The sequence below is a fragment of the Phyllobates terribilis genome, unplaced genomic scaffold (assembly GCF_046119375.1).
Source record: "Phyllobates terribilis strain yellow unplaced genomic scaffold, ASM4611937v1 Scaffold_7__3_contigs__length_470593459, whole genome shotgun sequence".
In the NCBI taxonomy this organism is placed as follows: Eukaryota; Metazoa; Chordata; class Amphibia; order Anura; family Dendrobatidae; genus Phyllobates; species Phyllobates terribilis.
This window is the reverse complement of record NW_027362767.1, coordinates 407893055-408031708: the sequence shown is the minus strand read 5'-3', so window position 1 is coordinate 408031708 and position 138654 is coordinate 407893055. Positions and strand designations below refer to the sequence as shown.

At 45.0% G+C, this 138654-nt stretch overlaps 2 protein-coding genes across 2 annotated transcripts; one reads left to right on the top strand and one right to left on the bottom strand.

Moving 5' to 3' along the window:
- The first annotated feature begins 31722 nt into the window (after nt 1-31722).
- Nucleotides 31723-49756, top strand: LOC141153278 (adenosine deaminase domain-containing protein 2-like). The gene is made up of 8 exons (XM_073637988.1): nt 31723-31805; nt 38643-38765; nt 38838-38988; nt 39240-39404; nt 39986-40194; nt 40420-40654; nt 47705-47828; nt 49575-49756. The coding sequence occupies exons 1-8, from the start codon at nt 31736-31738 to the stop codon at nt 49740-49742; spliced, it is 1245 nt and encodes a 414-aa protein (XP_073494089.1). The 5' UTR covers nt 31723-31735; the 3' UTR covers nt 49743-49756.
- A 4071-nt stretch (nt 49757-53827) lies between these two features.
- DLL3 (delta like canonical Notch ligand 3) lies at nt 53828-136926 on the bottom strand. Its single transcript, XM_073637987.1, has 9 exons — nt 136461-136926; nt 135596-135835; nt 128678-128735; nt 117061-117318; nt 93888-94249; nt 72293-72512; nt 71579-72209; nt 62204-62315; nt 53828-54408 (listed from the first exon to the last, which is right to left on the bottom strand). Exons 1-9 carry the CDS (start codon nt 136509-136511, stop codon nt 54403-54405), a joined length of 1938 nt encoding a protein of 645 aa, XP_073494088.1. The 5' UTR covers nt 136512-136926; the 3' UTR covers nt 53828-54402.
- Nucleotides 136927-138654: the final 1728 nt, after the last annotated feature.

Here is a 138654-nt window from a genome sequence, read left to right as displayed (position 1 = left end):
ATTCGGCCCATGGCAGGAGATCCACCCAGTCTGAATGGTGGGCATTAACGAAGTGCCGGAGGTAACTGGTCAGGATCTGATTGATCCGCTCCACTTGACCATTGGACTGTGGGTGGTATGCGGAGAAGTCCAGGGTGACGTCTAGCAGCTTACATGTGGCTCTCCAGAAGCGTGAGGTGAACTGAACCCCACGATCCGACACGATGTGGAGGGGCAGGCCATGGAGACGGAAGATGTGGCGGATAAAGTCTTTAGCCAGCTCGGGTGCAGACGGGAGGCCTGGCAGGGGAATGAAATGAGCCATTTTGGAAAAGCGGTCAGCGACCACCCAAATGACCGTACAACCGGCAGAGACAGGGAGATCTGTTATGAAGTCCATAGCTATATGCTGCCAGGGGGCAGCAGGTACTGGAAGAGGAAGGAGGCGACCGGCTGGCAGGTGTCTCGGAACCTTGTTGCGGGCGCAGGACACACAGGCAGAAACAAAGTCTATTACGTCTTTGTGCAGGGTAGGCCACCAGTAGTGCCGGGTGATAAGCTGGAGGGTCTTTTTCTGACCGGCATGGCCAGCAAGCTTAGACGAGTGACCCCAGTGTAGGATCTTCTCCCGATCAGGTACCGTTACGAACGTCTTACCGGGAGGGAGACGATTTAGACTCACGGGGGCCACCTGCATTACTCTGGCGGGATCGATGATGTGTTTAGGTTCCTCCTCAAGATCAGACACCAGGAAGGATTGGGACAAGGCGTCAGCTTTGATGTTTTTGTCAGCTGGGCGAAAATGAAGAACAAAATCAAAGCAAGCAAAAAACAAGGACCACCGGGCTTGGCGTGGGTTAAGTCTCTGGGCACTCTGGAGGTAAGCCAAGTTCTTGTGGTCCGTGTAAATTATTACCGGGTGAAGAGCCCCCTCGAGCAGGTAACGCCACTCCTCCAATGCCAGCTTAATGGCCAATAACTCTCGGTCTCCTATAGAATAGTTGCGCTCGGAAGAGGAGAAGAGTTTGGAGAAGAAGCCGCAAGTTACCATTCTCCCGGAAGACGATTTTTGGGTAAGTACCGCTCCGGCTCCAGAGGAGGAGGCGTCAACTTCCAGGAAGAATAGCTTGTTGCCGTCCGGGCGATGCAGCACCGGGGCGGAAGAGAAAGCCTGTTTTAAGGAAAGAAAGGCTTCCTCAGCTTCGGGCGGCCATTCTCTGGGATTAGTGCCCTTACGGGTGAGCGCAGAGATTGGGGCAGTCCGGGAAGAGAAGTGCGGTATGAAGAGGCGGTAGTAGTTGGCGAAGCCCAGGAACCGCTGAATAGCCTTCAACCCCTCTGGTCGAGGACACTTCTCGATGGCAGTTTCTCAGGATCCATTCGTAGGCCGGTCTGAGAAATTATGTAGCCCAAAAACGGAAGCGAGGTCTGCTCAAAGAGGCACTTCTCATATTTAGCGTAGAGGTGGTTCTGCCTGAGCCTGAGCAGAACCTGACGAACATCCCTCCGGTGTGTGGGGAGATCCGGAGAGAAGACCAAGATGTCGTCCAGGTACACCCCTACGCAGGAGTAGAGAAGGTCCCGGAAGATGTCATTGACCAACTCTTGAAAGACGGCGGGAGCGTTACAGAGACCGAAGGGCATTACCAGGTATTCATAGTGGCCGTCCCGGGTGTTGAATGCCGTCTTCCATTCATCCCCCTGACGGATACGGACCAGGTTATACGCCCCACGGAGGTCCAGCTTGGTGAAGATTCTAGCCCCCCTCAGACAGTCAAATAATTCTGGAATGAGCGGAAGGGGGCATTTATTCTTCACCGTGATCTGGTTAAGTCCTCTATAGTCTATACAGGGACGGAGTGAGCCATCCTTCTTTTTGACGAAGAAGAAGCCTGCTCCCGCCGAGGAAGTAGATTTCCGGATGAATCCCCGGGCCAGATTCTCCTCAATATATTCTGACATGGATCGGGTCTCAGCAGCGGACAAAGGGTAAATGCGCCCACGGGGAGGAGTAGCGCCGGGCATCAGGTCGATTGGGCAGTCGTATGGTCTATGAGGGGGTAATGTCTCTGCCTCCTTTTTATTAAAGACGTCCGCATACGACCAATAAGGAGCCGGAAGACCAGGTAGATTGGCTGGAGTAGGAGAAGGACGGACAGGATGGACGGGAACTAAACAAGTCTTATGGCAGTCCTGTCCCCAGCGAAGGACTTCTCCGGTCTGCCAATCAAGCACGGGTGCATGTCTCTGAAGCCAAGGTAGGCCTAGTAAGAGGGCGTGAGAGAGTCCAGGCAGAACATGAAAGAAGATGCTCTCAGAGTGCAGCATTCCCACCTGCAGGGTTATGGATTCGGTGATGAGTTGGATGGGATGTGGTAAGAGGCCCCCATCCACGGCAGCGACAGATAAGGGTACAGCTAGAGGTTTGGTGGGAATGCGGTATTTCTCTACCAGAGACTGAGAAATGAGATTTCCGGCAGCTCCAGAGTCAAGTTGGGCTAGTTCAAAATAACGGTTCTCCCCGCAGATGATAGAGACCGACAGCAACAGAGATGGAGAGGGTTTACTCTTGTCTAGGACGACCTCTCTGAGCGATCCTAGACACAGGCGTTTCCCAACCTCTCCAGGCAGGAACGGATCCGGTGCTCCTTACTGCCACAGTAGAAGCAGCTCCCCTCGGCACGGTGTAACTGTTGACGGGTTTTGACCATCTTGGTCTGGTCGACCTGCATAGGCTCGGGTGAGTGCGCCTGGGGAGTAGCGGGAGAAGTGACAGGTTTCTGAAAGGTAGAGGCTAGACGTGGAAACCTCCTCTCACGGGTGACCTCTTTGGCGCGTTCCTGGAACCGGATGTCAATCTGGGTGGCAAGAGTTATTAAGTCGTCGAGAGTGGTAGGTATGTCCCGAGCGGCGAGTTCATCTTTAATACGGCTGGACAGACCCTCCCAAAAGACAGACACCAGGGTGTCGTTATCCCAGGCCAGCTCCGAAGCAAGGGTACGGAACCGTATGGCATATTGGCCCACGGTGAGATTTCCTTGATGGAGGCGTAGCAGAGATGATGCGGATGAGGTCTTCCGTCCGAGTTCGTCGAAGACTTTCTGGAAAGCCGTGAGAAAGGCTGGCAGGTTGGACACCAGGGGGTCTCCTCTCTCCCATAGAGGATTTAGCCAAGCCAGTGCCTCCCCCGTGAGATGGGACATGATGAAGGCTACTTTGGCCCGGTCGGAGATAAACTGGTGGGACAGGAGTTCAAAGTGCAGGGTGCACTGGTTTATGAAGCCCCGAGCTTGAGCGGGGTCGCTTCCGAAGCGTGGAGGTGCAGAAAGCCGGGGTCCGGGGCAGGATGCCATGGTATTGGTGGGCAGCGGCGCTGCCGGGCTGCGAGTCATGACACTAGCGGTGGTTGCTGGTGGAGCAGTCAGAGTGTCCAGGCGAGAGTTGACATTCCGCAGATGACTCAGGATGGACTCCTGTTGGGACCTCTGACGGGACAGTTCATGACATAGGTCCGAGAGCGAGGGAGCTTGGGTGCCACCGGGTTCCATGGCCCGAGCAAACTGTAACGGGTCTGGGAGGCGGAACCTCTGAGCAACTATACAAGGGGGCGGTCCTTGTAAGGAAGCGGGTGGCTCCCAGGGAAGACGGGCAGGTAGTCACGGCAAGTGACAGGGACAGTCTCTGGTTAGAAGGGCGGGTACTCACGGCAAGTGACAGGGACAGTCTCTGGGTAGAAGGACAGCAGGCAGGTGGCTGGTGAGCGGGCGAGAGTCTTTGGACAGGCAGGTGGTCACGGCAAGTGACGGCAGAGCCTCCAGGTAGGCTAGCAGGCAGGTAGCAGGTGAGCGCTCCCAGGTGAGCGGGCAAGAGTCTCTGGACGGGCAGGTGGTCACGGCAAGTGACGGCAGAGCCTCCAGGTAGGCTAGCAGACAGGTAGCAGGTAAGCGCTCCCAGGTGAGCAGGCAAGAGTCTCTGGACAGGCAGGTGGTCACGGCAAGTGACGGCGGAGCCTCCAGGTAGGCTAGCAGGTAGGTAGCAGATGAGCGCTCCCAGGTGAGCGGGCAGGCTGGTCCATAGACAGACTGACAGGTGTCGGAAGGCGGACCGTCGGAACGGCAGGCTTGCAAGCAGGTAAACGGATATCAGGCAGGTATCAAGCAGGAATCTGGCAGGAGACTGGCAGGTAACAAGCAGGAATCTGGCAGGTGACTGGCAGGTAACAGGCAGGAATCTGGCAGGTGACTGGCAGGTAACTGGTAACGGGACCTGAGGGCTGAAGCAGAGTGAAGGCTTTGCAACAACATTGCTCGGGCACCTCCATTTTGGAGGAGGTGCCTTATATATGGTGAGGTCCTCCGGCCATTGGCCGGAGACTCCTTAGGACGGCGCGCGCGGCCCCTTTAAGAGAGGGGGAGCGCGCGCGCGCCCTAAGCACAGTGGCCGGGAAGCAGCGCGCGCTGCCAGCAGAGCGGGAGGAGGACGCCGGGCAAGGAGTGGAGAGGTGAGGGGAACAGCGTCCCTGCCTAGCAGGAGGCAGGGACTCCGACGCTACAGCACTGCTCATCACCTGCCCAATACAATCCCAACAATGAAACATGGTGGTGGCAGCATCATGCTATGGGGGTGTTTTTCAGCTACAGGGACAGGACGACTGGTTGCAATTGATGGAAACATGAATGCGGCCAAGTACAGAGATATCCTTGATGAAAACCTCTTCCAGAGTGCTCTGGACCTCAGACTTGGCTGAAGGTTCACCTTCCAACAAGACAATGACCCTAAACACACAGCTAAAATAACAAAGGAGTGGCTTCATAACAACTCTGTGACCATTTTTGACTGGCCCAGCCAGAGCCCTGACCTAAACCCAATTGAGCATCTCTGGAGAGACCTGAAAATGGCTGTGACCAACGTTCACCATCCAACCTGACGGAACTGGAGAGGATCTGCAAGGAAGAAAGGCAGAGGATCCCCAAATCCAGGTGTGAAAAACTTGTTGCATCATTCCCAAGAAGACTCATGGCTGTACAAGCTCAAAAGGGTGCTTCTACTCAGTACTGAGCAAAGGGTCTGAATACTTATGACCATGTGATATTTCAGTTTTTCTTTTTAATAAATTTGCAAAAATTTCTACATTTCTGTTTTTTTTTCAGTCAAGATGGTGTGCAGAGTGTAGTTTAATGAGAAAAAAATGAACTTTTTAGAATTTACCAAATGGCTGCAATGAAACAAAGAGTGAAAAATTTAAAGAAGTCTGAATACTTTCAGTACCCACTGTATATCGGGTCACCAAGCTCAGAGGGGAGGTAATCAAGCAGTTACTTGTGCCAAGGCCGTACAGACGACGGGTTTTAGATATGGCCCATGCACATGACTTGGGTGGTCATCTGGTGGTAAAAAAAACACCAGGAAAGGATCCTCCAGAGGTTCTGCTGGCCCGGGTGTCACCGAGAGACAGTGAATTAAGGTAGGTCGTGTCCCACCTGTCAGCTGACCTCTCCTTGTCATTGAGATCCTGTTCGAGCGCATCGCCATGGATCTAGTGGGACCCCTGGTCAAGTCTGCCAGAAGACATCCGTATATCCTGGTGGTACTGGACTATGCTTCGCTGTATCCAGAGGGCGTGCCACTACAAAACTCCTCCTCCAAGTGTATAGCCCGGGAGTTGGTCCATATGTTTTCCAGGACGGGGTTGCCTAAAGAGATTCTAACAATCCAAGGGACTCCATTTATGTCAAAGGTGATGAGGGAGTTGTGCAACTCAGGACCTCAGTCTACCACCCACAGACAGATGGCTTGGTGGAGTGGTTCAATAAAACCTTGAAGGCCATGTTGAAGAAGGTCGTAGAGAAAGACGGCCAGGACTGGGACTGCCTACTGCCGTACCTTCTGTTCTCCATCAGAGAAGTCCTATAGGCCTTTACTGGATTCTCCCCTTTAGAGCTGTTGCATGGCCAACACCCCCGTGAACTGCAGAAGTAATGCCCATTGTGAAAGAACACCTCCTCAAAGCACAAGAGGCACACTTGAGGGTGAGACACTTCAACCCTGGAGATCGGGTACTGGTGCTGGTACTTAAAGTGGAGAGCAAATTCCTGGCTAAGTGGCAGGGTCCCTATGAAGTAGTGGAAAAGGTTGGCGATGTAAATTATAGAAATCAGCAACCAGGGAGGAGAAAGCCCTACCAGGTGTACCACGTCAACCTGATCAAGCCATGGTGAGATAGGGAGCCCGTGGAAGCTCCATGTTTGGTGGCAAAATCTGAAGCCGATGTGAAAGAGTTCAAGGTGGCAAAGTCGCTGTTATATGCCCAAAAGCAACAGTGCTGAGAGTTGCTACAGCGGAACAGGGACCTGTTCTCCAAACTACCAGGTTGTACCCAGATCATAGAGCATGAGGTCCTTACAGAGCCTCATGTCTGGGTAAACCTGAAGCTGTATCAGATTCCCGAAGCCCGCAGAGAGGTAATCTTGAAAGAAGTGAAGCAGATGCTAACTAAGTCTGAGAGTCATTAAAGAATCCTAGAGTGGCTGGTCCAGTCCCATAGTCCTAGTGCCAAAATCAGATGGCGGTTTTTCAATGACTATATGAAACTGAATGAGGTCTCTAAGTTCGATTCATACCCAATGCCCAGGGTAGATGAACTAATTGAAAGGCTAGGGCCGGCCAGGTACATTACCACCCTTGACCTCAGAAAAGGGTATTGGTAAATTCCTATGGCCCAAGATGCCAAGGAGAAAACTGCCTTTTCAACTCCAGATTGGTGTTTCTAGTACACCAAGATGCCGTTTGGGTTGCAGGGAGCTCCAGCTACCTTCCAGAGAGCCATGGACCGGATCCTAGCTCCCCACAAGAAGTATGCAGCGGCCTACCTGGATGATGCTGTGATCTACAGCCAGGATTGGGGAAGCCATCTGAGAAAAGTCCAGGCAATATTCGATGCTCTGCGGAAGGCGGGGTTTCCCATCAACCCAAAGAAATGTGCCATGGGCATGGAGGAAGCCAAGTATTTGGGCTATGTCGTAGGCAGAGGAGTGATCAAGCCTCAAATAAATAAAATTGACGCGAAGCAGATCAGAGCATTCCTGGGTATCGTGGGCTACTACCACCAGTTCATCTCCAACTTCGCCATGGTAGCCGCCCCTTTGACAGACCTCCTTAAAGGGACAAAGTCGGTTATGGCTAAGTGGTCTCCAGAAGCGGAGACGGCTTTCCAGGAACTAAAGCCTGCTTTGTGTAAACAGCCAGTGCTGGTTGCCCCGGATTTCTCAAAGGAGTTTGTGGTCCAGACGGACGCATCATATGTTGAACTGGGTGCTGTCCTATCACAAGAGGTGAACGGGGAGGAGCACCCCATAATGTATTTAAGCCGGAAACGGACATCCTGTGAGAAAAATTACTCCATAGTGGAGAAGGAATGTTTGGCTATTAAGTGGACCTTGGACACCCTAAGGTACTACCTCTTAGGCAGGAAGTTCAGGCTGTATCAGACCATGCCCCACTCAGGTGGATGAGCGAGAAGAAGGGGAACAATGCTCGAGTGACCAGGTGGTTCCTAGCCCTTCAGGATTTTAGCTTCCGTGGAGAGCATAGCCCCAGGAAACTGCATGCAAATGCTGACGCATTGTCGAGGGTCCACTGTTTATCAGCGGAAGGTGCAAAGCCCCCCGGCTTTGGGCAGAGGGGGGGTATGTAAGATGGCCACCGGACATGTCCTTGAGGGGAGATATGTATCGCTGAGGTTGGTAGCTTCAGTGATGTAAAACCGGGAAAAGCATGCTCCAGCACACATAGTGCTGAGAGGGTTAGTTGGGCGTATCAGGGCCGGTTTTCATGAGCAGTCATAAGAGACGGGTGGGATTGGCTGCCCACATATCCCCACCCCAGGGCGTGTGTAAAAAATGGAGACCGAGTGTCTCATTCAGTGTCTATGGCTGGAGGTGTGGAGACCTCCAGTGTGTCTGTGTTACAGGACACTGACTGTGAGCGGGTGAACCCACAGTATTGTATGGACTGTTTATTTTCTCGTTTTGTTACTTTGTGCCAGACAAGGCTGTGTTTTATTACTGTGTGCCGGACAATGCTATGCTTCATTTACTTTGAAAGTGCGGTTTATAAAGTCTGAAAAAACCTGCCTTGGACATTTTAAAGAAACTGACTCCTGTGGCTACCTCAAAAGCGGATGAGTGAGTACCAAACCCATACACCGTACACCGTACCGTGCAGTGTATCTGCAAGAGAAATTGACATGCTATAACAATAGTACAACACTATAACAATACATTGCAGAGTGCCGTGGATGAAGCAGCACCTGCTACACGCAGAATGACCCGGCATAGATGGCAGCCCTGACACAAGCTGCAAATACGTTTTCTCCAGTGCTGCTCAAGTCTACTTTACCACCCTCATCACATCTCTAGCCAACAATCCAAAACTACTCTTTGAAACCTTCCACTCCCTCCTGAGCTCCAAAGTACAGACCCCCTAAGCGCTGACAACCTGGCCACTTATTTCCTACAAAAAAATCAATCATATCCATCAAGACATCTTTGCACAATCCCCTCAGAGCCTGGATCCCCTTCCCTCCCACACCTCAAGTTCACTTTCCATCTTCGAGCCTTTCACAGAAGAAGTGACCAGACTCCTGGGTTCCACAAGTCTCAGTCCTAGTCCCCCTCCTCTTGTCATTATACACTGCCCCTACTGGACAAACCATCAGCAGATTTGGTTTCCAGCATCATCTCTATGCTGATGACACCCAACTATACACCTCTTCACCTGATATCACCCCTACCCTAATACAAAATACCAGTGATTGTCTGTCCGCTGTCTCTAATATCATGTCCTCCCTCAATCAAAAACTGAATCTCTCCAAAACTGAACTCCTTGTGTTCTCTCCCTCTATTAACCTACCTATACCTGACTTTGCAATTTCCTTGGGTGGTGCCACCATAACTCCCAAGCAGCAAGCTCACTGTCTTGTAGTCATATTTGACACAGAACTTTCCTTTATTCCCCATATACTGTACAATCACTCACTCGCTCACGTCACCTGCACCTTAAAAACATATCCGGAATCCGACCTCTTCTTATCTTTGAAAACTGCAAAAAATCTTACTGTTGCTCTCATTCACTCTCGTCTGGACTACTGCAACTCTCTATTAATCGTTCTCCCTCTAACCAAACTGTCTCCTCTCCAATCCATCCTGAAAGCAGCAGCCAGGGTCGTATTTTTAACAGACCGCTTCACCGACGCCTCTACCCTGTGCCAGTCATTGCACTGGTTATCCATTCGCTACAGAATACAATACAAACTCATCTCTTTCACCCACCAAGCTGTCCACAGTTCTGCATCGCCCTATATCTCATCCCTCATTTCTATCACCCTTCCCGTGCCCTCCGTTCGGCAACTGATCTAAGACTAACATCCTCCATAATCCGAACATCGCACTTCCATCTCCAAGACTTCTCTTGTGCTGTGCCAGTTTTCTGAAATGCACTACTCCAAACAATCCAACTAATATCTAGCCCCCATGTTTTTAAGCATGCTTTAAAAACACATCAGTTTAGACAAGCCTACCACCTCAACTCACTAACCCAACTCTCCCCTGTTCCCTCCTAAATGTTTATCATAATCTGCTCCTGCCTATTCATCTCCACATCCTCCATGCACGCTATAGCACACAGGAACTGCACTCAGACATACCCTGGCTTATGACCGGATCATGCAGCTTAATATAAAAACCCTTATTTATTATAATGATGGCCGAACCGCACATAACTGTACATTCTACCTTTTGCGTCCTCCTATTTCCTTATAGATTGTAAGCTTGCGAGCAGGACTCTCACTCCTCTTGTAACTGCTGAAATGTGTTATATTTGTAACAGCCCCTTAAGTCGCCTCCGTGGGCAGGGTGTTTGGTAGTTCTCATCTTAATATAGCGCAGTGCCTCCACCCGAAACTTGCTGGAAGTTGTAGTGGGATGAAGGAAGATCTTCCTCTTCTGCCAAGAGTCGACTTGGGAAACTCCTGTCCATACTCTGTATACACTCACAAGAGATGAGGTTGAAAAATGTCCAGGTTTATTGTGGAAGGAGGTAAATAGTGAATATGGTAAGGGGGATGTCAAATAACAATAAAACAAACAGTATTCATAATCTACAAGTACAAAAACATTTAAGGCTTTGCAGTTAACCTGAATGTTAGGGATAACACATCCCCTTTAAATAGCAACAAGTACACTCCTAACTAATACTGATTAAACTATAAAGGGCTGTAGTCAGAGAAAACAACAAAGTTCAATGTTGAGGCCCGATTCCCAAGGGTGATGGAGCTCTTGAAGAGTTCGTTGGTGCACATAATGCCATAGAAACAAGATCTCCTTCACAGCTAGTCCTATTATAACTCCAAGTGTGTTGAACCACAATTCTCAGCAATGCTCCCTTATAGAAAAGGAAGTTCTTATACCCTTGCCCCCAGTGGAAACACAAATCCCAGAAAGCTACTCACTGTTTAATTTGGCAGTTCTGCAGTCACACAGGGTTCCAGCCTGGGGCTTCAGGATTCAATTTCTTAGGCTATGTGCCCATGATCAAGCTATAGCAACGCTTTGGACGCAGCGTATTTTCTCTGCGTCCAAAGTGCTGCATCCGATTACGCAGGTAAATCCGCATGTGTTCATTGAACACATGCGGCGTTACCTCATCCAATACATTCTATTGGAGAAATTTCAGAAATTGACATGTTGCGGCTCGTAAAGCCGCACTGCGGGTGAGTTTATGCGGCGTCAAATAGAAGCGCAGTGCGGATGGGATTTCTATAAATCCCATCCACTGTGCTTCTAAAGAAGGATGCAGCATTTTGGATGCAGCACAGGTGAGCAGCGTCCAAAATGCTGCTATTACAGATCGCGGGCGCGCAGCCTTAGGAATGGGAGGCAGAGTTCTTTCTGTGAAGCCAGGGGGATGCAGCTGAAGCAGCTCCAAGACTCACAGTCCTTTCACAGGGAGCAGCAGAACTATCTGTCCGCACACTGTGCTCTGCTTCTGTTTTCCTCTTGTCTCCCCTCAGTAATGGCTGACAGACCTCATGTTCCCTGGTCTCATCTCCTCCTCCTTTCTTCCCCAGCTTGCTCAGCCAATCAGTCCTGTCCTCTGCTGCCGCTCCTCCTCTTCCAGGTTGCCAAGGCAATGCAGTTAAGGATGAGTTGGTATCTCTCACTGAGAAACACTGCCCGCTCCTATCAGACTCAGTCTCTGTACACCTGTTTTCCCCTACAGGGGTTACACATTGTATTGTTTTTATTGTCTGTACAGGTCCCTACTTAATTGTAAAGTGCTGCGAAATATGTTGGCGCTATATAAATAAAAATTAATGAATATAATAACATGATGCAGATTTGAAAAACACACCGCAGGTCAGTTTATGCAGAGTAAATAAGCGCGAGAAGTGGGCATGAGATTCCTATAAATCCCATCCACTTTGCTGGAACTGTAAGATGCTGCGTTTTTGACGCAGAAAAAATACAGTGTCACAAACGCACCAAAAGCTCATCATGGGAATATGGCCTTAGTGGTCTGGACTCGGCATGGTGGAGGTGTGAACTGTGTCCATTGTGGTAAAGCGGCTTGCTCGGCTGTATGCGGAGGTAGACAAAGGAACAGTGTCTCTTTAAATTTTGGGTTGGTTTATTAAAGCGTCATAAACCAAACCTGGGGTCCATACAGTAAACACAGCCCATTCGGCATAACGGCAAAACAAAATACAAAGATGTAGCACAGTCCGTATATCAGCCGGGGTCCGGCTGCTCAGGGTTTGCCACACACGGTTCAGCACAACTCCTCTCTGGAGCAAGCCTCTCCAGGTACTGAACACCATATGGGTGATAAGGCTGGCTATTTAAAGCCCAGACCAGTCCCTGGGGTGGAGATGTAGCACCCTGAGGATTCGGCTGCTACAGGGGTATTGCACCTCACTCCAGAGGTGTGGTATTCCACTCCCGGGTAAGGATGGAGTGTGGGACTGAGCTCAGTAGGCTGCATGCACTACATACATCCCATTTCCGGGGGACAGAACTACGGTACTCCCACCAGTATATGTGCAGGTACGACAGCGTCTGTCCCTGGCTGGAGTGGGAGGGGGGTGGAACATCCCAGTAGTGTAGGGGCAGATAGGGGGAGTAGTCTGGGTAAAGCTAGGAGCTCATTGGGTGCTAGTCACCTGGGCTCACACATAGAGGGAGTATATATGGTGGGCACCATCTTAGGACAGGGTCTTTTTAGCCTGAGGAGCAGAGCAGAGGAGTTCAGCCAGGAGGGCTGACAGGGAGCTGTGGCTCCGGCTGGGCCCAGCTCCAGAGCCAAGCCTGCAGAGGAGAGAGGGGAAAGAAGGACCCAGAGAGAAAGACAGAGGGAACCCCAAGAACCCAGAAACAGACCAGAAAGGGTGAAGGGTTGGCGGACACGGGTACCGGAACCCGAACTGGTGGAGGCCACTTATCCTCAGCCAGGAACCGGAGGTCGTGGTCAAGATTTGCCACGACCCTCACCAAATCCACCAGAAAGGCACACCAAGTATAGGGTCAGGGAACCCAGAGGAGGTTTGACCACCAAGAGACCCGAGGGAGCCGGCCAAAGGTGGATCCCTGGTGGGAACGGCCAGAGACAGAGAGAGAGAAGGGAGCTCAGGACCACGCTTCAGAACTGCCTGGGGGTAGCCGAGTCCAGGACCTGGTGGACGCAGCACGGCTCGGGTGGTCACTCAAGGCCAGAGTGACTGAGAGAACACTTGTGAGTAAAACCCCTGAAACTGCATCTCCTGACTCTGACTCTTCTTATTGACCGTCACAACCCCCATCATCTTCACCTGCTGCCCTGAGGCCATACCCCTCCCGTTGGGGGTTATACCATCATCGCTGCACCCATACCACCGGCCTCAGCGGACTGTTCTGCAGCGGCGGCTGCAAAGCCGCACTCAACGGGTGGCGTAGTCGACATCCAAGTTAACATCTACTGCCATAGACTGCCACTTAGTTTGACACCCTGGGCACGGACCGGGTCACCGCCACAAGGACTACTACCCCCATCGAGATCCGGCTCCGGGTATCCCCTGAACATGGCCCAGGGGGCGCGTCAGAGATATGGTGGATGGCCTCCCGCCCGCACTTAGCCATCCACCTATAAAACATGACCTTTTAAATATGGCTGATTAACCCTCTCTGCACCAACCATGCAGCAGAAAAACTTCCATGTTTCACATCAATCAAGCTAACAGCCTCAGTGAAACATATCTCCCCTCCAGTATTCTACCAGTGACTTTGTCACACCATGTAGTGAGTCATAAATCTAGGTGTTAAATTGAATTCCATTGTCAAAGAGCTGAAAATCCTTATCAGTTTGAATTCCCAGATTTTCCTCTCTATGTCGTCCTTAAAAATGAATTTTCATAAAAAAAAAGCTGAATCAAATACCCTACGTGAGAACAAGCCCAAGGGGTTTTAATTGAATACAGCGAAACTGCTTAAAAAAAACTGCAAATCGCAGTTCATTCATGGGTTACAGAAAACTTCCGGATTTTGTTGTGGGTGATTTTACATATCTCCGTTACCAAAGCATGAAATCCGCAGCGTTCTCTCATTTTCACGGGGATGATATTCACTTGTATAGCACCGGAAATTGCTGTGAATTTGCAGTGCAGAATCCTGATCATGTGAAAAGGGCCTAAGGCTGTGTTCACACTGCGTTTTTTTTCCAGCAGTCAAAAATGATGAGGTTTTCAAGCAGAAACTGCTTCAGGAAATGGTTGAAATGCATTAGGCTATGTGCACACTGAGTCCCTGGATTCATCAAGACCGGCGGTTTTCACGGCAGTGTTGATGAGTGGGAGGGTGGACTGTAAGGCGCCTGATTCATTAATCATGCTAGACGTGACATGGCGTGCGCCTCGCCACTAATCTTACTCCATTCGAGGGTATATTTCCCATTCTCCTTGTCCTCTTCTGACATTAGCTCAGAAATACTGTATGAGAAACCTTTGTTGCCCGTAGCAACCAATTACAGCACAGCTTTCGTTGTTTCAAAGCAGTTTAGAAAATGAAAGCTGAGCTCTGATTGGTTGCTCTGGTAATGATGAAAGCTGGGTGCTGATTGGTTGTGCTAGTATAATGACAGCTGGGCACTGATTGGTTGCACGATTATAATGAAAGCTGGGTGCTGATTGGTTGCTCTAGTATAATGAAAGCTGGGAGCTGATTGGTTGCACTGGTATAATGAAAGTTGAGCTCTGATTGGTTGCTCTCATATAATGAAACCTGGGCGCTGATTGGTTGCACTGGTATAATGAAAGCTGAGCTCTGGTCGGTTGCTCTGGTATAATGAAATCTGGTCGCTGATTGGTTGCTCTGGTATATCGAAAGCTGAATTCTGATTGGTTGCTCTGATATCATTTGTATGTTCTCTCTGTGTTTGCGTCGGTTTCCTCCGGGTTCTCCAGTTTCTTCCCACACTCCAAAGACATACTGATACGGAATTTAGATTGTGAGTCCCAATGGGGACAGTGCTGATAATGTCTGTAAAGCGCTGTGGACTATGATAGCACTATATAAGCAATGCATCATAAATAAATAATAAATGAAAGCTGGGCACTGATTGGTTGCACTATTATAATGAAAGCTGGGCGCTGATTGGTTGCACTATTATAATATTATTATTATTATTATTATTATTATTATTTATTATTATAGCGCCATTTATTCCATGGCGCTTTACATGTGAAAAAGGGGGTATAATACAAGAACAATTTCAATAATCTTGAACACAATGTGACAGCGACTGGTACAGGCGGAGCGAGGACCCTGCCTGCGAGGGCTCACAATCTACGAGGGATGGGTGAGGATACAGTAGGTGAGGGTAGAGCTGGTCGTGCAGCGGTATGGTGGAGCGGTGGTTACTGCAGGTTGTAGGCTTGTCGGAAGAGGTGGGTCTTCAGGTTCCTTTTGAAGGTTTCCACGGTAGGCGAGAGTCTGATACGTTGGGGTAGAGAGTTCCAGAGTAGGGCGGAAGCACGGGAGAAATCTTGTATACGGTTGTGGGAGGAGGAGATAAGAGGGGAGTAGAGCAGGAGATCTTGTGAGGATCGGAGGTTGCGTGCAGGTATGTAACGGGAGACTAGGTCGGAGATATATGGAGGAGACAGGTTGTGAATGGCTTTGTATGTCATGGTTAGGGTTTTGAACTGGAGTCTCTGAGCAATGGGGAGCCAGTGAAGAGATTGACAGAGAGGAGAGGCCGGGGAATAGCGGGGGGACAGGTTGATTAGTCGAGCAGCAGAGTTTATGATAGATTGGAGGGGTGCGAGAGTGTTAGAAGGGAGGCCACAGAGCAGGAGGTTGCAGTAGTCAAGGCGGGAGATGATGAGGGCGTGCACTAGTGTTTTTGCAGATTCATGGTTTAGGAATGTGCGGATCCGGGAGATATTTTTGAGTTGGAGTCGGCAGGAAGTGGAAAGGGCTTGGATATGTGGTTTGAAGGAGAGTTCCGAGTCCAGGGTTACCCCGAGGCAGCGAGCTTGAGGGACTGGGGAGAGTGGGCAGCCATTGACTATGATGGATAGGTCAGTTGGGAGGGTTGAATGAGATGGCGGAAAGATGATGAATTCTGTTTTGTCCATGTTAAGTTTTAGAAATCTAGCAGAGAAGAAGGATGAAATAGCAGACAGACATTGTGGGATTTTGGTTAATACGGAGGTGATATCCGGTCCAGAGAGGTAGATCTGTGTGTCATCAGCATAGAGGTGATAATGAAAGCCATGAGACTATGAGCTGTCCCAGGCCTAAGGTGTAGATGGAGAAGAGCAGGGGTGCTAGAACTGAACCTTGGGGGACACCGACAGATAGGGGGCGAGATGAAGAGGTGGTGTGTGAGTGGGAGACACTGAATGTCCGGTCTGTTAGGTATGAGGAGATCCAGGATAGGGCCAAGTCTGTGATGCCGAGAGATGAGAGAGTCTGTAGTAAGAGGGAATGGTCCACTGTGTCAAAGGCAGATGACAGGTCTAGGAGGAGGAGGACAGAGTAGTGTCGCTTAGATTTGGCGGTTAGTAGGTCGTTTGTGACTTTAGTCAGTGCAGTTTCAGTAGAATGGTGCGGTCGGAAACCAGATTGTAGGCGGTCAAAGAGGGAGCAGGAGGAGAGGTGGGAGGACAGTTCAGAATGGACATGTTGTTCCAGTAGTTTTGAGGCATAGGGGAGAAGTGATATGGGGCGATAGCTAGACACAGAGGATGGGTCAAGGGAGGGCTTTTTGAGGATGGGTGTGATTGAGGCATGTTTGAAGCATGAGGGGAAGACACCAGTTGTTAGTGACAGGTTGAAGAGGTGGGCTAGGGCTGGGATGAAGATAGTGGTAAGGTTTGGGATGAGGTGAGACGGGATTGGGTCAAGTTTACAGGTGGTGAGGTGTGATTTGGAGAGTAAGGAGGAAAGTTGATCTTCAGAAATGGTGGAGAATGTAGTTTTGGAGGAGGAGGGTTGAGTAGGTGTGGGGAGGGGCTGTGGGGGCTTTAGGCAAAAGCTTTGTCTGATGGTGTCAATCTTCTGCTTGAAGAATGAGGCAAAGTCTTCGGCTGAAATAAGAGGAGAGGGAGGAGGCACTGGGGGACGGAGGAGAGAATTGAAGGTGTTGAATAGTTGTTTGGGGTTGTGGGACAGGGAGGATATGAGAGATGTAAAGTATGTTTGTTTTGCTGCAGTGAGTGTGGACTTGAAGGTAGTGAGGGACTGTTTGAATGCGATGAAGTGCTCATGGGAGTGGGACCTTTTCCATCTACGTTCAGCAACCCTGGAGGCCCGTCGCAGTTCTTTAGTTAGGCTGGTGTGCCAGGGTTGTCTGTTGATTGTGCGAGTCTTGGTATGCGTGAGGGGGGCGACCGAATCGAGAGCTGCAGCTGTTGTGGTGTTGTATAAAGTGGCAGCAGCATCTGCATCATGTAAGGAACTAATGTCTGTAAGAGGGAGGAGGGATTCAGAGAGAGAGTGTAGGTCAAGGTGTTTGAGATTTCTACGAGGGTATTCAAGTTTGTGGAGTGGGGCTTGTTGCCCCGGGGAGGAGAGAGAAGAGAATGTGAGTAGGTTGTGGTCAGAGAGAGGGAGAGGTGAGTTAGAGAGGTTAGATAGGGAACAGAGGCGGGTGAAGATGAGGTCCAGCGTGTGGCCGTCTTTGTGGGTGGGTGTGGAAGACCACTGGGTAAGACCAAAGGAGGAAGTGAGGGATAGAAGCTTAGAGGCAGCTGAGAGGGAAGTATCAATGGGGATGTTAAAGTCGCCCATGAGGATAGTGGGGATGTCAACAGAGAGGAAATGAAGTAGCCAGGTGGTGAAGTGGTCAAAGAAAGTGGTGGCTGATCCTGGGGGGCGGTAGATGACAGCCAGTTGGAGGTTGGAGGGGGAGTAGATGCGCACACAGTGCACTTCAAAAGACGGGAGAGTAATTGCGGGCGGCAGTGGGATCTGGGTGAAGGAGCAGTTTTCTGAGAGGAGGAAACCTATTCCTCCACCGTGCTTGCCGTTGGGGCGGGGGGTATGGGAGAGGTGGAATCCGCCATACGAAAGTGCAGCAGGAGAGGTTGTGTCGAAGTGGGTGAGCCAGGTTTCAGTGATTCCGAGGAAGGAAAGCTTGTTAGTGATGAAGAGATCGTGAATGTAGGAAAGTTTATTGCAGACAGAGCGAGCGTTCCATAGAGCTCCTGTTAGTGGAACTGGGGAAGCGGGGGCTGGGCGGATGGGTGTAAGGTTAGAAGGGTTACGAGAGTTTGGGATAGATCGGGGGTAGGAGGTGGAAGTGAATGTAGGGATGTGGTGAGGAGGGCCAGGATTTGGAGAGATGTCGCCGGCAGTAAGGAGGAGCAGAGAAAGCGTTATTAGGTGGGAGCAGGAGAGGGCATGAGGTGGCTGTCTGTGTTTGGAGACAAAGGATTGTATGTTGTGGAATAGCTCTGAGGAAGAGGTGAGATGGGTGGGGAGAATGGAGGGAGAGATGAAGAGTTCCTTTCCAGGTGTAGGGATTAGGGGTGGTTGAAAGAAGTGAAGGATTAAGGGGGTGAGAGTGAAAACAAAAACAAACATTGTTTACTGTGACTTAGTATCCAGGTACCTTCAGTTCACTTCAGGTTCAATTCAGGATTAATTCAAATTTCAGACACTTCAGCTCATGGACACTTAAGCTGAGGGACACAGACTTCAGTCTGACACAGACTCCTAGTTCTCAATATATGGCCATTAGTATATAGTAGGAGCAGAGAGATATAGGGAAGGCTGCATGGAAATCAGGATGGAAAAGTTGGGTCACGTACCATTAGTATATAGTAGGAGCAGAGAGATATAGGGAAGGCTGCATGGAAATCAGGATGGAAAAGTTGGGTCACGTACCATTAGTATATAGTAGGAGCAGAGAGATATAGGGAAGGCTGCATGGAAATCAGGATGGAAAAGTTGGGTCACGTACCATTAGTATATAGTAGGAGCAGAGAGATATAGGGAAGGCTGCATGGAAATCAGGATGGAAAAGTTGGGTCACGTACCATTAGTATATAGTAGGAGCAGAGAGATATAGGGAAGGCTGCATGGAAATCAGGATGGAAAAGTTGGGTCACGTACCATTAGTATATAGTAGGAGCAGAGAGATATAGGGAAGGCTGCATGGAAATCAGGATGGAAAAGTTGGGTCACGTACCATTAGTATATAGTAGGAGCAGAGAGATATAGGGAAGGCTGCATGGAAATCAGGATGGAAAAGTTGGGTCACGTACCATTAGTATATAGTAGGAGCAGAGAGATATAGGGAAGGCTGCATGGAAATCAGGATGGAAAAGTTGGGTCACGTACCATTAGTATATAGTAGGAGCAGAGAGATATAGGGAAGGCTGCATGGAAATCAGGATGGAAAAGTTGGGTCACGTACCTGTAAGAGGAATGGATAAACAGAGATGCTGATTAGAGTGCGGTGGTGGCCGGTAAGGTACAGTCTGCATGCATCATATTATTCAGGATTAATTCAAATTTCAGACACTTCAGCTCATGGACACTTAAGCTGGGCACTGATTGGTTGCTCTGATATAATGAAAGCTAACTCTGATTGGCTGCCCTTGCATAATGAAAGCTGAGCTCTGGTTGCTCTGATATAATGAAAGCTGAGCTCTGATTGGTTGCTATGTGTAAGGCTGGAATTACCCCTGGGTATGGCATTGGATGCGATATGCTAATGCCCCTCGGGTCCTGCTCTGCTGCTGTGTAAGCCGAGTGTCAGTGCTTTGTTCTCTGATCCTCATGATAGAATCGCAGCACAGCTGCGGAGGAGACGGAGAAAGTGATTTATCCATCTCTTCCATGGCATGACTCGGCGTATATCGGACTGCACTGGGATGACATCCAAGTGCAGTCCGACGTTTCACTCGCACTCATAGACTTGTATGGGTGCAAGTGAATCGAGTCTTACGGCTAATCGCAGCATGCTGCCGCATCGGCATGAGAAAATAATGGCTGATCTGAGCTGCCCCATAGAGTAACACTGGGCCGAGTGATATGTGATGTTTTATTGCATAGCACTAGGCCATATTATACAGTAGTGTGACCCCGGCCAAACAAAGACAGTTTGACCATGTCGGCGTTATACGTGCTTATCAGCTCTCTGTGTATGGTCACAAAGGGCGGACACGCAGAAGATTTTTTCATCACAATTTTCCAGTCAAGAATCGTAGAAATGTCGACGGAAGCAGATGGGCGATATCTGATGGCTTCCTGTTGAGCATCAGTCACAGATAAATCTCACAGATCTGAGCAGGGACCACGGCTTGTGATGTTAAAGCGACAAATGGATCCAGCGAAAAGAAAAACTACTTTAACTCCTTAAGGATGGGTTGATTTTCCGCGTTTTCATTTTTTTCCTCCCCTTATTTCAAGAGCCATAACTTTTTTATTGTTCCGTCGCTATAGCTGTATGAGGGATTTTTTTTTTTTGCGGGACGAGTTGTACTTTCGATTGACGCCATTCATTTTATCATATGATGTACTGGAAAGCAGGAAAAAAATCAAAGTGCGGCGAAACAGCAAAAAAAAGTGCCGTTCGGCAATTATTATTATTTTTTTTTTTTTATTTACAGCATTGATTTTATCATAAAATTGACCTGGCAATACGATTCTACAGGTCACTATGATTACACAGATGCCAAACATGAATAGTTTTAGTTTTATTTAAGTGGTGGAAAACAAAATTCTGAAATTTGTTAAAAAAAAACAAAAAAAAAAACAATTGTTACTTGTTGCTATTTTTTTCAATTTTCGGGATATGGAGCTTTGTGAGGGCTTGTTTTTTACAATATATATATATTTGTTTTCAGATTTATTTATTTTATTTTTTTTTACTTTTCACAGTATTTGTTAGTCCCCTAAAGGAACTTAAAGAAGTTAAAGAAGTCCCATAGGAGGCGGATGTGCAGTACACCAGGGCGGCCACTACCACTTGACGGCAGAGCCCCACAGGTGAGCACTTCTGACCGCCGGCATCGATAACAGCTGATCGGCGGGGGGTGCCGCGTACGGGACCCCGGCCGTTCATACATTGATGCCCTATCCTATGGATAGGGCATCAATGTAAAAGTAGTGGACAACCCCTTTAAACCCGTGATCATCTTATTGCTTGTGCTGTATACAGCAATTTCACAGCATTGCTGTATTTAGCAGAATTTACAGTCACCTAAGAACACCAGCCAGGGGTACTTTTCACAGGAGAAACTTGATGACACACAGGGGTCTTTATCATGTCACGCAAATGCAAATGAAGGAACAGAACAGCACACCCCCTGCCGGCACGCTGTTAATGACGCTGTCACAGCCATCGTCAGCTGGCAAAGATGCAGGCTCAGCTTGTGAGTCTGTATCAAAAACAGGGAGACAACTAATGACAAACTTAGTTTGTCATAAGTCGCTAAGGTGTTAACCCCTTTACAACCCAAGGTGGTTTGCATGTTAATGACCGGGCCAATTTTTACAATTCTGACCACTGTCACTTTATTAGGTAATTACTCTGGAACGCTTCAACGGATCCCCCTGACTCTGAGACTGTTTTTTCGTGATATATTGTACTTCATGATTGCGGTAACATTTCTTCGATATCACTTGCGTTTATTTGTGAAAAAATGGAAATTTGGTGAAAATTTTGAAAATTTACCAATTTTCAAAATTTTTATTTTTATGCCTTTAAATCAGAGATATGTCACACAAAATAGTTAATAAATAACATTTCCCACATGTCTACTTTACATCAGCACAATTTTAGAACCAAATTTTTTTTTTTATTAGGGAGCTATAAGGGTTAAAAGTTGACCAGCGATTTCTAATTTTTCCAACAAAATTTACAAAACCATTTTTTTAGGGACCACATCACATTTGATGTCACTTTGAGGGGTCTTTATGACAGAAAATACCCAAAAGTGACACAATTCTAAAAACTGCACCCCTCAAGGTGCTCAAAACCACATTCGAGAACTTTATTAACCCTTCAGGTGCTTCACAGGAATTTTTGGAATGTGGAAAAAAGAAATTAACATTTAACTTTTTTCACAAAAATGTTACTTTAGACCCAATTTTTTTTATTTTCGCAGGGGTAACAGGAAAAAATGGACCTTAAAATTTGTTGTGCAGTTTCCCCTGAGCACGCAGATACCCCATATATATGTGGAGAAAAAATACTGTTTGGGCGCACGGCAGGATTCGGAAGGGAAGGAGCGCCATTTGACTTTTTGAATGTAAAATATGCTTCAATAATTAGCGGACGCCATGTTGCGTTTGGGGAGCTACTGATGTGCCTAAACAGTGTAAAAGCCCCACAAGTGACACAATTTTGGAAACTAGACTGCTCAGGGAACTTATCTAGATGTGTGGTGAGCACCTTGAACCCCCAGGTGCTTCACAGAAGTTTATAACATTGAGCCGTAAACATAACATTTTCACATTTTTCCCACAAAAATGTTTTTCAGCCCCCAATTTTTCATTTTCATAAGGGTAACAGAAGAAATTGCACCAAGCAGTTTGTTGTGCAATTTCTCCTGAGTAAGCAGATACCCCATATGTGGGGGAAAACCACTGCTTGTGCATACGGCAGGGTTCGGAAGGGAAAGAGCACCATTTGACTCTTTGAATGTAAACTTTGCTTGAATAATTAGCGGATGTGCCCCTGATGTGCCTAAACAGTGGACACCCCCCACAAGTGACGCCATTTTGGAAACTAGACCCCTCGGGGAACTTATCTAGATATGTGGTGAGAACCTTGAACCCCCAAGTGCTTTACAGAAGTTTATAACATGGAGCCGTGAAAATAAAAAAATCTAACTTTTTCCACAAAATTTGTTCTAGCCCCAATTTTTTTATTTTCACAAGGGTAAGAGGAGAAAATGGACCCCAAAAACTTTTGTGCAATTTCTACTGAGTACGCCAATACCCCATATGTGATGAAAATACAGTGTTTGGGCGCACGGCAGAGTTCAGAAGGGAAAGAGCACTGTGTGACTTTTTGAATGCAAAATTGGCTGGAATCGAGAGCGGACGCCATGTCGCGTTTGGAGAGCCCCTGATGTGCCTAAATAGTGGAAACCCCCCACAAGTGACACCAAAAAAAACATGCGGGGATCGCTCGTGCATGGCAGGCAATCCCCGCGAGTTTTTTTGGCCGCTAAGCATATGGGGTGGAGACGCGAGCATGTCACTCGAGCACCCGCGATACTCAGTGCACACCCGAGCACCCAATGCAAACTCAAATAACGAGCACTTGTGCTCATCACTAGTCGCTATATCGTCATTTTTTTTTTTTTTTTACTTTTGAAAAAAATTCCAACCCTAACCCTAGCCGAACCCTAACCCCAACCCTAGCCCAAACCTAACCCCAACTCCAACCCCAGCCAAACCCTAACCCCAACCCCAGCCCAACCCTAACCCCAACCCTAGCCCAACCTTAAACCTAGCCCAACCCCAACCCTAGCCCAACCCTAACCCTTGCCCAACCCTAACCCTAACCCTAGCACAACCCTAACCCGAGAGTTTATTTTTCACGCCGTTCCTCGTGCGGTATAAGTGATTAGACGTCTTTATTCTTCGGGTCGGTGCAATTACAGCGATACCAAAATCATATCGGGTTTTTATGATTGACAGCTGTCACACACTAAAAGACGCATTTTTTTGTAAAATCTAGTTTTTGCATCGCCATATTTTGAGAGCTACAATTTTTCCATATTTTGGCCGACAGAGTCATGTGATGGCTTGTTTTTTTGCAGGATGAGTTGACGTTTTTATTGGTGCCATTTTCAGACACGTGACATTTTTTGATCGCTTTCTATTCCGATTTTTGGGAGGCAGAATAAGCAAAAACCAACAATTCAGGAATTGTTTTTTTTTAAATTTTTTTATTCTGTTCCGCGTGTGGTAAAATTGATAAGGCAACTTTATTCTTCGGGTCAGTACATTTACAGCAGTACCACATTTATATTGTTTTTCTATGTTTTGGCGCTTTTATACAATAAAAGCTATTTTATAGAAAAAAATATTTTTTTGCATCGCTTTATTCTGAGAGCTATAACTTTTTTATTTTTCGGCTGATGGAGCTGTATGGCAGCTTGTTTTTTTGCGGGACAAGATGACATTTTCAGCGGTACCATTTTTATTTATATTCTTCTTTTTGATCGCGTGTTATTCCATTTTTTGTTTGGCGGTATGATGATAAAGCATTGTTTTTTGCTTCGCTTTTTATTTTTTACAGTGTTCACTAAAGGGGTTAACTAGTGGGACAGTTTTATAGGTCAGGTCGTTCTGGACGTGGCGATACCAAATATGTGTACTTTTATTGCTTTTTTTGTTCAGAATATTTATTGATGGGTATATTATATTTTTATTTTTGGTGGATTCTTTTTTTTTTATATTTTTACAATTTTTTTTACATTTTTTTTTTCACTTTCTGACACTTTTTTTTTACTTTTATTCTTTGTCCCACTATGGGACGTTCACTTTTTTTATTCTGATCGCCAGTATAGCACAGGAATGCAGCACCATCCCTGTGCTATACAGGCTGTCACTGCTGCAGATGCAGAAGATACTTTGGTCATGCACTGCACATGACCAAAATATCTTCCTGCTGTCTGGTGACACGGATGTTGTCATGACAACATAGGGTCATCATGGCAACATCCAGGAAGCCATGGCAGACAGCGCTGGAGGCCGGCAGGAGAGGTGAGTATCCCGATCACCTCCCCTTGCCACCACAATCGACTTTGATCGCAGCATTGCGGGGGTTAATGTGCCAGGTGCGGTGCGGGACCGCTCCCAGCACATAGCACCGGGTGTCAGCTGTGACAATCAGCTGACGCCCGGTGGTAATTGCGCCCGCACAGCCTGTGTGCGCGCGCGATCGCCATGACGTGCTAATACGTATCAGGCTCTTAAAGCCCAGGGCACAGACGCGTATTAATACGTCTTGGGCTTTAAAGGGTTTAAAAGGGAATTTTCACTGGCTATTTTAATTTACACTACGTGTCTCCTCTAATTACTGCTGTTTCACTGATTCTGGAACGGTTTTTCTTTTTCCTCTATGCCCCTCCGTTCCAAAGTTATGGACCCCTGTAAAAAAAAAAAAAAAAGGATCAAATATTTCCTTCACAAATTGGGCGTGTACCACAGAACTCCTCTGACCTTGTTTTGGTTTTGATTGGCCAGCATCACAGGAGAGAAGTTCTGTGGTACACGCTCACATGGTTGAAAGGGAAATTTGCACCTTTATTTTCAGGGGGGCATAACTTTGGAACAGAGGGGCACAGAAGGAAAAGAAAAACTGTTCTAGAATCAGCGGAGCAGGGACAATTGGTGAAGGAACTTAGTTTACATTAAGAAAAAATCCAGTGCAATTCTTTAAAGGGGATTTCCTGGACAGCCCCTTTAACAACTGCATGTGTGTTTTCAGCCGAGTTGCCATCATACCCAGGATATCAGCTAGTGTCGCTTCCTCCACGCCATGGTGTCATCATTGTCCTCACAGTTCTTCATCCCGGTGACTGACAGGTGACTCCTATCAGCCCAGCGGCTCCCTCCCAGGAATGTGGCTTATATGACGGCATCCCTCCGGGCGCCGTCCCAAAGAAATGTTTACAGAAAAAAGAGTAGTTTACATGATCCGGGGAACAATAATCTGTTCTGATCTGTGGGATTAAAGGGGCGGCCTGCTGACCTTTGTCTACAAAATACGCCCTATTAAGACATCGAGCTGTTTATCCGGATGGCAGCCCTGTGATATGTTGGGACCTGGGTTGGTTTTAGTGATAGACAAATCCTTTAACATTTATTAACTCTTCCCACTGCGGTCAATTTTTTTTTTTTTCGCTCTCGTTTTTTCCCTTCTTCTGTTTTATTATTTTTACATCGACATAGCCAAGAGGGGGTTTCCTTTTTTTTTTTCTTCATACGAGTTGTACTTAGCAATTACCATATAAGTTGTACTTAGCAATTACCATATAATATGCTGAAAAAACTGGAAAGAAATCCAAATGCAGTAAAATGGCACTTAAATTTAAAAAAAAAAACCTATACATGTTTGGTATCTGCGTACTCGTGCTGACCTGGGGAATCATAATGGCAGCTCAGTTTTACCGTATAGTGAACTTGGTAAATAAAAATCTAATATATATAATTGTCTTATCCCGTCTGTCTGTCCAGGAAATCTGCGGCCAATCAGAGACTCGGCATTTCAGAAAAAAGATGGCGGCCGTTAGCGGCTCATCTGCCGCACGGAGGTCAGCGGCGATGCAGCAGGGAGATGACCGGCGCCAGTCGGTCATCTCTCGGCTGCTAGCAGCAGAAGGACCCCGACCGGCGGCGCCGCTGGCCTCCATGCGGCCACCGTCGGGAGATCAGAGCCTAGGGCCGCTGATCTCCCGACGGCAAGTGTGAAGCGAGGACCGGGGAGCGGCGCCGCCGGTCGGGATACTTCTGCTGCGAGCAGCCGCTCATCTCCCGGCTGCTCGCAGCGGAAGTACCCGCACAAGCAGTGCTGCTCCCCGGTCCTCACTAATAAGATTCGCTGATTGGTCGAGGTCACCGGCCGGGACCAATCAGCGATATTGGCGCCAAATTTAAACCCCGCTCTGCTGATTGGTCGCGGTCAGCGGCCGCAACCAATCAGCATTATTGGCGCCAAATTTAAACCCAGCTCTGCTGATTGGTCGCGACCGCCGGCCGCGGCCAATCAGCGGTATTGGCGCCACATTTAAACCCCGCTCTGCTGATTGGTCGCAGTCGCTGGCCGCGACCAATCAGCATTATTGGCGCCAAATTTAAACACCGCTTTGCTGATTGGTCGCGGTGGCCGGCCGCGACTAATGAGCATTATTGGCGCCAAATTTAAACACCGCTCTGCTGATTGGTCGCGGTCGCCGGCCGCGACCAATCAGTATTGTCGCCAAATTTAAACCCCGCTCTGCTGATTGGTCGCAGTCGCTGGCCGCGACCAATCAGCAGTATTGGCGCCAAATTTAAATCCCGCTCTGCTGATAGGTCGCAGTCGCTGGCCGCGACTAATGAGCATTATTGGCGCCAAAGTTAAATACCGCTCTGCTGATTGGTCGCCGCCGGCCGCGACCAATCAGCAGTATTGCCGCCAAATTTAAACCCCGCTCTGCTGATTGGGCGCGACCGCCGGCCACGACCAATCAGCGATATTGGCGCCAAATTTAAACACCGCTTTGCTGATTGGTCGTGGTGGCCGGCCACGACTAATGAGCATTATTGGCGCCAAATTTAAACACCGCTCTGATTGGTCGCGGTCGCCGGCCGCGACGAATCAGCAGTATTGGCGCCACATTTAAACCCCGCTCTGCTGATTGGTCGCGACCGCCGGCTGCGACCAATCAGCGATATTGGCGCCAAATTTAAACACTGCTCTGCTGATTAGTCGCGGCTGGCAACCGCGACCAATCAGCATTATTGGCGCCAAATTTAAACACCGCTTTGCTGATTGGTCGCGGTGGCCGGCCGCGACTAATGAGCATTATTGGCGCCAAATTTAAACACCGCTCTGCTGATTGGTCGCGGTCGCCGGCCGCGACCAATCAGTATTGTCGCCAAATTTAAACCCCGCTCTGCTGATTGGTCGCAGTCGCTGGCCGCGACCAATCAGCAGTATTGGCGCCAAATTTAAATCCCGCTCTGCTGATAGGTCGCAGTCGCTGGCCGCGACTAATGAGCATTATTGGCGCCAAAGTTAAATACCGCTCTGCTGATTGGTCGCCGCCGGCCGCGACCAATCAGCAGTATTGCCGCCAAATTTAAACCCCGCTCTGCTGATTGGGCGCGACCGCCGGCCACGACCAATCAGCGATATTGGCGCCAAATTTAAACACCGCTTTGCTGATTGGTCGCGGTCGCCGGCCGCGACCAATCGGCAGTATTGGCGCCAAATTTAAACCCCGCTCTGCTGATTGGTCGCGGCCAATCAGCATTATTGGCGCCAAATTTAAACACCGCTCTGCTGATTGGTCGCGGTTGCCGGCCGCGACCAATCAGCAGTATTGGCGCCAAATTTAAACCCCGCTCTGCTGATTGGTCGCGACCGCCGGCAGCGACCAATCAGCGATATTGTCGCCAAATTTAAACACCACTCTGCTGATTGGTCTGACCGCTGGCCGCGACCAATCAGCGATATTGGCACCAAATTTAAACATCGCTTTGCTGATTGGTCGCGGTGGTCGGCTGCGACTAATGAGCATTATTGGCGCCAAATTTAAACATCGCTTTGCTGATTGGTCGCGGTTGCCGGGCCGCGACTAATCAGTATTATTGGCGCCAAAGTTAAACACCGCTCTGCTGATTGGTCGCAGTCGCCGGCCGCGACCAATCAGCATTATTGGCGCCAAATTTAAACCCTGCTCTGCTGATTAGTCACAACCCCCGGCCGTGACTAATCAGCGATATTGGCGCCAAATTTAAACACCGCTTTGCTGATTGGTCGCGGTCGCGACTATTCAGCGATTTTGGCCCCAAATTTAAACACGCTCCCCGGTCCTCACTAAAACGGTTTGCTGATTGGTCGCGACCCCCGCCCGCGACCAATCACCGATCTTGGCGCCAAATTTAAATACCGCTCTGCTGATTGCGCCCGGTCGGCCACATACATATTCTAGAATACCCGATGCGTTAGAATCGGGCCACCATTTAGTAAATAAATAAAAGCAACTGTGGAATTGCACTTTTTTGTGCACTTGGGATTGGTTTCCGGCTTTCCGGTGCATCACGTCTGCAGGTGTCTACATTACCGATCCTTATGGATTTAGCTTGTGGGAGAAAACTAGGAAACCCCCTTTAAGCATCTGAAGGTAAACAGGAAAGTTTCCATTCACTGACAGCAAAGAGACGGGTACAATAGAGAGGAAGTGAATACATGTAATAAATGTATATTAGAAAGTTGTAGACCATTTATCTCATGCACTGAGACTGGTGACATGTCAGTCTGCCCGGTAGTACATGCACAGGACAGGTAGCTGCTTTTACACAGAATCTGCACATAATTCAGAGGGTCCATAACCAAGAACACCAGCACGGGTGGATTTCCTGAAACTTTCAGGGCATGCTGGGAGTTGTAGTCTCACAACACTCTGGTAATCCCGCCCCCTCCACCAACCAGACCCGACAACAAATGCACACAATACCACAGCGCCGGCGAGCGTCTAGGCCCAGAGCGCCTGCTCCTGATTGGTTACTGACAGCGCGCGCTTATCCTGATTGGGTGGAGGTAGAATGCGCCTGTTAACTTGCTGAGGATGCGGGTGGTGGGCGCTGATTGGCTGTTCGCGCCTGGTCACGTGTGCGAGGAACTGTGTGAAGACGTGGAGCGCGGTAAGCGGCGGTGAGGTGAGCGGGTGACAGGCGGCCATAGTGTCCCCCGCATACACCGCGCTGATATGGGGGGTCTGCCTGCACCGGCTCAGTGCGGGGATATGCCGGGTAGCTTTACCTGTCATAAATAGGACAAAACGTGAAAACTTGTTTTGTCCCCTAACATGGCCTACCAGTATATAAAGGGGACAGTGCCCTGTAGAGTGCCCCTATAATCAGTATAAGAGTGCTTCCCCGCTAAACAGTGATAGACAGGGGTTGCCCCCATAAACAGATTCAGGAAGATATTGCTTTCATAATCAATGGCAGGCAGAGACTGTGCCCCCTAATCAGTGCCAGGCAGAGACTGTGCCCCCTAATCAGTGCCAGGCAGAGACTGTGCCCCCTAATCAGTGCCAGGCAGAGTTTGTCCCCACCTAATCAGTGCCAGGCAGAGACTGCCCCCCTAATCAGTGCAAGGCTGAGACTGTGCCCCCCTAATCAGTGCAAGGCTGAGACTGTGCCCCCCTAATCAGTGCAAGGCTGAGACTGTGCCCCCCTAATCAGTGCAAGGCAGAGACTGTGTGCCCCCCTAATCAGTGCAAGGCAGAGACTGTGCCCCCCTAATCAGTGCAAGGCAGAGACTGTGCCCCCCTAATCAGTGCAAGGCCGAGACTGTGCCCCCCTAATCAGTGCAAGGCCGAGACTGTCCCCCGTCCCCCCTAATCAGTGCCAGGCAGAGACTGTCCCCGTAATCAGTGCCAGACAGAGACTGTCCCCCCTAATCAGTGTCAGGCAGAGACTGTCCCCCCCTAATCAGTGTCAGGCAGAGACTGCCCCCCCCTAATCAGTGTCAGGCAGAGACTGTCCCCCCCTAATCAGTGCCAGGCAGAGACTGCCCCCCCTAATCAGTGCCAGGCAGAAACTGTCCCCCCTAATCAGTGCCAGGCAGAAACTGTCCCCCCTAATCAGTGCCAGACAGAAACTGTCCCCCCTAATCAGTACCAGGCAGAGACTGTCCCCCCTAATCAGTGTCAGGCAGAGAGTACCCTCTAAACTGTGGCAGGATAGATTTCCCCCATAATCAGTGTTAGGAGAATGCCTCCATAAATAGTGCAAGACAGTGATTGCCCATAGAAACAGTACCAGACATATGTGCCCCTATAATCTGTCATAAAGAGAGTGCCCCCCATAATCAGTGACAGACATAGTGCCAGCATAACCAGTGCCGGAAGAGAGTGCTTCCATAAACAGTGTCGGGAAGGAATTGCCCCCATAATCAGTGTCAGAATGCCCTCAAAATAGTGCTAGACTTAGGCTGCGTTCACACATTGCGTATTTGCTGCTTTTTTTTTACGCACGCGTATTTTCCTGCAGTTTTTACCTGCGTTTTTTTACGCATGCGGTTTTTCTGCAGTGTACACTCATACTGTATTATGGCCACCGGTCACGGATTTAAAAAAAAATAGATCCAGTACTCACCTCTCCTGGTTCCAGCCGATGCTCCGGTCTCCTCAGCGTGCAGTGTGAAGCGCCGGACATCTCATAGCAGCGAGTGCCCTGTAATGATGTCATACGTCGAGTAAAATGATGGGTATGGAAACGTCTTCTGACACTACCTCCTCCATCATCATTGCTCGCACTGGGCCCCCTCCGGCTGTCAGTGTGAGCAATGATGATGGAGGAGGAAGCATCAGAAGACGTTTCCAATCCCATCATTTTGTGCGGGCGAGCTGCCGGGCAGTGCGGGTGCTAACGGGAAAAAGCAGGGCCCGAAGCGGTGAGGCTCACGGGTCCCATAACAGTGAAGTGGCCTGCCGCCATTAGCGGTACACCACTGAATATATGCACACATATATACACACACATTACACATGGACTTACCCTCTCTGCAGATGATTCCACATGATGCATTTCTCTGATGCAGCCTCCCATCTCCCAGGGCCCGACTGCAGAGTGTTCTTGCAAATAGCAGGGCTGAAGGCAGGAGGGGGAGAGCGGCACAGGGGAGGCAGGGAGAAGGGGCCATGCTGGGAGCAGCCGCTCTGCTGGAGCTACAGGCCGGACCTTGTGGGCGGAGCCTCATCTCCTGCACCTACAGACACTGAGGCATCATCCCAGCATCTGCCTGTGAACCTGTCAGCTGACCGGCTTGTAAATTAGTTGACCGGTCGGTAGACCGATCAGCTGATGTACGAGCTGGTCAGCTGACAGTCAGCTGATCGGTTCACTGGCCTATGCTGGAAGCCGCGGGACCGGACGCCTCTCCCATCCATCGGATAGGTGAGTATCCATAGTTTCTCCTGCGCCTCCGTATAAAAGTTCTGGAATTATGCAGTGTGTGAACACCGCTGCGTAATTCCATCGCTTATAATGGGCACAATATGTGAGAAAGCGCAGGCCGCGGTGCGTAAAGAATTGACATGTCAATACCTTACGCGTCTATACCTTACTCTGGACCTCTGTTTCCAGCTTTCTCTACTGACGTTCCATTCCTGGCCTATACTCCTAAGTATATGTTCCAGTCCTTTGCTCAGCAATCTTAGTGGATTCCTTTTTCCACCTTCATGACCCGTACCTTGTACACTGATGAAGGTCCCGAGGGACCGAAACGTTTGTTTATTTTGATTGTACCTACTTCATTAAAAACTTTATATCCAATTTTCTAAATTCCTTGAGTGCCGGGTTTTTCTAATATAGCGTGCTCCCATTATCCGTGCTAGCAGAGTCCCCCCACCCTTAATGCCAGACACCCAAAACCTCCTCTCATCTAATAGTCCAGTAGTGTGATGTCTTCGTTTCTCTGTGTATATAGTGTGATGTCTTTTGCTATCTGTGTGTATACAGCCTCACGGGTCCAAGTGATGACGATGCAGCGCCTCCTGCAGCGCTACCACACAGCGGAGGACCTGAAGCACTGCGGAGAAGACGCAGGTGAGGTTCCCGGCTTCACAGGCGGATAATCTGGTATTAAAGCGCATGTCACCATATATACGGCCCTTATGTGTCACACAGAGACATTAAAGAGAATCCGTTAGCAGGTTTTTGCTATGTATTCCGACAGCAGCATAATGTAGGGGCAGAGAGCCTGATTCCAGCGATGTCACTTGCTGGGATGCATGCTGTCATTCAATCACAGTTTTCTCTGCTGCAGATGTAGAGCTCTGAATGCTGAGCCCTGTTTAACCCCGCCCTCACCACTGATTGGCAGATATCCGTGTACATGGTATATAGGCAGAAAGCTGCTAATCAGTGCTGGGGGCGGGGTTGGACTAGGAGGCACTAGACAACTAAAAAAAAATCGATTTCTTTCCGCAATGCTAATCCTGAGCGGAAATTTCCGCATCATGTGCACAGCACATCAGGATTAGCATTGCTATAGCTGGCAGACCTATTAACAAGCGTTTTTGCAGTGTTGCCGCGAAAACGCATCAAAAACGCTTTGTGTGCACATAGCCTTAGTGTTTTTCATGTCCCTATCAGGACAGAATGCAGGAGAGGCGCAGCAGCGTGAAGATTGCCTTAGGAGCTGAGAGGGATTGGAGGTGATCGATCTCTTCCCTTCCCTCTGTCAAGAAGCTCCAGGCTGATACCTCACTGGGCGGGGGTCCCTCAGCCCTGTCAGTGGTAGCGGAATGAGACTCCTGACTTCACTGCTTCCCTCTGCAAGAGGGCTCTCGGCGCCACGCTGTGCCTGCCAGCCGTGACTTCCAGTTTCTGCAGATGCGTGCGTTCCAAGGTGGAATGCACTTCCGGTCCGGATGTAATTTGATGACGCATGCAGTCCAGAGTGGAGCACACTCCTGGTTTAGAGGGAAACCGCTAATTCGGACGGCACAGCGTGCGTTCCTACATGGAACACAGGAGGGTGAGGGTGGGTGACGTACCTTGATCACCTGGATCAGGTAAGACCCTTTAAAAGGGTGCTGACAGAGGTGTGAATTTGCATCGTCTGAAAATATGCGATACTAATCCTGCTCGCTCAGCGGCACCAGCTGAACCACTGAGTAGTGTGAGAACTCCCCATGTCTGCTATCCCACCACCCCCCAGAGAGATCCTAGGCCTGAATTTTAAATAAAGTCTCATGTCTTTTCTAAAAAAATAGGATAAAGGAGCCCAGCGAGGATCCGGATCCTCATCACGGAAAAAGCCCAGAAAATGCCCTGCGTGAAAAACTAAAGTGCCGGAGTCACATGAGAAACAACTATGCTCAGAATGCATAGCAAAAGTTCTGAAGGATGAGCAATCATCGTTCTTAGCGGACATGCGGTCCTTATCAGAGAGGAGGTCCAGAGCACAGTCTCTAGCCTTATGCCGCCCCAAACAGCTCAGACCACTTCCCGCCATAAGAGAACTAGGTGGGAAATGGAAGAGTCATCAGAGGAAGGGTCTTATGCATACCCAGACTCCGATCAGGACCTGGAGGGGGGAGAGGAAAATATTCCCCAGCTACCATCTGAGGAGAGAAAGAGAAATATTTTTTTTCATCTGAGGATATGGACAACTTACTGAAAGCAGTAAGGAGTACCATGAAGATAGAGGAGACTCAGGTGGCACATTCCATACAGGATGAAATGTTCGGGGGGCTAAGAACACAGAGGAATAGAGTGTTCCCTCTAAATGAACATATTAAAGCAATGATCCTAGAGGAATGGGAAGACACAGAAAAAAAAAATAGTCGTTCCAAGGGATTTTAAAGCCCGGCTCCCATTTGATCCAGAGGAAGTCAAAATTTGGGAATAAATCCCAAAAGTTGACATTCCCATCACCAAGGTGGCAAGAAAAACATCAATACCCTCTGAGGATTCTTCCTGCCTTTGCGACTACATGGATAGGAAAGCTGATGGGCTATTGAAGAGGAGCTGGGAGTCATCAGCAGCTATTATCAGGGCTAACATAGCCACTACATCAGTAGCCAGTTCTATGGATCAATAAGCTGTCAGCCCAACTAAGATCTAATACCCCAGAGAGGTTATGTTAGACTCCCTACCCATGTTAAAAACAGCAACGCAGTTTTGGGCAGATGCCTCAGCCAAATCTGTGAGGTTTGCGGCCAGGACTAGTGTGTAATCTAACTCAGCAAGATGTGCCATCTGGCAGAAAACGTGGTCGGGAGATAGCCATCCTAAAAATAAGCTCTGCCCAAGACCATTCTAAGGCACCAATGTCTTTGGTCCAGTTTTAGATGAAATCCTGGAGAGGGCTTTGGACAACAAAAAAGGTTTCCCAGAGGATAGATCCAAAAAATCCCAGTCCTTTCATAAACTCCGACAGTCCCACATACAGGATTACAGGGGAGAGGGTAAGACTGGTAGGTGGAGTTACCCCAAGGGAGGTAAGGGTAGATCCACCCAGTTTTCTTCCGGCCTATTGGGAAGACCCTGCCGCCAAGAATGTGGGGGGGGGGGGGGGGGGACTTCAGTTTTTCCTGGAGGGTTGGCAATCCATAATAGACAATCAGTGGATTTTGCGAACCGTAAGGGAAGGCTACAGTATGGACTTCCCAACTTCCCCCTCAACACTATCAGCTCACTTGGCCACAATCTCTCCCAGCCACAGAAAGACTTTGGCTGGTCATAATAGAACTGGGGGCAGTCATCCCAGTTCCCACCTTAGAGATAGGACAGGGTCATTCTTCCTCTCGCTTCTCCATAAAAAAGGCTTCGGGGATATACCGTAGCATCATAAATCTGAAATCTCTAAATCAGTGGGTCAGGTACAGGAAGTTCAAAATGGAGACAGTAAGATCCAGCCTTCCATTAATAGGCAGGGATTCTGTGATTTGAACTTTAGACCTAAAAGATGCATATTATCATGTGCGGATTCACCGCAGTCACCAACAATTCCTAAGGTTTACTCGGGAATAATCCATCACCTTCAATTCACATGCCTATCATTCCGCCTATCGTCGGCACCCCGTATTTTTACAAAAATGACAGGAAAGGGGCACTATCATAACCCCATACCTGGACGATATCCTTCTAGCAGCAGGTTCAACAGCCCTTCTTATTCAGCAATAGGCCCAAACTATCGCCACACTGGAAAAACTAGGGTGGCACATCAATTGGGAGAAATCAGACTTGCAGCCAGACACCAAAAAGTGTTTTTAGGCGTGCTCCTTGACTCAGATCGCAGAATGTCTTCCCTGCCTCTAATAAAGGAGTAGGACATCAGAACAAGGATTCAGATCTTCCAAAGGAATTCTGGGCATAATGACTTCCTGTATCCCAAGCGTTCGGTGGGCCCAGGGCTACTCGAGACAACTACATAGAGAAATTCTGTCCATCTGGAACAGGCACCCATCTGGCCTAGACAGGAAGATGAAGGTATCAACAAACCTAAAAGCTTCCCTATCATGATGGACATCCCAGAAGAATCTCCAGAGAGGAGTATCATGCGTCTCCCTTCATCCGTATTACCAGCGACGCCGGCCGGATAGGCTGGGGAGCAGAAATGAGAGGGCCGATACCTGCAGGACGTATGGTCTCCCGAGGTGAAAAACAGATCGTCCAATTACAGAGAACTAAGAGCAGTTTGGGAATCGCTCCAAGAATGCCAAGATATAATCAGAGATCAGCAGTTAAAAATCTCAGACAACGTGACAACCGTCTCCTTTCTGTGTCAACAGGGAGGTCCGAAACTTCTACAGGCATTAGCAGAACAAATCTTTCAGTGGGCAGAAAAACAACTGTTCTTTCTATCTCATTTCATCTGAAAGGTTCGGAAAACAAAATAGCAGATTTTCTCAGCAGAGAAAAAAATCTGGTCCTCCGAATGGGAGCTAAACCTGGAGGTTTTCCAACTGTTAATCCAGAGATGGGGTACCCCCCACATAGATTTATTCGTGACCAGAAAGAATACAAAATTCTCAACGTTCTTTTCTATGGATCCAAGAGACAACCCAGAAGGGGTGGATGCCTTATCTCAAACCTGGGGAACAGATCTCCTATATTCATTTCCTCCAATCCCAACAGTCTTACGGAAGGTACTGGAGGATCAAGCCACGATGATCCTAGTGGCCCCCTACTGGCCAAAAGGGAGCTGGTTTCCGTTGTTACAGCTCATGGCCCTGGAGGATCCATTTCTTATTCCAGAAAGGCAGGACCTACTGTTTCAGGGTCCCCTATTTCATCAAGACATACAGTTCCTTCATCCTGAGAGGCACATCCTAAGTTCTAAGGGGCTTTTAGATAGAGTGATAACAACTATGCAGGCAAGCAGGAAACCAATAACTTCAGCCATCTATTCCAAAGTATGGAAAAAATTCTGCTCATAAGTAGGAGAGTCCATTTCAGAATCTGCCTGTCCAGATAGTCCTATAATCCTAGCGTTCCTCCAGCTCGGGTTCGAGAAGAGATTAAGACCTAGTACATTAAGAGTGCAGAACCCTTAGTGCTTTCCTGGACTTCTTACTAGCAGACCACCCTTGGGTGTCAAGATTTTCTAGGGCAGTTACTTGTCTAAGGCCCACAATCAGGAAACATCTTCCACCGTGGGACCTAAACCTAGTGCTAGGTGCCTTATACAAATCTCCTCTTGAGCCTCTAGAAGAGTCTAATATTAAGCTACTTTCTATTAAAACAGAAAAATGGGTAGGGGAGATTCAGCCGTTGTCAGTAATGGATCCGTATCTAAAGATTCTAGAAGACAGGATAATATTCAGACTGGATCCCTCCTTTCTACCAAAGCTGGTATCTAATTCAAATTTAAACCAAATAGTTTTACCATCTTTTTTCCAGCTTCCAAAGAACGACAAGGAGAGACTGTTCCATACCCCGGAAGTGAGAAGATCAGTGGTTCGTTACGTGGAAATTACAGAACCGTGGAGACTGGAATCAAACCTGTTCCTACAACATTCGGGGAAGAATGGAGGCAAAAATGCCTCTAAAACGACTCTAGCCAGATGGATAACCTCAGCCATATCACTGGCATATGAGTCCGAAGGAAAAGAACCTCCAATTACCATTAAAGCTCACTTCACAAGAGCAATTTCTGTATCGCAGAGCTTCTGTGGACCAGATCTGCACGGCTGCGACCTGGTCTAATCTAACCACATTTTGGGGGCACTATAAACTAGATGTAGTATCAGGCCAACAGCTAGTCTGTGGGTGAACAGTCCTTCAGGCAGTAGTTCCACCCCGAGATGCCATTTATTTGGTATTTCTACTGTCGTGCCATCATGAGGGACGTCCTGGGAAAATAGGAATTAGTCCTACCGGTAATTGTATTTCCAGGAGTCCATCATGACGGCACCATTATATTCCCTCCTCTGAGTAAGAATTCATTAAAATAGAGTTGCATCCATCCTGGTGAGGTGATTGGTACAAACATTTGAGGGGGGGGGGGGCTTTTAACTTCTCATGTGTTTCCTGTCCCTGGAGGATGAGTATTACTTAACTCCTGTCGTGCCGTCATGATGGATTTGTGGAAATACAATTACCGGTAGGATTAATTCCTAATTTTTGGTGTTTGTGCTGTTCACATGCTGCAGAAAAGAAATTGAATTGTGAGTAGGACAAGACCTGATCCACCAAAGCTCAACATGCTGCTGTGTGTGGCCCATTTAGTGTAAGAAAACCTATCCTTTGATTCATATCACCCAAACCGCGGGCAGCATGAATCCGAGCTTGGCTAGTTATTTCCAGCCGTGTTTCAGAGAAAATGTATTTTTCAGATGCAGGGACAACACTGGATTAGTCTAGTCTCTGGCTACTGTTGTGGGCATGGAGAGCTGGACTCACAGGCTTTCTCTGAGTGGGCGGAGGGAGAAGGACTCACAGGCTTTCTCTGAGTGGGCGGAGGGAGAAGGACTTACATGCTTTCTCTGAGTGGGCGGAGGGAGAAGGACTCACATGCTTTCTCTGAGTGGGCGGAGGGAGAAGGACTCACTGGCTTTCTCTGAGTGGGCGGAGGGAGATGGACTCACTGGCTTTCTCTGAGTGGGTGTGGGGGCAGGACTCACAGGCTTTCTCTGAGTGGGCGGGGTGAGCAGGACTCAGGCATTCTCTGAGTGGGTGTGGGGGCAGGACTCACAGGCTTTCTCTGAGTGGGTGTGGGGGCAGGACTCACAGGCTTTCTCTGAGTGGGTGTGGGGGCAGGACTCACAGGCTTTCTCTGAGTGGGCGGAGGGAGAAGGACTCACAGGCTTTCTCTGAGTGGGCGGGGTGAGCAGGACTCACAGGCTTTCTCTGAGTGGGCTGGGGAAGCAGGACTCACAGGCTTTCTCTGAGTGGGCGGAGGAAGCGGGACTTAAAGGCTTTCTGTTATGAATAGGTGAGGGAAGCTGAACTCACAGGCCTTTTCTATGAATAGACGGGGAAGCAGGACTCACAGTCTTTTTATATGAGTGAGCGGGGAATACCGGAAAGGACTGGGACACAGGACTTAGTCTTTCTCTTATGAGTGTGGCAGGAGACACAGGCCTCACAGGCTTTCTCTTATTAGAGGGTGGGGAACACAGGATTCACAGGCTTTTTACATGTGTGGCAGGGGGCACAGGACTCACAGGCTTTCTCTTATGACTGTATCGGGGGACACAGGACTCACAGGCTTTCTCTTATGACTGTATCGGGGGACACAGGACTCCCAGGAGTCCTGACAGCAATTTAACGACCGATAGCGTGAAATGTGAGTGCTTTGGATGCTGAGCTCAGCCTTTCCCCCTCTGTCCTCTGTGGTCCTCAGACAGGAGAGATCATTGATGGAGTAGGACTATACTTCGCCCGTGTGCACGCCTGAGCTGCTCACATCTGTAGGTTTCTCTCCTGCAGACTCCGTTATCACACATCAGCAGAGATGCGCTGCCGCGGCCAATTACACATTTCACCGTTTGGTGGGTGAAACGGAATATTACAAGCACAGGACAAACCTGGCGGCTTTCATCCTGCAGAGAGGTGAGCGGCCATCGTCCTACTGCATATCCCCTGATCTGCCGTCCCTCACACTGATGAGTCTCTGATCTACAGACCTGCTGGGTAAGAAGGAGGAGGCTGACGATGTCTACGAGGTGGTGGCACTGGGAACTGGTGTGACCTGCTATCAGGGATGGCAGGAGTATAACGGCCTGCTGGTACACGATTGCCATGCACTGGTTATAGCGAGGAGGGCGCTGCTCAGGTGAGACGTCAGTTGTTTTATTGAGAAAGTGGTATATTTTCTGAGACTGTGCTCTGGTCCCGCGATCCTGCCCCATTAGAGTGCGCTGGTCTGGCTGCCGTCCCTTCCAGACGCTCCTATCTATAGATCGCCATTATTGAGGCCGTGTTAATGGGTCTGGTTCATACCCACATGGTTCCTATTGTTGGCCGGTAGCTGGACGCCGGCCATTCATTCATTTGTTTAACCATTTCATCCGTTTTTCTTCCTAGATATCTGTACAAAGAAGTCACCCTGTACTACAGCAATATCCCGGGGGCCAGAGAGAAGAGCGTATTCTGTCCTTCCCCCGAGACGCAGTGCTTGGTCCTGAAGACAAACACCTTTCTGCATCTCTATTTAAGCTGCATCCCGGAAGGAGCCACACACAGCGGCCTGTGAGTCCCGGGCTACGGTTCACAGGAGGGGTCCCAGCACCATCGCTGCACAATCTGGTGTAAAACATGGCAGTAGTTGCTTTCCAAGCATTTTTAGCGCGTAGTTTGAGGGAATTATTAGCCATGTGCACTGTGGTCTTAGACCATTTCTTTCCCAACTCTTGGGCCAGACTGAGTCTGGCTTTACTAGGCGGGAAGCTCACCCTAGTGGTGCAGAAGGCACAGTTGTCGCCATGCATCTCTAGTCCTAATGTGCACGGTGGTGCCCTGACTTTCCGCAAAGTCTTAGGAAAGAAGGCTTAGACTTGTCACATTTCAGCAAGCCCAATAGTCTTTGATATCGGTGAATTTTCTATTCAGCTGAGCCAAGTGTACATGTACATGCCCGTGTTAGTGGCCAAGTTAACGTATTTTATAGATCGCTCCGGTGTCTTCTGTCCGTCCCCCCGGGGACATATTGAATGCATTGATCTAGTAGAAAAAGCCACAAAATGTGCAATAAATAGTAGACAAGTCCGCCAGATCAGAGCTTACGTTTATTTTGCACGTCCTGAAGCCTCTTGTGATATTTTGCTTCCTAGATATTTGGTCGGACAGTCCAGTTTGCACCTCAGGGTTCACGCTAAAGGCTCCTTGTTACCAGTGTCCGGGTGTCTCCCCAGCATATTGGACGCGTGCGTCTGCTGTCTGTCTGCCACTGACAAGCTGCTGAAGTGGAGCGTGCTCGGGGTCCAGGGAGCGCCCCTTAGTCAGTTCATGGATCCTTTGTACATAACGAGCATCGTCACAGGTAAAGTAGGTGTTATACGCGGATAGACAGGCTGCACTCACACATCCGTGTGTCACCACGTGATACACAGACCGGCCTCGTCTCCCAACCAGAGCTCAACGGCCTCCTAGGTGCACATCAGGCTGTCGAGTTCAGGTGAGGAGACCCGCGGCCGGTCCGTGCTCAGATAGGATGTGTGAATCAGGCCTTATGTTTGACGGTGCCTGCATTTTACACCAAATACAGGGACCTCAGAGCAGAAGAATCAAGCTTTATCCCAGGCCGTAGTTGATCGCCTGCAACCTAATTTGGACTTGTCATTGTTTCCCCCCTACACTGTGAATCGCCTATATTTCTATTCCGGCCCGGAGGTCAATTCCAAACAGCCTCCGTCCGTCCATCCTTCTCATAGCGTCAACTGGACTAAGGGAGACAAAAAGGTGGAGATTATAGATGCCAGCACCGGCCAAACAGTGGAAAGGTGAGTGCCATTCAGAATGGAGGTAACTAGTAATCATAAGCTTTTTGTCGGGGGGATCTGACCACCTGGAGAACCACAAGTATGTGAGAAGGGAGCCGAAATAGAAGATTTGGAAACTGTGAGCTCGCTGGAGTGTGCTCATATCTTCCATATCAGTGGATATGGAGCAGTCAGACGTAGATATAGCCGCTGGATTTGCGACATTACGGTCCCATCAGATGTCTATTTAATATGATGGACCAGAGTAGGGTGGCATCCCCTATATAAAGCGAAAAATGCATTTGCGTCCAAATCCTCTTTCGGTGCAACTGAGGCTGACATAGTTTGGATCAAACTGATAAAGGTGCCATCAAAAAAAAATTTTTTTTCAACAATTGCGAAAACGTAAAGTATTATTGTTTTGATTCGTTTTTCCAATATTATCATATTTTTTTAATGGAGTAAAATATAAAAAATAATTTAAAAAGTTTGATATGTTCCACTTTGAAACACTAGGGGGAGCAGCTACTGAAATTTAGCTTGAAAACCTTGTGTAGAGCTGGCATGCATTAGGACTGCTGAAAATCTGGGCTGGATTTGCTCCATGTCTGATGTCTCCTCCTCCCCCCTCCCTTTCTGGGTGTTTACAAATGGATAAGAGACTATGAAGTTTAGGAATTAGGATCTCTCACAGTGAGGAGCCATTTTGTTGTAGACACAAAGTGATACCAACACACAACTACATGCAGATCCTTATGCAGCAAGGTCTGATATTAGAGCGTCAGCTCTGCGGCCCAGGCCTGGATATACAGGAGTATATAGTACAGAGCGGTCACTAAGGTCTGATATTAGAGCGTCAGCTCTGCGGCCCAGGCCTGGATATACAGGAGTATATAGTACAGAGCGGTCACTAAGGTCTGATATTAGAGCGTCATCTCTGCGGCCCAGGCCTGGATATACAGGAGTATATAGTACAGAGCGGTCACTAAGGTCTGATATTAGAGCGTCAGCTCTGCGGCCCAGGCCTGGATATACAGGAGTATATAGTACAGAGCGGTCACTAAGGTCTGATATTAGAGCGTCAGCTCTGCGGCCCAGGCCTGGATATACAGGAGTATATAGTACAGAGCGGTCACTAAGGTCTGATATTAGAGCGTCAGCTCTGCGGCCCAGGCCTGGATATACAGGAGTATATAGTACAGAGCGGTCACTAAGGTCTGATATTAGAGCGTCAGCTCTGCGGCCCAGGCCTGGATATACAGGAGTATATAGTACAGAGCGGTCACTAAGGTCTGATATTAGAGCGTCAGCTCTGCGGCCCAGGCCTGGATATACAGGAGTATATAGTACAGAGCGGTCACTGAGGTCTGATATTAGAGCGTCAGCTCTGCGGCCCAGGCCTGGATATACAGGAGTATATAATACAGAGCGGTCACTGAGGTCTGATATTAGAGCGTCATCTCTGCGGCCCAGGCCTGGATATACAGGAGTATATAGTACAGAGCGGTCACTAAGGTCTGATATTAGAGCGTCATCTCTGCGGCCCAGGCCTGGATATACAGGAGTATATAGTACAGAGCGGTCACTGAGGTCTGATATTAGAGCGTCAGCTCTGCGGCCCAGGCCTGGATATACAGGAGTATATAGTACAGAGCGGTCACTAAGGTCTGATATTAGAGCGTCAGCTCTGCGGCCCAGGCCTGGATATACAGGAGTATATAGTACAGAGCGGTCACTAAGGTCTGATATTAGAGCGTCATCTCTGCGGCCCAGGCCTGGATATACAGGAGTATATAGTACAGAGCGGTCACTAAGGTCTGATATTAGAGCGTCAGCTCTGCGGCCCAGGCCTGGATATACAGGAGTATATAGTACAGAGCGGTCACTAAGGTCTGATATTAGAGCGTCAGCTCTGCGGCCCAGGCCTGGATATACAGGAGTATATAGTACAGAGCGGTCACTAAGGTCTGATATTAGAGCGTCAGCTCTGCGGCCCAGGCCTGGATATACAGGAGTATATAGTACAGAGCGGTCACTAAGGTCTGATATTAGAGCGTCAGCTCTGCGGCCCAGGCCTGGATATACAGGAGTATATAGTACAGAGCGGTCACTAAGGTCTGATATTAGAGCGTCAGCTCTGCGGCCCAGGCCTGGATATACAGGAGTATATAGTACAGAGCGGTCACTGAGGTCTGATATTAGAGCGTCAGCTCTGCGGCCCAGGCCTGGATATACAGGAGTATATAATACAGAGCGGTCACTGAGGTCTGATATTAGAGCGTCATCTCTGCGGCCCAGGCCTGGATATACAGGAGTATATAGTACAGAGCGGTCACTAAGGTCTGATATTAGAGCGTCATCTCTGCGGCCCAGGCCTGGATATACAGGAGTATATAGTACAGAGCGGTCACTGAGGTCTGATATTAGAGCGTCAGCTCTGCGGCCCAGGCCTGGATATACAGGAGTATATAGTACAGAGCGGTCACTAAGGTCTGATATTAGAGCGTCAGCTCTGCGGCCCAGGCCTGGATATACAGGAGTATATAGTACAGAGCGGTCACTGAGGTCTGATATTAGAGCGTCATCTCTGCGGCCCAGGCCTGGATATACAGGAGTATATAGTACAGAGCGGTCACTGAGGTCTGATATTAGAGCGTCAGCTCTGCGGCCCAGGCCTGGATATACAGGAGTATATAGTACAGAGCGGTCACTGAGGTCTGATATTAGAGCGTCATCTCTGCGGCCCAGGCCTGGATATACAGGAGTATATAGTACAGAGCGGTCACTGAGGTCTGATATTAGAGCGTCAGCTCTGCGGCCCAGGCCTGGATATACAGGAGTATATAATACAGAGCGGTCACTGAGGTCTGATATTAGAGCGTCATCTCTGCGGCCCAGGCCTGGACTGAATATTGTCCTTGTGTTCTTACTATTTATTTTGTATATAATGTATTTAAATGTTTCAGTTTTATTTAGTAATTTGTATTTTCATTATATATGCAAATATAAAGGGTCGCCGGTCATGTGACCTCTCATGTTATGGATTAGGTACCAGTGACAAGTAACAGTAGAATAGTGACTGCAGCTCTGGAGGATAAGACGTGCTGTCTTATTCTTCAGTCACCTCCAGAGCTGAATTCACTATTCTGTTACATGATGACACAGAATAGTGAGCGCAGCTCTGGAGGTGACTGGAGGATAAGACCAGATGTAACAGCAGAATAGGGAGTGCAGCTCTGGAGGTGACTGGACATCACATCTTATCCTCCAGAGCTGCTCTCACTATTCTGCTGTTAGATTGTGTCTTATCCTCTAGTCACCTCCAGAGCTGCGGTCACTATTCTGTGTCATCATGTAACAGAATAGTGACCACAGCTCTGGAGGTGACTGGAGGATAAGACCAGATGTAACAGCAGAATAGTGACTGCAGCTATGGCAGATAAAACCAGATGTAACAGCAGAATAGTGACCGCAGCTCTGGAGGATAAAACCAGATTTAACAGCAGAATAGTGACCACAGCTCTGGAGGTGACTGGAGGATAAGACAAGATGTAACAGCAGAATAGGGAGTGCAGCTCTGGAGGTGACTGGACATCACATCTTATCCTCCAGAGCTGCTCTCACTATTCTGCTGTTAGATTGTGTCTTATCCTCTAGTCACCTCCAGAGCTGCGGTCACTATTCTGTGTCATCATGTAACAGAATAGTGACCACAGCTCTGGAGGTGACTGGAGGATAAGACCAGATGTAACAGCAGAATAGTGACTGCAGCTATGGCAGATAAAACCAGATGTAACAGCAGAATAGTGACCGCAGCTCTGGAGGATAAAACCAGATTTAACAGCAGAATAGTGACCACAGCTCTGGAGGTGACTGGAGGATAAGACAAGATGTAACAGCAGAATAGTGAGTGCAGTTCTGGAGGTGATTGGAGGATAAGACCAGATGTAACAGCAGAATAGTGACCGCAGCTCTGGAGGTGACTGGAGGATAAGACCAGATGTAACAGCAGAATAGTGAGCGCAGCTCTGGAGGTGACTGGAGGATAAGACCAGATGTAACAGCAGAATAGTGAGCGCAGCTCTGGAGGTGACTGGACATCACGTCTTATCCTCCAGAGCTGCACTCACTATTCTGTTGTTACATTGTGTCTTATTCTCTAGTCACCTCCAGAGCTGCGGTCACTATTCTGTGTCATCATGTAACAGAATAGTGAGTGCAGCTCTGGAGGTGACTGGAGAATAAGACGTGCTGTCTTATTCTCCAGTCACCTCCAGAGCAGCATTCACTATTCTGTTACATGATGACACAGAATAGTGACCGCAGCTCTGGAGGCGCCTGTCTTTGTACCCCAGCGTCTGTCTGTCTGTCTCTTGTGCCCCTCTCTCCCCCAGCGTCTGTGCCCCTCACTCCCCCTCCCCCACCCATCTCCACAGCTCAATCATACAGCCGCTCAGCTCTCACACAACCTATCTCCTGCGTGGAGTCGGCAGCATGAGCACAAGGCAGCTTCCTGGTGGAGGAGAAGGCCACGCCCACTGCTGTGACATCATCCAGAGGGAAACTGGAGCTCACAGCATAGCTGTGGGCTTCAGAAAGATGGCGCCGATCTCCTCCCATAGGTGTGACCTGGACAGCCCAGTGGGCGTGCCCAGGTCACAGCTAAAGCTGTTTCAATGCAGCATATGCAGTCGGAGGCCGACTGCAGAGTCCTATGTACAGGGGCTGCCGTATTTGAGGTGTGTAACTGCTGTTACACACCAGCAAATGCAAATGGCAGCCCCCCAGCTGTTGACTAAAATAATAATAATAAAATAACAGTTCAAACAGTGAACTTAATTTTGTATTAAAAATAACTGATTATATAATCAATAATTATTAATAAAAAAAACAACTGCTTCACCTTCCCTTTAAACACCTATAAACTGAAGCAATGACACCAGTGTGAACAGAGCCGTAGATAGGACTGTATAGTGCCCGGACCAGAGCCTACCATGCATAGGTAGGTGACTGATTCTGGATGGGAGGGGGATCGGGTGGGCATTTTGAGTGGCTCAGGTCTACAGGTAACAGTTGAGGTCTCTACCGACCCCTTAGATTATGAAAAACTAAATTTAAAGTTTTTACGGAAAAGGGACACATGGTCTAAACGTCCTTTACCAGTCATGGGAAGAGCTAATTTAATTAAAATGGTATGGATGCCTCCGCTACTATATCTTCTTCACAATTCACCAGTTTGGATCCCCTCCCGGTTCTTTCAAGCTATTAATGGCATATTCAGATCATTGCTGTGGAAAGTGGGGGACGGCCCGTATTAAACTGGAAACTTCACAGAGCGAAAAGTCAGAGAGAGGGTTGGCGGTACCCAATCCTTGCTCCGGCTCAACACTATAGGGAAAAGGTAAATATTCTCCAAATCTTCTCCTGCAGTAGGGGGTAGATAGCCGGTCATTGTACCAAGCCCTGGAGAGTAATACATTTACATCTTCTTTCAAACAAGTCCTCAGACTATTATTAATGCATGCAATATGGTGGAAGGTAAGAGAAGTGCAGCAATTAGAGGGATGTTCACAATTTACATCAATATGGGGAACCTCTTGGTCAGTCTGAACATTTTGGCTGGCTTTGACAGGTGGAAGGAGAAGGGGGTGAGACGAGTAGCTCAGTTACTTTCAGACACTGTGTTTAAGACTAATTACAGGGGGAGTTTGATATTAGCTCAAAGGACTTTTACAAATACCTCCAGGTACGTCACGTGTTAAATGACGATTTCACGAAAACTGCCTTGAAAATATATGAGCCAAATACTGTTCTACAGTTAATTAGTAAACTTAAAAACACATGTGGAGTAATATCACTATTATATAGATCCTTTTTAACATTAACGCTAAGTAAATAGCCACTGTATAGTAAAGAAGTTGGAAGCTGAGATAGAGATATTGGAAAGGATTCCCCAGTTATCTCTTAGCGAAGCGCATAGACTCTCCCAGCTCATCCTGATGCATGATGTGTAAAGAACACCTGGGTTTCTACTTTAAGGAGTTGTCCACTACTTTATGATTGATGCCCTATCTGTATGATCATCCGGCCGGGGTCCCGAACCCGTCACCCCCGCCGATTAGCTGTTATCGGTGCCGGCGGCTGGAAGTGCTTACCTGCAGAGCTTGGCCGTCCATCTGTCGTGGCCGCCGCGGGGTACTGCACATCCGCCTCCTATTCAATTCAATGGGAGGATGTGCAGTACCCCGCGGCGGCCACGACAGATGGACGGCCAAGCTCTGCAGGTAAGCACTTCCAGCCGCCGGCACCGATAACAGCTGATCGGCGGGGGTGCCAGGTGCAGGAACCCGGCCGATCATATATTGATGCCCTATCCTGTGGTTAGGGCATCAATCAAAAAGTAGTGGACAACTCCTTTAAAATCGGGGCTAGAGCAGGCGCGCGCTGCCCTAGATGTGGTTCTAATAGAAAGCCAGAGTAGGTGGACTTCAAGTGCGCTGCTGATTCAGGAACGAATCACAGAACAAATTAATTAAAAGCGGTTTATTTGTCAACGCGTTTCAGAGTCAAATCTGACTCCTTCCTCAGGACAACCACTTATCAGTAAGGGGACGTTTGTTCTTGTCCTCTATTCTGTTTCCCTTCTATGTAGCTTCTTTATTCAGCATGGTTGTTAATCGTGTTGGTTTAAAAACTGTTGGAAAATTTCAATAAAAATGCTGTATTTAAAAAAAAAAAAAGAAGGTGACTGATGAGATTCTGGGTCCCGAGAGCATTGTTATATAGGAATATAACATGCCCGATCATCCAAACTGCACTCTTAACCCCTCGATCTGGATTAAAAACACTTTATCTGCACATATATGGTTAATCTGCAGGTAAATTGTGTTTAAAATCCTGCCCGGCCGCATTCCTGAAAGTGCGGCTACTGGGAGGAAATTAACTTCTATCCTCCCAGGAGCCGCCGGTTGTCAGTCACAGTATACTGTGAGTGGCAGCTGTAATCGCTCCCCACCGTTGTCACTAATAATACACACCAGTATTTTATTTTCCCTCTTCTCACATTGACAGTGAATTCAGCCTGCCACCTTCTTCTGGGAGCCGACTTTGTAAAGCAGCCATGCTTGTGTACTACATGAATGTCCAGCGATTACTAGGGAAAGCGCAGATTCTGGACAGCTATCTCCACGCTAAGGTAGGCAAAGCTTGTGGCCCATAGTCTTCCTGCACATTTTGTAAGAACGGCTCCCATATTTAATAGGACGTCCTTGCATGATAATGCAGAAGGAGGCCTCTTCTGTAAAGGGACCTGTGATAACACGTGGTAGTGACACTTACTCACACTCTTGCATTATGTCCGGGAGGTTTTCTGTGAACATAGAAATGCAGATTCTTCAGGTCTCTGCTGTTTCACATCAGTATTTGATTGCTGATTTATGATGATGCCATCTAATGGACAATTATGGAATTGCATAGAATAGCCACAAACACTTAAAGGGGTTTCCTGTTTTTAGAAAACCCCTCCCCTGGACTCGAGGAGGATGAGTAATTCTCAGTTTGCATATTTAAAACAAATAGCCGCCAGGCGACAGAGGTTTTCTGTAACCAGAAAACCGTTTAAATGCTTTGGACACGTGAGTTTGTGTGTAATTTATATTCCTTCCATCATTTTTAGACCACCTGATATGCAGTTTGAAGCCAGATCCAAGTTTCGGGCTTTTTTAGTTTGGGAGTGTCTCTCATTACAATATAGACTGGATGTGATCTCTGTGTATTTCTCTCCCAGTAATAAAGGCTGGATGTGATCTCTGTGTATTTCTCTCCCAGTAATATCGGCTGGATGTGATCTCTGTGTATTTCTCTCCCAGTAATATAGGCTGGATGTGATCTGTGTTTCTCCCAGTAATATAGGCTGGATGTCATCTGTGTTTCTCCCAGTAATATAGGCTGGATGTGAACTGTGTTTCTCCCAGTAATATAGGCTGGATGTGATCTGTGTTTCTCCCAGTAATATAGGCTGGATGTGACCTGTGTTTCTCCCAGTAATATAGGCTGGATGTGATCTGTGTTTCTCCCAGTAATATAGGCTGGATGGGATCTGTGTTTCTCCCAGTAATATAGGCTGGATGGGATCTGTGTTTCTCCCAGTAATATAGGCTGGATGGGATCTGTGTTTCTCCCAGTAATATAGGCTGGATGGGATCTGTGTTTCTCCCAGTAATATAGGCTGGATGGGATCTGTGTTTCTCCCAGTAATATAGGCTGGATGGGATCTGTGTTTTTCTCAGTAATATAGGCTGGATGGGATCTGTGTTTTTCTCAGTAATATAGGCTGGATGTGATCTCAGGAACTGTACAGGAGGAGGTCAGCTGTCACATCTATTGTCAATGTATTATCTACTGTATATAGAGGTGTTTTCAGTCATTGTACAGGAGGAGGAGGTGAGCTGTGACATCTCCTATTGTCAATGGTGGATCCTGTGTCATCTACTGTATATAGAGGTGTTATCAGTCATTGTACAGGAAGAGGAGAGGTGAGCTGTGATATCACCTATTGTGAATGGTGGATCCTTTATCTACTGTATATAGAGTAGTTATCAGTCATAGTACAGGAGGAGGAGGAGGTGAGCTGTGATATCACCTATTGTGAATGGTGGATCCTGTGTCATCTACTGTATATAGAGGTGTTATCAGTCATTGTACAGGAAGAGGAGGAGGTGTGCTGTGATATCACCTATTGTGAATGGTGGATCCTTTATCTACTGTATATAGAGTAGTTATCAGTCATTGTACAGGAGGAGGAGGAGGTGAGCTGTGACATCATCTATTGTGATTGGTGGATCCTGTGTTATCACAAAAACACAAAGTATATTAGCGAGTTAGAAATAGTTTTTCTGTGTATCTATATAATAACGGTAAGCGTTCTCTTCCTATGTGCCAGGCTTCCTCAGACCAGTACAGGCGTGTGAAGGACCTGCTGTACGCTCAGCTGTATGAATACGGTTACGGCATGTGGCCCCGGAAGCTTTGTGTGGACAGTTTCAAAGCCTCTTCATGTCAGGGGCAAGACAGAGACTTATGGATTCAGTTTTACTGGGAGCGTCATTGATCACTACTGGTAATCGGTTTAGTCCTATTGTTTATTTTTGTTTTTCCCTTTTGTTAAATCCTCTCGTCATGAAAGAGAAAAGGAAATCTGTTTTATGCTATTTGCAAATCTATATTTGGGTTTTGGTTATTTTTTCATGTTTTACAGTATTTTGTGCTGTGAATAAACAGTGATAGTCACTTGCCCCCGGTGTGTTATTGACAGCACAATGTTAATAAAGTATACTAGGTTTATAAATACTCCTCTTCTGCCCAATCTATACCACATTAGTTGATATTTAGACCATGCCTGTTTGTGGAGCTGCAAGTTCAGAGCTCAGTAGACTGTGAATAATTAATCAGTATCTGATCCCTTGTGTGTTGTGGTCGGCACAGGGTTAATAAGTATCACAGGTTTACAAATAGTCATCTCCCCAATATAAACCACATTAATTGATATTTAGGTCATGTCTGCTTGTGAAGCTGCAAGTTCAGAGCTCAGTAATTAATGATCAGTAACTGATTCCTTACCTATTGTTGATAGCACAGGTTTAATAAGTATCACATGTTTACAAATAGTCATCATCTCCCCAATATAAACTTCATTAATTGATATTTAGGCCATGTCTGCTTGTGGAGCTGCAAGTTCAGAGATCAGAGGGCGTTCCCCAAGTATAGCCAAATTACAGGAGAGCTTCAGTTAAAAGTTGGGCAATGGTGGGGCAGATCCAACGCCTTCAGAGTCACCCACAGTTTCAATTAGGAGCCTATGAAAATTAGGTTGCAAGTCTACTGTAGTGGAGCAAGACAGAATGGTGACCATCCCCCTCTCTGGAAGGATATACAGTACAGACCAAAAGTTTGGACACACCTTCTCATTTAAAGATTTTTCTGTATTTTCATGACTATGAAAATTGTACATTCACACTGAAGGCATCAAAACTATGAATTAACACATGTGGAATTATATACTTAACAAAAAAGTGTGAAACAACTGAAAATATGTCTTATATTCTAGGTTCTTCAAAGTAACCACCTTTTGCTTTGATGACTGCTTTGCACACTCTTGGCATTCTCTTGATGAGCTTCAAGAGGTAGTCACCGGAAATGGTCTTCCAACAATCTTGAAGGAGTTCCCAGAGATGCTTAGCACTTGTTGGCCCTTTTGCCTTCACTCTGCGGTCCAGCTCACCCCAAACCATCTTGATTGGGTTCCGGTCTGGTGACTGTGGAGGCCAGGTCATCTGGTGTCGCACCCCATCACTCTCCTACTTGGTCAAATAGTCCTTACACAGCCTGGAGGTGTGTTTGGAGTCATTGTCCTGTTGAAAAATAAATGATGGTCCAACTAAACGCAAACTGGATGGAATAGCATGCCGCTGCAAGATGCTGTGGTAGCCATGCTGGTTCAGTATGCCTTCAATTTTGAATAAATCCCCAACAGTGTCACCAGCAAAGCACCCCCACACCATCACACCTCCTCCTCCATGCTTCACGGTGGGAACCAGGCATGTAGAGTCCATCCGTTCACCTTTTCTGCGTCGCACAAAGACACGGTGGTTGGAACCAAAGATCTCAAATTTGGACTCATCAGACCAAAGCTCAGATTTCCACTGGTCTAATGTCCATTCCTTGTGTTCTTTAGCCCAAACAAGTCTCTTCTGCTTGTTGCCTGTCCTTAACAGTGGTTTCCTAGCAGATATTTTACCATGAAGGCCTGCTGCACAAAGTCTCCTCTTAACAGTTGTTGTAGAGATGTGTCTGCTGCTAGAACTCTGTGTGGCATTGACCTGGTCTCTAATCTGAGCTGCTGTTAACCTGCGATTTCTGAGGCTGGTGACTCGGATAAACTTATCCTCAGAAGCAGAGGTGACTCTTGGTCTTCCTTTCCTGGGGCGGTCCTCATGTGAGCCAGTTTCTTTGTAGCGCTTGATGGTCTTTGCAACTGCACTTGGGGACACTTTCAAAGTTTTTCCAATTTTCCGCACTGACTGACCTTCATTTCTTAAAGTAATGATGGCCACTCGTTTTTCTTTACTTAGCTGCTTTTTTCTTGCCATAATACAAATTCTAACAGTCTATTCAGTAGGACTATCAGCTGTGTATCCACCTGACTTCTGCACAACACAACTGATGGTCCCAATCCCATTTATAAGGCAAGAAATCCCACTTATTAAACCTGACAGGGCACACCTGTGAAGTGAAAACCATTTCCGGTGACTACCACTTGAAGCTCATCAAGAGAATGCCAAGAGTGTGCAAAGCAGTCATCAAAGCAAAAGGTGGCTACTTTGAAGAACCTAGAATATAAGACATATTTTCAGTTGTTTCACACTTTTTTGTTAAGTATATAATTCCACATGTGGTAATTCATAGTTTTGATGCCTTCAGTGTGAATGTACAATTTTCATAGTCATGAAAATACAGAAAAATCTTTAAATGAGAAGGTGTGTCCAAACTTTTGGTCTGTACTGTATATATTTGCTTACTATCTGACTCACTTCAGGATTTGGGTCACAGAACTGCATGTGTAGTCACAAAACCGTTTCAGAAACTGCAAAAAGCCCTGCGGGTTGACAAATGCTGTGTTTTTCCTTCGGTTCACATTTGTCATTCATTTTTAGTCGGAGCGTTCCTAATCACCTGTAATGTTTTTATTTTTAGATTTGTATCTTTGTAATCTGGACAAGTTTTATTGTATTGACTTAGTCTTGGTTTCTGTGAATTTCCTGCTTGTGCAGCTGCAAGTTCAGAGCTCAGTTGCCCTTTTGTTAAATAGGACATGATGCCATTTTAATTTAGAAGGCATTTACATGCAAGATTTGTCCTGACCATCTATTTTAGTAAACTTGGGGCTAAAGGTGTTGCCAGGTTTCAGATATACTATATATAAACACAGAAGTGAGCAAGGGCAAAGCGTCCACGCAGTCATATAACAGGTATTGTTATCACACATCAATGCCCATGTGCACACACATACTAGAAAGAGATGTATGAATTACTGACAAATACACAGCTCACCTCCTCCTCCTCCTGTACAATGACTGATAACACCTCTATATACTGTAGATAACACAGGATCCACCATTCACAATAGGTGATATCACAGCTCACCTCCTCCTCCTGTACAATGACTGATAACACATCTATATACAGTAGATAACACAGGATCCACCATTCACAATAGGTGATATCACAGCTCACCTCCTCCTTCTCCTGTACAATGACTGATAACACCTCTATATACTGTAGATAACACAGGATCCACCATTCACAAATGGTGATGTCACAGCTCACCTCCTCCTCCTCATGTACAATGACTGATAACACCTCTATATACAGTAGATAACACAGGATCCACCATTCACAATAGATGATGTCACAGCTCACCTCCTCCTCCTCCTGTACAATGGCTGATAACACCTCTATATACAGTAGATAACACAGGATCCAACATTCACAATAGGTGATGTCACAGCTCACCTCCTCCTCCTCAGATGCTTCCATACAATAGATAGGGTCAGAGTCAGTGTACTGCCGCTGATGTACATGTAAATTTCCTGAAACAACAGGACCTTTGAGTCTAGAACAATCTCAGTGACTCGGGTGAAATTACAAGATTTATTTTTTAAGCAGATTATGATTTAAAACATAAAAAACACGAAAAATAATAATAACTTGGTTTAAACGACAAGTTTCCCGATGACACATTCCTTTAAAGGGGACGCGAGTCATATAATTGTTTGGGAATTGTTATACTATGAGGGATACAAAATCCTTGTGCCCGGAGAGGAGTCTGCATTTAGCTCTGGGGTGGGTGACCTGGCCGGAGCCTCGTGTGTTACCAGCACCTGAGAGCAGCTAATCCCTCAGCTCAGCGCCTCATGCCTTCTACCTCAGCAGCACCACTGCGCTCAGTGATTGGCTGCAGGGGTGACATGTGCTGTAGATGTGACGTCACCACTGAACCTGAAACACAGAGAGCAGAGCAGTGGCAGAGAGCCGGCGCTGGACCTGAGGAGGGTGAGCATCACATGTATACATCACGTGTAGCGTTGTGTGAGCGGCGTACGAAGGTCACTGCATCCGGAGGCCACATCCCCAGAATCGGGTGCATTAAATATACATTTATTAAGTCTGAATTGTACAAACATGACAAAGCTATAACCAGTCTGAGGAAGATAGAAGCAGTCTTTGGATCAAAAACAAGTCACAGGTTCAGAGCCCGCATAAATAAAAAAAGTCCATCCTTGAGGTTTTCTTCAGAAGTCGGAAGAGTCACGCCAGGGTCTTACGTAAATAATTAAGTCCTCTTCGAAGTTCCTTCCATTTTTTTTCTGCCTCCTAGTACAACCACAGCCGTACTGGGGGGAAATCTCCATATTGTCCGGCAAATGGAAGGAGTCACCAGAACCCATCGGTCCTGAAGCCTTTGGCAGTGCAATGATCATTTTATTTTTTCTTCAGTCCTTTTTGTTATTGTTGTTGTTGTTGTTTTTCTTCTTCTTAGCAGCAGCAGCGCAGATAATAAATATAAAAATATATATACATCTGTTGGAATATTTACAAGGAAAGCTGAAAAATAAATAACGCCTTTAAAAAGAAAAAATGAAGATGGTAGAAAGGTAGTATTTTTCCACGGAAGGGTAAAGGATGACGGTCAGTCTTGTGTCGGAAGTGGGTTACACCTAAGGTAGGAGAATGCAGGTTAATATACAAATGGCAGATATAAGGTGTGAACTGAGTCACATAGGCAATTAAAGGGTTATTCCCCCAAAAATTAAAGTTATTCCCTATGCACAAGTTAGGGAAAAACTTGGTGATCGCTGGGGGGGTCTGACTACTGGGATTCCCAGTGATTCCGAGAACAGGGTTCTGCAGCCCCGTCCTGAACGGGGTGAGGTGCCCATGTGTGGCCTCTGCTCCATTCATTGTCTATGGGACTGCCCTTGACTATTTGCATCAGTGCAATAGACAATGAGTGAAGCGGTGGCAGCGCATGCGCTCTGCTGCTCCAATAGGGCTGCACAGCCCTGATCTCAGTATTGCCAGGGGTCCCTTCAATCAGCAAGTTATCCCCTATGCTGTAGATGGGGGGAATTCTTTATTTTTTGGGGGGAATAACCCTTTAAGTATCAACTAGGCACCCCTTATTAAATGTGGAATACCAGTCAATGTATGAGGAAAGTGGCATAAAGTACCAACAGAGAAAGTCACAGACATTTAAAAAAAGGTTGCATATTAAGTTATATGACATAAAATGTCATTATTTTATTAGCCAGATGGAAAAAATAAGAGTCAAGTACAGACAATTATAAATTTCTAAGGCGTCCAGACTCATGATAAAGCCACAGACCATCCCTCACTTCCCCCAAAGAAAAAGCATACACTTGGATGATAAAGTGTGAATATTACATGCAACAGAAAAGCTCATCTCCATCCTAATACTATAATTTGTGGCACAATGCGCAAAGTAATAGAGTTTGGTTTCAATAAAGTGCATAAAAAAACAAGGCAACATTCAGGGAAACATAACCATATGTGTAAATAATAGTTCCAAATTACTCATCCTGTTGCTGTCATGTGGGAGCAACCCTGATGAAGCCGATTTGCATGGCGATGCACAGCACCCCTGATGAAGCCGATTTGCATGGCGATTCACAGCACCCCTGATGTAGCCGATTTGCATGGCGATGCACAGCACCCCTGATGAAGCCGATTTGCATGGCTATGCACAGCACCCCTAATGAAGCCACTTTGCATGGCGATGCACAGCACCCCTGATGAAGTCACTTTGCATGGCGATGCACAGCACCCCTGATAAAGCCACTTTGCATTGCTATGTACAGCACCCCTGATGAAGCTACTTTGCATGGCGATGCACAGCACCCCTGATGAAGCCACTTTACATGGCAATGCACAGCACCCCTGATGAAGCCACTTTGCATGGCGATGCACAGCACCCCTGATGAAGTCACTTTGCATGGCGATGCACAGCACCCCTGATAAAGCTACTTTGCATGGCGATGCACAGCACCCCTGATGAAGCCACTTTACATGGCAATGCACAGCACCCCTGATGAAGCCACTTTGCACGGCGATGCACAGCACTCTTAATGAAGCTACTTTGCACGGCGATGCACAGCACCCCTGATGAAGTCACTTTGCATGGCGATGCACAGCACCCCTGATAAAGCTACTTTGCATGGCGATGCACAGCACCCCTGATGAAGCCACTTTACATGGCAATGCACAGCACCCCTGATGAAGCCACTTTGCACGGCGATGCACAGCACTCTTAATGAAGCCACTTTGCACGGCGATGCACAGCACTCTTAATGAAGCCACTTTGCACGGCGATGCACAGCACTCTTAATGAAGCTACTTTGCACGGCGATGCACAGCACCCCTGATGAAGCCACTTTGCATGGCGATACATAGCACTCCTGAAGAAGCCATGAAAAATGGCCTTATATACGGAGCTGCGTGACGTGTAGAGTGCTGCTCCCACATGGCTGCAACAGGATGAGTAACTAGGGACCGACTATAAGGCTACATTCCCTTTTTTTATGCACTTTATTGAAAATGCGTTCTTTTAATTTGTAGGGTTTTGTGCATTGTGCCACAAGCTATAGTATTAGGATTCATTAACCCCTTCCCGACCCGTGTCACACCGTTTGTGACATGGAAAACAGTTCGTTCCCGACCCATGTCACAGCGTCTGTGACATGGAGGGAAAGAGCCCCTGCAGCGCCTGCGAACGGGGTCGCTCAGGTGTCACAGTTGCTACTGCAACTGGACATCCTGAAGTCGACCCCCCAGGGGGTGGATTAACCCCCCCGTGCCTGGGACCCCTCCGATTGGCTGTTTCATTTTCACTTTTAGTGAAACTGCCAATCGGTATGAATTAAATATTTCACCAATGAAAATTGGTGTAATATTTAAATCTGGGCATTGCCTGATGCTTACAGCATCAGCCATTGGCTGGGGGGAGTGTCACCTCTGTTCCCCCCCTCCCCCCAGATCTGATTGGGGGGCTAGCGTCACATGGATACTAGCCCCAATCAGATATGGAGGGATGGCTGAAACCTCCCAGCACCTTCCCAACCCTAGATCGTCTGCTGTGGACCCCCTGCTGTGGACCCCCTGCTGCGGACCCCCTGCTGTGGACCCTGTGGATCGCGTCTGCCGCCGCCACCGCTGATCAGCGGTAAGTATTGCCGCCACTCCCCCCGACCCCCCCCGCGACCCCCCCCCGCCCCCCTCTCCACCCCCCCTCCACTTTCATACCTGCACCCCGACCTCCGCTCCCTCTCCCACGTCTTCATCCACCGGCTGCTGCTCTCCTTCTGACAGCCGGTGGACTGTGATCACAGCAGCAGCAGGCTCAGTGTAAATGCCCTGCTCCTGTGATCAAACCCACCATCCCCCAGTCCCAGTGATATCACCCCCCACCTCCCAATAATCACCCCCTCCCCCAGTGTTCACCCCCCCCTGTTCCCAGTGTTCACCCCCCCCTGTTCCCAGTGTTCACCCCCCCTGTTCCCAGTGTTCACCCCCCCCTGTTCCCAGTGTTCACCCCCCCCTGTTCCCAGTGATCACCCCCCCCCCCGAAAACCCAGTAATCAGCCCCCTGCTCCTGCCAGCTCCTGCTCCCCTTTCTGCCCCAGTAATCACCCCCCGATGCTGCCGGCCTCCTACCCCCCCTTGCTGCTGCCGGCTCCTGCCCCAGTGATCACCCCCCCTTGCTGCTGCTTCTGGCTCCTCCATCTCCTCAGCCCCCTCCTACGCCTGACCGCCCCCTACGCCTGACCGCCCCCTACGCCTGACCGCCCCCTACGCTTGACCGCCCCCTACGCCTGACCCCCCCCTACGCCTGACCGGCCCCTACGCCTGACCGCCCCCACACGTGACTGCAGAAGGTTACACCAAGCACACACACGTACACTCACACTATAATAAAGTTTTGATTTTTTTTTTTTTTTTTTTTACACACGCACAAAGCACACAAAATGTCCCGCCCGTCCCGCTCAACCCAGTCTAGGGCGTACTCAGCTGAGGAGGCTATGTCAGGTTGGTGTGTGTGTGTTGTAGTGTATGAGATTGTGTGTGTGTGTGTGTGTGTGTGTGTGTGTGTGTGTAGTGTATGCACTACAATATACCACACCGCACACCAACCTGACATGCACTACACAATGGTGTCCGCTAACAAATTGGAACCCTTTGCGTTTGGAGAGTCCCTGTGTGCCCAAACATTGGAGCTCACCAACAAGTGACCCCATTTTGGAAACTAGACCCCCCAAGGCACCTATATAGATGCATAGTGAGCACTTGGAACCCCCAGGTGCTTCACAAATTGATTGATAAAAATGAAAAAGTGAAAAAAAAAACACTTTTTTATTTTTACGGATTAATTTCCTAAGGACCTGGGGGTCCCAAGTGCTCACTATGCATCTAGATAGGTGCCTTGGGGGGTCTAGTTTCCAAAATGGGGTCACTTGTGGGGGAGCTCCAATGTTTGGGCACACAGCGGCTCTCCAAACGCAACATGGTGTCTTCTAACAATTTGAGTCGACAATTTGTTAGCGGACACCATGTTGCTTTTGGAGAGCCGCTGTGTGCTTCACAAATTGATTCATAAAAATGAAAAAGTGGAAAAAAAAACACTTTTTTGATTTTTACGGATTAATTTGTGAAGGATCTGGGGGTTCCAAGTGCTCACTATGCATCTAGATAGGTGCCTTGGGGGGTATAGTTTCCAAAATGGGGTCACTTGTAGGTGAGCTCCAATGTTTGGGCACACAGCGGCTCTCCAAACGGGACATGGTGTCCGCAAACAAATTGAATGGAAAATCGGCTCAAATTGTTAGCGGACACCATGTTGCGTTTGGAGAGCCCCTAATGTGCCTAAAAAGTGGAGCTCCCCCACAAGTGACCCCATTTTGGAAACTAGACCCCCCAAGGCACCTATCTAGATGCATAGTGAGCACTTGGAACCCCCAGGTGCTTCACAAAATGATCTGTGAAAACAAAAAAGTACTTTTTTTTTTCACAAAAATTTTCTTTTAGCCTAAATTTTTTAATTTTCACATGGGTAACAGGATAAAATGCATCCTAAAACGTGTTGGTCAATTTCTCCTGAGTACACTGATACCTCATATGTGGTCATAAACCACTGTTTGGGTGCATTTTATCCTGTTACCGATGTGAAAATTAAAAAATTTAGGCTAAAAGAAAATTTTTGTTAGAAAAATAAAAATGTTCATTTTTTTCTTCCATGTGGCTTTAGTTCCTGTGATGCACCTGAAGGGTTAATAATCTTCTTGAATGTAGTTTTGAGTAGCTTGAGGGGTGCAGTTTTTGGAATGGTGTCACTTTTGGGTGTTTTCTGTCATGTACACCCCTCAAAGGGACTTCAAATGTGATGTGGTCACTAAAAAAAATGGCTTTGCAAATTTTGCTGGAAAAAAGAAAATTTGCTGATGAACTTTGAACCCTTCTAACTTCCTACCAAAAAATTTTTTTTTTTCCCAAAATTGTGCTGATGTAAAGTAGACATGTGGGAAATGTTATTTATTAACTATTTTATGTCACATCACTCTCTGGTTTAGTAGAAAAAAAATTCAAAATTTGAAAATTGCAAAATTTTCAAATTTTTTCCCATATTTTTGATTTTTTCACAAATAAACGCAAATATTATCGACCTAAATTTAATACTAACATGAAGCCCAATATGTCACGAAAAAACAATCTCAGAATCGCTAGGATCCGTTGAAGTGTTCCAGAGTTTTTACTTCGTAAAGGGACACTGGTCAGAATTGACAAAAATGCCAAGGTCTTTAGGGTCAAAATAGGCTGGGTCCTGAAGGGGTTAAGGAGCAAGCTTTTGTGCTGCATGTAATATTCACACTCCTCATCTGCGTGAATGCTTTGTGTTTGGGGGGCCGTGTGGGATGGTCTGTGGCCTTATAATGGCTCTAGAACTGGACATGTTAATCGTGTGTATTTAACTCTATTTTTTTGTGTCTGGATAATAATAAAGTGTTGACCTTTTCTTGGATACATCTGGAGGTTTTTTATTTGTGACTTTTTCCGTTAGCACTTTAACAGAGTCAAATATTTTGTACCCCGACTGATCCTGAAAATGAAGGGGCTGCAGCTCCGCTTCAGTGTTGCGTCCCCTTCACAGGGTCGGCTGCAGGTCCCATCATTATAAGGATCAGCGGGGGTCCTAGAGTTCAGCTCCGCACTGATCATTAAGTTATTGTCCCTCTTAGCGATATGCCGTTACTTTATAAGCTTTATTTACGTGCATAAGATGGATGGACGGCAACTTTGTGTCCTGCTCCTGTTCATTTTAGCGGGAAATGTGACATCACTTCCTGCAAAGATCTTAAAGGGTTATTCCCCAAAAAATCAGGGATAGAGGATAACTTGCTGATTGCTGGGAATCCAAATGCTGGGACTCTGAAATCCTTAGGCTATGTCCACACATCATGTTTTTTTTTCAGTTTATTTTGTAACAGATTTTTATGCAAATTTTTCAGTTGCCTTTTTCCAGTACCAGCAAAGTCTATGAGAAACCAGAATTCTCTGTTCACACATGTTTTTTTTGGAAAATAGAGCATGTCACTTCATTCAGCGTTTTTTCACCCTTAGGAAGTAATGGGTGGTGGAAAAAATGCACCAAAATGGGGTTCTTTTTTTTTTTTCACAGAACTTTATGTACATGCATAAATAGAGACAGAAAGACAGTGAAAAAAACGCATCGAAAAACACAGCAAAACTGCAAGAAAAATACTGAACAAAATGCCCCTGAAGATAAAGTTTTGCTGCAGATTTGTGATGCAAAAAAAACCATGATGTGTGAACATAGCCTTAGAACTGGAATCTGACACCCCATTGCGACGGACTAGAGGTGCCTGTTCTCCATTCATCGTCATTGTGGCTGCCGAGCGTTGCGCTCAGCTAGTTTCATCAGTCCCATAGACACTGCGCATGCGCACCTCTGCTCCATCACGACGGGGCTGTAAAGCCCCTTTCTCAGGATCGATAGGGCCCCAGCGGTCGGACCCACAGCAATCAACAAGTTATTACCTGTCCTATGGATAGGAGATCATTTGTTTGTTTGTTGTTGTTTTTTTGGGGGGGGGGGGGGGATAAACCTTTTAACCCCTTCCTGCCAAAGCCAGTTTTAACTTTTTACCTAAAACTTTTTTTTTTTTTTTATCTTTTGTTGTTGCACTTCGAGAGCCAGACCTTATTTTTTTTTTTAGCTGTATGAGGGCGTTTTTTTTTTTGTTTTTGTTTTTTGCACGATGACCTGTATTTAGCAGTGCCATTATTTTCGGGTACTTTATAACTGATCAATAAATTTTTATTAACTATTTTATGGGGAGCACCCCAAAAGAGCAAACTCTGCTTTTGTTTTTTTGTGTGTGTGTTTTAAATTTCACACTACTCACCTTGCTGCACAAATAAGTGTTCCCTTTTATTCTGTGGGTCATTATGATAATACTGAATTTATATAGTTTTATTTGTTTTATTATTTTTGTACAATGTATACGCTCTTTTTTTTTTTTTTTTTGTCACCATATTCTGAAAGCCTGAAGCTTTATTATTTTCTATGTTTGGAGCTTTTTGCGTGACAAGCTACACTCTTCATCGATAGCATTTTGTGGCACGTTTCACACACATTTTGTTACATTAGGAGGCAAAATGAACAAAAAAATTCAACAACTCTAGTTATTCTAAACACCATTCGGTATAATTTTAATTAACATTTTATCTTTATTCTGGGAGTCAGTACGATGGCGATAGTATCGCCAAAATTATATTGATTTTTTTTTTTTTTTTTTTTTTTGCTAATTTTTCACAACAAAATTTTTCTAGTTTTGGGTTATCATGTTCTCATACCCATAACTTTTTTATTTTTGTGAGGGGATAAATAACGATACAGTTTATCAAGTTTATGGCTCAATATAATTTAGCTGATACCCAATTTATATCTTTATTATGGCTTAGTACATTTGCACAGGAAAATAACTTTTTAAAGGAAAAAAAAATTACATTGATATTTACACTTGATATTTTCAACACTTAAAGCATTTTTTTAAGTTTATTGTGCCTCCCAAGTGGACTTGAACATATGATCCTTTAATCGGATAAATAGTACACCTCACTACTTATGTAGTGCAATGTATTAGCTAAGCCTGCAAGTACTATATTGATGAGTAGCCTATTACACCTCTTCTCTGGCCAGTTGTGGTATAAAGCGGCTTCAGAGGCCTTTGCAAGATCTCCGAGTGCCATATTCAACAATCGGCATCCCCAGATCATGGTGTGGAGGAACCGATGGCCTGACAGATGGAGTGATCTCCCTCTGTCAGACTAATTACATGCTCTTGTCACTGTTGACAGTGACAGAAGCTAAGCAATGCCTGGTCTTTTTTCTGTTATATGGATGAAATGAAGGATTGGTACCTCAGTGGCGAACACGCACTGCTCAGAGGAGCCTGGAAGGAGGTATATTGGATGACATACAGCATCTTGGTGCTGCCCTATGGCATTGCTGTGTCTGACATCTGACTTTGCGCTATAAGAAAAACACAATTGTTATGGCAAGTATAGGGAATACTGGAGATATATGTTACTACTTACCGATAATACTACTAGTATTAACCCCTTCCCAACATCCGCTGTACATGTAAGATGCATGCTAGTGTACGGAGCGTTATTATGCAACCGGTATCTGCATGCCTGCCTTGTTGGTACCCGTGAAGCCCAATCACTGTCTGGGTTTTATAGGAGACCATGATTTTATCTATATATTGCAATACTGTGGTATTACAGTATATAGAACAAACGATCGCAGGTTCAAGTCTCCTAGGGGACTTAAAAAAAAAAACAAACAAAAGTAAAATAAAGTTTTAAAAATATATTTAAAAGAAAAAAAAACATACAAATTCGAATCACACCCCCCACCACCGCCATTTCTCTATTTAAAAATAAAGGCTGTAAAAGCAATAAAATTAACATATTTGGTATTGCCACATCTTTAAATGCGTCATCTGTCAACATATTATTACACCGCGTTCCAAATTATTATGTAAATTGGATTTAAGTATCATAAATATTAAATTTTTTTGTTTTTCAAATTAGCTCCTGGATGGTTTGTGTCTCAGGCTCTTTGGATCACTGAAATCAATCTCAACACCTCCTGTGACAATTAGTTTGCCAGGTGCCCAGTTAAAGGAAAACCACTTAATAAGGACGTTCCACAATATCAAGCAGCCACAGGTTTCAAGCTATAAGGGAAAGAAAAAAGATCTCTCTTCTGCCGAAAAGCATCAAATAGTGCAATGCCTTGTACAAGGTATGAAAACTTAAGCATGATCATTATTGTTATGATCTGCAACAAGTACAAAGGAAAGATAGGGGAAAGCTGTCCCTACCGTAAGACTAAGCTGAATCCCTATGATGTAGCGGGCTGCCTGTTCCTAGCGAACAGACCCGCCTTAGTCCTCGGCTAGTCTGAACGAAGACCTATAGCATAAGGGGAGGGGTCCCTAAAAGAACTAAGGACTGGGACAAAAATGGGACACCTCCTAAACAGAGAAGGTTGTTGCAGAACACAAAAAGACAAACTGACAAAAAGGTACTAGAGGTCCCAGAAGGACCAAGCGAACTGACAGAGAAAGGCACCGAAGCACCTGGCTAGAGAAACAGTTAAACACTGAAGTCCAGCACAGCCAAAAGGGTGGAGCTGGAATATAAAGGCAGATGGTCACGTGACCGCAAAACACAAGATGGAAAAAACAAACAAGAGGGTTCTAACAGTACCCCCACTTTAATGAGGATCCTCCAGGCCTATCCGGAAACCTCTTGTGGAAAGCTTTAACAAGCCTAGGAGCAGAGACCTCATCTGTCCTTACCCAGGAGTTGTCTTCGGGACCGAAACCCTTCCAGGAGACAAGATACTGTAATCTCCCTCTATGCCGTCTAGAATTCAAGATACGAGAAATTTCATATTCGCCGTCTTCCACCACAGCAGGAACTGTGACAGTGGCGTCCCTATCTGATACATCAGCCTTTTTCAACAAGGAAACATGAAACACAGGATTAATCTTCCAGGAAGTAGGGACATCCAACCTAACAGCAGACGGGTTAACAACCTGAAGCACTTTAAATGGACCCACAAACTTAGGACCCAGTTTTTTACAGGGAATCCTCAACCGCAGGTTCTTTGAGGACAACCAAACCATGTCACCCACAGTAAACAAAACCTCTTTACGTTTCCTGTCAAAATACTTCTTGGACTTCTTGTTAGCCTCTTGAAGGTTACAACGTACATTAGTCCAAACTCTCTCCAAATCACCGGAAAAATTCTCCTCCTCATGCACAGCCGACACCAATTTGGAGAACGAACCAAAAGACGGATGTCTCCCAGTACAACAAAAAAAAGGAGAACACCCAGCAGAGGAGGATGTATGATTGTTAAGAGCAAATTCTGCGAGAGGCAGAAACTCAGACCACACCTCTTGATTGTCCGCCACAAAACAACGCAAACACTGTTCAACATCCTGGTTCTTTCTTTCAGTCTGTCCATTAGACTCAGGATGATACCCAGACGAAAATGACAAATGGACTCCCAACCTGTCACAAAAAGCACGCCAAAAGCGAGCCACAAACTGAGGTCCTCTATCAGAAGCAATATCCGTGGGAACGCCATGGAGCTTGACAATCTCCTTAACAAACGCCTTAGCAAGTGTCTTGGCGCAGGGCAACTTAATGAATGGAACCAAATGACACATCTTACTAAAACGGTCCACGACCACCCAGATGACCATAAAACCCTCGGACACAGGAAGATCAGTAATAAAATCCATTGTGAGATGCGTCCAAGGTGCACTAGGAACCTCCAGAGGGCAAAGCAACCCCGCAGCAGGAGTATGTGAAGACTTTGACCTAGCACACACAGTACATTGACGCACCCACTTGATGACTTCCTTCTGCCATCCAGGCCACCAAAAACTGCGACTGATAAGTCTCTTAGTCTCAGAAATTCCTGGATGACCTGCTAACCGAGACTCATGACACTCCACAAACAAATCTCTCCTAAAGGCTCTAGGCACGAACAACCTCCCATGGGGAGTGTTAGATGGAGCATCATCTTGAGCTTTCAGAATCCCATTCTCCAAATCAGAGTCCAATGCCGCCACCACAACTCTTTTCTGCAAAATGCTCTCCTCCTCCTCGGCACCGACCGTAGGAGAGAAGCTGCGAGATAAAGCATCGGCTTTAACATTCTTAGTACCAGGGATATAGGTAACAGAAAAATAAAGCCGAGAAAAAAAGTGCCCACCTAGCTTGACGGGCATTCAAGCGCTTGGCAGCATCCAGATAGATCAAATTCTTATGATCTGTGAAAACCTGAATAGGAAATCCAGCGCCTTCCAAAAAATGACGGCAATGTTCAAACGCGAGTTTAATAGCCAGCAACTCCCGATTTCCAACATCATAATTCAGTTCGGTTTCCGAATTTTTTTTCGAAAAGAAGGCACAGGGATGTACTCCACCCTTGTTCTCCTGAGACAAAACTGCTCCGACCCCCACCGATGAAGCATCGACCTCGACCAAAAAAGGCTTGGTCTCATCAGGCTGTATAAGGATGGGGGCAGAACTGAACCTCTCTTTGAGATACTCAAACGCTTCAATGGCCTCAGTAGTCCACCTTTCCTGGTGAGATCGGTTAGAGGCTTAACAATTACAGAAAAATTGTTAATGAATTTCCTGTAATAATTGGCAAAACCCAAAAATCTCTGTATAGATTTCAAACCAATAGGCCTAGGCCATTCCTGCACAGCCTGAACCTTCACAGGGTCCATCTCAAAGCCCTCGCTGGAGACAATGTAGCCCAAAAAACTAATTTTCAGCACAGCGAACTCACATTTCTCCAGCTTAGAAAAAAGCGAATTATCGCTCAATAACTGCAAAACTTCACGTACACTCTGCCAATGGGACTCTAAATCTGGTGACTAAATCAAAATGTCATCCAAATACACAACGAGATTCTTACCAATCAAAGGTCTCAGGATGTCATTAATAAGGTTCTGAAAAAATGCAGGTGCATTGGTAAGACCAAAAGGCATCACCAGATTCTCAAAATGACCTACGGGAGTGTTAAAAGAAGTTTTCCATTCATCACCCTCCTTCACTCGTAACAAATTGTATGCCCCCCGGAGATCAATTTTAGAGAACCACTTGGCCCCCACTAACTGGTTAAACAAGTCAGGAATTAACGGCAATGGGTAGGAATTGCGTACGGTAATCTTATTAATTTCATGAAAATCCAGACATGGACGTAAACAGCCGTCCTTTTTTTTAACAAAGAAAAATCCAACTGCCACAGGCGACTTAGAAGGTCTAATGTGACCAGCAGCCAGGCTAATCTGTATGTATTCCTCCAAGGCCTTTCTTTCAGGAATAGTCAGATTAAACAAGCGACTCTTGGGAAGAGTAGCACCCGGAACAAACTTAATGGCGCAATCATAATCCCTATGAGGAGGTGAAACTTGCGACTCCTCCTCTGAAAAAAACCTCCAAAAATCTTGAATAGGTACCGGTAATTCCCCTTTTTCCTCAGCCGCAATGCGACCATTACAACATTTATCATAGCACTTCGGACTCCAAGACTTTATCATATTAGTAGACCAGTCCAGCAAAGGATTGTGCAGTTTTAACCAAGGCAAACCTAAAACGACCGGAGAGGGTAAATCATCTAATACAACCAAGTCCAAAATTTCTTGGTGACCTGGATTGATAGTGAGGGGAAATGCAGCAACCTTGTGAGTAATACATTTCAAGGGAGTGTTATCAATTGCAATCACAGAAATAGGTGATGACAAAGGTTTGGATTTCAATGTAAGGTTTTCCAAAAACCCTTTATCAATCACATTAAGTGTTGAACCACAATCCACAAATACCTGAAATTCAATCAAATTTTCCTGCAAAGTAGTATTCCCAGAAAGAAATACTCCTGCAGAGTTTAAACAAGCTATACGGGCTTAACTGACCTTTTTTTTTTCTTTACTTAAACGAAGCTCACAATACTTAATCAAATGGTCAGCTTTACCACAATAAAGACACAATCCCTCGGCGAACCTCCGGTCTCTTTCCTGAGAGCGGAGTGACATTGCCCCAACCTCCATCGGTTCTCCGCCGTCAGAGCAGATTTTCTGGGGACTAGGACCTGACATTACAGGAGTCTTTACCTCATTCACCCTGGACCTCAATCTCCTGTCCACATGAACAGCTAACTGCATGGCATCCTGCAGAGTCTCGGGTGCGGGGAATGCATTAGCAGATCCTTAACCCTTTCACTCAGACCAGCAAGAAATAAACATTTCAGCGCAGGATCATTCCATTTGACTTCTGAAGCCCATCTCCTGAAGTGTGTGCAATAATTTTCAACATCACCTGACCCAACAAACGCCTGAGTTCTGCCTCAGCAGATGAGATTCTATCAGGATTGTCATATATTGGCCCCATAGCAGAAAAAAAATCTTTTACAGACCTTAAACACGAATCATTAGGTTGGAGAGAAAAGGCCCACCCCTATGGTTCATTGCGCAAAAGTGACATAATAAAACCAATGCGCTGTGATTCATTCCCAGAGGACCTTGGTCTCAAACGAAAATATAACAAACAAGCATTTTTAAAGGAAAAAAATCTTGCTGTTTACCATAAAAAACATCAGGCAGTCCTACCTTGGGTTCCACAAAATGCGCTCCAGAACATCTACTCACGTGTTGCTGTAGCTCGGCCACCTCCAGAGACAATCCCTGCAAGAGTTGAGCCAAATCCTGGACGGAAACCATACTGATCCCCGAATTTCTTTCCTTTTAGTTTTTGGGCTGGACTTACTGTTATGATCTGCAACAAGTACTAAGGGAAGATAGGGGAAAGCTGTCCCTACAGTAAGGCTAAACCGAATCCCTACGATCCTAGCGAACAGACCCACCTTACTCCTCGGCTAGTCTGAACAAAGACCTATAGCATAAGGGGAGGGTCCTTAAAAGAACTAAGGACTGGGACAAAAATGGGACACCTCCTAAACAGAGAAGTTGTTGCAGAACACAAAGATAAACTGGCAAAAAGGTATTAGAGGTCCCAGAAGGACCAAGCGAACTGACAGAGAAAGGTACCGAAGCACCTGGCTAGAGAAACAGTTAAACACTGAAGTGCAGCACAGCCAAAAGGGCGGAGCTGGAATATAAAGGCAGATGGTCACGTGACTGCAAAACACAAGATGGAAAAAACAAACAGGAGGGTTCTAACAATCATACTGTGAAGAGATTTGTGACTGATGCAGAGCACAGACCTGTTCGTGCAGTTAAAGGCATAATGAGGAAGATTGCTGCCAAATTCATCGGATTAAGAGCTTAGCTGCTAAAATACTATTACAAAGCAGCAAACAGGCATTTGAAGCCACTGATGCTTCTGGAGTCCCATGGACCTCAAGGTGTAGGATACTCCGGGGCTTGCAGTTGTGCATAAACTTACTGTTCCGCCACCCCTAAACAATTCTCAGAAGCAGAGATGATTGCAGTGGGCCCAAACATACATGAAAACTAATTTTAAAACAGTCTTGTTTACTGATGAGCGCTGTGCAACCCTGGATGCTCCAGGTGGATGGAGCAGTGGATAGTTGGTGGATGGCCACCTTGTCCCAACAAGACTGTGATGTCAGCAAGGAGGCGGCGGAGTCATGTTTTGGGTCAGAATGATGGGAAGAGCTGGTAGACCCCTCTAGGGTCCCTGAAGGTGTGAAAATGATGTCTGCAAAGTATATAGAATTTCCAGCTGACCACTTTCTTCCTGGTACTAAAAGAAGAACCGTGCCATCCTTACCTAAATCATCTTCATACTGACAATGTACCATCTCATGCTGCAAAGACCTCCGAGTCATTGGCTGCTATGGGCATAAAAGGAGACAAACTCATACGTGGCCACCATCCTCCCCTGACTTTATGAGAACCTTTAGAGTATCCTCAAGCAAAAAATCCGTGAGGGTGGGAGGTCGTTCACATCAACACAGCAGATCTGGAAGGCTTGTGGGACATTATGGAAATAAATTCAAGCCCAAATTATCCAAAAACTCACAAGTTTAATTGATGCAAGAATTGTGAAGATGATATCAAAGAAAGGATCCTATATTACCTTGTAACTTGGCCTGTTAAGATGTTTTGGATTAAAAAAAGCTTTTGATTCTAGTAAATGTGACCTCTCATTGCTGCAAATTCAACAAATGACCATTTTCATTTGTTTACAACCTATAAAATGTTTGGGAACTCTGTTGTGCATAATAATTTGGAACAGTCATTGTGAGTTTTTTAGTTATGCAAAAAAATACTGTTATCATTGGGAGGTTCGTCCAATAAAATTAGATTTATATTCCTAACACTTGATGATTTGGACATTATACTGACTCCTTTGCATCGACCTTTTATTAAAATCAGAGAATAATAGCATTTGCGTAATAATTTGGAACGCGGTATACAGTACAGACCAAAAGTTTGGACACACCTTCTCATTTAAAGATTTTTCTGTATTTTCATGACTATGAAAATTGTAAATTCACACTGAAGGCATCAAAACTATGAATTAACACATGTGGAATTATATACTTAACAAAAAAGTGTGAAACCACTGAAAATATGTCTTATATTCTAGGTTCTTCAAAGTAGCCACCTTTTGCTTTGATGACTGCTTTGCACACTCTTGGCATTCTCTTGATGAGCTTCAAGAGGTAGTCACCGGAAATGGTCTTCACTTCACAGGTGTGCCCTGTCAGGTTTAATAAGTGGGATTTCTTGCCTTATAAATGGGATTGGGACCATCAGTTGTGTTGTGCAGAAGTCAGGTGGATACACAGCTGATAGTCCTACTGAATAGACTGTTAGAATTTGTATTATGGCAAGAAAAAAGCAGCTAAGTAAGGAAGAACGAGTAGCCATCATTACTTTAAGAAATGAAGGTCAGTCAGTCCGAAAAATTGGGCCAACTTTGAATGTGTCCCCAAGTGCAGTTGCAAAAACCATCAAGCGCTACAAAGAAACTGGCTCACTTGAGGACTGCCCCAGAAAAGGAAGACCAAGAGTCACCTCTGCTTCTGAGGATAAGTTTATCCGAGTCACCAGCCTCAGAAATCGCAGGTTAACAGCAGCTCAGATTAGAGACCAGGTCAATGCCACACAGAGTTCTAGCAGCAGACACATCTCTACAACAACTGTTAAGAGGAGACTTTGTGCAGCAGGCCTTCATGGTAAAATAGCTGCTAGGAAACCACTGCTAAGGACAGGCAACAAGCAGAAGAGACTTGTTTGGGCTAAAGAACACAAGGAATGGACATTAGACCAGTGGAAATCTGTGCTTTGGTCTGATGAGTCCAAATTTGAGATCTTTGGTTCCAACCACCGTGTCTTTGTGCGACTCAGAAAAGGTGAACTGATGGACTCTACATGCCTGGTTCCCACCGTGAAGCATGGAGGAGGAGGTGTGATGGTGTGGGGTGCTTTGCTGGTGACACTGTTGGGGATTTATTCAAAATTGAAGGCATACTGAACCAGCATGGCTACCACAGCATCTTGCAGCGGCATGCTATTCCATCCGGTTTGCGTTTAGTTGGACCATCATTTATTTTTCAACAGAACAATGACCCCAAACACACCTCCAGGCTGTGTAAGGGCTATTTGACCAAGAAGGAGAGTGACGGGGGCTACGCCAGATGACCTGGCCTCCACAGTCACCAGACCTGAACCCAATTGAGATGGTTTGGGGTGAGCTGGACCACAGAGTGAAGGCAAAAGGGCCAACAAGTGCTAAGCATCTCTGGGAACTCCTTCAAGATTGTTGGAAGACCATTTCCGGTGACTACCTCTTGAAGCTCATCAAGAGAATGCCAAGAGTGTGCAAAGCAGTCATCAAAGCAAAAGGTGGCTACTTTGAAGAACCTAGAATATAAGACATATTTTCAGTTGTTTTACACTTTTTTGTTAAGTATATAATTCCACATGTGATAATTCATAGTTTTGATGCCTTCAGTGTGAATGTACAATTTTCATAGTCATGAAAATACAGAAAAATCTTTAAATGAGAAGGTGTGTCCAAACTTTTGGTCTGTACTGTATATCTAATCCATATGGTAACCTTCATATAGCAAAAAAATGAATAATCTCCAGAATTGCTGTTTTTTTGGTCGACATACCTTTCCCCAAAAGGATACAATAAAAAGCAATCAGAACATCATACGTACCCCAAAATCGTATCAAATACTACAGCTTGGCGCTCAAAAATTAAGCCTTCACACAGGTCTATTGCTGGATAAATAAAAAGTCTCAGAAAATGGCGACACAAACCAAATTTTATTTTTTTTTCCTAAGTCCTTGAAAAAAAAATTCAATGCTAAAGAAGTTTAAAAAAAAGTTTGGTATCGCAGTAATTGGACTGACCTGGAGAATCATGTTACCAGTTCATTGTTACCACACAATGAATGCCATAGAAACAAAACCAAAAAACAATAGTAGAATTCCATTTTTTTCATCACACTTTGATTTTTTCCCCCCGTTGTTCAGTACATTATATGGTAAAATGAATGATGTTTCTCAAAGCTACAACTCATCCTGTAAAAAAACAAACCCACGTACGGCAACGTCAACGACCCAATAAAAAAGCTATGGCTCTTGGATGAAGGGGAAGATAAAATCAAAAGCGGAAAAGCAAACATTGGCCATAGTGGAAATGGTTAATCTTTTATATCCACATTACCCATACATCTGTAATGTAACAGCAACTCACCGGCGGCCATCTTTCTCCTCCTCTATATCTGATGTCGGGAGTAGCTTCTGCTTGCTTCGGGATTTTTCCCTAAGGCAGTCCTGATTGGGCATCTTGAAATGTGGAGGTGAGATAAGAAATGGCTCCTTCTCTTTTAGGTTGTTCTTGTGCTCTAAGTCATTGGTGACTATCCCTTTTTGATTGATGAATCCTTTCTTAAGACCTCTCATAAATAGGACCAGACCGCACGCCAGCAAGCCCAACGTGATCACCCCTAAGCAAGCCGTCAAGGCTAGGTTGGATGGAGGATCGGCATAGTAAGAAGATGAAGTTGGTTCTTGCACCCTGAACTCACAACTGGAACCCATGAAGCCAGAGGAACACTGGCAGACATGGCCACTGAAGTGGGTGAAGCAGGTGCCTCCATTAAGGCAGGGCTTGGCGCTGCAGGCATCTACTCGTTGGGTACAGTCTTTACCACCATAGCCAAGAGTACAGGAACAGGTGTAGGTGTTCAGTCCATCTACGCAGGTGCCGCCATTGGCACAGGGGTTGATGGCACAGTCGTCGACATTTACTTCACACCGAGGCCCTGAAAAGCCCACGCGACATTTGCACACTGCGTTTCGGCCAACATCCAAACAATGGCCACCTAAGAAGAGATTTTATAAAGTTATAGGATGTGACCCTGAAGAAGGCAATAATCACAAGAATTATGTAGTGGTGAAGACTTACCATTCAGGCACGGGTTGTTGGTGCAACGATCAATTTTTTTCTCACAGTTGGATCCATGATAATTGATGGGGCAACGGCAGACATAACCACCCACAATGCTTTTCTCTACGCAGGTGCCACCATTAAAGCAAGGGCCATCGGCACACGTCATGGCACTTATGTCACAATTCTTGCCATAGAAACCTCGAGGGCACACACATTTGTAGTCATTTTCCAAGTCCTGAGATGGGAAGGGTAAGGGGCAATGGAATATGAAAAGTGGGATAATGAGCGGGAAGACATTTGGAGAGAGAAGGGTATAGTTTAGTTGAGAGTGCAAAAAAAAACAAAGGTTGAAAAAGTGGAAGCCAATTAAGGAAAATAATGGACAGGGCAAATGAAGGGAAAGTGATGGGTGGAATGGGAGAAGATAATGTGCAAGGACACAAAGGGGGGAAAAAAGGGAGTTGTTAATAAGGATGTATTTGATGATGTCTACAAATACCTGTACATATTGGGGTAAATCGTAAAACCTAGTGCAAAAGAAAATAAGGAGAGTTGACTTTAGTTAGAAAAACATGGCTACTTTCCTCCAAAAACAGCCCCATTTGTGTCTGATATTGTATCTTATTTGGGTTTAAAGTGTATGTACCAAGATTAGAAGTTACCCCATCCATGTGATGGGGATAACTTCCCACTTGTAGGGGTCCGTCTGCTGGAAGAGCCCCCGCCATCTCAGTGGAGTGGAGGTCAAGCATGCTCATCTCCGCTATATTCATTCTCAATGGAGAGCTGAAGATAGCTGAGAGCAGTGATGGATCAGAGGGAACTTCTAATCTTGGTACAAACTCTTCCAAGGAAACTGTTCAGTACCCCTAACCCTTGGAAACCGCCATCTTAGTTACATATATCAGCATTATAATAAAGCCTTTGAAGTTCCAATTTAACATTTCTGTGATTATTATTATTATTTAAAAAAAAAAGGCTTTATTACTCTTCAGCTAGTCCGGTGGGGCGTCACTTGCCACAGACTAAGGTTTCGTTAACAATGGAGGATGCGATCGTAACTCACAACCAGCAAACCGTTTTAGACAAGTGTTTATACAGTGGAAGAATTGTGAACGAAGGGGTTGAATAGAGATCGTAAGACCAAACATCGTGCACTCTGTTGACTCAGACAGATAATCTTGAGTGGTGGCGTCTTCAATCTTCATATCCCATAAGTGATACTAATTATTTTGAATGCGTAAATTCACAAAGTATTGTGCAAACGTTTCTATTGATACCGTATAAAAAATATTTCATCGAATTAACGAAGCTAATTGCGAATATGTACTCGCCCCATCTTTGAAAATGTACTTGTTTCAATGCATCAACTGCTACTGAACTCTGGGACACGATCATCCCTATTTAGGACTTTTAATTTCCACTCCTTTTTGTCGGTCAAACCATTGAACAATCAATCTCCATTTACAATTTTCGAAAATTGAACAAGAATTTTTTCGTCCGCCTTAACGATTTCATGCACGAGGAACGGGCGTCTTTAGACACGTCTTTCAACCCATTCACATTACGCAATTATCATGAACTATGGGTCGTTAGCGGTGGAATCTGCCATATTAGCCAGTGTAAATGGTCGGCATGCCTCAGTGTGTCGTCTCCGGGCTCCGTGCCTCTTCTCACACCCTCTTCGGTGTGATTGATATCTTCTGAGAGTCTACTTACTGGCAAGACCGTGGGAATTCTCGTGCATGCGCGCCACTTGCCGGCGGTTTTACCGTGAACTAGTGCATAATCAACATCCTTTATACTATGCAGGTCATTGTAGGACTGCCTGTAGGTTGTGGGCATGCGTTTCCATTCAACATGCCCGCAATAAAATAGATTGTATGGAAGATGTCAATCACAACCAGATGGACTTGATTCGAGGATCCGAGCCAGGACTAGTTTAGGGGGAACTCCACCTTGTCGAAAGAGTCCTGGTCCATTTGCATTTTAAAAGCTCCAGAATTAAAGACCTTTTTTAAAACACAGAAATGTTAGATTATAACTGCAAAGGCTTATGTCAGCATGTGTACAGCACTGTGCTAAAGTGCTAGGTAGGTATGGAAAAAATGCTGTATAGCAAGAATGCTTTCAAAAAATAGAAGTGTTAATATTAGATTTTTATCACTTAAACTGCGAAGTGAAGGAACAAAAGAGAAATGACCAAACCAGCATCATAGCATGAAATCTTCTAGGTACACTTGCTCAAAGTCCGAGATCTTAAAAGATTGTAGTCCGGTGTATGAGTAACCAATTATACCAAACAGGTGTCAAAAATCATTATTTTCAGATGTAGATTAAATCACAGTCATTAACTGAAACAGAAATAGCTGTGTAGGAGGCTTAAGACTGGGTGAGGAACAACTAAACTCCGCTATAAAGGTGAGATTTTGGAAGACAGTTTCATGTCATAACTCATACACCATAGCAAGTTTGAGCCCAGCAACAAGACACAAGGTAGTTATATTGCATCTGCAAGGTATTTCCCAGGCAAAGATTTCAAAGCAAACTGTGGTTTCAAGATGGTACTTTTTCAAAACAGCTTGAACAGCATAAGAAATGGGCATCCTTGAGGATTAAAGATTCTGTGGTCGGCCAAGGAAACTTAGAGCAGCAGATGAAATACACATCATGCTTACTTCTCTTCAAAATTGGAAGATGTCCAGCAGTACCATCAGAACTGGCAGAAACCAGTGGGACCCAGCTACATTCATCTACTGTTCGAAGAAGTTGAGCCAGAAGTGATCTTCATAGAAGAATTGCTGCCGAAAAGCCATACCTTCAACGTGGAAAGAAGGCCAAGTGACTCAACTAAGTGCAGAAAAATAGCAGTCGCTTCTCTGGACTTGTGAGTCAAAATGACAAATATTTGACTGTAACAAAAAGCAGTTTGTTCACTGAAGGGCTTGAAGCGGTAGAATAATGAGTGTCTGCTGTGACATGTGCTTCTGTCACCATGTGCCGCCGTATTCATTCTGGTGATGGAGGAGACGTCAGGACCAGTAGCTCTGTGCCGCGAAGGCTCTGTACAACCACTGACACTAGGTTGGCTGGATAGAGCCTGCAACAGGAAAGACTGGCAGATTGATATGTGTGTACTGTCCAGCTGCAGTAATCAGCTCCCTGCTTTGGCCAATGAAATAGCACTACATCCTACTAAACCTCCTAACTTACTGCTGGGAGTTGCCAGTTATAGTTTTACAAGCCCTGGTTCACGTTTCTAGTCCAGCTCCTGTTTAGCTTGTGTTATTCCCTTTCTCATCTTGGCCCATTTCCTGACTATTTTTCTATCTTTTGATTTTGTTCCTTGTCTGCTTTCGTGGTTCTGATGTGGCGACCTGACCTGTCCTACCAACCCGTTCCATTGGCCAGTGACCACTCCGAGGACTCAACCCAAGTACCCCATCTAAGACCACATTCCTACATAAATGATAACGGGAATCTGTCACCAGGTTCTTGCTACTTAATCTGAGAGCACTATAAGGTAGAGACAGAGATCCTGATTCCAATAATGTGTCACTTACTGGGCTACTTTCAGTAGTTTGATAAAATCACTGGTTTATCAGTAGGAGATTATCACTAGAGGACTAGTAAACCTGTTAACAAGTAGTCCTCCATATTTCTGAGCTCTGTACAACCTCCACCCAGATTAATGATTGGCTTTCTGCCTATGCACAGTGTACACAGAAAGCTGCCAATCAGTGGTGTGGGCGAGGTTACACAGAGCTCAGCATTCAGAGAACTGCTAAATCTGCAGCAGTTCTTTAATTGCATGCGCCTCAGCGTTCAGTAGTGAATACTCACAGAGCAAGAAGAGATTAATGGGCCAGTGGCCGTCAAAATACAGCTGCCGGCCCAAGTACTGCTGCTCCCATGAAGCTGCCCGAGGGCCGGATGAAAAGTCATCGAGGGCTCCGCGGGCCTGAGCTTCCCTCAGATGGGGTGACAAAAACCTGGTGACAGATTCGCATTAAAGGGTGACGGCCCTGTAACTGATAGTCAAAGTAGCTAGCCATATTAGTAGGTGACCACAGACAGAGCTACGTTATATCTGCAGGCAATAGTGAAGAATGCCGAAGGTTCCTAGCAAGTCTGGGGCAAATGGAGTTGGGGATTTTTTCAGGATTAATGGCGTCCTCAATTCTGAGAAATACAGGCAGATACTTAGCCATCAGGAAGGCATCTGATTGGCTCCAAATTTATTCTGCAGCTGGACAACGACCCAAAATACATAGCCAACGTCATAAAGAACGATCTTCAGGGTAAAGAAGAACAAGGCGTCCTGGAAGTGACGATCCGGCCCCCACGGATCCCTGATCTCACATCATCATGTCTCTGATGCTGTTTGGAAGGAAAAAGGCGATCACACCTAATATTGATGTGATTTAGATGTCTTTTGTTCTTTCATTTTGCAAATTGCTAAAAACAAACAACGCTTCTATTTTTGAAGGCAGCACTTCTGTCACACCTGCCTAAAACTGTTACCTAGTACTGTACAAGTATAATGGCGGTGTCTACCGGTTAGGGATCCTGATAGGTTACCTGTGGCTTAATTGGAGGTGACATCGTTATTTTTATTCACACTAGTTTTTTTGTTTGTTTTTTTTACAACATTTCTTCTAAAGAAAGAGGTTTTCTGTATCCGCCATAAAATAAAAAGTTTTGCAAGTTTCTTATGAACAATTTCGAAAAGCTCTGCTGGAAGTGAATGGACTGTATATTTTTGTTAAAAAAAATAAAAAGACCCTGTTGGAGGGTCTATAAGAGCAGAGAGCTCTGATTCACTTTGAGGGTATGTGCACACAGCATTTTTTCAGGCAAAACTGTTGCAAAAAAAATGAACAAGAGTGCACAGCAATGTAAAAAACAATACTGCTGTGCACATGTTCTGTCCTCTGTTACTTCTTTTAACTGCTTTAGAGTTCAGAAACCTTGAAGCGTTTAAAAGAAGTAACATTTATCTCCCAGGAGGCTCACGCTAGGAAGTCACTCGATAAATATGGTTTAAACCACAGAAAAAGCCATCGGCAGTGAAGACCGGCAAAGCAACCAACTTCTGGAGAAGGACCGCTGGCTTTTTCCTGAAGTGGCTTCACCTAGGAAAACCTTGACAAATCCACCGTTGGAGTTAAAACGTCATGTGCACATATCCCGACAGCAAATTTTTGGGGACAGTTTTTTCACCCCATCGATGTAATCATGAGCCCAAGTTTTTCATGTGCAGAAACGCTGAATATTTCTTCTGCAGGTGTCCACCAAGATTCACAATAGCAACCTGCTTTGATCATTTTGTTTTTGTTGCTTTTTCTTTCTTTTTACATGTCTTTTTTGGGCTCCCGTTAGAAGCTTATAGAGGAAAAATGCATCAAAAGACTCACGGTTCAACGACTTTAAATCCACAGTGGGTAGGAGTTTTCATGAAATCACATCTACATTGTTTGAAATGTTTCTGCTATCTGGGTCTATGGCCTTAAAGAGGTTGTTCACATTCTTAAATGCATGTATTTATGGCTGAAAAAAATTTTTGCCATTGGGTTTCGTTAAAATTTTTGCACCGTTTGGCTTTTACAAGCTCTTTATTTTTCTCTACAATCAACTTCTATGTGGTCGGTGGTCATTAATCTGTAGAGCAGCTCAGACAGATGGAGTATTACAAACTCTCCATCAGACCATCATCACTGGTTGATGGACTATCATTTAACTCTTTCTGCAGCCAGCATTAGACTGGCTATAAAAGGAAAACTGTGCAAAATTGTTGGTGAAAACCAACTGCAAAAATTATATTTATCCCAAGATACATGCACATAAGTAAAAAAATAAATAAGAAAAATAGAAATTGTCCCCGAAGGTGGACAATCCCTTTAATGTTTATCATTCAAAGAGCAAAGATCTTAGTAAAGAAAACAAAATATGTTAGAAAATCGAGAATAATTCACTTTAGAATTAATGGGATTACAGAAAACCTCTTTAAATGGATATTCCCATTTTGTAAGGGATATACCACCACTTTGTGACCTCTGGGATCCCCAGCGTTCACAAAAATATACCTGTTTGTGTCCCTTTTGTACTGCGGAGTAGTGGATTGGACCCCTACCGGTCACAAAGTAAGGGCATATCCTAGTTTGTGAGATAGGAATATCCCTTTAAGGCTGGTTTTACATGTCCGACATTCACGGTCCGAGTACAGACTGCAAAGGTCTCCTGACCCGAACTCAATAGCCCTATATACAGTACAGACCAAAAGTTTGGACACACCTTCTCATTTAAAGATTTTTCTGTATTTTCATAACTATGAAAATTGTACATTCACACAGAAGGCATCAAAACGTGTAATTATATACTTAACTGAAAATATGTCTTATATTCTAGGTTCTTCAAAGTAGCCACCTTTTTCTTTGATGACTGCTTTGCACACTCTTGGCATTCTCTTGATGAGCTTCAAGATGTAGTCACCGGAAATGGTTTTCACTTCACAGGTGTGCCCTGTCAAGTTTAATAAGTGGGATTTCTTGCCTTATAAATGGGGTTGGGACCATCAGTTGTGTTGTGCAGAAGTCTGGTGGATACACAGCTGATAGTCCTACTGAATAGACTGTTAGAATTTGTATTATGGCAAGAAAAAAGCCGCTAAGTAAAGAAAAACGAGTGGCCATCATTACTTTAAGAAATGAAGGTCAGTCAGTCCGAAAAATTGGGCAAACTTTGAAAGTGTCCCCAAGTGCAGTTGCAAAAACCATCAAGAGCTGCAAAGAAACTGGCTCACATGAGGACCGCCCCAGGAAAGGAAGACCAAGAGTCACCTCTGCTTCTGAGGATAAGTTTATCCGAGTCACCGGCCTCAGAAATTGCAGGTTAACAGCAGCTCAGATTAGAGACCAGGTCAATGCCACACAGAGTTCTAGCAGCAGACACATCTCTTCAACGGCTGTTAAGAGGAGACTTTGTGCAGCAGGCCTTCATGGTAAAATAGCTGCTAGGAAAGCACTGCTAAGGACAGGCAACAAGCAGAAGAGACTTGTTTGGGCTAAAGAACACAAGGAATGGACATTAGACCAGTGGAAATCTGTGCTTTTGTCTGATGAGTACAAATTTGAGATCTTTGGTTCCAACCACCGAGTCTTTGTGCGACGCAGAAAAGGTGAACGGATGGACTCTACATGCCTGGTTCCCGCCGTGAAGCATGGAGGAGGAGGTGTGGGGGTGCTTTGCTGGTGACACTGTTGGGGATTTATTCAAAATTGAAGGCATACTGAACCAGCATGGCTACCACAGCATCTTGCAGCGGCTATTCCATCCGGTTTGCGTTTAGTTGGGCCATCATTTATTTTTCAACAGGACAATGACCCCAAACACACCTCCAGGCTGTGTAAGGGCTATATGACCAAGAGGGAGAGTGATGGGGTTCTACTCCAGATGACCTGGCCTCCACAGTCACCAGACCTGAACCCAATCGAGATGGTTTCGGGTGAGCTGGACCGCAGAGTGAAGGCAAAAGGGCCAACAAGTGCTCAGCATCTCTGGGAACTCCTTCAAGATTGTTGGAAGACCATTTCTGGTGACTACCTCTTGAAGCTCATGAAGAGAATGCCAAGAGTGTGCAAAGCAGTCATCAAAGCAAAAGGTGGCTACTTTGAAGAACCTAGAATATAAGACATATTTTCAGTAGTTTCACACTTTTTTGGTAAGTATATAATTCCACATGTGTTAATTCATAGTTTTGATGCCTTCAGTGTGAATGTACAATTTTCATAGTCATGAAAATACAGAAAAATCTTTAAATGAGAAGGTGTGTCCAAACTTTTGGTCTGTACTGTATGTGTATAAGGCTCTTCGTTCGGGTCAGGAGACCGGTCACTGGTCCAGGAATGGCAGTCTGTATTTGACTTTTACATGTCTCATGTGTAAAACCTGCCAAAGGACTACATTCACAATGACAGTGGAAACGTGAGCGCTTTGTATGGTGATGTTACACATATTTATATGGAGGGATGGATTTTGTACTTGGTAGTATGTGCTCTAGGTCTATGTTAGGATGCAGGTATACAGTACATACCTACCCGACATCATGCATGTGTTGTGCGGTGTTTATGGCAGTGTAGCATCTGTATGATCGCTCCAGATACTTTACAGTTTGTAATGTTTCGCATTTACTGGTTTCATGGTTTCACACATCCATGAAACACCAGACCACGTTCAGAAGACAACATCTGGCCGTCCGCCCTGTCTCCTTACAGGAGTCAACTGCCTCATGTACAGCGGTGCTTGAAAGTTTTTGAGCCTTTCAGAATTTTCCATATTTCTGCATAAATTTGACCTAAAACTACATCAGATTTTTACTCAAATCCTCAAGTAGACCAAAAAATAACCAAATCACACAAATGAGTAAAAAATATTATTATAATTATCGGCCTTCGGGACAGTCTCAAGCTGTGGAGACTTGATGGATGAACGCTCTGTAGGAAGATCAATCTTGTGCAAGTCTAGATAGGTCCACCAGGGTCTTCTTCACTGTTATCTTTTATCTTGATAATATCAAGCCATCGGGTTGCTGGTCTTCCTCTTCGCCTTGTTCCTTCTATTCTTCCGACCATGATGTCCTTCTCCAGTGATTGATCTCTTCGTATGATGTGTCCAATGTAGACAAGTCGTAGCTTTGTGATCCTTGTTTCTACTGACATGTCTGGCTTGATTTGCTCCAAGATTGATTTGTTTGTTCTTCTTGCCATCCATGGTATTGATAACATCCTTCTCCAGCACCACATTTCGAAGGTTGCGATTCTTCTTCTGTCTTGTTTCTTTATTGTACAGGTTTCACATCCGTATGTAACTAGAGAAAAGACCAGACTATGTATGAGCCGTGTCTTCATCACCAGTGAAATGTTCCTCAATTTGAAGACTTTGTCCAGTGACTTTATTGCTGATTTGCTCATAGCTATTCTCCTATTGACTTCAGGTGTCGTCGCTGCATCTTGACTGATCATTGATCCAAGTTTTTATTATTGAGGAGTATGATCCGATATCACATGTCTGAGTGGTAAAAGTATGTGAACGTTTGCTTTCAGTATTGGTGTGACCTCCTTGTGCGGTAATATGCATCTAAACATTTTCGGTAATTGTTGATTAATCCTGAACATCGATTTGGAGGAATCTTAGCCCATTCCTCTTTACAAAACACCTTCACCTCTGGTATGTTGGTGGGTTTTCTCCCATGAACTGCTCGCTTCAGGTCCTTACTCAACATTTGTATAGGATTACGGTCAGGACTGAGGCTCGGTCATTTAAATACTTTAACTTTACTCTTCTTAAACCATTCTTTTGTAGAACAGCTTGGGTTTTTTTGGTTGTTGTTTTTCTGCATGACCCACGTTCTCGCTCATGGACAGATGTCCTGACCATTTCGTTTAGAATTTGCTTCTATAATTAAGAATCAATTATTATGTCAATATGGCACCCATCGTGGCCCAAATGCAGAAAAAAAGGCCAAAAACACAATACTATCACAACCGTTTTTCATAAATGAGGTTTTTATGCTGCACTGTACTGTTTTTATTTCTCCAAACATAAGACTTCTCACTTAAACCAGTTTGGTCTCATCCGTCCTCAAATCATTGTTCTAATAGCCTTCTGGCTAGTCCAGATGATCTTTAGCACATTGCAGACTGGCAGCAATGTTCTTTTTGGAGAACAGTGGCTTTGTCCTTGCAATCGGGCCATGCAAACAGTGTTCTTCTGATGTAATGTGAGAGAGGCCTTTAGTTGCTTAGAGGTTGCCTTGGGTTCCTTTGTGACCTTGCAAACTATTACACGCCTTGTTCTAGGTGTAATCTTTGTAAGTCAGCCACTACTGGGGAGGGTGATAATGGTTTTGAATATCCTCCATTTGTACACAACCTGTCTAAGGCTATGTGAACACTGAGCGTTTTTGATGCGTTTTTTCTGCACGGAAATGCAACAAAAACGCTAAGTAATCCCTCTGCCAGCTAATGCAATCACAATCCTGATGTGCTGTGCACATGATGCAGAATTTTCTGCTCAGGATTGTCATTGCGATAAAATCTGCAGTATATCCATTCTTTGTAGCGTTTCTGCAGCGCAAAAACACTCAAAGAATGGTACCCGGGCCGGGGAAGAAGACTTCTTCTCCCATCCTCCGACCGCCGCATCCTCTGATAACAGCAAGTGCGGCGTGGCTGAGGGGAGAAGTAGTGTCCTCAGCCGAGTCGGGGCTGTTAGCGGTGGAAAAAAAAAAAAAGTGAAAATCTGTTTAAAATAAAAAAAAAAAACCTTTTATCCCCACCTCTTCGGTGTCCCGCCGTCCTCCTGATGTCCCCCGGCGACGTGATCATGCCGGCTGTACACTGACTTGAGCGGCAGTGTACATCGCTTCTCTGCCAGCTGAGGTCACGAGAGTTCATCAGCTGGAGATCAGCTGAGAGCTCCGGGATCTCACTTTACGGCACCAGTGCTGTGTGGGAATATTCTCACGAATGTTCCCACGCAGTACTGATGCAGTATGAGGTCACCAGAGCTGATCAGCTGATCTTCAGCTGATGAACTCACCTGACCTCAGCCTGCAGCACAGCGATGTACACTAACAGGAGTGATTACACTCCTGTCAGTGTACAGTACTGTCTTCTACAGCATTCACATCAGTGATTGATGTGGCTGCTGTAGAAGTGACCCGGATCGCTGAGGGCCAATCTGGATTACGTTGTGATGACGGACAGGTGAAGGATATGGTTGTTTTTTATTTTTTTTTTTTTTTTCAGGAGACGAGGGCGTCGGGGATTGAGAGAACAATAAAAAAAAATTATTAAAACCGTGTGTAATTTTATTTCAATAAAATACTTTATTCTGGCCGCGTCTTTATTGAAAAAGCGTAGAAAACTTTCCTACGGAGTTAATAATGGGGGCGTCTTATAGACGCCTCTCCATTACTAACCTGGGCTTCATGTCACTCTCCAATACAAGGCTGACATGAACCCCTACCCCACTCGCCACCGCTACTGGGCAGTGGGAAGAGCAGAGGCCAACTCCAGATTTGGCGCATCTTATGGATGCGCCATTTCTGGGACTGCTGAGGGGTTATATTATTAGCCTTAGAGGGGGCTAGTATCCATGGCCCCTTTCCTGGCTATTAATATCAGCCCGCAGCTTTCTGCCTAGCCTTTTCTGGTTAGATTTTATAGGGTGACCCTATGTCAATTTTTTTCTGGGGTCCCCCTGTAATCTAGCCAGTAAAGGCTAAGCTAAGCTAACAGCTGTGAGCTGTTATTAATAGCCAGGGAACATTTTTGGCTAATGGCCCATTCCCCGGCTACTAATATCAGCATGCTAGTCTCCGCTGCAGATTTTGACCTATTGAAATGTCATTATATGCGGTGGATCTGCATGTATTGACAACAAAAGTGTGGCATTAGAACACAGCATTTTGGATGCAGCAAAAATACACTGCACCTTCCTAGGCTAAAAATAGCAGCTCCCAGCTGCCCCAGAAATGACTTGAATGGAAATGCTAATGAGCTTGGGTGTATGGGATTAGCTGACACCTAGCGCTTTTGTTTGGTGATAACAAGGTGTCAAGAAGACCCTTTCATTACTAAAAGCTAATTAAAGTAAAGAGTTAAATAAATACACAGACAGAAAGTAAACACTTTATTTGAAATACAACAGACACATTCTTTAATCATTTAAATTAACCAATATACTCACCCCAGGTCTGATGGTAATCCAAGGGTTGAAGCAATGTCCCACGTTTCTTTTTTCAAATATCTTTATTTAGCTACAAAAAGCATTCATTGATGTAAAAAAACACATTAAAAAAACGCTTCAAAATTGCGGCAAAACGCGCACTTTTTTCCACAGCGTTTTTCTTGCCAAGAGATGCAGAAACGCTGCAGAAATTTCTGCAATCAAATCCTGAACGTGCGCACATAGCCTTACTTGGAATTGGTGGAGTCCAAACTCTTTAGGTTTTATAAATTTTTCCAGCTTGAGCATCAACAACTGTTATTCTAAGATCCTCACAAATCTCCTTTTTTCTTGCCATGATACACAAATATGTTGAAAAGATCAGACTTTGATTGGTTACTACTTTTTAAATAAAACAGGTCACCCACTCACACCTAATTGTCATCCAATTGATTGAAAACAGCATCTTCAAATTTCGGCTGCAGGGCCAGGCTTTGCTCTTTTTCCTTATGCCCGTCGCCCTTTGCTATGCTCCACGTCAGGTTTCACAGGTTGCCCGACTCACTCCTGTGACATCATCACCCAAGGCCCTTTAAGGCCAACTAGGACACTTATGTGTGTCTGAACATTAGTTAGCTTTGTGTTCTGTTACCTTGTGTTTTGAAGTTAGCCTCCCCAGGTTTCTCACCTGGTAACCTTCTCGGCAAACTCCTGTTTGTTTCTAAAATCTGTGTTTGCCTCCTGGCTCAAACCAGTATCTAAACTTTCAGCAGCAGATGGAAGGAAGGGAGACACAGTCATTACTAGTGGGTAGGCGGAGCCCACATAGGATAGAACACCTCAGATTAAGAAAGAGTGTTGTCCGGCCCCTCCAGCTTGGGCTCCTCCTACTCCAGCTCTCCAGTCTAAAATTTGAGGTCACAGAGGATGGTCGCTGCTGGAAGCAGCTCCTCAGAAATTTTTTTTATTTTTATCGGACAGAGACTTAGACCCCCGTGGTCTTGAGGTCTCAGGGGTCTCAGCGCTGCTGGACCCCCACCCCTCCCTTGGCGGATCTGCATTACCCTTTGAGAGAGGTCCCTGCAGAACCCTGCCGGCCCCGGGGGATGAGGGATGCTTCCCTGGCGGGGACGCAAACCGCGCATCTGGGGTCACTGCGTTCTCCGCCCTGGGGGGAAGCTTGGGCACAGCGCCACAAATCCCTGGGGGTCCCTGTGGCGCTCAGCTGGGTGAGTACTCAGCATGTTAATGTGTTTTGAGTGCTTCAGCGGCTGCTGCGGCAGCCGCTGCTACATGTATTCTGGTGGTGACTTGTGTTTTTTTGTCCGCAGGTGGATGCCTGCAGGACATGGAAGCGGGGCAGGAGCGGAGAACGGAGGAGTCGCGCGCGCTTTTTTTGAAGCCGGCGGGGGGCGTGGCTTCGCGCCTTCCCGGTCTTTCGCGGGCAGGAAGCGCTCTGAGCGCGCGCTTTCTCCTGCCCCTCCTCTTCCGGCTTCTCTCTCCTCACAGCGCGGCGGCCATTACTGAACGGCTTCCATCGGGCTCCTCACTCTCCTCTCCTCCCGACAGACCGAAGGAACACTGCACCGCGGCCAGCTGGGTGAGTCGCTTCTGCCTGTCAGGGCAGAAGCTTAACCCCTCACCCCCTCAGCGCAGGGCACCTTTCTGAGGCACAATAAGGTGGCAGACTGTGCTGTCCTGCAGCTATTACCTCATATAGAGGTTCCCTTTTTTGTCTGGGGCTCGCACATCCTTTTCTTTTCACAGAGGTTGTGGGGAGTCTGCGACATTAACCCCTTATTAGGCGGTTATCCCTTAATTGGGGGTCAGCTGGGGTAGCTCTCTCTTTAAGAGCTTTAACCCTTCAGCTTTCTTTTAAGAAACCACACTGTCCTACTTACTGACAGGTTTAACCTGCCATATACTGTGTGAGGGCATGTCAGATCAGGGTCCAGGAGGTGCGGACCGTCTCCCAGGTCCGCTACAGGATCAGTCTCGCGTGTCTGACACGCAGGAGTCCTCGACGGCGTCAAGCGCAGCGGTCGGGGGTTTCGGTGATGGGGCAGTGGTCAAAATGGAGGCCCTCACTCGTTCTATTGATGGCCTGTCTGACCTTCTAGGTTATTGGGTGTCAGCTAGATCCTCTCATGGCAGGAAGCGCCACAGGCCGGTACTGCCCTCCCCGCGCAGCGACTCGGAGATCTCTGTTATGGAGGGTTCCCCTTCAAGCTCAGATGGGGAGATGTCCGATTCGGATAAGGAGGATCGGCAGGGGCACTCTGCCTCTTTTTTGGGCCGTGCAGAGGCTTTTATTGGAGCCATGAGGGAGGCGTTACAGTTTCCGGAGGAGGTAACTAGACGTCCTGGTAAGTCGGCCCGGATGTTTCAGGAGTCGCATAGGTCGCGCTTGGCATTACCATCTCTGGATGAGCTTAATGGGGCAGTGGAGAAGGAACGCCTGTGTCCAGATAAACGTTTTCAGGGAACACGGTTTTTTGAGGCACTGTATCCGTGTTCCACGGAGTTGATTGATAATTGGATTCCTTCTCCTGAAGTGGATGTCCCTTTATCCCAGCTTAGCAAATCCTCATTACTGCCTGTTAAAGGGAAGGCGAGTCTGCAGGATCCGCTGGACAGAAAAACGGAGATGGTGGCGAAATCCATCTACGAGGCCGCGGGTCATGGATTCAGAGCGGTGCTAGGATCCATGTGTGCTTGTAAAGCTTCCCTAAGCTGGTTGGACCGTCTACGGACGGCGTGGCAGGATGGATCCCCGCTATCCGAGGTAGATGGGCTTTTCAAGTTGTTGGAGGATGCGGCCCGATATGGCAGTGATGCAGGTTTGGATACCGCGTCACTGCTGTCCAGGGCGCAATCCTCGGCGGTCACAGTCAGAAGAGCACTGTGGCTCAGACAGTGGACCGGGGACGCGGTTTCCAAGCAAGGTTTGCTATCTTTAGCTTACAAGGGTGGTCAGTTATTTGGATCTGACCTCACGGAGCTGATTGTCAAGGCAAAGGCAAAAGAAGCGGCCTTACCACAGCGAAGAACTGTGGCTTCTGCGTCGGGCAGGCCTAGTGCCGGTAGTAGTCGGCGGCCCTTTCGGTCCAGGGGACGGTCCGGTCAGCCCTCTTGGGGATCGGGTCGTCCCTCTTTTTCAGGAAAAAAGGCTTCTCAGAAATCCCGCACTCCCTGGAAACAGAGCTTCCGTCAAGACAAGCGGGAAGCTGACAAAAAGCCCGCTAAGGCGGATTGACGCCAGGTTTTCACTCGAGGGCTCTCGAGTGGGGGGTCGCCTGCTCCAATTCGAATCGACTTGGGCGTCCCGCGTTTCGGACGCCTGGGTGACGCGGGTTGTGTCAGCAGGCTACTTCATAGAGTTTCTTTCTCGACCCCCGGACAGGTTTTGCCGATCTCGCATTCCGTCAGAGCCCGAGCTAGTTGCCGCTCTACGGCAGGAGGTTGATTCCCTTCTGCTGAAGGGTGTGGTGGTACCGGTTCCGCCGGAGGATCGGGGAAGAGGGTTTTATTCAAACCTCTTTGTGGTCCCCAAAAAGGAGGACAAATTTCGCCCCATTCTGGATCTCAAAAGATTGAATCGGCATGTCCGCACCCGGAAATTCCGCATGGAGTCGCTTCGCTCGGTTGTGGCGGCCCTGTCGCAGAACGACTTTTTGGTGTCAATCGACATTCGCGACGCTTATTTGCATGTTCCCGTCGGAAGGGCCCACCAACGCTTCCTTCGTTTTGCCATAGGTCAGGACCATTTCCAGTTTGTGGCCCTACCATTCGGGTTGGCCTCGGCGCCCAGAGTTTTTACAAAAATTCTGGCACCTCTCATGGCGATCCTTCGAAGACAGGGGGTTACGGTTCTTCCCTACCTAGACGACCTTTTGATTGTGGCGTCCTCAAAGGAGGAGGCGGTGACGGCTCGCAATCTATCCCTTCAGCTCCTGGAGGACTTCGGGTGGCTGGTCAATTGGAAGAAGTCGTCTCTGGAACCGTCGCAGTCAATCCTGTTTTTGGGGATGCATTTCGACACGGTACGAGCAGTGGTGTCCCTGCCTCCAGACAAGCAAGCAAGTCTTCTTCGACATGTACAGGTTATGAAGTCTTCGACAGCAATGTCCCTTCGAAGGTGTATGCGCCTTTTGGGTTTGATGGTGGCGTCAATGGAGGCACTTCCGTTTGCCCAATTTCATTCCAGGACTCTCCAAATGCTCATTCTGAACCGTTGGGATCGATCACAGGCTTCGCTGGATCGCAGTGTCATCATCTCCCACAGGGTGCGAGAGTCTCTAGAATGGTGGTTACGTCCGGAAGCGTTATCCCTGGGGAAGTCCTTCCTCCTTCCGAGGTGGTCGGTCATAACCACCGATGCCAGCCTGTCAGACTGGGGGGGTGTCTGGAACGATCTCTGGATTCAGGGAGTTTGGTCGTCGGAAGAGTCTGTCCTGCCGATCAACATCCTGGAATTGAGGGCGATTTTCCTTTGCCTCCAACACTGGACGGTCCCTTTAAACGGTCTGCCAGTCCGAGTGCAGACAGACAACGCGACGGCGGTCGCGTATATCAACCATCAAGGTGGAACGAGGAGCTCCAGGCTCATGATGGAAGTGTCTCGGATCCTGGTATGGGCCGAGGCCAAGGTGCCAGCCATCTCTGCGATTCACATTCCGGGAGTTCAGAATATCACGGCGGACTTCCTCAGTCGCGAGAAGGTGGATCCCGGAGAATGGAGTCTTCACCCAGAAATTTTTGCACAGCTGTGCTCCCGTTGGGGAACTCCTCAAGTGGATTTGATGGCATCAAGGTTCAACACCAAGTTACCGACGTTCATGTCCAGGTACAAGGACCCGAAGGCTGTGGCGGTGGATGCTCTGGTGGCTCCGTGGGACCAATTCGAGCTAATCTATGTGTTCCCGCCGATATCCTTACTTCCTCTGGTGTTGCGTCGGATCAGACTGGAAAGAGTCCCGGCTATGTTAGTAGCCCCAGACTGGCCAAGGAGGACGTGGTTCTCGACGCTGATGTCGCTTCTGGCTGCGCCTCCACTTCCTCTCCCTCTTCGCCCGGACCTGTTAACCCAAGGGCCCGTTCGTCATCCGAACCTGAAGTCTCTGCGTTTGACGGCGTGGCTCTTGAGACCGAAATCTTGACTCGTCAAGGTTTTTCAGCCGAAGTCATTGCCAGTCTGCGAGCTGCCAGGGGTCCTGCCACTACTAGGATCTATCACAAGACTTGGGAGGCCTTCTTTTCATGGTGTTCGGGTTCTTCAAGGAACCCGAGGATTTTTTTACATTCCCAATTTGTTGGCCTTTTTGCAGTATGGCCTGGACAAGGGTTTGGCAGTTAGCACTCTGAGGGGTCAGGTTTCTGCTTTGTCCTTGCTGTTTCGGAAGGCTATCGCCTCGCGTAGGGACGTTCGTTCCTTTTTTTGCGGGGTAACCCGTCAGTTTCCGCCGCGGAAGGCGCTTGTGTCCCCTTGGCGGCTCAATCTGGTCTTGGAGGCTCTTCAACATGGGCCTTTTGAGCCTATGGACTCCGTTAGCCTTTCTTTGCTTTCTTGGAAGGTTGCCTTTTTAGTGGCAGTCACCTCTTTGAGAAGGGTTTCTGAACTGGCGGCTCTTTCTTGCTCGCCTCCTTTTCTGGAGTTTCTCCCGGATCGTGTGGTGCTTCGCACACGGGGCGACTTTCTACCTAAGGTGGTGTCACAATTTCATGTTAACCAGGATATTGTGTTGCCCTCGCTCTGTCCGGAACCGAGGAATGCGAAGGAACGGGCCTTGCACTCATTGGATTTAGTGCGGGCTTTGAAGTTCTATTTGTCTATTACTCAAGGTTTTCGGAAATCGGACTCTCTGTTTGTGATTCCAGCAGGTCGTCGGCGTGGTCAACGAGCTTCCAAGGACACTATAGCTCGATGGATTCGGTCGGCCATTTTAGAGGCTTACCGACTCAAGGGCGAATCTTGTCCAATTAAGATTCGAGCTCACTCCACAAGAGCTGTGGGTTCATCGTGGGCTTTTCATCAAGGGGCCTCGGCAGCTCAACTCTGCCGGGCGGCTACCTGGCGCTCCGTCCACACTTTTACAAAGTTTTATAAGGTGGACGTCAGTGCTTCCGCTGATGCAGCCTTAGGACGTAGGGTCCTGCAGGCGGCTGTAGTTTAAGTTATCGTTAACTTGTATTTAGCGCTAGTTGCGCATTTTTCTAGGTTGTTGGGATTCTGCCTCTGTTGGTTTTTTCCCACCCTTAATTTTTGGACTGCTTTGGGACGTCCCACTAGTAATGACTGTGTCTCCCTTCCTTCCATCTGCTGCTGAAAGACGGATTTTGGTAAGACCTTACCTGTAAAATCCTTTTCAGCGAAGGAAGGAAGGGAGACACAGCTCCCTCCCATGGCAGAAGTGTGTTGTTGTGTTTTCAGATGCAGCGTGACCCTTCTCTGATAGCGATTATCTGGGCTGAGGTCGGCGCGCTAAGGCTCTGTTCCAGCATTGCCAGCTCATCGCAGTGGTCAGGTCCAGTGAGTAGTACCTGGGACTGTGTGGTTTTTCTGTTATATGCATAACCTGTCTCTTGTTTTTTCTCTGAAGTTCTTCAGAAGGGGTTATGTTGCTCCGCTGGTGATATTTGCTCTTCCTTAGCTTGTGTACGGACTGGAGAGCTGGAGTAGGAGGAGCCCAAGCTGGAGGGGCCGGACAACACTCTTTTTTAATCTGAGGTGTTCTATCCTATGTGGGCTCCGCCTACCCACTAGTAATGACTGTCCTTCCTTCGCTGAAAAGGATTTTACAGGTAAGGTCTTACCAAAATCCGTCTTTTCGTCTGCTGTAAGCTTAAGGAACTCCTCTCTGAACTTGTTCACACTACTAACACTGTTGCCAGTGGTCCTGGTCCTCTCCTTTCCACTTAGCATCTGCCAAGTCCTGCACGCTGTGCTGTCTACTGCAGTCCATGTTGTCCAACTTCACCCTGAAGCTTAGCGAATCCACCTCAACAGGTGAATCCGTAACAAATTTAAGCAGAAACATGGAAACTTGTGAAGGCTTCACGAACTTTCAACACCACTGTATGCCTATGAGGTAGTTAGCTCAAGTCAGTAGACGCGCCAGTCGGGCTGGATATTGCAATCTGAGCACGTTCCGTGTTTCACCGATGTTTGCTACAGATCTAAAAGTATTGTACAACCTCTTCTCAAAGGGTCCTTCAATCTGACATACAACTTCTGTAAAACCGCACAGTTGCCAAGCCTGCTAATTACATAGACTTTCAGCTAGGATTTACTACTCATTCCTGCTGAGTAGTAGATATACAGGATGGAACAACTCTACATCAAGCCTGCTGGAGGAAAAATGCTGAATATGTCAGAACAGAGACTGTGTAGATAGTCTACACAAAAATGAGTTACTCTGCACACCTGCCATCAATGAGTTACATTCTGCACAGCTGCCATCAACGAGTTACATTCTGCACACCTGCCATCAACGAGTTACATTCTGCACACCTGCCATCGATGAGTTAAAAAGAAATCCTTGCATGAAGATCAATACTGATATATAAAGGAACACTGCGGGCAAGTGGTTTGCCTAGTGCAAGGGCTGAGGTGGCGGCGATAGCACAGGGATATTCGCTCTCTTGTTTTTGTATCGTGCAGCGTTTCTTTAACGGGTTAAAGATATCCCTTATTGACCTGATAGGAAATAACATAATGATTGCTGAGGGTCTGACTGCTAGACCCCCAGCGATCCCAAAAATACTGTTCTGCATAGTACCATCTAAATACAGTGGAGATGTGTATCCTTTACTTCCACTTCATTCATTGATTATGGACTGATGGAAGTAGCGGAGCGCTGTGCTCCACTATCTCCGGTAGTCCCATAGAGAATGAATGGAGCTGAGGTCGAGCGTGGGCACCTCCATGGCTTTCGCTGGGTGTTGTAGTGATCAGATCCCATATCCAATAGATAGAGGATAGCATTTATTTATGGGAATATCCTTTCATAAAACACTTCATAAGACCAATTATTTTCCTGGATTGTTCCTTTAAAAGTGCAATACTAAGGCCACGGCCCCACTATCAGTATTTGGTCAGTATTTTTTCTCAGGAGTGGGAGCCAAAACCAGGTGAGGAACAATCAGACAAAAGGTAGAATAGAAACAAGTCACCAATTCTGCATTTATCACCCACTCCTGGTTTTGGCTCCCACTCCTGGAAAAAATACTGACCGAATACTGATAGTGGGGCCGTGGCCTTATTGTGATCATAGCTCCTATGGAAAAGTAAATGGGTGTTAGGGTCATAACTTCATCAGAAAATTAAATATTGTTTAAATCAGGATTTTGTGTTATGTATATTTTTATATTTTTGGTAATGTTTTTTTCCATATCACATTCACAATCTATTAAAAAGAGAAAATATAACTCTTGCAATTTTCACACCGGCCACTCGGGCTTTTTTGGACTCTAATTTCCTGGTTCAGGACACAACAGATGAACATTAGCTGCAATAAACAGACTCCCACCCTATCGTTTGTATTGATGCATCTAATGAGTTTGTCATTGTGAAGGGAGGAGGTAAGCTGTGAAATCATCTATTGTGAATGGTGGATCCTGTGTTATCTACTGTATGTAGAAGTGTTATCAGTCATTGTGCAGGAGGGGGAGGTGAGCTGTGACATCACCTATTGTTTATGGTGGATCCTGTGTTATCTACTGTATATAGAGGTGTTATCAGTCATTGTACAGGAGGAGGTGAGCTGTGACATCACCTATTGTGAATGGTGGATCCTGTGTTATCTACTGTATATAGAGGTGTTATCAGTCATTGTACAGGAGGAGGAGGTGAGCTGTGACATCACCTATTGTGAATGGTGGATCCTGTGCTATCTACTGTATATAGAGGTGTTATCAGTCATTGTACAGGAGGAGGAGGTGAGCTGTGACATCACCTATTGTGAATGGTGGATCCTGTGTTATCTACTGAATATAGAGGTGATAATCAGTCATTGTACAGGAGGAGGAGGTGAGCTGTGACATCACCTATAGTGAATGATGGAACTGTGCTATAAGCGGTGTATAGAGGTGTTACCTATAATTGTAACCGTGCCTCTGATGATAAGGAGCCTGCTGAAAACGCTTTCTGAAAGATCAGGAAGTATGAGTCTAAAATAGCCCCAGTTGCTGGTGTGAAAATTGTAAAATTATTCTAGTTTTTCATTAAAAATACATGAAACACAAAAGCCTGATTTGATTTAAACAGAAGGTAGATTTCTGATCATATCTTTCTTTTGGTGGGGTTCTCCAACCTTTAAAAAAAAGCAGAAACTACTCCCCCACCAATCCAGGAAAGAAGCTCCGACGCTCCCATCCATCTTCATAACCCGGTTGCTGACATCTCGTCAGTAGGATCTATGATGCCAGTAGCACGGCGCACAACTGCTGTGGCCACTGATTAGCTGCAGTGGTTACTTATCAACCATTGGGGACCGCCAGGGTTTCTGTGCTGGATCGGTGGAGTATTGGGTGAGTAGAGGTTACATTTTTTTTTTACAGGTTTGAGTACACCTTTAACCATAAGTAATAAGATCATCTTATAGAAAGGGATGGAGAGGAAACAGCTAGGCTGGGGCGACATTGAGGATTCTGCTGTCTGTAGGCGGAGGAGCGGCTGCGCCTTTATATCACCATTGGCTTGGAGTGATGGAATGAGTTGTCCAAGGTGCTAATGAAGATACAAAATGCCCCGCTCCCATGTGAAAGGCTTGGTCGTATCATGTCCATGTAGCTGCCTTTACGCTACAGGACCAGTGCAAAAGTCACCAATGTAGCCAGAGCCCAGTGGGCCAGTGATAAAGGACTGGACGTGTTGACTTACGTTGCAGCTGCCTCCGTTTTTGCACGGGTTACTGGCGCATTCATTGCTCTCAATCTCACAGTTGGTTCCCGTGTATCCCGCTCGGCAGTTGCAGGAATAGCTCCCCTGACCGGTGTTGGTGCAGCTGGCCCCATTGTGGCACGGTTTGTGATTGGTGCAGTAATTCAGATCTTGATTGCAGAACAGCCCACCCCAGCCTTCTTGACAGGTGCATTCAAATGGCTGCGAGCAAGAACCGTGCAGACAGCCGGGGTATCGCACGCACTCATCACAGAGCCGACCTTGCCATCCCATACGACACTTGCACTCTCCAGGTACCTCGCAGAATCCATGCAACTCGCTGCAGCTGGGCAGACAGATAGCTGTAAAAGAAAGTGCAGATACATTTACCAAGCGCATTCACTTACCTGTCATCTCAGTTTCTGTGGGTTTTCCTATCAATCTCCTCTATTAGAAACGGAACAGCGCCCCTAGTGGATGAACTGAAACATTACAATATCCTGTTTCCTAAACCCATTAAAGACTGGGCGTTTTATTTTATTTTTGCGCTTTCGTTATGCAGACAGGAGGCTGAAATTCCACTGTCACTGGGGCTAATATACCAGCCCCAGTTACAGGGGAAATCAGGTAAAAAAAAACAACAATATTTAAATATTGAAATGCCCTCCAATGGTGTTTTGTGACCTTATAATGAGCATAATATGTTAAATGAATGAATAAAAAGCATGTAAAAAATAAATGTAAAAAGCCCACTGCAAATCCAATTCAATGTTACTAGTCCCATCCGTGTAGGAAAAAAATATATATATTTGATATATAAAAATTATTTTTACAGAAATGGGAAGACATTTTTAAATGTATTTCTGGGGTACTTTGTGGTCATAAAAAAAAGCTTAAAAAATATGAAAAAAGGACACAGATTTCCTTTATTTCTTGTTGCATGTAACCACAAAATGACACCAATGAATGTCATTCACGCCAAAAATCAGCCCTCACGCTGCTCCAGTGATAGGAAATTTTACAATTTTTGATTCTCAGAATATGTCATCACAAAAACGAGTGATTTTTTTTTAAAGTGTCTATTATACAAAAGTAATAAAGCATAGATAAAGCGATATAAATTTGGTATCGCTGTAATCGTACTTGACCTATAAAATAAAGTTAACACTTTATTTGTGCAGCACAAGGAATAGCCTAAAATTTGAAACACAATAAAAAGTGGCAAAATTGATATTTTGTTTGTCTTCTTCACAATAAAGCGCTAAAAAAAAAAGATGGTTAAAGAAGATCTGTCACTAGGACAGAAGTGGTCAGTTTTTGCTCATTATTTATTCCTGCTGCTCCCCTGAATTCTGTTCTTTGTTTTTTATGTCCACCATTCAGTTCCAGAAAAATGGACCTTTTTATCTATTATTAAATTTTACGGTCTTTCCTAAGGAGGCGTGTCTCACAGGATCCTCTGGTGTGTGTCTCACAGGATCCTCTGGGGTGTGTCTCACAAGGTCCTCTGGGGTGTGTCTCACAAGGTCCTCTGGGGTGTGTCTCACAAGGTCCTCTAGTGTGTGTCTCACAGGATCCTCTGGGGTGTGTCTCACAGGATCCTCGGGTGTGTCTCACAAGGTCCTCTGGTGTGTGTCTCACAGGATCCTCTGGTGTGTGCCTCACAAGGTCCTCTGGGGTGTATCTCACAAGGTCCTCTGGGGTGTGTCTCACAGGATCCTCTGGGGTGTGTCTCACAGGATCCTCTGGGGTGTGTCTCACAAGGTCCTCTGGGGTGTGTCTCACAGGATCCTCTGGTGTGTGTCTCACAAGGTCCTCTGGTGTGTGTCTCACAGGATCCTCTGGTGTGTGTCTCACAGGGTCCTCTGGGGTGTGTCTCACAAGGTCCTCTGGGGTGTGTCTCACAAGGTCCTCTGGGGTGTGTCTCACAGGATCCTCTGGTGTGTGTCTCACAAGGTCCTCTGGGGTGTGTCTCACAGGATCCTCTGGTGTGTGTCTCACAGGATCCTCTGGTGTGTGTCTCACAGGATCCTCTGGTGTGTGTCTCACAAGGTCTTCTGGGGTGTGTCTCACAAGGCCCTCTGGGGTGTGTCTCACAGGATTCTCTGGTGTGTGTCTCACAAGGTCTTCTGGGGTGTGTCTCACAAGGTCCTCTGGGGTGTGTCTCACAGGATCCTCTAGGGTATGCCTTTAGGTTTCTCTGCATAATTAACCCCTTTATCCCCCGAGGGTGGTTTTCACATTAATGACCGGGCCAATTTTTACAATTCTGACCACTGTCACTTTATGAGGTAATTACTCTGGAACGCTTCAACGAATCCCACTGATTCTGAGATTGTTTTTTCGTAACATATTGTACTTCACGATAGTGTTAAAATTTCTTTGATATCACTTGCGTTTATTTGTGAAAAAATCAGAAATTTGGCAAAAATTTTGAAAATTTCGCAATTTTCAAACTTTGAATTTTCATGCCCTTAAATCAGAGAGATATGTCACACAAAATAGTTAATAAATAACATTTCCCACATGTCTACTTTACATCAGAACAATTTTGGAACCAAATTTTTTTTTTGTTGGGAAGTTATTAGGGTTAAAAGTTGACCAGCGATTTCTCATTTTTCCAACAAAATTTACAAAACCATTTTTTTTAGGGACCACATCACATTTAAAGTGACTTTGAGGGGTCTACATGACAGAAAATACCCAAAAGTGACACCATTCTAAAAACTGCTCAAAACCACATTCAAGAAGTGCTTCACAGGAATTTTTGGAATGTGGAAGAAAAATAAATTTTTTGTGAATTTTTTTCACAAAAATGTTACTTTAGACCCCAATTTTTTTATTTTTGCAAGTGTAACAGGAAAAAATGGACCCCAAAATTTGTTGTGAAATTTATCCTGAGCACACAGATACCCCATATGTGGGGGAAAACCACTGTTTGGGTGCATGGAAGAGTTCAGAAGGGAAGGAGCACTGTGTGAAATTTGAACGTAAAATTGGCTGAAATCGAGAGCGGACACCATGTCGCATTTGAAGAGCCCCTGATGTACCTAAATAGTGGAAACCCCCCACATGTGATCCCATTTTGGAAACTAGACTCCTGAAGGATTTTATCAAGGGATATAGTGAACATTTTGAACCCAGAGGTACGACACAGAATTTGATAACATTAGGTCATCATATTGAATAAGTTGTCATTAGTCTTGAGCGCAAGTGCTCGCTACTTGAGTCTGCATCGGGTAGTCAGGTATGCACCATGTATCGCGGGTGCTCGAGTCCCCACCCCGCATGTTTCACGGTTGTTAGACACCCAAAAAAAAAACATGCGGGGATCGCTTGTGCGTGGCAGGCAATCCCCGCAAGGTTTTTTTGGCCGCAAAGCATGTGGGGCGGTGGCTCGAGCATGTCACTCGAGCACCCACGATATTCGGTGCATACCCGAGCACCCGATGCAAACTCAAGTAGCGAGCACTTGCGCTCAACACTAGTCGCCATATCGTCATCATTTTTTTTTTTTTTTTTTACTTTTGAAAAAATCCCAACCCCAACCCTAATACAACCCCAACCTTAACCCCAACCCTAACCCCAACCCTAGCACAACCCTAACCCGAGAGTTTATTTTTTTACGCCGTTCCTCGTGCGGTATAAGTGATTAGACGACTTTATTCTTCGGGTCGGTGCGATTACAGCGATACCAGAATCATATCGGGTTTTTATGATTGACAGCTGTCACACACTAAAATACGCTTTTTTCTTTTGCAAAGACTAGTTTTTGCATCGCCATATTTTGAGAGCTATAATTTTTCTATATTTTGGCCAACAGAGTCATGTGGTGGCTTGTTTTTTGCAGGACGAGTTGACGTTTTTATTGGTGCCATTTTCAGGCACGTGACATTTTTTGATCGCTTTCTGTTTCCGATTTTTGGGAGGCAGAATAAACAAAAACCAGCAATTCCGGAATTGTTTTTTTTTTCTAGGCCGTTCTTGTGTGGTAAAATTGATAAGGTAGCTTTATTCTTCAGGTCAGTACGTTTACAGCGGTACCATTTATATCGTTTTTTAATGTTTTGGCGCTTTTACATAATAAAAGCCTTTTTATAGAAAAAATATTTTTTTTGCATCGCTTTATTCCGAGAGCTATAACTTTTTTATTTTTCGGATGATTGAGCTGTATGGCGGCCTGTTTTTGCGGGACAAGATGACGTTTTCAGCGGTACCATTTTTATTTATATTCATCTTTTTGATCGCGTTTTATTCCATCTTTTGTTTGGCGGTATTATGATAAAAAATGAAGCAAAAAATTATTCTTTATTTCTTTTTTTTTTTACCATGTTCACTAAAGGGGTTAACTAGTGGGACAGTTTTATAGGTCAGGTCATTCCGACGATACCCAATGTGTGTACTTTTATTGTTTTGTTTTTTTTCAGAATAATATTTATTCATGAGTACAATATATTTTTATTTTTGGGGCATTATTTTTTTCATTTTTTTAAAAATATTTTTACAATTTTTTTTTTTTTCACTTTCTGATTCTTTTTTTTAACTTTTATACTTTGTCTCACTATGGGACTTTCATTTTTTTTCACCCATATCGCTTGCACAGCATAGGGATGCAGCAGCATCTCTATGCTATGCATGCTGCAGCCCTGCACACACAAGTTAGGTAGACCGCATACTGAGCACGGTCTACCTAACTTCCTGCTGTCTGGTGACCCAGATGTCGTCATGACGACATCGGGTCACCATGACAAGCAACGGGAGCCCGCAGACAGTGCGGGACGCCGGAGAGGAGGTAAATATCTGCACTTACCTCCCCTTGCCACTGGAATGCTGCAATCGACTTCCATCGCAGCATTTCGGGGGTTAATGTGCCGGGAGCGGTGAGGGACCACTCCTGGCACATAGTACCGGATGTCAGCTGTGACAATCAGCTGACACCAGGCGGCGATCGCCCCGCACCGCTTGTGTGCGGGCGCAATCGCATTCTGCGTAATAGTACATACCTGGCCCAAGTAGGCTCAGGGCACAAGGACGTACTATTACCGCAAATGTCAGAAAGGGGTTAAAATGTGATCAACGCCACCTTGTAAAGACCATAAAAATTAGCAAAAAATAAAAAGGTCCTTATCTCTGAAACCGTATGGCGAATTTAATTTGTAATTTTTTTACAAAAAAATGAATATTCAGGGGAGCAGCAGGAATAACATAAGAGGTGATTTCCATCTTTGCACTTTTGTTTTTTCCTCCTCTTTTTACAAGTGTCATCATTTTTTTTATTTTTCCTATAACACAGCTGTATGAGGGCTTGGTTTTTTTTTGCAGAACAAGCTGTAGTTTTGAATGATACCATTCATTTTATTACTAAAAATTGTTGAAAACTGGGAAAAAAAATTCCAAGTGAGCTGAATTTGTGCAAAAAAAAAACAAACAAAACACAATTCCACAATTATTTTTTAGGTTTTGTTTTTATGTTGTTCATTCTGCTATAAAAGGGACCTGACAACACGATTCTCCAGATCAGTACAATTACGGCGATACCAAACCTGGATAGTTTTTTTTTTTTTACATAGTGGAAAAAAGTTTGTAAACTAAAAAAAATCTATATATTTTTGTTGCTAGTTTCCAAAACTCATAACATTTTCATTGGAGGTGGAGTTGTGTGAGGGGTTGTTTTTTGCGTGGCGAGCTGTAGTTTTTGCTGGTACCATTTTATAGTAGATACAATGTTTTGATTGGTTCTTATTACATTTTTTACTCTTTCTGGATGATTTTTTTTCTTTTTATGGCTTCGCATTATGTGATCACATTCTGTGTACACCCCGGGAAAGTTTCTGAGGCATTTGCCAAAATTAGTTAAAGTCCCTGTTTACTGCAAGAAGTGCCCTCCTGGCCTAATTCACTGTGTTAAATAGAAATTGTTTTTTTGCATAGTGTCCCGCGAAAAATAATGGGGGAGATTTATCAGGCTAAATGCACCAGAATTCTGATGTAATTTGCACATAAAAACACAACCCCCACCCCACACAAAAAAATGCACTTGATTGTGGCACATATTTCTTGCACAATGGAAGACAACTGTTAGGTGGCATAAACTTTTACTAGACCACGCGTCAAGCCCTGGCCCGGGGGTGAGTATATTTGCCACGCATCACATGTTCAGCTGACGTTCCCTCCGCCATTATTCTCACTTTGCATCTCACGTTTCAGCACAGCAGGTGCGATGACTTCACTATTTTGCGCCCTCTGTGTCGAGCAGTGAAGAGCTTCAGAGTGCTCCCTGCTCAGATAGGAGCAGCAGGGGACCAGGGAGAGGTGAGTACTTATTTTTTTTTAATGTGGGGCCCATTATTCTGTATGAAGGACTATGTGGGGTCCATTATACTGTATGGAGGACTATGTGGGGCCCATTATTCTATATGGAGGACTATGTGAGGCCCATTATTCTGTATGGAGGACTATGTGGGGTCCATTATACTGTATGGAGGACTATGTGGGGCCCATTATTCTGTATGGAGGACTATGTGGGGCCCATTATTCTGCATGGAGGACTATGTGGGGTCCATTATACTGTATGAAGGACTATGTGGGGTCCATTATACTGTATGGAGGACTATGTGGGGCCCATTATTCTATATGGAGGACTATGTGGGGCCCATTATTCTGTATGGAGGACTATGTGGGGTCCATTATTCTGTATGAAGGACTATGTGGGGTCCATTATACTGTATGGAGGACTATGTGGGGTCCATTATACTGTATGGAGGACTATGTGGGGCCCATTATACTGTATGGAGGACTATGTGGGGTCCATTATACTGTATGGAGGACTATGTGGGGCCCATTATTCTGTATGGAGGACTATGTGAGGCCCATTATACTGTATGGAGGACGGTGTGGGACCATTATACTGTATAGAGGACTATGTGGGGCCATTATTCTGTATGGAGGGCTATGTGGGGCCCATTATACTGTATAGAGGACTATGTGGGGCCCATTATACTGTATGGAGGACTATGTGGGGCCATTTTTCTGTATGGAGGGCTATGTGGGACCATTATACTGTATGGAGGACTATGTGGGACCCATTATACTGTATGGAGGACTATGTGGGGCCCATTATTCTGTATGGAGGACTATGTGGGGCCATTATACTGTTTGGAGAAGTATGTGGGGCCATTATACTGTATGGAGGAGTATGTTGGGCCATTATTCTGTATGGAGGACTATGTTGGGCCATTATACTGTACTAGATGGTGGCCCGATTCTAACGCATCAGGTATTCTAGAATATGTCTCCCGACGGTGGCGTACTTATTTAAAATCTGCCGCCAATAGTCACATCCCCCCCATAGTGGCCCATGCAGGATGTCACATCCCCCCCCCCCCCCTTATAATGGCCCATGCAGGAAGTCACATCCCCCCTATATAATACCCCATACAGGAAGTCACATCCCCCCTCATAGTGGCCCATGCAGGATGTCACATCCCCCCTCCCTTATAATGCCCCATGCAGGAAGTCACATGCCCCCTATATAATACCCCATGCAGGAATTCACAGCCCCCCTATATAATACCCCATGCAGGATGTCACATCCCCCCCATAGTGCCCCATGCATGATGTCAACCCCCCCCCCTCGCTTATAATGGCCCCTCCACGATGTCAGCGAGGGGAGGGGGGGGGTCACACTTCCCGTCAGGAGATAAGCGGCCGTAGCCGCTGATCTCCCGACGGTAGCCACATCGAGGTCAGTGGCGCCTCCGGTCGGGGGACTTATGCTGCGAGCAGCAGATGAGCCGCTAACGGCCGCCATCTTTTTTCTAAAAATCCCGCGTTGCTGATTGGCCGCGGCCGGACCAATCAGCGACGCGGGATTTCCTGGACAGAAGGACAGACAGACGGGATAAGACAATTATATATATTAGATGGAGGAGTATGTGGGGCCATTATACTGTATGGAGGACTATGTGGGGCCATTATACTGTATGGAGGAGTATGTGGGGCCATTATACTGTATGGAGGAGTATGTGTGGGCCATTATACTGTATGGAGGACTATGTGGGGCCATTATACTGTATGGAGGACTATGTGGGGTACATTATACTGTATGGAGGACTATATGGGACCATTATACTGTATGGAGGACTATGTGGGTGTAACATCCCTGGTGGCGTGCTTGCATAGTGCACTACCTCCCACTATGCAAGACCGCAATCTTACCTGTCAGTCCAGCCTGCAAACCTTGCTCCAGTTCATGCTATGTGCATGTCTCTTGTCTGATTGCTTAGGGCAGCTGCCCGATTACTTCCTGATTCTTATAGCTGCTGTGGGCGCACTCCTAATGCTTCCCCAGCCTATTGCTGTGAGTCACTGGATATTTAAACCCCCTCCACCCAGAAGGAGGTGCCTGAGCAACACCTTCACTCAGTTTGTCTTTGCAGTTTGTATACCCAGGCCTATTATCTCTGACTTCTAGTCTGTTTTCGCCACTCTGGGGGCTGTATAACCAGGCCTGTTATCTCTGACTTCTAGTCTGTTTCCGCCACTCTGGGGGCTGTATACCCAGGCCTGTTATCTCTGACTTCTAGTCTGTTTCGGCCACTCTGGGGGCTGTATTCCCAGGCCTGTTATCTCTGACTTCTAGTCTGTTTCCGCCACTCTGGGGGCTGTATACCCAGGCTCGTTCTTGTATCTCGTTGCAGTAGCAGTTCCTGTCTGAACTGTCTCCTAGCCTGTTACCTGTTTGTCTCTATGTCCGTACCTTCCCTTTTCCTGCAGTATCTGAACCTGCACCTAACTCCAACTCTTTGTCTCTGTACTTCTGTTTGTGAGTTTTGTGTCCACTCGCTAATTCATAGTAAGTACCTGGTGTGTATCTGGTTCTGCTTGTCCCTTTTCCCTTCCTCCGTATCTTCCTCCTGTGTTCTAGCCATCTTCCTGTATTTTCCAGACTGTTCCATGTGAACAGAGCCCTGTCCTCTCTGCCTGCACCTTCAGCCCTGTTCGGCTCTGCTTGCTCACCGCGCCAGCGGTTTCTCTCTGCTCTGACTTGCCCACTGCTCCGGCGGCTTCTCTCTTCTCTGCCTTGCTCACCGCTTCGGCGGTTTCGCTCTGCTCTGCCTTGTCCACCGCACCTGCGGTTTCGCTCTGCTCTGCCTTGTCCACCGCACCTGCGGTTTCGCTCTGCTCTGCCTTGTCCACCGCACCTGCGGTTTCGCTATGCTTTGCCTCGTCCACCGCACCTGCGGTTCCGATCTGCCCTTCCTTGTCCACCGCTCCGGCGGTTCCTCTCTGCTCTTCCTTGTCCACCGCTCCAGCAGTTCCTCTCTGCTCTGCCTTGTCCTCCGCTCCGGCGGTTTCGCTTTACTCTGCTTGTCTACCGCCTCTGCGGCTCTGTACCTGTCTCCCAGTCTGTACTGGACCCTATCCAGCCTGCGCTCCAACCTGCTAGTACCTCCCTGTCTGCACTCCAGCCTTGCTTGCCAGTATCTCCCTGTCTGCATACCAGCCGTGCTTGCCAGTGCCCACCTGTCTGCATACCAGCCGTACTTGCTAGTACCCACTTGTCTGCATACCAGCCGTACTTGCCAGTACCCACCTGTCTGCATACCGGCCGTGCTTACCAGTATCCACCTATCTGCATACCAGCCGTGCCTGCCAATACCCACCTGGCTGTATGCCAGTCTAACCTGCCTGTTCCTGCATTCCCCGGTGTGGGTCAACAACTGTGACCGGGGTCTAACCTGGAGTAGCACCTGGTCCCGCCGCTCGGTTCCTCCTTGGTTTACGGAGTCAACTAAGCCGCTGTGCGACCTTGGTCGGATCGGGTTGATACTTAGTTACGCCCCTCCAGGCACTCCTCGGTTCATGGTACAGTGGGATCACTAATCACACTCACACCAGTCAGTCCGGGATGCGAGCGTAACAGTGGGGCCCATTATACTGTATGGAGGACTATGTGGGGCCCATTATACTGTATGGAGGACTATGTGGGGCCATTATACTCTATGGAGGAGTATTTGGGGCCATTATACTCTATGGAGGAGTATTTGGGGCCATTATACTGTATGGAGGTCTGTGTGGGGATCACAGTTGGGGAATCATACTGTGATGGGGTCACCATACTTTGTCAGGAGGGTTGAGAGGGGTATAGTAGGGTCATCATACCATGCGTGTGGAGGGTGCTGTGGAGGAATTTACTGTGGAGGTATCTTACTGTGTTTGGGGGTCACGTTTTTTGGCATCATACTTTATTATCTGTATTATTCAAGGTGTTTTTTTTATCCTTTGTTATTACATATTTAAATTAGGCCATTGGGCCATAGGCTTTTTACTGCTCTTACATAATATATTATATTATTCCAGTTTGCCCCATTTGTGATTATGTATTTATTCTATTTTAAGATCTATTGATTAAAATGTACTTTGTTCGTGGGACAACTCCTTTTAGTTTGTTTCCACATGAAAAGATTCATCGTTATATTCGATGATGAGGAAAAACTTCCTCAACTGTAGACATTTTCTAAATAATTATCAAGGTTGGGCGACGACTTTGTCCAAGCTTTTAATTTTGTCCCTCTGTGTACCAAAATATTGTCGTGAACTTCGCTTTCCCAGGAACGCTCATTCAAGATAATCTTCCTGTGTAAATGCGCCTTAAGTTCGCACTTAAGCAAGACGATTGTTCGTTGGGTGAAATGATTTTTTGTGCTGTACAAAACATAATCATTCTCGGCAGCACATCATCCTGTGTAAATAGGACCTGCGCTGCCTAGAACAATGGCAGCCCATGCGCAACGATCTATTACAGCATCTGAAGCGCAGTCTGCTTCTATAAGCAAACTATTAAATAGCCGCCCACCATCAAACATGTTGGTGGCTGTTTAACGCTGCACATAGTACAGTGAAAATGGACTCTAATAATCAGCTTTGATAAATATGCCCCACTGTTGGGTATAGCTTTTTTTTCTTATCATTGTGGCCATTAATTGATGTGTATCACTGCATGTAAATAAAGTGTCATATATCAGGGATTCTGTGATGCTTGAAAGTTTGTGAACTCTTAAGAAATTTTCATATTTCTGCATAACTTTAACCTAAAACTAAATCGGATTTTCACATCGGCTATAAGGAATTTTAGCCAATTTCTCCCTACGAAACAGCTTCAGCTCTGTTATGTTGGTGGGTTTTCATCCCTGAACTGCTCCCTTCAGGTCAGGATTAAGATTAAGGTCTTTGACGTCGCCATTCCAAAACTCTAACTTTAACAGATTGTGGCTTTGGGTTGTTGTTTTGATGCATGACTTATGTTCTTTTGAGATTCAGCTCGTTGATAGATGTCCTGATATTTTCCTTTAAAATTTTCTGCAATTATTCAGAATTCATTGTTCCATCAATGATATCAGACATCCTAGCCCAGATACAGCAACACAGGCCCAAATCATGTTACTACCACCAATGGATTTCACAGATGGTATGAAGTTTTATACTTTAATACTTTGGAGATAGTGTTTTTCTATTTCCAAACATAAAGTTTTTCATTTAAACTAAAAATCTCTATTTTGGTCTCATCTGTTCACAAGACATTGCTCCAGTAGCCTTCTCTGGCTTGTCTACGTGATCTTTAGTAAACTGCAGACAGGCCGCTATGTTCTTTTTTGAGAGAAGTGGCTTTCTCCTTCCAGTCCTGCCCTGCACACCATTGTTGTTCAATGACCTCCTTATGGTGGACTCATGAACATTAGCTAATGTGAGAGAGGCCTTTAGTTGCTTAGAGGTTACCTTGAATTCTTTAGTATCAATAAACTGTATTGTTGGTGCGCTGCCATAGGAATGGTGAACATGTGGTAATTAAAATAGGTATCTTTTATTGAGGAGTTTTCAAATTTACAAACCGGTTTTCGGCTCAGGACAAGAGCCTTCATCAGGTATCCTGATGAAGGCTCCGGTCCAAAGCCGAAAACCAGTTCTCAGAAATCTCCTTTGTTCGTCCAACGATTTACTTGTACAAACGTGTTGTGAAGATCAGACATTAATAGATCCCTCTTTTTTAAATAAAACAGGTCACCCACTCACACCTGATTGATATCCCATTTATTGAAAACATCTCAGATTAACTACTAATCCTAAGTGTGCAGTCAGATGACCATATCAATCAGAATGTGCTCGGGCTGGGCGGTGGCTCTCCCAATCCGAATGTGACAGCTTTGTGTATTTTTATGCAGCTATCACACTCCGGGTGGGAGAGTCGGGAGAGCTGCCGGCAAGTCCATGCACTGCGCTCTGATCTCATTCTGATGTATACGGCCGTCTGACTGCACCCGTAAGGTTCACATACTTTTGGCACTCACAGACTTGCGATATTAGATCATTTTCCTCAATATTAAAGTGACAAAGTGTTATATTGTTGACTGATTTGTTTGATTTGATTGTTTATCTACTTTTACGACTTTTGTGAAATTCTGATGTAGTTTTAGGTCAAATTTAAGAGGAAATATGAAAAATTCTGAAGGGTTCACAAGCTTTCAAGCACCACTGTACATGTATATAAAGGTTGGTGACATTTCTTGGTTGTCATAATCCAAACTCATTCGACGAGGTTGTAGTTTAATCCCTGAGGTGGCTTGACTGTTCTTCTAAAGTTGGCCATGCATACATGCCTCATTCAGACATCATTTTTTCACGTACGTTTTATATCAGTGTTTTTTACAGATAAAACACGTATACATTATAGTTTATCAGACTGACTCTTAACATGTCTGTTTTTTTATTGGCATCACGGGATGAAAGTCACTCATACAAGTCTATGGGTCCGTAAATCTCTTGGACAGAACACGGATGGCATCAAGGGACGCGTCGCACGACAGTGGTTCCCTGAAACGTTGCGTGATAAAAACATAAGTGCAGTTTGTCACATCTTGCTGTCACTCAACTTTTTTTGATATCTGATTTTGCTGTAAAAAAGCCAGCCAGCCACGTTGCAGATAAGTAGCATGTTGCATATGACTTGCATTGAAGTCTATAGCAAGTGTGTAGCATGCGACTTGTGAGCAACAGCAGAAAATCCAACATACTTGGAAACATTTGCAACTCTGTGTCTCTGTGCAACATCATTACAACCATTACATCCAATCTTGCAATGTGTCGGTGCAATTTCGATGTCGCCGTGTAGCCCCAGACTAATAGTCAATGTCCAACTATCTAATTTTAAAAACTAACCTCTTTTGTAATTGACATCAATTGAAAATTTGCTTCTGTTACCTCTGTATGCCAAATTCCCGTTTCTGGAATTTTTTTCACTTCTGATGATGTCTGTTTCAGTCGCCCAGAAAGCGCTGGGGAGTCTCATACTGTCACGGGTGTGTCAGAAGTGACAGACAGTCGCCCTGCAGTTGGTTGCAGGAGATCTCTTTGTTTGGCATTACAGCTTCTAAGAAGTTGTCTGTATCTCTAGGACCCAGCGGATACCTTCCTCTGTCTAATTAACACCCTGGCCTGGGTGTATAAACACCTGCTGTGTGCAAGAGGGAGGTGCCAGCGATATTCATTACTCCTTGTGAATGCTTGAGCAAGAGCAGTACTTCTTCCTCTCTGGTGCTAGAGGACATGTGCGCATTTGTATGGAGTCGACTAAAGCTAAGCGATTATCCCTTGTTTGTCCCCCCTTTTTGTCTTTAGTGTTCGGTGGGGATCGACTAGCGCTTATCCCCTTCCTTCCCTAGCCTTAGCCTAACGCCAGGGAAAGACAGGGCGAGGTACGCATGCAGCGATAGGTGAAGAACCAATATAGGGATGTTAGTGGAGACAGGGTGAGACTAGATCAGCCTAGGAGGTCTTCACTCCCCACTTTCCCTAGAGTCTGGGCTCCCTTTCCCTCTTCCCTTTGTGTTGCACTCAGTCTTTCTTACACCCTGCATGACACATACAGGATGTGGGGTGAGGCTGGGCTGGGGTTGTGGTCACTCCCGGCTGCTTCTTTTACCTCCCTGAAATGGGACATCATCAGTGACCTCTGTTTTAGGGGTAGGGTTGTTCTATTTAGCATACGCCAGTTGCTAATTCCGAAAGTATGCTCTCCCTATCCACCTCGCTCTCTCAATTTCAATGTGCACTCCCACTTTGTCGTAATTGCTGTCTTTTGATAGACAGTGCACTCCTCTGTTCAACCCTATGTTATCACTCTTATTTTGAGCCAAGGAGGGAGCGCACTGTCAGTGCATATTCAAAGGAAAACGAGCAGGGAAAGCAAACTGAGCATGTGTTGGAATTTACAACCTACGCATGCTCAGTAAAGAGAAGTGACGAGCTGGTGAGGGAGCACACTACCAGTGCACATTAAAAGGGAGAGCATACTGTGCAGGCATCAGAATTGACCACCAACGCATGCTTTGTAGAAGAAAGTAGTCCACTTTCTGACACGGACGTCACTAATGATGTCCCTTGGTGAAAGCAGCTGTGGGGGAGTGACCGCAGCCCCGGCCACTTGATGACGTTACAATCAAGATGCACCAGTGCATTCTGGGAGACTCAAATGGAACGTCGTTAAAAGTGAAAAAAACGTATGAATCAGGAAATTGGAGCAGAGAGGGAACGGTAGGGAATCTTCAGTTGAAATTAGATAGTCATTGACTGTTAGGTTTCTTACAACCCCTTTAAGGCCCCCATTCACAATAGAATAAAGTTGCCTGAACCTGCTGGTATCGGTGGGATCAGCCAGCAGTCTAATGTGTATGTTGGCCCCCGACTCTTTCCTAACACATGATGTCGGGGAGAGAAGGATCCAGCACATAGGATTCCTAATCTAATTTTTTTTCGGTAGATAAGCTGCTGCCAGAGGACTCTGGTACTGGCACTCTCATAGGTCATAAAGGACCCATCGACCGAGCCGAGATTTCCTGTGCATGAGTGATTCAGGGGAGAGAGCTGTCAGATGAATGAGCATTATGTTGAAAGCTATCTAATGTGTCTGGGGGTCTTTATTCCCACTTCCCTATTTCGAACACATCCACACTTATTCGAACTGTGTATGGGGCGTTCGGTAGGAATAAACTATTAGCGGAATAAGTGTTCGGTTGACAGCTAGTGAAAGCGATGGCCGCGTAGAAATTATTTTAATGCGGACCTGTCACCAAGTTCAAAAGTGGCCCGCTCTTTCTCTTATTTTATTCCCAATGCTCTGCTGAGTATTTCGTTTTTTTGTTTTATTAAAATCCACAATACAGTTCCAGAGAGATGGGCTTTTTTATTTTGTTCTAATGTTTATAGTCTTTACTAAGGGGGCATTAGTAACAGGATCCTCGGGGGGAGGTCTTCAGGCTGTTCTCCATAATTACCCAGTGATCCACGCCCCTTTGTAAAAAGAATATCATCACTAAATAAATATGTCCATATCTTTGGTACTGTATGAGGGATTTTAATATAATAAAAAGCTGAATACTCAGGGGAGCAGCGGGACTAAAATAAGAGCAAGACAGTTCGTCTTTAAGGGCTCTGTACACATTAGACTAAGAGTACACAACCAGCGGTTCACGATGGCATTCTGTGCAGCCCCCAGCCATCTCTGACTACTCTCTGTCTTCAGTAACTCTCATAAACTATTGGGATAGCTACACTCATTGTATGGTCATCTAGACTACTTTTCCCTAGAGTACTGAATAGGGGGGGCAGAGGACCCCCTTTGTCTATAATATTGGAAGTTACAGAAATTGAATCTCCATTTACTAGATTATGGCATATACACTGCGTTCCAAATTATTATGCAAATAGGAATGGTGACCGGTCTGCAAACAATGTCCTTTGAAGATCGGTTAGAGGATTTGGGAATGCTTAGCTGGCAAAAGAGAAGGCTGAGAGGAGACTTAATAGCTGTCTACAAATATCTCAAGGGCTGTCACACTGTAGAGGGATCAGCTTTATTCTCATTTGCACAAAGAAAGACTAGAAGCAATGGAATGAAACTGAATGGAAGAAGATACAGATTAGATATTAGAAAAAAAACTTTTTGACACTGAAATCAATCTTAAACACCTGTGATAATTGGTTTGCCAGGTGAGGTCCAATTAAAGGAAAACTACTTAATAAGGACGTTCCACAGGTTTCAAGCAATATGGGAAAGAAAAATTTGACAAATAGCATCAAATAGTACAATGACTTGGACAAGGTATGAAAACATTACATATTTCCCAAAAACGTAAGCGTGATCATCATACTGTCAAGAGATTTGTGGCTGATACATAGCTCAGACAGGTGCGTGCAGATAAAGGCATAATAAGGAAGGTTTCTGCCAGACAAATTCATTAAGAGGGCAGCTGCTATAATACCATTACAAAGCAACAAACAGGTATCTGAAGCTGTTGGTGCTTCTGGAGCCCTGTAAAGCTCATGGTGTAGGATCCTCTAGAGGCTCGCAGTTGTGCATAAACCTACTATTCAGCCACTCCTAAATAGTGCTCACAAGCAGAAAAGATTGCAGTGGGCCCAGACATACGTGAAGACTAATTGTAAAACAGTCTTGTTTACTGATGAGCGCTGTGCAACCCTGGATGCTCCAGATGGATGGAGTAATGGATGGTTGGTGGATGGCCACCATGTCTCAACAAGACTGTGACGTCAGCAAGGAGGTGGCGGAGTCATGTTTTGGGTCAGAATCATGGGGAGAAAGCTGATAGACCCCTTTTGGGTCTCTGGAGGTTTGGAAATGACCTCGGCAAAGTATATAGAGTTTCTGACTGACCACTATCTTCCGTGGTACTAAAAGAAGAACTGTGTCATCCATAGCAAAATATGGACGCATCGCTGAGGAGACCGGGGGCCAATCGGAAGGTAAGTATAATCTTTATTTTTTATTTTAAATTCTTTTTTAACAGGTTCTATGGTACCTGGGTCTGGATGAGTCTCCTCTTCTCCAGACCCGGGTACCATCCGCACATTGAATCGCTTAATATCCGCATGTGCACATATAGTCATGCGGATATTAAGTGTTTCAATGCAAGTCAATGGTGGCAATTACAAATTAATGGACATGTTGTGTATTTTTCCGCAATGATAATCCGCAGCTCTGGAAGGCTAGTCTGACATCATGGAAAGAAAATAAAGTAGAAATTATCAAAAAACTAATAAGTTTAATGGATGCAATAATTGTGAAGGTTACAAAAATTGGCGTGCACACAGCTATAGAGAGAGGTGCGGGTGGAAGGGAGATTCAATGCAAAAGTTTCAATGAGATTTAGAAAAATGTGCAAGTGACGGACAAAATGCATTTTGTTTGTTTAGAGGAGACTTTTACGTTTTGGCCCGAAACGTAAAAAGTCATTGAATCTCCTGAGTGTGCGGTGAAAAATTCTATACTCTAATAATTGTGAAGGTGACATGAAAGAAGATGTCCTATGTTAACCTGTAACTTGGCCTGTTTAGATGTTTTTGATTGTAAAAGCTTTTGATTTCAGTGAACGTGACCTCGTAATGCTGCAAATTCAGCAAATGACCATTTTCAGTTCTTTACAACCTATAAAATGTCTGCGTAGAATAATTTGGAACAGTCGTGAGGTTTTTTTTTTTTAGTTTTAAAAAAAATCCTGTTATCATTGAGAGGTTTGTTCAATGAAATATGATTTATATTGTAATGGTTGATGATTTGGACATTATACTGACTCATTTGCATCTACCCTTTAGGAAAATCAGAGAAAAATAGCGTTTGCATAATAACTTGGAACGCTGTGCGTAGCTCTATCGATATATATACCTGGGATCACAATTACCCTTCAACTTTTATGTGGCCCTTGGGAGTCGTACAATCACAAAATGGAGCACTCTGACCGAAAAAGGTTTGGCACCTCTGCATTAGACTAATGTCGGCAACATCCACCAATATCAACAGGATCGGCTGATATATTGGGGCCCAAGGCTGATAATGTCAGAGGAGTTAAGGATCCCGATGTCTGATTTCAGACTGGTTATCCTTTTGTTCTCTAAAATACTAAGTCGCTGTCAGAGTGAGCGCTCCTGTGTATGGGAGAGTCGGCTGGGACACCTACCAGCTATCTAATGTGTATGGTTTGATCAGTATTTGAGGCCCCCCACTAGAAATTGGCGAACCTGAACAGAAATGTTCGGCCTATGTACCGGACCGTCACTGTTCGGGCATGGACGCCGAACACGGACTTTGTGTTTGTGATAAGTCCACATAGGAGAGAGACAGAGATTTTCTCTTGTCTTGGCAGTACAGATATCCATTATTTTTAATGGTGGAAGCTCGAGTACTGTTCTGGTGCCCGAACCGAACTTTCTCAAAAGTTTCGGTCAGGTACCAGAAACCGAACTTCCACCGGTCTGCCCCCACCACTCCTGTACTATTGCTCTTCACATCGGTTGACTTTGAGTCTTTATCCTGCCGTCTTTTAGTAATTCTCCTGATTCCTTTAATTAAAAATCAGCGACCAAATCCAGATGTTCTACACATTGTTTAACTTGTCCTGATCCTGCACTATGGCCAACCGATGGTCCTAGACCCGCAGTGAAAAGCCTTTCATTGTTGCGGAGGGTGGACATACTTCCCTTTGTTGTTCCTATCCATCTCCCATTTAGACTCATCAGTCCATAAAACCTTCCTCCTATTCTCCGATGTCCAGGCTTCTCGAGCCCTGGTGCCACCATTCTTCCTATGTGCTTGGCTTCTTATTAATGGCCTCTTGACAGCTACATATGCTTTTAGACCCATCGCATTGAGTTGCTTCAGAGATAAAAGGGGGGGGGGGGGACATCTGCAGACTTTTTAGTATCTAAAACAAGTCTTTTTTTTTTTTTTGCACGGTTGCTGCAATCTGATCTCATTGTTCTATTTTTTTGATACTATTCTACTTTTTTTTTTTTTTTTTGCTTATTTTCTGATATGTTATCACCATGCTGAAAAAAAGAATAATCGTAATAACCTCCATTTGTATCATCACTGGTTTGGAGAGCAAATATGCATTATTAGCATGTGTTAACAAGCGTTGCATTTATTATGTGCGGCAAGAAGCCTGAGCTCTCATCAGCCCCTCATTGTATCACATCGTCCCTCATCAGTCCCCCCAGCACTATTAGATTTTTTTTCTCTATGGCTGCTGAGTGGCAGACAGATGAGATGTTGTAACTGCAGATATCAGCCCCATACACAAACAGCACCTGCCCAAGGGGGGATGGAGGGTGCTTAATGCACGCCGCCTGTCTCTATTGTGCACAGAACAATTGGGGAGTGGGGACCAACGAGGAGGGGGCTATTAATCTGTCTTCGCTACTCACAATGAAATCTGGTTAAAACCACATGTCCCCAACCCCCTACTCACTCCTATTTACCTTGATGACCGTCTGGCAGGGTGCACGGCCCATAACCAGTCACCATATGCTGCTTTTAGGTCTTTGTGCTCGACCAACTCCTCTCGTCTTTTATCTACCCTGTCTAATGTGTTTAGCTTAGAAGAATATTGTGGAAGGATCGGGAGAAGCAAAGAGCGAGGTAGATGCAGAAGTTAGTAGTGACAGGAAGATTTACGAAGGCATCGAGTCACAAAAGTTGCGCTACATTTGAAGAAACTTTGAGTTTTCTGGCCGACCGCATCCTCGTGTATTAGGAGCGCTGCTGGACTTCACGTGGTGCCTGTTTGCTTATTCAGGCCCATAATAAGCGACGCGGATAATTGGGGCTCATTTTAGAGAGAAAAGTCAGTGTGAAAAGACCAAGCGAGGGTTTAAGCTTGGGGCAATTATCTGAAGACATGATTTACATTCATAGAAATGCGCCAGGTTCTGAGATGCACAGCTGGTCGCGTGCACGGGCTTTTGTGCTTGCAACCTATAGGATTATATAAGATCGTCATCGCTTTAGGTGACAAACTTACTGTAGATGCACGAGGAAGATTTATAATGTGATACAGGCGTCATATATGCCATAAAAATAAAGGTTCGTGGCTGTATACAATATAGCCATTGATATTAGATAGATGCCCCATTTCTGTAGGACCGAGCAAAAAAGTGCATGAGCAGAAGGTGGGGACTTCACTGCGATTTTATGGAACACTTCTGATTGATTTTGACTATTTAGCCACAGCTTCAGTCCAAAAAGTGGCATTGAATTGCGTGGACTGCAGCCGCCACTTATTAGTAAAAAATAATCAGTTGCGTTAGAAAAAATAAGTTGCAGTGTAGTCCAGATCATTAGGGGTGTTGGAAGAACAATCTGGCAAGGTTACAAACCCCCCCCCCCCCCCCAAAAAAAAAACAACTTTAAAACTCATTATACTATTGCAGAGTAGTTTTAGGCAGGGGTGTGGAAGAAATGCTGCCTTAAAAAAATAGAAACATTTATTTTTATCAATTGACAAAATTCAAAGTGAATGAGCAAAAGAAGAATCTAAATGACATCAGTATTTGGTGTGACCGCCCTTTGTCATCAATACAGCATCAATTTTTCTAGGTACATGTGCACAAACTCAGGGATTATGTAGGATTATAGTCAGGTGTATGAGTAACCAATTATACCAAACAGGTGATAATGATCATCATTTTCATATGTAGATTGAAATACAGTCATAAATAGAAACAGAAATGGCTGTGTAGGAGGCTAAAGACTGGGTGAGGGAAAGACAAACTCTGCTACAAAGGTGAGGATGTGGAAGACCATTTCCTGTTACAGGTCATACATCATGGCAAGACTGAGCACAGCCACAAGACACAAGGTAGTTATACTGCATCATCCCAGGCAGAGGTTTCAAAGCAAAGTCCTTGCAAGATCGGATCTTCATTTCAGCAAATAGAGTTGGGGATTTTGTCAGGATTAATGGTGCCCTCAATGCTCAGAAATACAGGCAGATACTTATCCATCATGTAATACTATCAGGGAGGCATCTGATTGGCTCCAGATTTATTCTGCAGCTGGACAACCACCCCAAACATACAGCTAGTGTCATTAAGAATTTGTGTAGTGTTTGATGGAACTTGGCAGTGAAGCTGTCCCAAAACATCTTAGAGAACTAACTACAGATCTTCTGTGGATGTTGACCCCAAACATACAGCTAATGTCATTAAGAATCTTCAGCATGAAGGAGAAAAAGGAGTCCTGGAAGTGATGATAAGGACCCACAGATCTCTGATCTCAACATCATTGAGTGTGTCTGGGCTTTCATAAGCAGACTGAAGGATTTGCACAATCCGACATCCTCAGAAGATCTGTGGTTAGTTCTTCAAGGTGTTTTGGAACAACCTCCTGCTTAGTTCCATCAAAAACTGCACAAATTCTTAATGATAATGGCTGTATGTTTGGGGTTGTTGTCCTGCTGCAGAATAAATGTGGGGCCTGAGTCCTCCCTGAGACTCTTAGCCTTGTTTCCATCTTGAGGGTATAGCTTTTGGCCTCAGTTCTTCCACAAAGATGACTTCTCTGAACATTACATAGGTAAATCTGGGTCTCAGTGGTTGCTGCCTTGTCTGAGCTGATGCCACTGATGGACATCTTCTGATTCAGAAGGGAGGTAAGCATGATACGTCTTTCATCTGCCGCACTGTTTACTTGGCCGATCGCTGTATCTACGGTCCTCATTGTTGCACATTTCTTGGTGCTTCTTCAAAAGAGTTTGAACAGCATATCTTGAAACCCCAGTCTACTTTGAAATTTTTGCTTGGGCGTGACCTTGCTGATGCAGTGTAACTACCCTGTGTCTTGTTGCTGTGCTCAGTCTTGCCATGGTGTGTGACTTGTGACCTGAAACTATCTTCTACAACCTCACCTTTATAGCAGAGTTTGGTCTTTCAACCTACACATGAAAATGATGATTATTATCACTCATTTGCTATAATTGGTGTTTTATAAACCTGACTATAATCTTAAAAATCCCAATCTAGAAGAATGGATGCTATTTTGAAGGTAAAAGGTGGTCACATATTGATGTGATTTAGATTTAATTTTATTCATTCACTTTCCATTTTGTTAATTGATAAAAATAAACTATTAACACATATATATTTTTAAAAACATTTTGACTTTGCAGCATTTTATCCACACCTGCCTAAAACTTTTGCACAGTAGTGTATGTATTTTCCTATATATTTTTGTAAAAATTGTCATTTCTGTGCGGAAGAATCATTACAATGTTGGGGATGTGCCCAATTTTTTTTATATCTACCTGCCGAATGAATCAGAAACGCGCTGTACAATAAAGCTTCACTATTGGACCATATTTTTAGTTGAATTGTCAGAAACTGCTACTGTCACATCTGAATTGATTATGTTGCAAATTGGAGCCTGCTGTTTGCCCGTTTCTGCCCGTGGGGCGGCAACGGAAGCCCCGGACATCTAAACCCAATGTGCGCCGCAGAATTGTGCCAACCTTTGCACAACTCTAAAAGTTGAGCAGATTACTTTTTCCCTTTTTTCAGCATTTCATGATTGTACAGTATTACACTACGGAGCGCTCTTATTATCGTTATTAATTTTGAGAGCAAAGATTGACAGCAGTTCCCCTCTCTCATCGACTATAGGCCGTCTGGGCATCTAAATGGCTCCTCTATTGGGCTTGTCGGGATGTATTTAGGCATTAGACAACCATCTGTCCCGCCTCAGCCATACACAGGAACTTCATGCTCTGTGTTTTTTATGAAAGAGCCTCTGCCAGACTCCTCTGGCAGCATCTTAATACCTGGAGATCAAAACACTCGACCATTGGAAAGCAAACCAATCTTTGTTGATCCTTCTGTCCCCCAACATCATCTGTTGGGTGAGAGTCGGGAGGCTTTCATACACCTTAGACTGCTTGCCGATTTTGGTGAATTCGGTTGCCCTTAGGTAGATGGCTGTCGGCCATACGCCATCTCAGCCGACCCTCACATACACAGGAGCGCTAGTTAGGCCGAGTGTTCCTGTGTTCTCTATGAGAAAGCCGCTAATTAACCGGCGGCGGCTTATCTTAGGTAGAACGATGCAATCGGCAGTCCAAAATCGGACATGAGCTATTGTCATCTCCCCTGACCATCCGTGGGCTGATGCCCCATACACATTAGACCGTCAATATCTTTAGTCTAATGTGTAGCATAATCTGTATTTGGGACTTTTGACACTTTACATGTTATGTGTAAAGCAGATATTATAAAAATAATAGGAGACAAAAAAAGGCAGAAAGAGTTGTAGTGGGTATTCCGAGATACTCACGCTCAGCACAGTATTCTCCCTTCCAGCCATTCAGACATAAGCGCTTTCCTTCTTGGTCACAGACATAATGTCCGAAAGTGTCATCCCGCGGTCGGCAGTAGTCGGAGCAGCTGTCACCGTAATAATGCTCGTCACAGGTGACATGATAGGAGTAACGTAATTCACTCTGCTGCCCGAGGTGTATGTCCTGAGACCAGTCTTCACCCACAGATAGGCGTCTACGGGTGGCCAGGCGGCTGAGGAGGTTGTTGGGGTTTTCTGCAAGGGATGGAAAAATGCAAACTTCATGTAATTACAGTATCAACCTAACCTTTCTATAGTGTGAATTTTTCATATTTACATTAATGCATTGCTCTAAAAAGTACAGTACAGACATATTCATTGATTACATCTAAGAAAACATTGCCCTGAAAAGGAAATTTTAAATGGTAGCGAAAATTTAAAAAAAATAAATAAATAAATTATCAGAGAAATCAGTTTCTTTTCACCTGGACGGATCTTTCACTATCAATTCATGGGTGAAGTCTGTATTCAGTGAAGAAAGATTTACTGAGTACTGAGATAAGAGATGACAGTTGGTGCTCATAAAGTTCTATGGAGAGGGAGGAGCTAGCGGAAGACACAGACATTCCGCTGCTAGTTCCATAGAACTTTATGAAAACCAACTGCCGTATTCTATCTCAGTAATAGGAATATCCGTATTCACTGAATACAGATTTTACCCGAGAACTGAGAATTTCATGTATGAATGATCAGTCCTGGAGGAGAAAGAAGCAGATTTCTCTAATAAGATATATTACAAGGTTTCTTATTTTCATTTGCACTATTGATTCATGAAGAAAAAAAAAAATGACAGTGACTCTTTGACCAATGCAAGATCAATCCATTTACCCCCACGACCGAGCACATTTTAGGGTTTTTTCATATATTCGGTTTAAAGAACTGTAAAAAAAAAAAATTCACATTCAAATATTTAAATAATTTTTGCACCTCTGTTTGGTGATACATGAGGCATAATTTTATGTTATTTTCATTCGCACTCTCTTCTTTTATTTTTTCCCGATATCAGTGGGAAAAACAAGTGAAAAATGTGTCTGTTTTTCACATACTTTTTTTTAAAATACTTTTTAAAGTTTGTTCCCTTTTACATAAAAATATTTTTTATATATCAGACACTTTTTTTTTTTCTTTACGGGGCGGGACGATTGTAACAGCCATCTGGATTGAAAGCATCTTTTTTTAATTGTTATTTTTTTTGTTTATTTCACATAGTGCCCCCCATAAGGTCATAAAAGACATTTGGGGGGCATTTCAACATTTAAATGTTTCTTTTTTTTAACCTGATTTCCTCTGTGACTGGTAATGGTAAACTAGCCCCAGTTACAGAAGAAATTCAACCTGCCGGCTACATAGCAGGCCTGACTACTGGGTACAGAGGAGGGAGCGCTTTTAGCCTTTCCTACATGCTGTGTATACAGTGCTTGTTTAGTGCTGTGTATACAGCTATCGGGAAGGCAAAGACGGGGATAAACCATCACTGCCTTCTTTATGAGGAGTCTGGCTGTGTCTGACGCAAGTTCCCCACTCCCACAGATGCACAATCTCATTTATCTACTATGGGTGGTTCGGGCGTAGTAAAGTTCTCTTCCTCAATTTTCTCTGTTTAGGGTACTTTTACCCCATTTAATTGGCGGCATTAGGCGACCGCTGATCGGTCAGTCAACAGTACGTTCAAATTTGGAAATAAAAAGCAATTACACATTTTTGGGGTTTTTGTTTTCACAGCATTTATTATGCTGTAAAAATTACCTGCCAACACGATTTTACAGGTTAGTACCATTACGGTGCTACCAGACTTTTATTGTTTTTTTTATTATTTAAATAGTGTAAAAAATTTAAAAAAAAAAATTAGTTTTAACTTTTCGCAGTTTTTCAAGTCTCGTAACATTTTAATTTTTACGTCTATGATGCCGTGTGAAGGTCGTTTTTGCATGGTGATCTGACGTTTTTATTGATATCATTTTAGGATAGATTTGATCATCTTATGGTGTAGGCGCAGAAACCGGATAATCGCTATTCTGGCATTTATTTTTCTTGATGTTGTTTACTTGATCTGGTCAATTAACTTTATATTTTGATAGATCAGCCTTTTGCGGATGCTGTGATACCAAATATTTTTATTTTTATATTTGTTTATTTTTAATAGGGGAAAAAAGGGAGTAGTTACATTTTTTATTTATTTTTTATATTATTAAAAACTTTTTGTTTTTTAGTTGTATTTTTTTTTGTTCCCTTTTGGGGACCTGAACCGGCGATCATCTGATCACTTGTATAATATACTGCAGCAAGCTCCGGTCGCTGCAGTTTCAGGCAGATGGCGGCTGTGGAACACAGCCAGGATCTGCCCGGTATGGTGCACGCTCATAGGACCACACCGGACCGGATGATCTGCTGCTGAAATCCATGAAATTTTAGGCAAAGCAGAAAATAATTTCATCCAACAAATAAGTGATTAGGTTATCTGCCCAATTGCTAGGAACACTCATTCCATATAATCCTACAACAAGCCAAAACTTCTCATTGTTCTCTATACCATCTTGCTTTCTTTGCTCACAGGACTTTCTAATGTTCTCCACTTTGTTCTTTCCCTCCCTTTTATTTGTTCTTGCAGTGTTCAGTAGTTTCATTTGACCTCCAAGTCATTCAGTCTTTTGTCTACTTCGCTTGTCTTCAGGTTTATGAACATCAACAAAAGCCTTCACTGTTAATCCTTTATCTTGTTTCTGCTTGGAGTTTCTTCAACTTTTCTATAGACTTCAGCCCTTCCTCCAACTTCTGATGAAACTAACCCTGAACTAGCCCTTCCTTCATCTCTCTGATCAACCTTACCCCTTCCTAAAGTCAACTGATTGTATTTTTCCATCTGATACTATCATCCAACTAATACAAGCACAAGATGATAGATTAAAAAATGACAGGTCAAGTCATTTAAATGGTTAAGGCCCCCATACACATAAGATTAATGTCGGCCAATATCGACGGGTTTGGCCGTCAGTCTAATGTATATGGGGGTACTGGGCAACTGATCGTTGAGGAAGATATCCATCAGGTATGTCCAATTTCAGACTGTCGATCGCCTCATTCTCCCGGAGATAAGCCGCCATCAGAGAGTGTCCTTGTCGGCGACTTTCTCATAGAGAACACAGGAGCGATTTTCCAAGTGAGTTCTCCTGAGTATGGAAGAGACGGCCAAGATCACTGACGGCCCAACGACTGGCTGAAGCCTCGTTCGGCCAACGGCATCTAATGTGCATGGCCGGCTTTATTCTCATGTTTGTTAATGGATAAAATTACAAACTGCAGAATTTACTTCTCAAGAGCGTAGGGATTTTTATTCTTATTGTTTACTGCTCGTTGCCAATAGAGCTTGTAAGCTCTGCTCTGAAGGTCGCCGGATCATTGGAGTGCACTGTTACCTCCCGTTCCCGGCCAGTTTCAGCGCCCCTGTATCTGTCTGATGCTGCAGAGCCTAAGCTGGAGAGCGCATAGCTCAGATGTTGAGCCATTTATTACCCTGCCCACACCAATAATTGGCAGCTTTCTGTGTACATTGTATAGTAAGAGAAATATAATAATCAGTGGTTGGGGTGTGGTTGGACTAGGAGGCACCAGATACCTAGTCCTGTAGTGATAATCTCCTGGTGATAAAACACTGATTGTATTGAAACAGCAAATCACAGCCCAGTAACTGACATATTTCTAAAATCGGGCTGTCAGCCCCTACATCATGCTGCTCTCAGATTACATGGCAAACACCTGCTGACAGATTTCCTTAAAAAAAAGTATTCCTTAGTAAAAGTCTGGTGCAGTCCCATAACTGGTAGTCACAAGTTAGGCGCCATACTGAAGCAGTAATATTGTAGGGATTCGTACACTAGATAATATTAGTAAGATAATAGTATCACGGAGAAAAAAGAGGTAAACAACGCAAAGGAGATGGTTGTGAGTAGGAAATGTAAGAAATTACAGGAGGGAAGTGAATCGTTATGGAATAGGAAGGTCATGAACGGACGAAAATGGGACTTTGAAGCAAAAGTTATCACTGGAGAGTGGAGATTTTCTACAGCCACATTCAGGGTCGTACGCGACAATAAACACGTTACAAAGGGCCCCCCTTGCTGAAACCCTCAAAGATCAGCTGTAATCTGTGTAGAAAACCTGCAGCGCCGCCACAGGGAAAATGTAGCATTACACGGTTCACATCAATGAGTTATCTGTGTAATACAGGACAGGACGGGTCCTCCAAAATGAGAGGCACTTTTTCTAAGGGTCCGTATACAAGGACTGACCGGCGGCACAAAATAATTGGTTCGTTTACCAATTGGTGGAGGTTTAATAACCTGGTTACACAGGCAGACTGCATGACATGCCGTAGATCGCTCAGTGCACACAGGCTGCCATTGTTCTTGGCAGATCTTTTACAAAAGATCATTTCACCCGACGAACGAGCGTTTTGTGTTTTGCAATAATCTTTCAGTGTAAGTGCAGTTATTCTGTTCCTCAATTTAATCTAATAAAGAGATGAGGATCCTGAGAAGGGCATACTCTTTTAAAAGGATATTTCCCAAATACTAAGTTATCCTATATCCAAAAGGATGGGGGATAACTTACTGATCACTGGGGTCTAACCAATTGTTTCCACCGCCAACTTAGCTTTCTCCGGCAGTCCCATAGTCAATGAATGGAGCAGGAGTCAAGTATGCTCAACTCTGCTCCATTCAAGGTGAGAGAGCCTGGTTCTTGGGCTCCTGAGACCTGTTTTTAGGATCAATTGGGGTCCATGAGATAGGGGATACCTTACTGATCATGGAGGGCCGCCCGGTAGGTCCTCCCCCATGATCCCAAGTGAAGTGAATGTCCAACAGTTATCTTAACCCTTTTCCGACCAGGAAATTTTTCATTGTTGCTCTTTTGTTTTTTCTTCCCCTTTTCCAAGAGTCAAAACTTTTTTTATTTTTTTGTCAACATAGCTTGTTTTTTTTTTCAGGATGATTTATAGTATTGAATGATACCATTCATTCTAACATATGTTGTGCCAAAAATTAGAAAATTCTCCCCTTCCTCCCCCAAAAAATGTAATTCTGCTATTATTATTTTTGGGGGGGATTTGTTTTTACGTTATTTATTGTGCAGTAAAAATATCCTGGTATTATGATTCTTCAGGTCGTTACAATTACAGCAATTCTAAACTTGTTTTTTTTTTTTATTTAAGTGGTGAAAAAAATTCTGAAATTTGTAAAAAAAAAAAAAAAAAAAACAATAATTTAGTTTGTGTCACCATTTTCTCACACCCGTAACGTTTTCATTTTTACTCTATGGTGCTTTTATGTTTGGCGTGGTGAGCTGATGTTTTTATTGATACCATTTTGGGGTACGTATGACCATATGGTTGTTTCTTATTGCATTTTTTGACAGCGTTATCAGGTTCCCCCCCCCCCCAAAAAAAAACTGCATTTCTGGCGTTACGATTTTTTTTTTTGTTTTGCTTTACCTCCAGAGTTGATTAATTTTATATAGTGATGCAAAATGTTTGCTTTTTTATTTTGTACTTTATTTTTCATGGGGGAAAAGGGAGGTGATTTGAATTTTTATTTTTTTTTGTGTTACTTTTAATAAAAAAAAAACTTTTTTTTTTTTAGATCTTTTTTTTTTTACGTTTTTGTTTTGGAACATCTTATATCTTATGATCAGTGGTACTAAACCTATAGAAAAAAAAAAGTGCAAGGCATAAAGATACGAATAAAAATATACCGGTAATTTTATTTCAACATCAATTAAAAATTGAATAAGCTAAAAAAACATATACATGACACAAGACATTCACGGCTGGTCCATTATGTTATTATGGTATTCACCAGCCGTGAATGTCTTGTGTCATGTATATGTTTTTTAGCTGATTTAATTTTAATCGATGTTGAAATAAAATTATATTTTTATTCGTATCTTTATGCCTTGCACTTGTTTTTCTGTCGGTTTAGTCTATCTTTTTGTGCACATTGTGCCTATAGTACCTCTTGCTCATTATTTATTTGTAGGTTTGATCATTTGTACTATTTACTGCAATAACGTAATATTGAGAAAATTATTGTCTTCCATGAAGGTAAAGTACAGGAGCTCAGGAACTTGCATCATACGTGAGGACTGGACATTGGAAGTACCAACATGTCCAATGTCGGAAGGGTTAAAAGCCCCCATACAGTAGATAAATGTCGTCCGAACCCCTTTTATGCGGCGGGGCGACTCATTAATTTTCCCAAGGGTCCACATGAGAGACCGTAACTGCTGTGGAGCATCAAATCAACATGATGAACTTAGTTTTTCTCAATATTATTATTTTATATTCATTTTTATTGCTTAAAGGGAATCTGACAGTAGGATTTCCACCCCTACTATTTATATATACATGTAGCTCTTTCAAAAGACAAGTCCAGCAATATCTTTATATGTCCACTCTGTTCCTCCATTACTGAGAAATCAGCGTTTGCATCGATATGCAAATGAAGCTGAAGAGCTATGCTAGATCAGAAGCCTCTGTCACTCCAGCTCTATTCCCTACCCAGTGCCAACTCTTCCTTATAAAGCTATAAAGCATGCGGCTCTTTAGCCTTAACTATATAAGAGTATATTTGTACCTAGACCAACAGTTACTCCCAACACAGTTTGATAGAATTAACAGACTCCCACACACAATATGATGGACCCCACACACAGTATGATGCCCCGAGTCACACCCACACAGAATGATCCCCCACAAATCCACTATAGTATATGATGCCCCCACAACCCTCCACACTGTATGATGGACACCACTGCTTTCCACAAAGTATTATGCCCCCACACACAGTATGATACACCCATATCCCCACACATAAATATGGAAACCACAGTCCCACACACAGTATGATGTTCCCACACACAGTATAATATCCCCACATACAGTATGATGGAGCCCACTGACTCACCCCAGTAAGATACCCCCAGATCCTCACACACAGTATGATGAAACTCACAGTACCCCAAGCAGTATGATGTCCCCACACACAGTATTATAGCCCCACATCCCTCCACATTGTAAGATGTCCTCACTGTTTCCCCCATAAGTACTGACTAACAAACAAAAAAAACCTCAACTAGGCTTGTTCCTTCGATGCACTGTCCGCTCTGTGCAGCTTGTGGACCGAGGCCAGTAGGCGCGATGTAGTGATGTCATCGTGCCTGCTGCGCTGAGACTCGGTGCATAGGTGGAATAATGGAACAGGGAGCCAACGGTCCACCATTGTATTCCACTGTATCTACATCTTGAGGATATAGATACCATTGATATCGAGACGCCAGGCAGAGAGTGACCGAATGGTGCACAACGCCCTTGTTTCCAGTCATTTGGCTGACCCGGGTCAAGGTCCAAACAGGAACATCCAAAGGGCCATATATGGCCCATGGGCCAAAGTTTGACCAAGACAGTTATATGGAATAACTTAACATTTTGGCAATAACCATCTAACTCAGAAATTCCTAATAGGGTGTATGAAAATTAGTTTTTTTAAAATGTACAATACAACTATGAGTAAAGCAACGCTTGTATAGCTAAACTGATGTATAGTCTCTGGGCATATAAGCCAAAAGAACGTAAAATAACGTTCTAACAATGGGGGACAGTGAAGGTGCCGGTCTTCAGTATAGCCAATCGGCAGTTCTTTACATCCGTGGGTTGGCCTGTGTAAACAAGCCCGTAAGCCCCTCCATACACATTATATACCTGTCAGTCAACATCTATCTCCCCCTTCCTCAATACACAGTAATGATCGACTCGGCTGATTGTTCCATGAGATCTGCTGCCAGACACCACTGGCAGAGACTTATTTCCCTGGTCAACTTATGAAGTTAAACAGGCCGAATCTTTCTCTCCACCGACATCATTGGAAGAGTCAAGAGTCCATCATACTTATTAGATGGTTAGCCAATCCCCCCAGAATCGGCAGGTTCAACCAACTTATATCTAATCTGTATGGCCCATCACTCGGGGAAAAAGCCACAGCCAGACACCTCATATACCAAACTACTGCTGGACTTGTATGATGGGGCGTTGGGGAAAGTGTTATAGAAATATCAGATATTGATTACATGAAAAGGATTAGAAGTAATTGATTTCAGTTTATAGACCCTATCGGGGTGGTAGTTGAGGGTTGAAGGGACTTTTCAAAGCCCCCATAAGATAGCTGTTGGCTTAATGATCGTTCGGCTATCAATCCCGAGTTCCTCATATACAGGAACACTCGTCTTTGCTAAGCGCTCTTGTGTTCTCTATGAGAGAGTCGCTACCAGACTATTCTGGCAGTGACTTATTACCCGAAGAATAAAAGTATCGGCTGTCAGAAACCTGACATGCCAGATCTTTTCTTTTTCTGACATCACCTGTTGGGGGAGAGTCAGGAGGCCTCCATACACATTAAACCGTTGGCCGATCCTGGTGATACCGGGGTAGGACAATGTTGGTCTAATATACAGTACAGACCAAAAGTTTGGACACACCTCATTTAAAGATTTTTCTGTATTTTCATGACTATGAAAATTGTACATTCACACTGAAGGCATCAAAACTATGAGTTAACACATGTGGAATTATATACTTAACAAAAAAGTGTGAAACAACTGAAAATATGTCTTATATTCTAGGTTCTTCAAAGTAGCCACCTTTTGCTTTGATGGCTGCTTTGCACACTCTTGGCATTCTCTTGATGAGCTTCAAGAGGTAGTCACCGGAAATGGTCTTCCAACAATCTTGAAGGAGCTCCCAGAGATGCTTAGCACTTGTTGGCCCTTTTGCCTTCACTCTGCGGTCCAGCTCACCCCAAACCATCTTGATTGGGTTCAGGTCTGGTGACTGTGGAGGCCAGGTCATCTGGCGTAGCCCCCATCACTCTCCTTCTTGGTCATATAGCCCTTACAGAGCCTGGAGGTGTGTTTGGGGTCATTGTCCTGTTGAAAAATAAATGATGGTCCAACTAAACGCAAACCTGATGGAATAACATGCTGCTTCAAGATGCTGTGGTAGCCATGCTGGTTCAGTATGCCTTCAATTTTGAATAAATTCCCAACAGTATCACCAGCAAAGCACCCCCACACCATCATACCTCCTCCACCATGCTTCACGGTGGGAACCAGGCATGTAGAGTCCATCTGTTCACTTTTTTTGCGTCGCACAAAGACACGATGGTTGGAACCAAAGATCTCAAATTTGGACTCATCAGACCAAAGCACAGATTTCCACTAGTCTAATGTCCATTCCTTGTGTTCTTTAGCCCAAACAAGTCTCTTCTGCTTGTTGCTTGTCCTTAGCAGTGATTTCCTAGCAGCTATTTTCCCATGAAGGCCTGCTGCACAAAGTCTCCTCTTAACAGTTGTTGTAGAGATGTGTCTGCTGCTAGAACTCTGTGTGGCATTGACCTGGTCTTTAATCTGAGCTGCTGTTAACCTGCGATTTCTGAGGCTGGTGACTCAGATAAACTTATCCTCAGAAGCAGAGGTGACTCTTGGTCTTCCTTTCCTGGGGCGGTCCTAATGTGAGCCAGTTTCTTTGTAGCGCTTGATGGTTTTTGCAACTGCACTTGGGGACACATTCAAAGTTTGCCCAATTTTTCGGACTGACTGACCTTCATTTCTTAAAGTAATGATGGCCACTCGTTCTTCCTTACTTAGCTGCTTTTTTCTTGCCATAATACAAATTCTAACAGTCTATTCAGTAGGACTATCAGGTGTGTATCCACCTGACTTCTGCACAACACAACTGATGGTCCCAACCCTATTTATAAGGCAAGAAATCCCACTTATTAAACCTGACAGGGCACACCTGTGAAGTGAAAAACATTTCCGGTGACTACCTCTTGAAGCTCATCAAGAGAATGCCAAGAGTGTGCAAAGCAGTCATCAAAGCAAAAGGTGGCTACTTTGAGGAACCTAGAATATAAGACATATTTTCAGTTGGTTCACACTTTTTTGTTAAGTATATAATTCCACATGTGTTAATTCATAGTTTTGATGCCTTCATTGTGAATGTACAATTTTCAAAGTCATGAAAATACAGAAAAATCTTTAAATGAGAAGGTGTGTCCAAACTTTTGGTCTGTACTGTATATGGGGGCCTCGAGGCCCAAAATACTTTAGATTGCTGTTGGATAAAAACTTTCTCTTCTGGCTCCCCCATACACCAAAAAACTGTGCTCACAGAATATACAAAAAACATGCTGAAGATGGGGCAAAGATCATAGCTCAGTTCAAGTCTTCCTTAGAGAGTCCGGAGCAAATTTACAGTGCCAATGGGAAAGCTTGAGGTAGGGGAAGGCCTCTTTATGGACCCCATTGCAGACACTTTAAGCTTTTTTGAAATTTAGTCTTCAAGTACTTCATTAGCATATATAGCCCTTCACTATGAGTGACTGGACTCTTTTCCAAGTAATTTGGGACTGCCCAATATCAGACAATTATTTTTAATCTCATTGTATGGATCTCAGAGACTATATAATGTAGGTAAAATACAATGGGTCCAGGAGTGAAAGCAGTTTACATAGTTATAAGACAGAGAAGAGCGTGGAAATTATTGATAACTTATTTTACATAAGAATCTGAACAATCTCATTACTACTTTTTAATAGGGTGATCCCTGAGAAGATCAAAATTTGAGTCAAATTGGTCAACGCTTTTCAGGTGTCTACCTTTCATCATTCGGCCATGCAATCCACCACTAAATAGTCTGATCATCTCCTCTGAGAGCTTATTCAGCTGACAGCTATTCTTTTTGACCCCCATATACATGCACGATCAGTTCAGCTAAGCATCTATGTGTTCTGAATGGAAAGAGGGGAGTAAGTTGCTGCCATAAACCCTTGGCAGTGGCTTATTTGGGAGAACATAAAAATCAGGGGATAAGATTCAATATGACCGATCCTTGTTGCCTTCAATATCATCTGTTGGGGAAAATCAGGAAGACACATACACATTAGATGGTTAGCCAATCCTGAAAAAATTGATTGGTTCAGCCGAATTTTCTCTTATGTGTATCAGGCCTTTAAGCGAACCTGTCAGGTCCACCAAGGCTCCCAAATTTCCACCATAGAGTTTAATCGGCCCATTTAAACATTTCTTTATTGTAAAAACAACTTCAAAAGTACAGCTCTTCTTATGCTAATTAGCCAGGACTAGTCCAGACTAGTCTTCTTCCCCCGAAACTCCTCCGGCCTCAGTTCCTGTAATTACGCCCCTAGGCACATGCCTAGGACTCTGTTGTAATATAGTAATAAGCCACTGTAATCTTATGGGAGCCTAAGGGCACCTGTCTGGTTCCCTAAAGTTTGAAGAAGAGTTGACAAATACAATACTGATTTTATACTAGTAGTGCCACCCTACAGATTGGCAGAGAAAAATTATATAAAAAATAATATGTACAAATATATAAGATGGTAGTTGGGGGTTGAACCCCTTAAAATGAGGGAGGTATGCAAATACCGTTCATTCTAGACATTGTGACATACGGGTAACTCTGCAAAGTACATATGGTACTTACCTGTAGACTTCTCCGCTGTGTGTGTGCTCCAGGATTCAATGATAAGTGAAAAAACACCCTGCAACGAAACAAGTGTCCAAGTCAGTACAACATAGGCATGTAATAGTTGGGTGTTGTGTGAGGGACCTATAAAATTTAATATGGAGAATTTTCTGGTTAGGTCATCTGCAGAACCAAAAACTAGTAAACCTCCTGCCATGTAGTCCTCCACATTCATGAGCTCTGTATAGCCTCGCTCCCAACACTGATTGGTAGCTTTCTGCCTATGCACAGTGTACACAGAAAGCTGCCAATCAGTGATGGGGCTGGGGTTTATACAGAGCTCAACATTCAGAAGACTGCTAGAGTTTTATCAAAACTGCAGCAAGCAGCCCACTGGGTGATACATTGCTGTAATCAGGGTCTCTGTCCCTACATTACGCTGCTCTCAGATTGGTAAAGTAAAAACCTGGTGACAGATTCCCTTCTAAGGGAGTCTGTCACCCCATAAAACTCAATTTCAACTACATATACAGTCCTGTAGGGGACATAGTCCCTTATAAATCTCATACCTGCAGTACAGAATTTACTTCTTTAGTTGAACAGAAAAAATGGTTTTATTTCATATGTAAATGAGGAGACCTCTGTGCACCCCTGGTGTGGCCAAGGGCTCAGCGAGCTCTTCCGCCTCCTAAGTCCCTCTGCTTAGCTTGATTGATCAGATTGAGCGCTGCCTGAATTTAATTTTCTGGCCCTGTACGATGGCAGGAGCCAAGTGAGCACACTCACAGTGACAGTGACGGTTCGCTCTTATCCCTCTACTGTCTAAAGTGCCCACGTGCTAAACACAGGAGCGAGCAGCCACTGCAGAGAGGAGGAGGGATGATAATGCACCTACGCTGACACTGTGTGTGCCTTTACTTGGCTCCAACAGTGTCGGTGTGAATGTGCAGGGCCAGAGATTCAATTTAGGCAGCACTCGCTTGGGGCAACTGAGTGCTGTCAATCAAGCTAAGGCGAGGCGTGGCATGTTTATTTAGGAAGCGTAACGGTGAGTCGAACCCTTGGCTCCACCAAGGGTGCACCAAGGTGATTTCACAGACATATGAAATAAACCCATTTTTCTGTCCAACTAAAGAAGTAAAATCTGTAGTGTATGTGGGAGTTTTATAGGGTCTAAGTCCCGTACAGGTCTGTAAAAGTAGTTTAATTTAAATATCATCTTGAAGGTGACAGACTCCCTTTAAAAAAGACGCCAGATGAAGATAAAGTGGGGACAGTGTTGCGATAGAGCTAAAGATGAAAAGTCAAAGATTGGGACCCTCGGAGCAAAGGATAAGTCCTGAATTATAGTTTTTCTACTTTTACTCACTTTTTGGAAAACATTTTAGAAATGGTCAGCGGACTCTCTAGAAGTTTACACGGGATAGAATTCGGATATGTAAGAAAATGTCACCATGGCCGAATGAAAGTCAAGAGCAAACCTGGTGAAGACCACAGCATTGAGCCGGTATTGAGCATCTTACATCCTAATTTGAGATTTACTCCAAGATGTCCAAGACCAGTTGTAAACTGTTAATGGACTGACTAATGGTAAAGAGTGGAATAAATCCTTTGACTGTGGATTGAGCTATCGGCTCTGACCATTGTCTACTCTAAGGCGTATATTGCGAGATGCTTGTACTACCTGGACCTCCAAGCGCCACAGTGTATTGTTGTATATGAGGTAAGAGCATTCATTTAAAGATGTAACTACGTTATGAAAACATATAAAAAAAAAAGAATACTTTGCTAAATATGAAATATAACATGGGGATATCTATTCCTAAAACTTTGAAGCAACTGACGTTCCTTCGGTACTGTTACATCGCAACACTATACAAGTGAATGGGTTCGCACTACGACACCCCACCTACAGTACCGCAACAAGCAAGTCACAAATAATCCAACTGAGTCTCATTTTTAGCGACTTGCTTGTGACAGTCTCAATAGTGTAGGTGTCGCAATGCGACTTATTCACTTGTATAGCGCTACGATGCAGCAGCACCCAAAAAACTTTGGCTGTTGTGGGCAAAGTCGCCATGTAGCCCTAGCCTTATAAAGTAATTGTCGTTGTGATTTATTTTTTCCAGAAATTGATAATAAATGTGAACATTTTGTAAGATATGTTATTAGACGAATTTGCTTCTTTCTCCTCCTTCACTGAACATTCATTCTCAAAATCCTCAATTCAAAGGTAAAATCTCTCCTAAGTGAATACAGATTTCCCCCGTTAGTGAGATAGGAGATGACAGTTGGTGCTCACAAAGTTCTATGGAGAACTGTAACTATTGTTTCAGGAGAACTTGCAGCGGAATGTCTGCCTCTGTTACTAGCTCCTCCCATCTACATAGAATTTTAAAGGCACCAGCTGTCATCTCCTATCTCAGTAATGGGAAAATCTTTTTTCACTGAATACATATTTTACCCCTGAATTGAGAGTGGAAGATCAGTCCAGGAGGAGGAAGCAGATTTCTCTGATAAGATATATTACAAAGTTTCTTATTTCCATGTGTACTATTGACGTTATTAAAATTAAAATGACGGTTACTCTTTAAGAACCTCATACACACAATGTAAATGTGAGCCAAAATGACCTTAGAGAACAATTTATGCCTGACCAATAAACGATCACCACCGTTCAAAGCGCCAATCAGCATTTTTTGTCCCTGACAAAATCTAACACGGCTGCTGTGTCTGTGTCGTTCGCCAGCCCACCTTTGTCTAATGTGCATGGGAGCCTTTACCACTGCACCTCGCCTGTGCCCTCTGTTTGCCGTCCCCAGTCTTCTCTGTTCACATCGACATTTCTTTTCTACTTCTTCCAAGATAGCTACCAAAGTGGCATGGGCACTGTATTGCTAAATCTAAGCCATGCCTTCCCTGTTCCTCAACACAGAGAATCTAAGGGTTAAAGTTTCTCCTTGTGGAAAGCGCAACGTTGACTTAGGGAGACTTATAGGCCATGCAATGTTCCCCTGAAAATGTAAATATGGAGATTGCCTCTACAGTGAGAAAGCGGACAGGAATTCTAGCGCCACCTATTGGGGGTAGCAAACCTAAAAGCCAATATTGACCCTTTAAAATACCTTGCCACATGGCGTAGTATAGGAAGCCAAACCAAAAGATCCATTTGCAGACACATGTTTCGGGGTTTTTGCCTCTCACTAGTCTGCAAATGGATCTTCTGGTTTAGGCCCTTTAAAGGGACATTACTTAGGGTACGAAGCCACACCAAAAGATCCATTTGCAGACACAGGTTTCTAGGGCTTCGCCTCTCATCAGTGCAATGCATGAGAACTGTTGGCTGGGTGGGAGACTTATGATAAGGGCACAAGGGGTAACATTTGTCCTTAAACAGAGCACCAAGTTGGTGTAGAGAGACTTACAGGTTTACAGCCCATGCAGTGGCCCTTTGAGAATTTTAATATGCAGATAGCCTCTTCAGAGATCAACTAGCTAGTTCTCCTGTTTTGCACTAATGAAGGGCAAAAACCCAGAAACACATGTCTGCAAATGGATCTTCTGGTCTGGCTTCCAATCTTTGGTCATGTCTCAATGCCCTTTAAAGAGTCAATATTGACTTTTAGGGTTGCTACCTCCAATAGGTGACACCAGAGTCCCTGTCCTCTTTCTCTGTTGAGGCTATATGCACACCACAGGGAAGACATCGTTCAGACATAAAGACCCCATACACATAAAATAAAAGTAAGCCAAAATTACTAATTTTGATCATAAGGAATCACTGATGCCCGACTGATAAAAGATCACTATCATTCAAAACAGCGATCGGGCATGTTGGATTTTCTCACCGTGATCAGCGCTGGCTGCATTGTTGACAAATGCTATTCCAACCTATGAAAAATTGATAGTCAGCCCACCTCTGTCTTATGTGTATTGGGGGGGCCCTTACCACTGCACTTTCCCTGCCACTGCAGCGGAATGGACTAAGGCAATGGGAGGCAAACAGGGCACAGTCCATGACAAATATGACTACCTCTATATTGACAAGGCATCACTTATATGTTTGGGCTAAGACCATCTCAAAAAGTTATATAGTTCTCCCTCATATTTTTTTGGACTAATAAAAACTCACTCACCCAGGTTTAGACAACAGAAAATGCGAAAATAAATATTTTGTACTAATCAGAGCTATCCTGGTGATATAAAGATGCGGAGGGTTAATGTCACCTACACTGGTGGTCTAGGGTTGTGCCTCATTTCTTAGTGCCCTAAGGTAGAATCGGGGGGTAACAGAAGTAGGGATTCATGCCTTGGTGTAGTGTGCAGTATATTAGGCATGCTTGGTGTTTTACATGGGGAATGCCTTTAATTTATGTGCCAGTTGTACAATTTAACAAAAGATATTCTTCTTGACCACACGTAAATCTGGCAAAACGGGATCATATGGGTTTAGTGACATAGACTAGTAACTGAAAATGGAGGAGAAAAGCTTCTGACTCCCCAACAAAGAGAGAATTTCGGAGCCGCATAGTTCTCTTGGTGATCGGAGCACATCAGTCTATGAATGCTCTTCCCAATGATTTAGAGGGAGTCTGCCAGCTGGTTTTTTGCTACCCCATCTGAAAGCAGCATGATGTCCTGATTCCAGCGATGTATCACTTATTGGGCTTTTTGCTGCAGTTTTGATAAAGTCCCTGTTTTCTCTGCTGCAGATTTAGCAGTTCTCTGAATGCTGAGCTCTGTATAACCCCGCCCACACCACTGATTGGCAGCTTTCTGTGTACACTGTATATAGGTAGAAAGCAGCCAATCAATGGTGGGGGCGTGGTTATACAGAGCTCATGCATATAGAGGATTACCTGGCAGCAGGTTTACTAGCCATGCAGAGATAATCTCCTGCTGAGAAAACTGTGATTTATCAAAACTACAGCAATCAGCCTAGTAAGTAACACATCAGTGTAACACATCAATGAAATCAGGGTCATTCTCTAAATTAAGCTGCTCTCAGACTAGGTGGCAAAAAATATATACCCTATCAAGAATAGGAAGTAAACGCCAACATGTCAAAGAAAAAATCAACTCTCTATTAGATACATACTAAAAACACAGTCATTAAAAGGGGAAAGAAGTAGCAGAAAGGATTCATCCAGAGATCATATACACAGTATTTCCACTAGGGGGAGCTATAGCTCTATCTCAGTATGATCAAGATTTCAAATATGCTCAGTAACAACATAGTAAATATAATAAAGCAATAAAGCCCAAGAACTCTATAAAGGTGTAGTACAGTAAAATATTGCACACCCCTAGTTCAAAAATCACAAATCCATGTCATAGTGACACTTCAGCCTTCCTTGTTGTAGGTAGAACATAAATAACATAATGGCAGTATGCCTAACAGGGGCTGATTATGTAGGGATTTTACCATGTGGTTTCAAAAAGTGCCTTCCATGGTGCAGAGTGGCTGCATCTCATATATCAAGATAAGTATACATAAAGTGCTATAATGTAAGAGAGATAATAAAGTAATAAGCGTATGATCTGAATAAATATCTGACCCCGACGCGCGTTTCGCGGTAGCTTCTTCCAGGGGGGTTTTGGTGGGTCTTTCTCTAAATTAAGCTGCTCTCAGACTAGGTGGCAAAAAAAACTATTCCCTTTAAGGAAGCAGTCAGAGAGGACTGACACTGCCGTCCTTCCTGACTGCAAACTACAAGTTGCACACAATTTTTAGCAAGTTGTTAACTTGCTAAAAAGTACATCTCATAGTCAGAAACATCTGGTAAATCAATGGTAGAAATTTCCAATATTTTTATACCTCCTACAGAAATCTCTGGAGCCATGCACTACCACACATTTTTAATAAAGCATCATTTTAGTCTATCATTAATAAAATGAATGGTTCAATTCATCATTTTCATTTTTTTAAGTGACCTTTCTTTTTGTTTGGTGGTATTGCCGTTTTTGTTTTGCGCCAAGTTCTTCAAAGTGGCTCAGCCAATTTGATGAATTTTTTGCAAAATGAAAGATGCTATATTTTTTATGTATTATTGTCTGTTTTTGTGACTTTTTAAACCAAAAAGTCGCACAATCCTGTAAAATGGCACACGTTAGCCTTAGAAAAATATGAAGATTAAACATTTTTTATACCACCAATGGAGTATATTTATTTATTTTATATATAAAAAGTATATAAAATATGTTGCGGCTTTTAAAGTTGCAAAAAATGAATTAAGCTATAACATCTGGGTAACCAAAACTACGCCCCTAATGCCGAATTAATAAAAAGTTAAAAAGACAAAACTAGATGCAAAATAAATGATGAAAAATGCGTAAAGCAACTATTACAAGTATTTATACCAGGAAAAAAGGTGCAAAGACAATGATGAATTGGAGCTTAGATGTTTTATTGATGATGTGTGTATTACTCTGGAAACATCTGTAGGAGGTATATGCGATAAATGTATAGCCACTTTTCAGTCTCGGGCTTGAGGGTCGCTTTAATATAGAAAGGTTATTGTGGATGTGAGGGCAAGGAAAAGGTTCGAGGAGATGGGAATCTAATGGAAGTAGCAGATGAAGATCCTACAAAGAGTCCACCATCAGAGACTCAAGGATCCATTACTAGAAGATGGGAATGTAATTTCCAGTTGAGCGGGAATACTTCTTTACATCTATGGTTCATCTTAAATATCACTTCTTGGGCTACAGAGTAACATTGCATTTATCTTACGAGTGTCTATAAAGACTTTATGCGGGTCAAAGATCAGTCTTTATTTTGTCAGCAGCTGCCACTTCTGCAACCAGCTGTCAACTAGAAAGGAACAAAACAGCAGAGAAACCACCTGGCCGGGTCAATGTCGCTGCCTCCTGGCCTTGAAACAGGGGACGTTACATGAAGTATCACAATACCTCAACAGCTGTACTGTTACTCACCGGCCACTTGAAGTGAAAGGGGACTCGTACGGGGCTGCTGGCCGCTATGGCCGCTGGATCCACCGCCATCAAGTCACCCAGGGCTGTTCCAAACGTGCACGGAGGATCTGGAGACACCACAGGCTGGGCATGTTTAAGACACACTCGGAAGAAGATGTGACAGGAGCGACCGGCTACACAAACACTTCGAGGACTGCTGAAAGAATGGACCTTCAGTTCAAACACTCCGGCTGCCTCCACCTGCGAATATAGAGACAGTAATTGGACCACCAGGTAGTCATTGACAAGAGCTGATGATGGTTCTTCAAGATAAGCAACATTGAAGACAAACCAGTCAAAATTGTTACTCCTATATTGGACCACCAGGTCGTCCTTGACAAGAGCTGACGATGGTTCTTAAGGATAAGGACTATTGAAAATCAACTAGTCAAAATTGTTACCCATGTATTGGACCATCAGGTAGTCATAAACAAGAGCTGATGACAGTTCTTGAAGACAAGGAACATTGAAGACCAGTCAAAATTGATACCCATGTATTGCACCACCAGGTAGTTAGTAACAGGAGCTGATGATGGTCCTTCAAGATAAGGAACACTGAAGATCAACTAGTCGAAATTGTTACCCATGTCTTGCTAATATCACCACCTTTGTATGGTGCCAAATCATATACTGCACCAGAGCTATTTAATCTACCTCACAGAACATATGGACCAAAACCATCTATATTTTGCAAGGGGGATAGACGATGGTGAAGTTATCCCAAGAATTCAAATCATCACATAGAGTAGATGTAACAAGGCATGACCCACTGATGTTACACAGAGTTGCCCTATTGTAGGTATATTTCGGGATGGCTGGTACTCACCGTTGGCAGGAACAGTAGCACCACCAAGATCAGTGGAGTATTTTCTGTCATGGTATCGACGTTCACGTGTAAATCTCAGGGCTGAAGCCAAAGTCAACGAAGTCCTACTAGAGGGATTGAATTGAAGAATTAGGAACTAAAGGCAGGTATCTCCACGAAGCAAAGTGTAGAGAGAGGATAAGAGTATTTGAGTAAATGTCAAGAGCGATCCAAGCTGGTGGTAGACTTGGTGGGTATATACCAAGCAGGCAAAAGTGTTTCTCAGCCTAGGAAAGTTTATGATATAGAAAGTATATTAGCCTGGCAGGCTTTGTAGGCATCTGGATGAGTTTTCCTTCAGAAGTGATGAGCCTGGATCAGGCAGGCATCGCTGATGGGCACACTCTCTATTGAATCCTGTGTGGTCTTTTGTCCTCAGAGCTTGTCTGCTTTGGCTGTGACTAAAGTTCTTCTAAGTCAATCCTGGGGCTTTATACAGAGCCTCCTGGTGTTACATAGCCCCCTCCCTCACTCCCCCTACAAATTTAACCTCCCCTCCTCCTCCTCCTCCCTCCTTTCCATCCTTTCCTCCTCACATCACACTTTTCTTTGATCAGCTTTCCGAAAACCATGAAGAAAACAAATTAAAGTCTTATCCTGAACAACAGGAGCAATGGCTTCACCCCGGACCTCAGCTCCTGGGGATGCGTATTGTTCAGAAGATCCAAAGCCAAAGTATGGACTAAAATTGGGACTGTGATGTAATATCGTCCTCCGTACTTAATCCATTTGTGCAGTATTATAAACATCAAAAAAATAAGAGCTTTATAATCTATCGGAGTAGAAAATGAATCCTGGAAATTTGGAGTGAAAAGTTAAAACCTGACTGATGTAAAGTTTTTCCCTCAAAAATCTGCCAACATTTCACATTATCAGGACTTCATTTTCGGGAGATCGTATGTGGTTCAAAAATTGAACAATGGGGACGATACTCGGAGGGAAAAATGTATACCTTCTTGGACATAAGGGAAATCAGTGTCTTCAGAATTAAGAACCCTGACAATAAGGGTACTGGTGGTTCAAGGAACCCTTTTAGAACCATATAACGCCTCTATCAGGCTATGTTCTGAATAAAAAACCGTACCATGGTGCTGGATCTGTGTCACTACAAATATTACCAGTGCCCACTGACATATAATGGGGGTCCATCGCTTTCTACCGAGGTGTCCGTCATTTCCACGGAAAGAACAAGTGACAGGGCTTCCTTACAGAACCTTCCATCAGACTCTTACACTGGTTATTTGTTAAAGGGGTTCTCCGGTCACATGATATTTATAACCTATCTTGAAGAAGGATCATCAATATCAAATCAGCAGGGGGTCCGACATCTGGCATCTGCACCGATCATCCGTTATTAGCCATACGTGACCATTAAACAGAGCCGCGCTGCAATGTGTAGTGGCCGCTGCCAGATAGCGCACATTACCTCCTATTCTCCAGGTACTTAGCAGATCGGATAACCCCGGAAGGTCGTGACACCCCTTTAAGGTTTTGTTCACTCAATCTACATTTTAAAGGACCGTGTTGACTTTTCTGGGATCCATCAAGAATCCAGGTATTTGTGACGCTGCAGACTGGAGTACTAGAAAGCTTTGTTCACACACGTTGGGTTTTGCTGTGTATTTTGCTGCAGATTTTTATGCAAATTTTCCACTGCGTCTAGCAGTACCAGCAAAGTCTATGAGAAACCAGGATTCTCTGTTCACACATGTTGTTTTTTTTTTTCTGCGTATTTTGTGACTTGGTTGTATTTTTGGAAAATAGAGCATGTCACTTCTTCCAGCGTTTTTGCAGCAGAAAACGCACCTGCGTTTTTGCAGCGTTTTTTTCACCCATAGTAAGTAATGGATGGTCAGAAAAACACAACAAAAAACGCACCAAAACCTGCTTTTTTAACGCAGCTGTTTTCCTGACAGAGAAAAGTTAGCAGCAGATTTGCAGCAGAAACACAACGTGTGTGAACATAGCCTTACCTAACCCTTCTATGGTACTGTGAAAGGAGTCTAAAGCCGGCCATACACCTTACATAGTCCGGACACTTAACAGCTATTCCTCTCGAACATGCATATGTTTTATATACGGAGAAGCAAAATAAGACTCTGCCAATCCCAGCGGCGTATTTCCATTGAGCACAAAAGAGTTGGGCATATTGAGA

What these genes read in the sequence shown, in the direction of transcription:
- LOC141153278 (XM_073637988.1), top strand. Translation starts at nt 31,736, where the DNA reads ATGACGATGCAGCGCCTCCTGCAGCGCTACCACACAGCGGAGGACCTG. An exon ending in GGAGCCACACACAGCGGCCT is followed by an intron (nt 39,405 to 39,985) that starts GTGAGTCCCGGG and finishes TTTGCTTCCTAG; the next exon opens with ATATTTGGTCGGACAGTCCA. An exon ending in CATAACGAGCATCGTCACAG is followed by an intron (nt 40,195 to 40,419) that starts GTAAAGTAGGTG and finishes CACCAAATACAG; the next exon opens with GGACCTCAGAGCAGAAGAAT.
- DLL3 (XM_073637987.1), bottom strand. Translation starts at nt 136,511, where the DNA reads ATGACAGAAAATACTCCACTGATCTTGGTGGTGCTACTGTTCCTGCCA. An exon ending in CACAGCGGAGAAGTCTACAG is followed by an intron (nt 117,319 to 128,677) that starts GTAAGTACCATA and finishes CATCCCTTGCAG; the next exon opens with AAAACCCCAACAACCTCCTC. An exon ending in CAACAACCCGTGCCTGAATG is followed by an intron (nt 72,210 to 72,292) that starts GTAAGTCTTCAC and finishes ATCTCTTCTTAG; the next exon opens with GTGGCCATTGTTTGGATGTT.